Source organism: Acanthochromis polyacanthus, chromosome 3, assembly GCF_021347895.1.
Source record: "Acanthochromis polyacanthus isolate Apoly-LR-REF ecotype Palm Island chromosome 3, KAUST_Apoly_ChrSc, whole genome shotgun sequence".
Taxonomy (NCBI): Eukaryota; Metazoa; Chordata; class Actinopteri; family Pomacentridae; genus Acanthochromis; species Acanthochromis polyacanthus.
The window spans coordinates 30,479,719-30,603,149 of NC_067115.1; the positions used below are offsets into that span (position 1 = coordinate 30,479,719).

General features: G+C 40.2%; 1 protein-coding gene across 12 annotated transcripts; it reads right to left on the reverse strand.

Annotated features, from left to right (window-relative positions):
* Positions 1-48,592: 48,592 nt before the first annotated feature.
* gab1 (GRB2-associated binding protein 1) lies at positions 48,593-119,305 on the reverse strand. Of its 12 annotated transcripts, XM_022209883.2 has the most exons (14): positions 118,842-119,305; positions 118,594-118,723; positions 69,371-69,499; positions 68,127-68,292; positions 64,561-64,789; positions 63,147-63,832; positions 61,765-61,859; positions 59,620-59,917; positions 57,107-57,169; positions 56,531-56,620; positions 54,443-54,536; positions 53,143-53,266; positions 50,464-50,592; positions 48,593-50,380 (listed from the first exon to the last, which is right to left on the reverse strand). In XM_022209883.2, the coding sequence occupies exons 2-14, from the start codon at positions 118,663-118,665 to the stop codon at positions 50,222-50,224; spliced, it is 2,334 nt and encodes a 777-aa protein (XP_022065575.1). In that variant the 5' UTR covers positions 118,666-118,723; positions 118,842-119,305; the 3' UTR covers positions 48,593-50,221. The 12 variants fall into 12 exon arrangements, with proteins under 12 accessions (XP_022065575.1, XP_022065578.1, XP_022065576.2 ...); XM_022209886.2 differs by lacking the exon at positions 57,107-57,169; XM_022209884.2 differs by lacking the exons at positions 53,143-53,266; positions 118,594-118,723; positions 118,842-119,305 and adding exons at positions 52,140-52,215; positions 87,282-87,410.
* Between the last annotated feature and the right edge of the window lie 4,126 nt (positions 119,306-123,431).

Here is a 123,431-nt window from a genome sequence, read left to right on the forward strand (position 1 = left end):
ATGGGCAGTTCTGCACACGGGTTTTGCAGGTTGGTGGGGAAACAGTAGACGCAGCAGGTTACACAGAGCAGTGTTTGAGGCTAGCAAGAGGTAAACATCAGCCTTTATTCCCTGCTTCGTAAACTAACAGCTCCAAGCATCAACACTGCCTCAATAGTCCATGTTTGAGACCTGCTGATTGCAGGCACCACCGCAGGCTTTTTACAAGGAAGATTCTTTTTTTTCCCCCTTCTTCTTGATTACTTTTGCTTTAAGCCTTCAGAAGTTTTTAAGTGTCACACACTGTAAATGAAAACCTAGAGCTGAAAATTCCCTCTGAAATGTGTTTTAAGTACTTTAATATAGCAAAAATATGACAACAAAGAATAGCAGGAAAGAGCTTGGCCATAGTTGTGTGTGTGGATGCAAACTCTTCCATTGACAAATCTATATTATTACAAACACAGCAAGCCTTCAAAGCTTGTGAATCCTTTAGAATTTTCTAGATTTCTAAATAAATATGACCTAAAACATCAGATTTTTTAAGTATTAAAGGCAGATGAAGAGAAATCAAGTACACAGAAATAAGACAAAATGTGAGATACTTGGTCATTTATTTTATGCTATATAGAATGGCAAAAGTACTTGAACCTGTTGGATTAGCAATTCTTTAAAGTAAAACTAGAGTCAGGTTTTCATTCAGTGGGATGGAAATCAGGAGTGAGTGTAAATGTTGTTTCATTTAAAGAGCAGGAATCTATCAATTTACGATCTTCACAAGGGCAAAATATCATGGCACAGACAAAGAAAGCTTCTCTTGTCACGTCCTTGACATAACTGCACTGATCAAAAATCATTCTGGTTTAAAAGCAAAATCGTGGCATTCACCGATTCAGTTTTCTGTTTAGGCCTTTCGTTGAACAGAAAATATTTTTGACATCCAGGTGTGAAAGCTGTGAATAATAAAATGAATTATGAGTGATTTAGCTGCTTCTGTTTCAGGGTGCTGGTATTTTGCGTGCTGGTACAATGTCATGACTTACTGTGACAGTTGAATAAAACTAGGCCATTGCTAATGTTAGTAGCACAGTGCTTTTCCCAACATGTCAAGTGTATTTTCTAAAAATGTCTACTTTGAAGAAAGTGTTTAATCGTTGCATCTTCAGAAGAAAGTGCTACTTGGGTCGTTCCAGAATTGGAGGACATTTGGGCTTCAAAGTGTTTGTAAAATAAACCTTCTTTTACAATTTTCTACATGAATATGGATTCATCAATAATGGGTAGCTAAACTATCAGAGGATTGATTGGCTCAGCTTACACATCAATAGTGCCATTTTTATTCCATGTTTCATTTGTTGTTTGCTAACCCTACTCTAATCACAGTAACAGGGTTGCTAATCTATGTAACAGGCCCCACAGACGAAACCTGTTTCCAGATTAAATTGTCCTGTGAGAATCAGGAGAAATAATGAGATGGACAATAATGGCTGTTGTTTTTTCCTCGCTTCTGCCAGTCAGTTTATTTCATCTCCATTGAAATGTATTTCATAAATGATACTTGATGATGCATCTTCGTTCATTCTCTCCTAAATTTCCAAATGTTTTCTTTCGCAACCACAGTGTATACAAATGTGCACAAGAACAACACATCCTCATCTTTCCCATGTACAGAGTTTTGTAATATTATTACAGATGAAATCCATAGCATTTGACTAATGTAGATAATGGGAATTCCCATAAAACACTGGCAGGTCTGGAAAAGTATACACAAACATTTTACACACAAAACAGACACAGAACCAAAGAACATAGAACTATGCATATTTTAAAGGAATGTCAGGAGCCCCACAAAACTAACAAAACAAAAAAGAGCGCGAGAACAACCGTAGCCATTACATGCTAGTCCTAGCAGACGGTAGCCTGCTAGGCTATTACTCGCTAGCGTCAGACAAAGAGACATGCCAATACAAAAGAAACACACATACCTGCATCAAACACTTACCTCTGGTGTGTGTGTGACCTAAAGAGATAGTTCACCAGTTTACTTGAAATGTTAAGGATTGCAAAGTGTGTATTTAAAAGAGCTTGTATTTTATTTTTCTATTTTATGCGATCACAGACTGTTGTTATTTGAAGATGTTTGTCAAGTTTACTTGAAATTTTATAGATTGTATTTGTTTAGAGTGTGTATTTAAAAGAGCTTGTATTGTTTGGGACCAATAAAACTGACACTTTGTATATCTTTGCTTCTGTGTCCTTTATAAATGCTTTATAAAGCATAGATAGTCCTCACTTTAGATGGGCTCACGGAATATACTTAACTAATGAGTAGTAACCGCATTAATAAGTTATTCATTGAGGATGAATATGTGTTTGTAAATCATATACTAACACAGTTGCTAACCCTTTATAAAGTAGTAACAACTGAGATTATCAATGAGCAACAAAACATTTATTAAGTGCTTAGTAATGCATAATAAATGTCATACAGATCATGAATTCATGATTAATTAAGCAGGTATAACTAATTAGTTACAAATGATGAGTTAACGATGAATTAAGCACTTTACTAATGTTTAACTAATGCTTAATAATGTGTTAGTTGAACATTTAAAACTTTCTTTACTAATGCTTTGTAATGCATTACTAATGGTGAATTCATGATGAGTTCATGAGGATTTAAGGATTAACTAATGCTGAAATTATGCTGAACCAATGCTTAACTAATTCTTAATAGTGTATAGTTATTATAAAGTGTTACCAATTTTTATTTATTGTTACTTTTGTGAGTTTCAAGTGATTTCAGTGAGAATTGTGGGTTTTTCCTTCTTTAACTGAGGGGTACCAACAATTTTGTCCATGTGTGTACTCCCACTCACAGGTATTCTTCATACAATTAGGACCAATTCATTATTACAAAAATGTGATCACATTTCTGTGTATCACATCTATGCTAATGTTAGCTTTTTCTCAGCAGTAGAAGTTAGATATTTAGCTAGCTGTTACTGCTGACCAAGAGGACAAACTGACTGATGGAAAACAATCAAGAAAAAAAGCAAAAATAATTTGTCTTATCCTGATAATATGAATAACAGGGTCGCATGAGGTAGAGTGAGACATTCAATAAAGGCTAACAATGTTATGAAAATATGAAAAATAGAGGAGAGGACATATCTTTGCTCTACCCATTCTTTAGAAACACTGTTTGATGATGTCAATTCCAGCGTTTTACGTGATTCCCTGATTTCGTCTTCTATCAGATAAAATGGTTATGCTAACAGGGTTGTTGTGGGGACACATTTACCATGCATAATAATTACTACTTAAAATATTATGTTGATTAAATTTTTTTTCCCCATGATTACAAGAGACATTGATGAAAAAAATGCCAAAAAGGGATTTAATTTTTATTCTAACAGTTTTATTTGAGATTCAATTTGGTCATCAGGGGGGTGGGACAAGAGAAAATTGCATTTTGGGGGAACTCCAGACTTATTTAGTGATTTTAAAATATTTTCATTCTTTTCTCCTGGTTTTTTTAGACTTGGTCTCAGGACAAATACATTTACACAACAACTGCATGTTTTAGTATTTTATACATGGATTATTTGAAATTTGATGGGTGGGATGTAAAATGTCCTCCATTTATTAAAACTACCCAACAATTTCAGTGCCTCTTCCTGGAATGTGAGATTGAGCGGTGGCAAGAACAACCACCTCACCTAATCTGACCACTTGGTTTTACTTTCACCTCATTTAGTTCCCAACCAGCCAGATCTGGTCTAAACCTAACAAGTAATTTGAGGATACAATCGATCTAAGTGTCACCAGCTCAACGGCGTCTCACTGATCTGGGATCGGCCGGCTAATCCGCCTGCCGTGTACCACTCATGATAAAGAGAAGTTCAAATCAACCTGAGGGAGACGAGGAACCCAAAACACATCCGTTAACCTGAGATAAGGCTTCTCCTCAATGTGCCCACTTATAGCATCCCCAGCTCCCCTGGCACATATCCTCGCCTTGCCTCTAAATCAAATGCTGAGGCCTTTTATTAATAACCTGTCGACACAGTTAACATTTATTTCATGTGTATTCATCTGAACAGGTGTTACAAATGGCCTGGTGCTTGTGAAGCTGCTTTTGAAAAATTAGCCTTGTTTTTTTTTTTCCTTTTTTTTTACCCCTCTCCTCATGAATTTCAATGACTAAGTGAATGTACGGCTATGTGTCTACCTAGATGCTGTTTTCTGCCTGAGGGTAAAAATGAAAAACTGCTTAATTTAGAGCACTCAGAAACATCACAGCATGTGGCAGTTTGTTCAAATCTGAGGGGATATCATGGGACGCTGTGGTGGTAGGTCACTGCTGAGAAGGAAATGCTTACTGAACCCCAGGTAAAATTACCGGTGATGAGAACAACATCAACTAGTAAGGACAAAATATATGGGAAAAATTTGATGTAAACAGTGCTATTGTTTTAGAAAGTTTGCTGTTGACAGACCAACAGAGACCTGTAAGAGGAAGGAAGTCACATAGGAGCACTACTGCCAGTTTAGAAGATTGCTATCTCAACTTATCTAGCGGTGATCTCCCTAAACATAAGCGAAACAGACAGCGCATTCTACAGAATTTATGGTGACCTATTATTTTATTTTGTGAACACCGAGTACCCAGCAATGGCACTTCAAGAGAGAAAACTAGTGTGCTGACACAAATTGATTACAAGAGTGAGGAGACAGTCTGTTTCTTTCTCTAACCTGATAGCAGAAGAGGAACAGGATGAGGAAGGCAAGCTGTACATAGTCTGAGAGAGAGAAGGGAAGATAGTGGTAGAGAGTGGGAGATAGAAATAATGGGGTTGGAAATTAGAAGTGAGAGAATGGGTGGTGTGAAGTTTTGCGCTAACTTCCTATTTTCAAAGACAAACATGCCAAAGAAAGTGTTTTGCATTGCAGATCTGTTCGGTAGTAGGGATGTACCTGACAGAATTTCAATCATAAACACATTCACACACCTTTCAGTTAATAAAACTTCACCAAAACACAAAGCCGATGCACTGAGTTTATGTACTTTGGAGAAAAGCCTTTATTTACTTTCTTATTCTCACTATTTGTAATGTGAGAGCGTGAGTCACTTTTCATAGGTGTAAGTGTGAAGCCATATTCACTAAAAAATTAATAATGGAATGAACTTTTAATGATTGCATCATACATTAAAACATTTTTTTCCCAGCAACTTTGCTTGTGACCATCCATCCATCCATTCTCTATACACCGCTTTGTTCTCACTGGGGTCGCAGGGGGTGCTGGAGTCTATCCCAGCTGACTTGGGCGACTGTGGGAGGAAGCCGGAGTGCCCGGAGAAAACCCACACATGCACAGGGAGAACATGCAAACTCCATGCAGAAAGATCCCAGCCCACCCCAGGATTTGAACCGGGGATCTTCTTGCTGCAAGGCGAAAGTGCTAACCACTACTCCACTGTGCAGCCCCTGCTTGTGACCAGATTATCAATATTGTTCATGTGTTTTGTCTGTGGTTTTGATATTGTAGCTAATTGGTCCGCATTCTCTAAAGAAAATGCACCATCATGGTTACTCATGGAACACGAAAAATTAAATACAGTAGGTCCTTGGTTCACAACGTCCTCGACCTACGGCATTTCATGGTTACGTGTTGGTCCATCATTCCAATGTACGATCAAACAAATTTAACGTGGAAACTAGTTGGCGAGCGGTGTGGAAGAATATGTTGTCAGGTGGCGCTACATGAGGAAGACATCTTTGTTTACATTCGCTGGTTGTACGTCACATTGGATTGTGCTACATTCACTTTCTTCATTTGTATTGTTTTTTTGGAAACTTTTTGCCCTTCATTATGGCTCTCAAATGTAAGTCAGACTCTTCTGATGGCAGTGCTTCAAAGAAACGGAAAGCCATCTCCATGGAAGCGAAATTAGATATACAGCACTTATGTACATATGTGAGTTCCGACTTGAGGCAAAAAACACGTGACATTGCGCCGTAGGAACAATCAAATGGACTGTCCAAACAAAACGGGAAATGGAGAAGCCATAAATAATGCCACGTTATAAATATTTTGGTGTAATATTAGACTCCATGCTCGATTATGTCACATTTCACATATAGTATCTCATGTTGGCCACAAGTCAACAGAACAACTTTGAAAACTCTCAAATCCTGATATAAAAAAGCCGTTAAAATTATGGATAAGAAGACACAACAGTGTCACCACTGTTGTGTATTGGATAAGTATGGGATGCTAAATTTTGAAAACATTATTGTGTATGCAAATGTACGATTGGTTTTGAAGTTTGTTCATGGTTATGTGCCCTCACCTCTCATGTTCATGCTTCTAGGTGCCATCCCATTATGTAAAACTGCCTTTGGACAATCAGCTTTTTTTTTTTTTTTTTTACAAAGTAATAGCACAATGGAATAAGCTCCCCTCTATGACTATAACAGATTTTAAGGACGTTTCTATAGAGACAAAAAAAATAGATCTGGTGAAACCAAACCTGTCAGCACTGACAGTCCTTGCAATGACTTTTTAACCAAATGAATATGAGATCTTTTTAAATGTCATGTACTGCTTTTTCTGTCTTTTCTGGTTTCTTTCTTGCCTGCTCCAGGGACTGCAGATGGAAACTAGTGAGTACATTATTATTTGATGTTCTTCTGTACATAGTCCTTGTCAAATAAACAAATTAAAATATAAAATATCCACCAGGAAATTCAGCCTCTCCTCTTGTTTCTCTCTCTCCTTTGTATGCATGTTGTCCTTGTCTCTCTGTCCCTCTTTGTGTTGTGTTCCTCACTCCTGGGCTTCAGTTTTGCCTCTTGAACGCTGCATGACGTCCTTGTAGATCCTGAATTTAGAAATGAAATCTATTCATGAACAACAATCTACCAGATTATCCAAACGGCAACTGTTTCTACATAGGTTAATTCCATAGAAAACATCATATAGTTTCATTGTGTGCTCTGAAAAGTGTTTGACATTAGCCGCCATATGTCAGTATTTCCATCCCATCTCATGCTTTTCTATCTGCAGGCTCGCTGGGTTTTTTGTAGGGGTCATCAATGTCATTCAGCTGTTTCTCCAGTCTCAGACAAACTCAAAGCCACCAGATAGCAGTTCATGTGATGGGAAGTTCTTGTTCTGCCATCCTGGAGTTTTGCTACGAACTGGAAGTTCACCCTATAGCCAGAACCAGCAGCAGTTGAAGAACTACTGTCACCGTCTGCAGTTCAAGAACGTGGAGTTGGAATCTCTTGGCAAGATGAGAAACTCACTGGAAAGGCGGTTGAATATTTGTCACCAAGTGCATTGCAATTAACATATTTGCAATGCAGCACTTTATATTATTTAATAATTCATAGAAGGAAGTGTGGGTGTGCCTCCTTTACGCACACGTCTCCACTGTCCACATTTTATGTATATGACAGTACAGGTAAAGCTGCAGAGCCAATACATTTGTCCTTCAGTACACGACACCTTAGCCGTACTAATGAGCCATTTAACATCACTGTGAGGGGAACAGCAGTTAAACGAAAGGCCCCTTGTGGATTTGGTAAGAGCGTGTCAAGACTGGAAGAGACAGCAATACTTCACACTGACAGGAGGAAGAATGAATAATGAAAGGTTTTGCAGATCTTGCAGCATAAGGCCAATCGCTTAACATTTTCCCATGCCCCATCTCTCCCTGGAGGAGCAGCACTACTTGTACACCATGCTGCAAACTCAAATCAAAATTCCATCCATCAGGACTCCTAACACACTTCATGTTGTCTTAACTTCCTGTTATATGGCAAGAATATACACGAAACATTAATCAACAGACTTTGTGTGAACCCAGCAGACTTTACTGTATTTCAAGAAGACTTTGCACTTAGACCTAATTGATGCTGGATATTTTAACACACCCTAAATCAAGTTTTTCTGCTCACATAAATGTGACATACCGTGCTCCATTTACTTATGAAAGCATGAAAAGTTTTCAAGGAAAAATTTCATGTAACTACTGTTACAATGAAAACAGTGTGTTTACACTGGCACTGATAATTTATAGTACAAAACTGAAAAATGACTGTTATTGATTGCTGCTTAGTCACTGCACAACACAATCAGAGAAGAGGAAAGGTATAAGATGGAACATGTTTTTGTTCATCTCTTGACAACAAGAATCCACTGTTTACTTATAGCATGATAAAACCCAGACCATGACGCACACCGGTGTTGCAAGATAACCAATGTTTTCCACTTCCTCTGTGAAGGGTTGCACAGTTCAGAGTATTGTTGACCATTCTGCTGAAAAATAGATTTACTATAGATGGAGTAAGGCACTCTTTTCTTCATTGGTTACCAGTAACTACGGCTAATATGTGCAAAGAAAAAAAGCACAACTTGAAATGCAAATATCCATTTCCATGTCAAAAACATTTCAAAGTGCAGCAATAACAAATAACATATGAACAGGGCATCTCTACCAAATGTTTGAGGCTATGTGGCTCCGTTTTGCTATAATTTCTTGAAGGATGATAGTGATGTTTTTTGACTGTGATTCTGCACCCAGTCTTACTCAGTATAAAATGATTTACCAATAAATGTATGTACACATATTTGCCAGAAATAACCCTCAAATGTTCACATAACAATACACATCACTAACAACTCTTCTATTAAAACACCCATGATTGTAAATTTAATTTCCAGCCCAGTACACTATGAAGATGCTAACTATTAAAGGCTGCATATGTAATTTCAGAATGAATCTCTGCCTGGAAAACATACTCTCATGGCCTATTCATTAGCCACAATCCATTGTTATATTAGCCTGGAATACTTGTCCTCTTTACCCATTTAAAGGAGAAAAGAAAAAACTGAGGACCACTTCAGTCAACAGTGAATAATACACAAACATCGTGCCTTTCCCCTAACTGCTAGTAATTTATGTAGAATTCTCTTTTGGGAAAGGCAAAAAAGAAAGACAGCCTAAAAAGAAATTAAGGAAGAAGGAGGCCTGGCAGCGGTGAAACTGACAGCCTGGCATGCAAATGTGCCCATCTTTCTTACTGGGGAACACTGAGTGTGCTCGAGAAGGAGCAGTTCATCTCGGGCGGACAGCCGTTTGGACGCATTAGGCCCAAAAAGCAGGGCTTGGAATTGGATAGCAATTGTGCAACTGTACAAATGCTCTGGGTTTACCCACCTCAGATGGCCTCCTCTGCACTTCATTGCCAGTGGCGACCTGACCCTGAGCGTCATGCTGTGTGAACTTCACTTAAGGTGACATGACCTCATTTACTTCAATAGACTGCAGTTTAAAAAATACAATTGTGTATAACTTGCTGGTTGAGTGGGCTCTGCACAGTGGCGTAGTGGTTAGCACGTTCGCCTTGCAGCGAGGAGATCCCTGGTTCGCGTCCCAGCTTTCCCAGGATCTTTCTGCATGGAGTTTGCATGTTCTCCCTGTGCATGCGTGGGTTTTCTCCGGGCACTCCGACTTCCTCCCACAGTCCAAAAATATGCCAAGTACTCTAAATTGCCCGTAGGTGTGATTGTTTGTCTGTATATGTAGCCCTGCGACAGACTGGCGACCCTAATGAGGATTAAGTGGTGCATAGAGAATGGATGGATGGCTGGCTTTGTGAGTGTGTATTCAAGAAGGCATGTAGAGAAACAGCGATCAGCCACACCATTAAAACCACCCAATTAATATTGTACAAGTCCCATTTTTGAGCTGCACAGTGGATTGGTGGTTAGCACTTTCATCTTGCAGCTAGAAGAACCTTGGTTCATGTCCCAGCCTTTCCGAGATCTTTCTGCATGGAGTTTGCAAGTTCTCCCTGTGCATGTGTGCCGGGTACTCTGGCTTCCTCCCACAGTCCAAAATGAGGTTAGCAAACAACACTTCCCCATCAGTATTATGGTTCTGACATTGCGACATGCTCTCCCAGACACAAGACCTCAAAAATTTTGGTCTTTTAATTCAATCGCAGTCATTTCATAAAGAAAACAAACAGAAGTTCAGCGCTATGAAAGAAGTCTTCCCCTGCTGGTGGTGGTAGAATCGGAAGAAGAGCGTCTTGTAGTTATATTTGGTCCATGTGGAATTTATTTTGGTGTTCACAGTATTTAATAGACATAGCTGGCAGTGTACAGAGACTGCTTGGAGGCCTGGTCAGCTGAGCCGGTGGGCTTGTGCTTTCCTTTGGCAGCCAGGCCATTGATCTTGGCCCTGTTGAGTTTAATTGGTTACTTTAAGTTGTCCGTAGGTGTGAATGTGAGTGTGATTGCTTGTCTGACTGGTGACCTGTCCAAGCTGTCCCCTATCTTCACTCTAAGTCAGCTGGGATAGACTCCAGCCCCCCTGCGACCCTAATGAGGACTAAACGGTGTTTAGATAATGGATAGATGGATGGATGTCCCCTTTATGCCATCAAAACAGCCCACCGAGTCAAAAACTCAGACCTCTGAAGATGTCCCTTGGTATCAGGAACCAAGACTTCAGCAGAAATCAAGTAAGTTGCAACTTGGGGCTCAGTGGATTTAGCTCGTCTTTCCAGCACATCCCACAGATTCTCAATCGGAGTAAAATATGGGAAATTTAGAGACCAAGTAAACACCTTCAGTTCTTGGTTAAGATATAACTGCAAGGCATCCCTGGACATTTTTGTAGCATTAGCTTTATCCTGCCGAATGATACTATCAGGGAACATTACTGCCATAAAGGACTGCATGTGGCCTGCAGCAATGTGAGGGTGGTAAATGTCAATGTAACATCCATGTTGTAATGTCAGAACAAAAAGGTTTCCCAGCAGAGATTTGTCCAGATCATCCCACTGTACCTGCCGGCTTGCCTTCTTCCTGTACTTCTCCCTGTTCCCATCACGCCCCCTGGTAAACAGTGGACACAAATCTAGCTATCCATATTATGTAAAAGAAAATGTGATTCATCTGACCATCCACCTTCTTCCATTGCCCTTTGGTTCAGTTCTGACACTTCCCTGCCCACTGTAGATGTAGATGCTGGTCCTCAGCAGCGCAGGCCCATTTGCTGCAAGTTGTGATGCCAGCATAATGGTTTTCAGCAATTTATGCTAAAGTGACTTTTCTATAAAAACAGAAGACGCAGACCAGCCTTTACTCCCCATGGCCCTGTCGCTCATTCGCTGGTTGTCCTTTCTTTGGGCCAGTAGCCATCAAAAGCCATCACGGTTCGGCTCTTGTAAATGTCGTCCAAACCCTGACAAGTCACTTTCTTCGTAAATTACCCAACCCTTTACAGGTGATCTTCAGTGTATTCGACCTCACCTAGGAGCAGTTTTACCATTGTGGGGGAATCAGGATATGTACATTTACCTAACTATGATCGAAATAATAGCTGCAGTTTTGTTTTTCTGGAGAGCTGTTCGGTGAAAAAGAGATGTTCAGTGGAAAGCAGGTTGACAGGGAGAACATATTGGCAAAACTGGCAAAACAAATCGCACTCATCTGTTTGCAGAGCACAAGCTCTGAAACTGCAACAGATTGCATCTAATATACTTGAAATACGCAGCTTTGTGTTGCGTACCGCGGCTTGTGATTAGCCAAGTACTGTTCTTAAACATAGCTTTCATCTGGTAAATACACACAAGGATTACGCACCTACATCAGGACAGATGGTCACGAGCATGTGAACAAACACTGATCAGCGAGCATCAGTAAATGTACAGATGTGCTCACGAAGCTTCAGTGCACAGTTGTCAGTGTGTTTACGTACCAAGAATGAGAGAAAATGTATATTTATTGTGATTGTTGTTTATTATGTTTACATATATTCACTTATTTAAAAAAATTCTAAACAAAAAGACATTTTCACTATGTGGATATACAAGTAATCTGTCTATAACAGGGGTCGGCAACCTTCAACACTCAAAGAGCCATTTCGACCCGTTTCCCACAGAAAAGAAAACACTGGGAGCCGCAAAATCCTTTTGGCATTTAAAATGAAGACAACACTGCATATATCGCTTTTTTACCTCTATGCCCTTGTTAATCAGTCGTGATTAATTAATTACAAAGCCTCTAATTAGATAGATTTATTTTTTAAATTGTGTCCTACCACTAATATATCTTACTTGGTTAATGTCATTTTTGCTCCTGGACCTCATATGTTACATAATGTTAGCTGGAACTCAATATTTTGCGAATGTCTATCTTGTAAAATCTATTTATCTTCAGCTAATAACTTTTCTCCGGTAAGTCGCTGCCCTATTTTCCAAGACGACACTCCTCTGACTCTCTGACCTGCTGCCTGGATGTGACATTGAGCCGTGTTGTTGCGAGTAACGTGTATTACCCTATCATGAGTACTTTTGACTCAAAGACGTGTCTTTCTTGGAGTGGAGCTTTAATATACAGACTTGCCATTCTTGAGTACAAAACGATGTGAAACTACAGGCGTTGCTTCTCCAGGAGTAAAACCAAAAAAAAGGCATGAAACGTGTGGGAATTGGAAGTTCCGTGTTGTCTGTCTGCATCAGCTTTGGCCTCTCATGTCACAGGCACAGCACATCCGGTGGAGTGACACGTCAAAGTAAGAGCGGTAATTTTACAATAAAACTATCTATATTAAAATGCATTGAAACGCGCCTGAAAAGCAGAACAATTTATTTTCAAAAGTTACAGGGAGCCACAACAGAGGGCTGAAAGAGCCGCATGCGGCTCCGGAGCCACGGGTTGCCGACCCCTGGTCTATAACTATCAATACCTGTTGAAATATATTTCATTGTATCTTTGCAAATAATGATTATTATACGGCACAATATGGACAGACAAAAGCTGTAAGTGCACTCAACTGATCCAGCAATAACTGTCCATACTATGTCTTACCTTTTATAAAAACAAAAAAAAGTCAGCCGTCAGATGAAGCATTACTCAGTCTGTCTGCATCCTAGTCCATCCTCAGTATTTGTCTACACATAGAAGGAAGAGAAGAAGACAGGCATGAAGAGACAGCAGCAGCACAGTCAACAGCAGCTCTGGAAAAGCTTCTTTGCAGTCTCTCTGTTTTGTTTACTGAGCTTCAGCAAGCGATTCTGCGAACAGTTGTAGTCGATGCAGCAGAGGAGCTTGAACTGCCCTCCCTGCCTGACACCAAGAGGAAAAAAGGTCTATAAAAGGCCAGTCAAAAAAAGGTGAGAGCAGGGAACTGTGGCTGTACAGCACGATGCAGCAAATGAGGTAGTTTAAATTGTCTGAGCTGTGAGAAGCAGTTGCCAGGGCTGGTCAAGCAGGCTGTAAAACTCCTGGGAAGGTCCCAGAGGGCACTGTGGAGACCAGACAAGACTACCAAAGTCACGATACTGCAGTATAAAAGGTTCTGCAAAATAAGCAAGCCTGATTGTGGCTATTGTCCAGGTTATACCTAGAAACCAAGCAGATGATGTAAATATATGTAGTAAGATCTGGCTGGATCACCATCTTTGTATGTACGACATACAACAGAAGTGAGTAAACCACTGTGCAATAAATGTCAAACTAGAAAAGCACTTAGAGAGCAGAGTACTCTGCCAAGGCTGTCCATTTCCCCATATGACATTGTCACAAATGCAGCATTATTTTATAGAAATGCAGCATTTGTTTATTAGTTATTTATGATCAGAAATCATGGCAACATAGAATGTGTCCATTTAATAGAGTTGTACCCCCAAACAAAATGACCTTGCGCTGAGCACAGGCATGTGTTATGCATGTGTACGTTATGTACGGATACCGAATCGCATGACCTAAAAATATGTAGCGGGCGGCAGGAATTGATGGGACTCAGAAACATCCCCACAATTTAATTAGTTGTTCCTTGTATCATTTCTGACTGATAAGTCCTGTAAAGTCCACAGCAGTGGATTTGTAGTAGAATGGCAATCATGTGATCGTCAGCAGGCAGCTGACATAGTGTTCATTTGCTGTCATAGTTACAGTGACACTGTGCTGCTATCTCGCAATGATACAGAAATCTTTAACAAATCTGTGGATCCACACTATAAGCTGCCTCACTGCCATAATTTAATCACTTGGTTCTTGTGTCATTTCTGACCTTCCTTGAAAATTTCATCCAAATCCGTTAGACAGACAGACGGACAGACAGACAAACCAACGCCGATCATCACATGCTGTGTTCCTCGATAATAATTTGCATTAAATTATAAAGAGAACAAACTGTGCAGATAAAAGATTAAAATGTCAGTGGTTTAAAAAAGCTCACCCATGAGCTCATGAAAAAAGGAAAGCTTTTAACTTGGATTTGAAAATATGAACGTTTGGTGCTGACCTCAGTCCCCTTGGTGGCTTGTTCCATTTGTGTGCAGCATAACAGCTAAATGTGCTTCACTATGTTGGGTTTGAACTCTGGGCTCTACTATCTGACCTGAGTCTGTAGATCTCAGAGCCCTGCTAGGTTTGTGTTTCATTAACATGCCATTAAACCATTCAGTGACTTATAGACCAGTAGCAGAACATTAAAATCTAACCTATGGCTGATTGGGAGCCGGTGTAAAGGCTTTAGAACTGGACTGATGTGTTGTGATCTCTTTGTTCTGGTCAACACTCGAGCTGCAGCTGTGAAATGCTCTTTTGGGGAAGTCCAGTCAGAAGACCATCACAGTAGTGGAGTCTACTGGAGATGAAAGCATGAAGAAGCTTTTTCTGGTCTTTTGAAGACGTGAATCCCTAAATTCTGGATCTGTTCTTTAGCTGATAGAAGGCTGTTTTGGTTATTGACTTGACATGACTACTGAAGGTCAGATCCGCGTCTATCAGCACACCAAGGTTTCTGACTTGGTCTTTGGCTTCTAGGGAGGTGTGTTTGTATGTTTTTTTCTTAATTAGGTTTTAAAAATTAATTTGCTGCCATATTTCATGGAGAAATCCTCCATGAAGAAGAAGGTAGACATTGTTTGTTTCATGTTAAATGTTTTTCATGTGCTGTTTCAGTGGCTCACAACACAAACATTACAAAGTCTAATTGCTTTTCTATGTGTAATTTAGCCATGAGAAACACCAGTTCTTGGTCTAAGCACATCGGTGTGTCTTGCTATTGTTGTTATGTCTCATAGGGCTGGAGGGGAAAGTAAAAAGACAAACCATAAATTCCACATATGAGTTTTTATCCGTTGATTTAGGGTTTTAATAGCTGTCGGCTCCATGTGGAGATCCCCCCTCTATTTGTAGTTGTTCATGGCTATAAATGTTCATGGTTTTTAATTGTAGTCTGTTGTTCACAAAATGCCCGTTTTAAAATTTAAAACACAAATGATGAATTTTATTGTTTAATCACTAAATATGGCTAATTACAGAATACTAGTGGTGATTATGGCACCATGTGTTTGTCGTTTATGGTCTCAGCAATGAAAACGGCAGTTTAGATGATATTTAATGTTTAAGTCTAAAAAGCTACACCAAAAATAAACATAAAGACGCATTATACAAACTGTGTGGTTGGCCAAACAAATCATATAATCTGAAGACACTCATAAAAAGCTGAAAAGCCTGTCTTGCTTTTTGCAAAAGATATTAAGTTTAAATTTGGAGTTATCGTAAGAAAAGTTAGATTTTCCAATATAAAAAACAAAAGGATAAAAGGTAAATTAAAGATTAAAATAATCACCAACCATCTTTAAATGTCATCTGCATGCATTTATAGTGCACGTCATACTTTATCAAATAACAAGCATGAATCAGTGCAGCAGTAAAGGGCCATTATGGTGACAACACGTTTCTCAAACCTATTTTACATTGTGTGTCTACTGTGCTGCCAAACATCTGTAAATCACTGCAATCTCACATTAGCATCTCATAACACGCGGCATGATTTAAAACTCTGTTTGAAAGACTATAAAAATCGATGTGACATAAGTACAGTGCATTCTCGCTCGGTGTCAAGAGCATCATTCTGCCAAACGATGGATCATTTATGGAGAACGAAGTATACGCTCATGCCAAGGTTGTTTACATGAAAGTGAAACTAAAATTTTGCTCTTGCATATTACATTTAGTATACATGACAGAAGTGAGTACAATATCACTTCAGTATCAAATTATTAAAAACTGTATCACCCCTGAATAATTGCATTACTTCTAAGTAGAACAATTACGTATTTGATCTTTTGTCAGATTTAAAAATTAGAAGTCTAGATTGACTGTATTAAAAGTATGGGATTTTCTAGCTGTTTTTTTGCTTCATTCATGTTTTCTAGATTTTTTTTGCTTTGTTATTATTGTTGTATTCATAATCAGGTTTTATTTTAATTTTAAATTGTATGTTTAAATTCTTGGGATTTTTTTTCTTTTTTGGTTTCTGTGTAAAGCACACTGAGCTCCTCCCTCAAATAAAAATGCCTTCCTTGCCTTTGCCGAGACATTATAAAGCTAGCTGCTGTCTATTATTTTACCACTACAGTCCCAAAAAATTAATTTCACCAAATGTAACACAGTAATACCTCAGCAGAAAAACAACCACCAATTGAAGATTGAGAAGATGGGTAATAATATATCACTGCCTAAAATCTGATCAAAACTTGCTCATTTATTGCTTCTTTTTCTCTCGACTGCATTCCAAACATAAACAACCGTTGGATCACGGATTTGTTCAGAGCTGTATAATTACACAGTCAAGCCATAGAGTGTTCCATTATCTGTACGTGTGTTATCCACTCTGCATTAGCGCAGATGCCACTGTGCTTCAGGCTCATGTCAACGGAGAATACTGAACACCAAAGCGTCATTTACCAAATGGAAAGCTTTCGAGACAAACATAGCCTCTGCTCTTCCCTCCGCTCGAATAAATCAGCATCATTGTCACTGACAACTGGACAGACTCCAGTTTTAAAAAGCCATTTCAGCATGCCAATCCAGGGGCACATAAAGTCTCTCCCTAAACATATTCCTGTCTCGATGCTTCACTGCTATTCATATTGGCCGAGTGTTAAACTGCTTTTGTTGTGGGAGCCTATAACTTCAGAATGCACCCAGTACCGTATGGTATAATTTATTTGCGCACTATAAACTAATGCGGCCTGTTCTTTCTGCCACCTCCTTATTCTCATAACCTCGAATGGGTGGATGGAAGCCTGAATAAAGCGCTCATTTAAATGGACCTGCATAAAAGCATGCATACAAGCAAGCATGAGAGCATAATCATAATAATATGCTTTCACCTTGATAACTTCCAAAAGAGATCTTCAGAGTTGTCTCTCACGAGTTTCTGATACCGGTCTGTGTGCTAAAGCGCCCAATTCTGTAGTTAGTTACTTTCGACCAAAGATTTGTTGTGCGAGTCATAAGAGGAGAGATGGTCACCCAAGGACATTACAAGAGTGATAGCATGCAATTAGGATCCTTTCTTTAAAGTCCAGTGATTACCAAGCCTCTATTTATGCACCGAGAGCATCACATTGTTCTTCAAGTGGCATTTCAAAGAAGATGTAAAGATGCAAAACACACACAAAAAAAGTTGACAACATTCACACAACAGGACAGAGCAATCTTCATTTGGAGTGCTGGGATGGAAATGGATCACAGTCACAAAGACCTGTAGAGTTCTTGCTATTTCTACCAGCTTTTGTGTGAGTGTAGTTAGAATCTTTTTCTTTTACAGACAGAAAGCAATTTATTTGAATGTATTCTTTAACCCTCCTATTATCTTTAGGGTCAATTTGACTCCATTTAATGTCTCTATATAAATGATTGACATCTTTTTTTTCATATTTTATGACTTTTCATATTTTAATGGGCACAACTGGGTAAACATTAAATTAATGTGATGTATGTCATCTACACGTTGTATGCATCAGTGTTCTTTGAGGTCAATTTGACCCCCAGACATTTAGCTATAAAACACAGAGGAAATACCAACATATCTGATCTTTTCCATAATTAACAAGTTGGTGATCTCTGAAAACCAAGTCCTAAATGAGGGGACATCTTCATTTTTCCAGAGGGATAAAATGTTCCGGTTTTCAACAGCCATTGGATTGTTTCTTGCTGTGAGGGTTGTGAGGGTAAGAGTTTTAACGTTATGTTTAATGCCTTAGAATGTCACAGCATAGGTCTGGTAAGCAGAATATTATTAAAATACCGCTCTGGAGGGTACAGTGCCATGGTGTGTTCCAACACTACTTTTTTGCAGACCTGTAGGATTTGGGAGCACCAGCTTTCAAGGCTTTATCAACCTCCATTGCTGCAGAACAGCTTTAAGTTGTTAACCCATTTCTTGTTCCCCGAAAAAGGCCTTTTTGTATAATTCTGAATGTACATTGTTATTCACTTCTGGGTAACCTTACCTTTTTTAACCTCTGGCAGTTCACCACTTGCCTTTGTACATTTTCAAGCTATTCATTGGACTTGAACTACTTGAATTTCAATTAAAAAAACGGATAACTTGGGGTGTTCTAAAACTTTTGGCTGGTGGTGTATTTCTGCAAACTGCTGTGCAGACACACTGAACACACAACAGGACACGCTACAATTTGTAAAATTGCTGCACCTTTGAAATGAACCAGGTCCATCTTCATTTCAGCTATTTAAGATTAATAATAATATTTCTGTAGAACTCTAGTTCCTTTGGAGTTCATTAAAAATGCTATTAAAATTTCATCATTACTAAAACCAAATTTAGTAGAAAAACAGATGAATCAATCAAATAAAGGTCTTTCAACATATATTTTTGACATTTAATAAAAACTACTGCACATACAAGGAGCTAACACACATATGGAAAACATATTTTAATAGAAAGTAATAATAGCATCTAACTCACATTACCTGCAGCACCGAGTTCAGTAGGACTTAGGACAGTATAATGCTATTGGCTAATGCTAAGGTTATGGTTTTGAGGCATGTATCAGTGAAGATTTACATTGAGAAAATTACAATCTAGTGTACAAGTAGAAAGAACATTTCTACATAAACTGCAGATGAATTAAATGAAAACAAGTCTAACAAGTGAAGCATATATAGTTCTCATTTGTATATTTTGTGATTAGTATTCAGTTTTTTTTCACCAATGCAAGTCTAAGAAGTGAAGAATAAATTGATTTTCAATGGATTATCTCCACAGGGATACAGAGGAACATTTCCAGCAACCATCACTCCTGTGTTCTAATGCTACATTGTGTTAGTTAATGGTGTTGAAAGGCTCATTGATGATTAGAAAACCCTTGTGCAGTTATGTTAGCACATGAATAAAAGTGTGAGTTTTCATGGGAAACATGAAATTGTCTGGGTGACCCCAAACTATTGAACAGGAGTGTAGAGCTTAATTGTTATTCCTAATCAATTGAAGGTTTTGGAAGAATCTTTGACACCGACCAAAGAGGTTTTAAAAAAACATCAACAGCACCAAAATGACAAGAATAAAACATTTTTAAAGTCAACATTAAACAAGTTTGGTGAGTTGGGGGTTTGTTTTCTCAAGAAAAATAAACATGTTTGTTAATCAAATGGTCATAAATAACAAAAAGGCATACGTAACAGGAAAATGCAAAGGGCATAGATTTCTGTCAAATGAACTGACACTGACTCATTGCCTTTACAGTACATGGACCAATCATGGCTACTACTGTGTGCAGCTAATCCCCTAAAGGCCCTTTCAGAATAAGAAAAAACCCTGTTATCTCCTCTTAGGTGTAACTAGCATAATGCAGCAGAATATCTTGGCATCTCAGCTGTGACCAAGATCTATATGTGAGCTCAGGGCAGCAGACCGTGAGTTGAAACTGTTAATACCTGACTCTATTCAATGAGGTAGCAAGTTATTTCTTGATTCTGAATAGAAGAAAGGTAATAATTAAGTTATTACTGCGCCCTTGACTCAGAAATACCGTATATATATATATATATATAAAAAAAACTCTGAGGAGGAAGAATGTGTGCAGGTACCATGCAAAGACGGATTTAAAGTCTTGACAGTGGAAACCGAATGAGAAGGGGACAGCCGCTGTCGAGATATCACTATTCATCAAAGCCCCGCTCACTGCTTCAATAGGCTTTTACAGCTTATCAGAGTCCCTTTAGATGGCAAATGCAGCCTAGTCTAAAACTGAATTGCTGATTCTCCGTAAACTTTTGACAAGGCCTATTACACAGATGGATAGCTGTTTTCACTGGGAAAACAGAGGGCAGCCACGCTGAGCTGTGTTTCCTGTCAAGTGTCCCTCAACCGAAAAGCCCTGTTAAAAACACTTCAGGCAGCTCATATCTGATGAGGTGCCTGCTTTCCAACGGGAATCGCCATGTTTCCTACTCGCAGCACTGACGATCTATAATGAATACCAACATGTAACAAGGTGCAGCAGCATCGTACAAGAGATGTTAAGGACGCAGGCTCCACGTCCTTTTACAGCGTTTTCACATTAGCTCAGAATTTCAATAATCTGCATAACTAGCATTTAACATAATAGCATTTATATAACAAACTGTCCTCGAGACCATGCAGTGGTGATAAGTGCTATATCATAATAGTAAGGAAAATATTCGGGCACGTCAAGGTTAAAACTGGAGTATTTTGCCCTTCACTGAAAGATTCTGAAGTGCTTGTCCTTAACGTGTCTCGGAGACATGGCATTTTCAATAACTCAATATATTCTCCGACTTCGATATTTCCTGACAATAATGTGACATGAGCCCTGCTGACACTCCAAGATGCTGCGTAAGACTCCGCAGATGAACAGCTGACACACCACAAAACAAAAAAGTGAAGACAGAGGCAGAAACATATCCAGATACATCCAAGCCCAGAATCAAGGACCCCAATCTATATCTAAGGCAGCGGACTCCAACAGCAAGTTCTCTGAAGGCAGAAATACCATCTCATCATCAAGCAGCTGCGTAATCAAAGACTGATGTCTTCGTCTGCACAACGAAGGTCCCTTTCTCTGGGGGTGTGTTGGGGGTGGGATAAGAAAATCTTTTCCATAAAGCACTGAATTGTTGTGTAACATCTAGTCCTGCGGTGCACAGTGACGGATGTTGGCCTAAGCATAATAGTGCGTTATCAGAGGGGATAAATTTAGTATTATCTTCAGGCAAACTCCTTAAGCTATTAAAAATTGATAGTACCTCATTATGCAGTGCAAAGTTAGTATCTGGGGCAATTGAATAGTGCAGTTATATCCTTGGTAATATAATAATCATCAGCTTAGTTAATGGACCTGTGCCAATGTGCAATAAATGCAGTGAAACTGTGGAGTGGAAAACGACGCAAATCATAAGCTGAATTACGATTCCCCATTGAATCCTGCTTTCTAAATACAATTACCACTCTTTCCAATACTGTAATGGTTTTACTGCTCCAAATCTCTGCTGATGACATTGCAGTCGCACACAAAAACTCAATCCTCAAGCCTTCGCTAAATCTGATTAGAGGCAGCTTTGGTGAAAGTGAGAGAGCAAGAGGAAAGAGAGAGGGTTTCAGAATCATTTTTTCCCCTCTGGCCTAGTGCCAGCAAGTAGGATCCAGGGTATAATGTCAAAGACAGGGCACAAGTGGGCAGGCAGGGACAAGTTGTTGTTTAGTGATAGAGGCAGGACAGGGGAAAAGAGGCTGGCTTTAAGCCTAAAGTATCGTAATTTCCAGACTATTGAGCGCACCTGAATATAAGCCACACCCACTCAATTTGTTGTTGTTTTTCAGGAAACACAAAAAACTGAACCGCTCCATACTGAACCTTGACTTTGGCTGTTATACTGCGGTGTAGAATCACATGTATCTATTTCCTTCTTCGACGGGCAAATCGATTGCCTTTCATTTAAAAGCTGCATCCTATACATTTCTTTGTGTGTTTTCCATGATGAGGGTGCGTGTGCATGAAGCGCAAAATGACTGATCTGAAGAATGTAGTGCAAATGAGTTTGATTTAATTTGAACAGTTTCATTGGTCCACTGTGATCTGTTCGGCAATTTTGTTGGTCTGATGTGACAAGGCCAAACATATTGGCGGCATGAAGCTCGCTAATCTATAAATTAGTCGTATCGCTGTATAAGCCACAGGGTTCAAAGCCTGTAAAAAAGTCGTGGCTTGTAGTCTGGAAATTACAGTATACAGTGGGTCCTCGGTTTACAACGCCCTCGACCTACGAACTAGTTGGCGAGTGCAGTGGATGAATACATCGTCACGCGGCGCTATAAGACAGCTTTGTTTACATTCTCCGGTTGTACGCCACCTTGGATTGTGCTACATTTACTAACTTTTTGCCCTTCATTATGGCTCCCAAGTGTAAGTCAGACTCTTCTGATGGCAGTGCTTTGAATAAAAGGAAAGCAGCCTCCATGTAAGTGAAATTAAATATAACAAAATGCTCAGGTTGTAAAAACAGTGCAACATATTCTGTTATCTCCTTGTAAAATGACTCATTCATGCATGAAAGTCATTGGTATTCATGACTTTTCTGAAGAACTGATCGATATCATGATGCACGGAACGGCTTTGTTTACATTTTCGCCGGACACAAGTCGAGGTCCCCCTGTATAGGGAACATTACTAGAAAGCATAATTCTTTATTTATTTACAGTACACAAAGAAAGAACAGCATTTACGCATTAGCAATGGTGCAAGAGAAGATGTACACAAGATGACTCAGCACCTATGATTTTTAAACTGAATCCTTTCTAAAAGGACAAACAAGCTCTAACTTGTTCTTTTCTTTATTTAACCGTAGGTGTTTTATAGCACCTCTATATACTCTACAATGGTGCTTTGGGTGTCAAGAGAATATTGCTGGCTGGCTGACTGAAGAGTCGGACAAGGAGAAGAAATTGATTTTGTCTGGGCAGAACAAAAAAGAATAGTGTACCTGGACTCAGTGATGGTATGTTGTGGGTTGTTTTAGATTCACTCCAGCATTGGCTCCCCGGTAATGTGATTAGAGATTTGAAACAGATGAAAGAGAAGAAGCCGGAGAGGCAACAAGACAAAAGAAACGTGGACAGATGGATGGCATAAGTACAAGACGAGAGGTTGACTGGGCGGGTTGTAGGTTAAGTCAATGGCAGACGGGCTTCCAGGTTTGGAAGATGAGGGAGCGCGACAGATGTGGTAAACAGAACTATAGATGGCTCAATGTGGGCCTGCCAGGAAGTACTGTAATGAGATGCATTTGATTAGAAGTGCATCCAAGATTCAGGATTTTCATTCAGAGAGACAGGTAAGTTGGAAAGGAGTTCAACCAACAGTCAGGGAGAAATATTGGCAGAATGAAAAGTGAAGTAAAGAAAATATATCCTGGCCAACTGTGAAGCATTTAGTTACTAGTAGTTGTCTCTGGGCTTGTGTGGCATTTTTGTGACAAAAATACGCATCCGGTGATGAGATTTAATGACCTGGAACAGTGAAACCAGCCCTTCCGATTCTGTCCGTGTGTTTGCAAGTACAGCCTGAACGAAAACTTAAAACCATCACAAATATTAATGTTCAGTTCAATTCAATTTTATTCATATAGCACCATTTGCAATTCAGATTGTCTCAAGACGCTGTACAGAACCCACACTAATGCAAGCAATAAAAAAAACACTGAAAAATACAACATTAATCTAATTCTATTGAAACATTAATTTTAAACAACTTTTCACTACAATTTTTGCATCAATATTTTGAGCAATTTTTTTGAAAAATTTGAACAAACTTTGGACAAAATTTGAGTAATTTCAGGGAAAATTTCAACCACACAGATTTTGGTTAAATTTGGCATCACTTTTGAGGAAAAAGAAGTCATTTTGGGAGAAAAAATAAATCATTTTGGGCAATCTGGAGAGATTTTAAGTCATTTTAGACCAAATTTGAGTAATTTTGGAGGAGTTGTGAATTATTCAGGACAAATTGAGCGTTTTATACAAGTTTTACACCATTCTGGCCATTTTTGAACTTGTTTTGGACCTTTTTTTTGCCCGATACGGACAAATTTTGAGTCATTTTGTTCTCTTATAGAGGCTCTTGTGTGATGTTGTTCTTTGAATGTTCTCCTGCTGGAATATTCCTCTTCTTCCAGCTTCTTGTCAGCCAGCATTTTGGTTCCTCCTCAGACATTCTTACTGCATCTAGAAATGTCATCAACACTTCATGCACTCATGCAGCCCCATATCATTACACTCCCACCTCCGTGAGCATTGTGGGAGTTTATATAGTAAACAGTCACCTTGGTATCACTATAAGAAAGAGGCTGTTGTCATACACGCTCACTCGTTTCATTAGGTAGGTATGTGACGAGAACAACTACTTCAGAACCAAGTTGATGTGTTTTTAATGGTTACTGGGGAAACTGGACAACAACAAGAACATGTGCAGCAACAGGTCTGCTGGGAGCTGTGGAAGAAACACACCGAGAGTCTTGTATTGAGACATCTGAATTTGAGTAAGATGACGGGGGACAAGTTAGACAGTCAGCACATAGTGCCACTGAGCATTTTACACAAAAGAAGTGAAAACGTCAAACTTATCAAAGCACTTCTAAGCAGAGCTGGACTGGGACTAAAGAAATGACACGCTGGCCCAGTGCAGCCTACCACAATCAATCACACACACTGTCCGTCTTTGCACTCTCCCAGATATGTTGAACAACCCTGTCACTCCCGGCAAAGATGCGTAATGACTAAGATGAAATCAAGAGGGATAAGAAGAAATAGAATATAATAAGTGTCTTCAAAAAGTGGTGTTGAAAACTTGTATATTCTACTGTGATGAATCTTAAAGCAAGCCTTTTGTGCAAGAGAGAGACAGCAGACATGGTAAATGATGATCAGATGATCAGTGTCTTACAGGTAAATTTGCAAACAGTAGCTAATGCAGTCACGACATTTTGTTACTGTGTCAAGGAACACAGTAGAGTTATGTGATGATCAGTGTTGGCTTTTCTGTCTGTCTGGTAGCAATATTACTCAAAAATGGAAGGCCAGAAATGACACAAAGACCAAGTGATTAGGTTTTGGCAGTGATGTGGTTTATAGTCTGGATCCACAGATTTATTCAAGATTTCTGCACCATTGGGCGATAGCGACACAGTATCACTGTAACTATGACAAGTTAACACGACGTTAGCTGCCTGCTGATTATCACATGATACTACAAATCTACCGCTGCGGACGTATCGGGACTTATCTGTCAGAAATGAAAGAAGGAACAATTGATTAAATTGTGGGGGCGTTTCTGCATCCCATCAGTTCCCAACGCCCGCTACATATTTAGGTCACGTGATTCGGTATCTGTACATAACGTACATGTGCATAACACACGCCTGTGTTCAGTGCAAAGTCATTTTGTTTGTGGGTACATCTATATTAAATGGCCACAATCTATGTTGCTGTGATTTCTGATCATCAATAACTAATATTAAATTAAAAAATAAAAATAAAAAAATGCTGCATTTTCGACAATGCCATATGAGGGAATGATCGGCCTTGGTGGAGGACTGTAATCTCTGAGTGCTTTTCTAGTTTGCTCTGTTTTATCAACGGGACATTAACGGTTTCCTTGACTCCAGATTATCCTAACGCTAATCATCATCACCTCTCATGGCATGCTGTTGAGCCAGGCAGCCAGCTTATTGTTCGCTTCTGCTTTCTGCAATTTCTTCCCTCCCTCCTTCCCCTTATCTCTCTCCTCTCCTGTGCCGACACCACCATCAATGTCCACGGCAGCTGAAGTAGGTCCTGAAGCAAATATGTCAGGGATTTTTGCACATTTGGCAGTGTCTGCCTAAAGGGCCCATCTTTTTCTGGTCTGCAATTTCTCCACAGCTTTCCTGCATTTTGTCTTTTCCATTTTGGCACTCTGACTTTTTTGCTACTGCACTGTTAAATGAAGTCACTGATGGGATGAAGTCCCTGTGTTCCATAAAGGACATGTTGGCCATGACCCTGCACATGCGTGGGTGATCTCCAGGTGCTCCAGCTTCTTCTCGTAGTCCAAAAAGATGCTGAAGTTAAATCATGATTCTAAATTGTCCATAGGTGTGAGTGTGATTATGATTGTCTGTATATGAAGCCCTGTGATAGACTGGTGACCTCCAGCTCCCTCGACCCTAATGAGGATTAAGCGGTGTATAGATAATGGATGGATGTTTGTTTTGTTATGCGTTATAAACTGTCTAATCTATTGTTATATCTTGTACACTGATAAATATATAAATACTTGATTTGGTTGCACTCTAGCTGCAAGAGTAAGCAGCAGTGGACACATGCAGCTGCCACTACCCCATCAATTAGCTGCACTGCCAGCCTAATAATGGCCACTAGGTCAAACATGTCCCTTGTGGAATGTTCATTTTCAACACTTGAAGTGTGTTCCCCATTAATATGACATGCATCTGCATAATTTATTAAAGTCCATAGTGCTGACTTGCCACTCACACTAATGGTGTTAATTAACCAGGCATGCTGTTAGGATTTTGTTGACAAGTGCACCATTGCAATTCCTCATTAAAATCCCCACCCTTACAGCATGTTCATAATCAACTACACAGCTCCCCGGATCGCCCTGAAAATTTTTGTTTACTCTGTCACTGCTCTCACCCACATTTAGGTCAAAACACATCACAGTTGTCCTTAGACATGTGTTTCTCTGTAACTAGCCCCGTAAGACAGCACCTCAGGCCACCTCAGCGTCTGCTCCCATCAGTCCAGGAAGAGGTCCAAGAGGACAGACGAGACCCAATATAACTCACAGGCTCCCTGCTGCCGAGGACCGGCCTCATAATTATTCTGCTGGCCCTGTTAAGAAGCCAGAAACTCTCTCGCTGCCCCATTACTCACACGGTGCCAAAGATACTGCATAGAGGCTCTCCAGGCTGCACCACCACACCAGCACTACTGTGTAGATAGAGGTTTGCAAATAAACAGAGCAGGCTCAAGTTGCATTTTAATGTTAGAATTTCCCTTATTGTAACACGTGATTAAGACGGTATTCTCATGACAAAACAAATTGATATTTTTAACTAAATAATGAATAAAATGCCTGATGTGTTCACGGATAAATGGCATCTGGGTCAGTTTCTGTCAAACCGGACAGAATCCAGGAAGTATATTGCTGCACCGTCTTATATTTTGTTGAGTTATGTGGGACTGAAAATTGGGTTCTCTAAAAATATTTGTGGCCGAATTTTGAGAATTCCATATGTTTTCAGACCTGGGGAATTTTTGTAATTTCACCTTCAAATGAAGTCATATCTGGTAAGCCATTTTCAGGATTCGATATCTGCAGAAATATAACTCCCACAGCCATGAACGCAGACGAAATTGTTTCCAGCAAATCCAAATGATTGAATGGCTCCAGCAGAGGCCACATGTTTCATTATTGGCCCTCGACAGTGGAAAAAAGTGCAACATTTCCAAACCAGGTTGATATTGGAGGCCCATAAAGTTCTTGTGACCATATATATGTACACTACTGTTCAAAAGTTTGAGGTCACTTAGAAATGTCCTTTTTTTGAAAGATAAAGACAACATTAAATGAATCAGAAACACAGTCTAGACATTGTTAATGTGGTAAATGACTATTCCAGCTGGAAACAACTGATTTTTAATGGAATATCTCCATAGGGGTACAGAGGAACATTTCCAGCAACCATCACTCCTGTGTTCTAATGCTACATTGTGTTAACTAATGGTGTTGAAAGGCTCATTGATGATTAGAAAACCCTTGTGCAGTTATTTTAGCACATGAATAAAAGTGTGAATCTTCATTGAAAATATGAAATTGCCTGGGTGACCCCAAACTTTTGAACGGTAGTCCATATATATGGATGTGCTAATATTTCCTACAACTACAGTCTTCCATTAATATTTCACAAACTTTTGAGGCCTCTAATGTTGGTAGAATTTAATGTGTGAGAAGTATCGCAAGCCAAACTTACAGTTTTTTGATAAATTCACTTGGCAAAATGTGGATTTAGTCATAACAGAAAAATTGGTGTAAACACGGGTCTATATATGATAACTTTTTACACAAGGTTGCTTCCATGTTGTCTTCATGTCACAACTTAACCACAAATGAGGCATTTTTTTTATATTACTAAATACTCCCATACACATATTTCCATATTTCAATCAGTGGCGGATCTTCCGGCGGAGGGCAGTGGCCCCCCTGTGATCTGATTGGCCACCCCGTGTGCCCCCCCCCAAAATTTTCATCGGAAATTTACATTACTGATACTCCCATTTCCGACGCTCCTGAAAGCAACTTCCGACTGCACATGAATGCACCAATGACGTTAGTTTGATCATTTGATTGGATTTCGTTTGGATTTGAAGAAGCTTTGAAGACGTTTCCTGATGCCGGAGGAGAAGACGAGCAGCTTCGTACCTTTGCGGTAAGAAGACTGTGGTCGTTTCTCAGTACATACCTGTCCGTACTCGGTTCTCACGTACTCGTGAAACATCATCATGGAGACTCCATCGGACCAGACTAATGTGCATAGATATGAATCAGTAGATAGGACCATAGATATGAATCGGTAGATAGGAAACTGCCCTGGCACACCTGGCTGCTTACTTCTGCTGGCACACGTCCTCCACCACCATGTGCTGCCATTCGGTTGGAGTAGCCTTTTGCCATGTCGGCGCTGTTGCCTCCAAACCAAGGCCCCCTCTTCCATATTGGACATGCCTCATTATATTCCGGTGTGTAAGGGTGGCCTTTGCCACCTCTACCGCTGCAGATGGCTTCAATTTCCTCCCTGTTGCTAGAGTTGGAGCAGCACCTTTGACAAATTGGTCCTGGGATTCTGTGAGGGTGTACTCCAGCCTTGTTTTGGCACATTTGTACTCCTCCACCAGGCTTGGTATTGGTAGGGAGAGAGCTCCATTGCCATACAGGCCTATGCTGGTTATGCATCTCGGCAGTCCAAGCCACTTCCTTACTTGGACATTAACCAATCTCTCCAGCCAGATGGCATGGGATAGAGTAACCTCATAGATGGAAATTGGCCACATGAGACAAGGTAGCAGCCCAAACTGAAAGCACCACAGCTTCAGCTTCCCAGGGAGAGCAGTGTTGTTAATCTGCTTGAGGCCACTGATGGTATCCTGCCTGAGCTGTTGCACCTGCGTCAAGTCTTTGAGTTCTGCACTATGCCAGCGGCCAAGGCTTTTGATATGCTTCCCCAGAACTGCTGGTATTGGCTCATTGTTGACGTGGAACCTCTCATTGGCGAGCTTACCTTTAACAATGGAGATACTGCGGGAATTTCTGGGTTTAATCCCCATTCGCGCCCATTTGATGTTTTTCTGGAGTTCATCCAGCAGGCCTTTGGTGCATGCCTTTGTTGTTGTTACTATCGTCATGTCGTCCATATATGCCCTGATTGGAGGAAGACGCAGCCCTTTCTTCAACCGTTCCCTTCCAATCACCCATCGGGATGCTCGGATGAAACGCCAATGGAGGTATGGTGCAGCCTGCCATTATGCCCATCTCAAGGTGCTGCCAGGCAGTTGTACTGGCCTGTGCTGTAATGCAGAACTGGAGGTCGTGGAAGTAAGCTTTGACCAGCCTTCTGATGTCCTCTGGGACTTAAAAGAAGTTGAACGCTGTTCACAAAATCTCATGGGGCACTGGCCCGAAGGCATTGGCAAGATCTAAGAAAACCACATGCAGGTCTTTCTTCTCCTTCATGGCCGTCTGTATCTGGTGCCAGTTGACATTCATGTGTTCCAGGCATCCAGTGAATCCACTTATCACTGCCTTCTGCACTGAGGTGTCAACAAAGTTGTTCTTCTGCAAGAATACTGAGAGCCTCTGGGCCACAACACTGAAGAATATCTTTCCTTCCACATTCAGAAGGCTGAGTTGGCAGAACTGGTTGATGGTTGAGGAATTCTTCTCTTTGGGAATCAGGATCCCTCCTGCCCTTTGCCATGCCTTTGGTATCATCCTTTTCTGCCATGCCACTTTCATTAGCTTCCAGAGGTACTTCAAGACTCCCGGCGTGTTCTTATACAGCCTATATGGAGCACCATTGATCCCAGGGGCTGACGCTGTTCTTAACTGTGCTCACACCTTTCACAACGTTCTATGTAGGGGACCTTGTTTCCATATGGTGCTCAGGTGGTTCAATTGGCGGCATGTCATCTGAAATGCTGGCTGTGACATGCCTCTGATTGTCAGAGTCAGTCTTCCTCAGGTGTTCCTCTAGTTCCCTTATGGGTACTGTGAGGGTCCCAGTTTTCTCCTTGACAAAGAGGTCTTTGATGAACTTATAGGGATCTCTGAAGAAGGTCGTCCCCATTCACTCTTTCTTCTTATGCTGCTTCCTCAAGCATTCTGTTCTTCGCAGCATTTCAAGATGCTGCTTGATGTCGCCCTGTAGTGCCTCAATTCCTTTCCACTTCTGAAGCCTTCTTCCATTGTTTTCTCAGACATCTTCTTTCTTTCACAAGTCTCCCAATCTCTTGTTGTCTCCTGGACTTGAGATGGGCTGATGGTTCTTTCTGTGTTCGAAGGTTCATACTCTTCACCCGAATCTCTCTAATCTATAGCTGTAGATGACCTGTCTCATCATGTCCAGCTTTCTTTCCACACACCCTTTCAGACATTCAAGGAGATGGACGAGGTCTGTGTCGGTGGTTTCCCATTCCTTTTTCTGGAAAGATTTTGGCCACAAGATTTGGGACTTTCACCCATTCATTTTCCTCTCTACTGCTGTCTGTGGCTGGATGGGCTCAGGTTTCATGTCTGTTGCTGGAACTGTGCTTCTTTGAGCTTCATCTGGGATTCTGATACCTGTGGACCGTGGTGAATGTCCTGCCACTGGGCTTCACTTCACTGATTTACCCAACCTCTAAGGAAGTAATGGTCAACGCGGGGCCGAAGATAACATAGTATGGCCTGTCAACCCGGTCTCACGGGGATTCGTGAAACTGTGACGTAAGTTTTTGTTTCGGTTTCGTGCGCACCAACACGATGTCGTCATGTTTTTCGTGCAGCTCACCACGAACGAAACCGGCTGTGGTAATCACATCTGAAAGTGGTTTATACCGGCGGATTCATGACGATCTAAGCTGTCCATCGGCGTTTGCGGCCGCCGGACTTCCGGCCGCAGCGGCGGCCGCAAACGCCGATGGACAGCTTAGATCGTCATGAATCTGACGAATTTGCATAGGAATTCAAAGAATGTCCGGCGGCCGCAAACGCCGATGGACAGCTTAGATCGTCATGAATCCGCCGGTATAAACCACTTTCAGATGTGATTACCACAGCCGGTTTCGTTCGTGGTGAACTGCACGAAAAACATGACGACATCGTGTTGGTGCGCATGAAACCGAAACAAAAACTTACGTCACAGTTTCACGAATCCCCGTGAGACCGGGTTGGGCCTGTAGTTCATAGTATAGCATGTCGGCAAAGAAAACCCCAAAAAAAACATATATTATTATGTGGTTCAAAAAGCGCAAAATGATAGGATGTTGCCTAAAATTGTCATGTATAATATGTGGTTCAAAAAATGTCATTGTGCAGTATATTGTCAAAATAGTATGTTGTTCAAGAAAACATCAGAGTATAATCTTCTTCTTTTCCTTTCGGCTTTTCCCTTCAGGGGCCGCCACAACGAATCAATTGCCTCCATCTGACCCTGTCTTCTACATCCTCTTCTCTCACACCAACTACCTTCATGTCCTCTTTAACCACATCCATAAACCTCCTCTTTGGTTTTTCTCTAGGCCTCCTGCCTGGCAGTGGGAAACTCAGCATCCTTCTACCAATATATTCACTCTCTCTCCTCTGGACATGTCCGAACCATCTCAGTCTGGCCTCTCTGACTTTATCTCCAAAGCCTCTAACATGTACTGTCCCTCTGATGTACTCAATCCTGATCCTATCCATCCTGGTCACTCCCAAAGAGAACCTCAGCATCTTCAGTTCTGGTACCTCCAGCTCTGTCTTCTGTCTTTTCCTCAGGGACACTGTCTCCAGACCAAAGAACATGGCTGGTCTCACCACAGTTTTGTAAACCTTTCCTTTCATTTTAGCTGAAACTCTTCTATCACACATCACACCTGACACTTTTTTCCAGCCGTTCCAGCCATTCCAGCCTGCCTGTACACGCTTCTTCACCTCTTTTCCACACTCTCCATTGCTCTGGACTGTTGACCCTAAGTACTTAAAATCCTCCACCTTCTTGATCTCTTCTCCCTGTAACCTCACTCTTCCACTTGGGTCCCTCTCATTCACACACGGATATTCCGTCTTTCTGCGGCTAACCTTCATTCCTCTCCTTTCCAGGGCAAACCTCCACGCCTCGAGCTTCTCCTCCACCTGTTCCCTGCTCTCACTACAGATCACAATGTCATCTGCAAACATCATAGTCCATGGAGACTCCTGTCTAACCTTGTCTGTCATCCTGTCCATCACCATAGCAAACAAGAAGGGGCTCAGAGCTGATCCCTGATGTAGTCCCACCTCCACCTTGAACTCCTCTGTCACACCTACAGCACACCTCACCACTGTCTTACAGTCCTCATACATGTCCTGCACCACTCTAACATACTTCTCTGGCACTCCACACTTCCTCATACAAAACCACAGTTCTTCTCTGGGCACCCTGTCATAAGCTTTCTCCAGATCTACAAAGACACAATGCAGCTCCTTCTGACATTCTCTGTACTTCTCTATCAACATCCTCAAAGCAAATATTGCATCTGCTGTACTCTTTCTTGGCATGAAACCATACTGCTGCTCACAGATGTTCACCTCTGCCCTTAGTCTAGCTTCAACTACTCTTTCCCATAGCTTCATCGTGTGGCTCATCAGCTTTATTCCTCTGTAGTTGCCACAACTCTGCACATCTCCCTTGTTCTTAAAGATGGGCACCAGCACACTTCTCCTCCATTCCTCGGGCAGCTTCTCACTAAGATCCTGTTGAACAACCCAGTCAGAAACTCTACTGCTACCTCTCCGAGACACTTCCATACCTCCACAGGTATATCATCAGGACCAAGTGCCTTTCCACTCTTCATCCTCTTCAATGCCCTCCTCACTTCATCCTTACTAATCTTTGCTACTTCCTGGTCCACAACAGTCACCTCTTCTACTCTTCGTTCTCTCTCATTTTCCTCATTCATCAACTTTTCAAAGTACTCTTTCTATCTTCTCGTCACACTATTGGCACCTGTCAACACACTTCCAACCTTATCCTTTATCACCCTAACCTGCTGCACATCCTTCCCATCTCTGTCTCTCTGCCTTGCCAACCTATACAGGTCAGTCTCTCCATCCTTACTGTCCAACCTAGCATACAAGTCATCGTAAGCCCTTTGTTTGGCCTTTGCCACCTCTACTTTCACCTTACGCTGCATCTCCCTGTACTCCTGTCTATTCTCTTTAGTCCTCTCAGTGTCCCACTTCTTCTTAGCTAACCTCTTTCTCTGGATCCACTCCTGCACCTCCTCATTCCACCACCAAGTCTCCTTATCTCCTTTCCTTCCAGATGACACACCAAGTACTCTCCGGCCTGTCTCCCTGATCACATTTGCTGTAGTTGTCCAGTCATCTGGAAGCACCTCCTGACCATCCAAAGCCTGTCTCAACTCTTTCCTGAAAGTCATACAACACTCTTCCTTTTTCAGCTTCCACCATTTGCTCCTCTGCTCTGTCTTTGCCCTCTTCATCTTCTTCACCACCAGGGTCATCCTACACACCACCATCCTATGCTGTCTGGCTACACTCTCACCTCCCACTACTTTGCAGTCACTGATCTCCTTCAGATTACACTGTCTACACAAGATGTAGTCTACCTGTGTGCTCCTACCTCCACTCTTATAGGTCACCCTATGTTCCTGCCTCTTCTGGAAGAAAGTATTCACTACAGCCATTTCCATCCTTTTTGCAAAGTCAACCACCATCTGTCCTTCTGCGTTCCTCTCCTGGATACCAAACCTGCCCATGACCTCCTCATCATCTCTGTTTCCTGCACCAACATGTCCATTGAAGTCTGCACCAATGACAACTCTCTCACTTCTAGGGATACTCTGCATCACTTCATCAAGGTCCGACCAGAATTTCTCCTTCTCCTCCAGCTCACATCCTACCTGTGGAGCATACCCACTAACAACATTGAACATCACACCTTCGATTTCTAGCTTCAGGCTCATCACTCGATCTGACACTCTTTACCTCCAGGACATTCCTAACAAACTCCTCCTTCAAGATAACTCCTACTCCATTTCTCTTCCTATCTGCACCATGATAGAACAACTTGACCCTTGCTCCTAAACTTCTAGCTTTACCACCTTGTCTCCTGGACACACAGTATGTCCACTTTCCTCCTCTGCATCATGTCAACCAGCTCTCTACCTTTTCCTGTCATAGTTCCAACATTCAAAGCCCCTACTCTCGGTCCAAGACTCTTGTTGTTGCTCTTCTCTCTGTTTCTACAAACACACCTTCCTCCCCTCCTTCTTCGACCAACAGTCGCCCATTTTCCACCGGCACCCAGTAGGTCGACAGCACCGATGGTGGTCGTTGTTAACCCGGGCATCGACCAATCCGGTATTTGCTAGTGGTGGGTCTTGAACCTACTACCTTCTGCTTGGTAGTCTCTCTTCTTACCCCCTGAGCTACTCCCTCAGATAAAACATCAGAGTATAATATATTGTCTAAAAAATGCCATAGAATAATAGTTCATTGCACAAGTAAAAGTATAGTCATTTTTAAAACTGTTCCAATTCTCATATGTTGCTAAAAACAACAAATAAAACTAAAAGAAAAAAAGTCATAGCAATATGCCAATTAAAAAAGCCTATAGTATAGCATGTCACTCTAAAAACATCAGAGTTCAGCCTTTGGTCCAAAAAATGTTATGTCCCGGCTGTCTGAAGTAGGTGAGGAGCAACACAAACAGTCCAAACGCTGGTTTCCAGAGGGTTAGACGAGTATTTATTTGAAAAAGTAAGTTTACAACAACACATGTGAGGAGGTTAAAAGCAATTGGGTGTTAGTAAAATAAAAATAAACAGAATTAAAAGTGAACTTCACGTTGACATTGATGGGCATTGCAACCAGGAACAAAGTAAAAAATAATCAATACAAAAAACCTCTTCCTGTTCACCTCTTAAAACCCAAAAACACATCGCAGTAGCACCGTAAACTAAACTACGAATGGGTTCTCTGTTTTCCTCTCTGAACAATTCAAAGGTCCCTCTCTATCTCCCCACACATCCACCAACCACTGGAACACATCTCCAAAGTTCTGCTGAAGCTCAGCTTCCCCTCAGAAGAAGTGCCGCCAGATGAAGGAGCCTTTTGAGAGGCAGCTGGCATCGTGATTGGGCTGTACTTTGGTCTGATCCAATCCAGCTTCAGCTCCAGTGACGACAGGCTGGACAAGTCAACGGAGGCCGGATGGACGAAGGCATGCAGCTCAGAACAATCCAGAAAACAACAGAGGAGGAGTGCAGTGGCCCAGGGAACTCACTTCAGCAGAGTCTGAAGCTGTCCCACTTGATTCCCCTTATAGAACTTCAAACATATTTTAAACACTATGGAAAAATCATCTTTTAGGACTTTTAGGACTAGAGGGGGAAGGCCGCCACCCACCTCCCCTCCTACTCTCCGCCTTGGCTCGACCCTGACTCCGCATTGGCTCCACCCATGTGGTCACTTTATTAGGAACAGAAACTACGATGTCAAAGGGACGATGAGTTTATTTCTTTTTATCTGATCTGTAGCTCAGCGAATTAAGGGTTTGCCTGTGGAGCTGCAGGTTGCTGGTTCAAGATTAAACCCTTCTTAAATTTTTTGAAAAGCTTAGACAAAGGAAGAAAAATGCCAGTGGCAGGTCTTGAACCTGCCACCTTCCACTTGGTAATCTCTCTTCTTACCCCTGAGCTACTCATTCAGATACAAATTCATGTTTTTTTTGCGCATTTATCATCTATTTTTTGTCGTTTTAGAGTTGTTTTTTTAAACTCAAGTCTCCTTTTCTCAGGAGGTTGGACTTCAGCCTTTGTGCTGGAGGGTTGAACCCTCAGTTCCAAGACTTTCCAAAGCCTCCAGACCTCCCGAGTCCTCAGGACCTGAGCTTTCACACAGTCTGAGGGCTGAAATTTTCTAAGTCCCACAGTAGATCTCTGTTAGATTTAACTTTCAGACAGTCCAAGGACTGATATCTTCTAAGTTCCTGAGTAGTCCTCTTTTAGTTTGAACCTTTAGACAGTCTGAGGGCTGAAGTTTTAAAAGTTTCTCGGTACATCTCTGTTAGTTTGAACTTTGTGGTTAACAGAAGCCTTAAAACTTGTGACCATGGCTGAATCCCAAACCGCCCCCTACACACTATCCCTACACACTACCCCTCCGTTTGCGCGTTCCCACGGAGGGTCCTCCATATTAAGGGCCGTCCCAAACCGCGTAGTGCGGAGGGGGACTGGACTGTTCAGCCCTTAAATAGCGAGTCTGCATCGATGCTCACTCTGGACAACTTTTTCAGGAAGTGCAACGTCGAAATGGAGGAGGAAACAACAAATCGATGTGAGTTCCACATGCGTCCATTATTTCTCCCACGCCTTTTTCACACTGACAGAACATCACAAAAAGAGTGGTGTAAAAAGATAAATCAAAAGAAACAAATCTTCTTCTCTGCTGATGTTTGATTTAATTGTGCACCCCCTGACACCTTAAAATTTGAACACAACTGACAGAATTCATTTATTCATTCATTCATTTGTTGGATTTGAAATGCCAGATAATAGGATTGGAAAACATGTGAGTGAAAAAAAAGTGGGACGCTTTCGTCTTCTGGAAGCAGCAGCGATCCTTGTTAGTTGCAACCTGTGCCACAGCGCTACAGCCATGCACAGTAGGCGTCTTTGTGTTACCATGGCAATGACGTCTTCCGTTTTCCGGTGAGGCGACAGGGCATCCCATTCCTGACGATCGTATTTATACCCTCCCCCTTCAATAATAGGTGCCCTCCACAGGTGCGAGTGTGACTTCTTTTGGAGTGACACTCGGTAGTGGAGGGGGAGTGTGTAGGGGGCGGTTTGGGATTCAGCCCATGAGTCTTGATTTCACATTTAGACCATTCATCTGAGTTCTTCTCAGAGCTTCACCTGTGGGTTCTTTAGAAATCCTGAACAAACTTTGATTCTCTTCACTGAACAGTAAAGTTTGTGGAGATCAGAAGGTAACATTAGTTTGATTGATGCCTTCAACTACTAGTAGACTTTATCTGGAAAGCAGTTTTCTGAAATTAGTTCTTAGTAAATCTGTCCACATTCAAACCGAGAACATAGAAAGAGGAAATGTTTGAAGAAACAACTTGAAGTTTTCATTTCAGACTAGAAAAGACCTTTATCTGTTTTTGCTCTTTTTGATAATTTTATTCTCTTCTGTTTACTTTGATCTTCTAAAATCTAGCTGGTGTCTTTTCAGATGTTTTGTCTTTAATTTGATTCTTCTTAAATGTTTAGTTTTGCTCTTTTCTCACCTTTTATTCTTTTCTAATGTCTGATTTGATTTCAAAATGTTTTGTCTTTTTAATATTTAGTTATTTTTTCAATTGTTTTATCAGCTTGTTTGAAAAAAATGCTATTCTTTCCCAATGTTTAATTTTTAGATTAAATCTTTAATGTTTTTCTTCTTAAATGTTTTACCACCTTTTAATGTTTAATTTTATTTTTAATGCTTCATTGTATTTTCTGTTTAATTCCTAAAGTTTTGTCTTTAAGATTTAATTTAATAAAATTTAAATCTAACTAAATCTGATTAAAAATCTAATTAAACATTTAATTTTTTAATTAAATGTTTTTTCTTTTTAAAAGTTTAATAATCTAATTAAATTTTTTGTATTTTTTCAAATGTTTAATATTATTCATGTTTAATTGTATTTTTTGAATGTTTAACTAAAATGTCATCTTTAATGTTTAATATTTGTTTAAAAAATTTGGGTTAATTCAATGATTACATGTTTTGTATCTTCTGTTTAATTATCTAATTAAATATTTTGTCTGTTTGACATAACTTAATTGTATTTCATGTTTAATGTTCTTTTTAAAGGTTTTATTGTATTAGATGTTTTTTTCCTTTGATTTAATTGCTTTTTTAATGTAGTTTATTTCTTTAATCTTTTTTTCCTGTCAAAATCTTAACTGCAACCTTTAAAATGAAACGAACCGTTAAATCACAAAAAAATATTTCTGTTGTCACAATCATGAGTTAGTCAATTATTCAGTTTTATCAATTCTACTTTGTTTAGCACCTCTCACACAGATGACAAAAACAAGCAAAGAGAACAAACTATGCTAAAACTATGATTAAAACTGAAAAACTTTTTTAAAAACAATTTAACATGGTAATAAAATGTTGTGTCCAGGGGATGGAGGGAGTTTATTGATGTCTTCTTGGGCTCACACAGTAAATCATTTAAGATAGATACTTGATAGTCTGAGGAAACTGGAAACTTCAGAGTGACAGAAGAACCAACAATATCTCCCGTTTTCTCCTTTCATGAGTCGACGCTTCTGGTACTTTCAGACCAAAGAACTACAGACTCTTCACAACCTGCTCAAACTCTTCATACAGGACCTCACCACACGGGTCAAGAAGGTTTCCTTCTCATTTCTACTCTGACGTTCACCTTCTCCTGCTCAAACTGCTGACAAATGTTTCTGCTGCTCCAAAGTCTGGTCTCCAGAACTTCCTACAAACTCTCAAAGTCTCTTCTGCTGCAGGTTGTTTTGTAGAATTGTTACAGAAAACCTCACTAAACCACATGGAGGGGCCTCAAGATAGTCGTCCAAATGAAACTGTACAAAAACAAACTAGCCCAACCCAAACGCTAAAGTCTAATGCAGCCTACCAGAGAAGCTCTTTAAACAGAGAATCAGGACAGGAACTCTTACCTTCTGGACAACCAACGTTTGTTCACAAACAAGAATACAGAATGTGTCTGACCAAAAACCTCTAAAGACTCACTACAGCCAAGATAAAGACACAACTCAGCTGCACCAAATCCACTAATTACTGCACACATTAGCACAATGTGCTAACTGTGGCTAAAGAACCACATTTACCAAGACAACTATCCAGTACAAAGCCCTAAAACACACCAAGAAACACATTAAAGACGATTTTACTGCTGGAAGCTGCAAGCCAACACCTAAAGAACAAACTAAAACAACGGAGCCAAACCCGGTTCAGTGAAGAGAAGCAGTGAAAATGTTTGACTGCAGACAAATAAAGGAAGACAATGAGCTGCTCAGGTGTTCCTGATAACACCAAGCAACCACCTGGACAGCCAATAGGAACACAGCTTACTGGAAGTCCAGAGAGCTGGCTTAATGAAGTAAATTTAGTTTAAATTTGAAGTAGAAAGTTAACAAAGAAAGTTGAAAACCACCTTCTGATACCTGAAATCTCTTGAGTTTTCACACATGGAACACCTGAACATGTCAAACTGGTTGTACGATGTCATTACTGCTCTGGACATGGACGCCGTGATGAGTACGATCTTCGCGTGGCTGGAGAACCCGGTACAGAATATTATTTCTTATTTTAGGTGTGATAATTGTCAGTAAACATTCTAAGAAGTGAAAATTGACAGGGTTGCATATAATGCTGTTCTTGCACAATATTTGCCACTTAACTGCCCTCAGGATTCTGTCGTTGAGCTTACTAGTTTTACATAACAGACTGCAGCTGTTGATGCTGTAATTCCAACCCGGTCTCACGGGGATTCGTGAAACTGTCACGTAAGTTTTAGTTTCGGTTTCGTGCGCACCAACACGATTTCGCCATGTTTTTCGCGCCGCTCACCACGAAATGTTTTTCGCTGTGGTAATCACATCTGAAAGTGGTTTATACCGGCGGATTCATGACGATCTAAGCTGTCCATCGGCGTATACTGCTTGTGTGATTGCGTTTGCGGCCGCCGGACATTCTTGAAATTCCTATGCAAATTGGTAAGTGTACCACCGGCTTATGGTTAGGTTATGGTTAGGGTTATGTTTAGGAACGATGTCATGCAAAATATAGCGTTGGATTCGCCACGGTTTTACATTAAAAATATAATATACACATTCTTTTGAAATACGTTCTGAGTGGCACGAAAAGTCCGCCGTTTAAAATACATTGGTGCGCATTTCGTGGTGAGCGGCACGAAAAACATTACGAAATCGTGTTGGTGCGCACGAAACCGAAACTAAAACTTACGTGACAGTTTCACGAATCCTCGTGAGATCGGGCTGGTAATTCACATAAACAAGGAAACAAGTCCGTCATAGTTTGAATGTTAACAGTCCAAAATGAAAAGGTCATATACAGCTTTCCTATTGGGATAAAGAGCCAAAAAAAAAAAAAAAAAACATGAAAAATGCTTTGTAAAAGCGAGAGGTCGGTTGCAGCTTTCATTTTTTCATACAACTCTTCGGTGCCCCCCCAAAAAAAATTAATCTGGATCCGCCCTTGATTTCAATGTCTGTTGGTATTAATGTTGGATTTGTACTGTCTTCTCCTCCTCATGGTGGTTGGAACTCGGGTGTGAGACAGAACATGCACTATTGACACCAACAGAAACCGTCTGATGGAAGCTACTTTAATGATGCTGCCCGAGTCTATGATGGTAAAGAAGTAACTGATATTCGCCACTGACGAGGACGAAGATGACCAAGATGTGAGGGGAAATATTAGGCACCCAAGTAAGTCAGCTGTGTGGTGCATTCTGTCTGATAACAACTTGGAACTTTGCACATAATGATCATAAATAGACCTCCACACACACCAGTTTTTGAGGTTAAGCAAATGAGCCCATGTCACCATTTTTCACCATATTGAAAAAAAAGAAGAAAAAAAAACATTTCTAGAAGTGGATCATATACTCAATGCTACCGCGGCTTGATTAGCACTTTTCAAGTGACAGTCCAGAAAAATTCAAAGTGTGCTGGAGCCATTCAATGACATGGATCTGCTGGAAACTATTAATGTCTGTGTCCTCAACATGTTTAATGGCTGTGGGAGTTAGATTTCTGGAGATATTGAACCCTTAAAGGGGCACCGGAGAAGATTTTAGCGGAAATGTAGTGTTGCCTACATTTCCCGTGAGCCTCGGCGCGCACTGTCGCAAACCGTCATAAACGAGCGAGCGAGCCTCAGGAAAGCCGGCGGAGTTGAAATCATTATTGAACAATAACGTGTGTAAATGACTCCGCGGTCTAATGTTGTTAAAACCGAGTTGTCAAAGCTGCTCCGAGCTACGGAGTTAACCGAACGTTAGCTCGGAGCTAACGTTCGGTTAACTCCGAGCTAACGTTACATTAGCCAATACCCACACAGTGTTTTTGCCACAAAGTTAGTCAACTAAACCAGTCACAGTCAAACTAATCCCATAGTCTACTAACCACACATCAGAAGCAACACACACAAAAGACAAAATAATTGTATCAAACTTACAAAGAGCTAAAGTTACGTACCTGTCTAGGAGAAGCACAGCCAGCTCGGCATCTGTTTTGATTCCTTTTTGCTCCCAGAATTCTCTCCACCTCTGAAATGCCTGTCCAAGATGCACTTTTCTTTTGCTTCGTTGTCGATCTGACAACCTTTTTGCTTGCAGACTTTGCTCCGTTCGCTTCCTTTTGCGCTCCATGTGTGCCGTCTTCTCAACCAACTCTCCGCTCTGCTACTGCTAAAAACAACTAGCTCCGCTCTGCTACGCTCTGTCAGCGCACGCTCACCGTATTTGCTGTAAATCGCTCCGTCTCTCACAGGAAATTCTAGACGAGTCGACAAAAAATTAATAAAATACAAATATTTACAAAACCAAAATGATTCATGAATCGAAAATGGGGGCATTAATAAGTGTAAATAACAAAGATTCATCCACATTAACATGAGACTTTGTTACGAGCATAAAAATCTTCCTCGGTGCCCCTTTAAAATGGCCGATTCAGGGGAAATTACCAAAAAACAAAGTCTAAAAACATATGAAATTCATATGAAGCCACAATATTTCAATGAACTCAGTTTTCCAAATAACAAATACATAAATTGTAAACAAAATCTGAGACTGTGGAGCAACACCTCTATCTGACAAATCCACAGACTGACCTATCTACATTTGTCTTTACCAGATCTAAACACAGGAGTTATTGCTGTAATAGCTCGTGGTTTCCTGGAAATTCTGACAGGGTGAGTATCCTTTTTACTGCGTGGGTGTGTGAATCATAATGATAAAGTGGTATAGCTGAAGAAGCAGTAAGACAAAATACAATTTTCTATAAGTAGTAATGTCTTTGTAGGAATCTTGATAGAATGTTAATAGACACAGGGGTGGGGTGTTCTTCAGGTCACTTTGGTTGAGTGTAAAGGTGAAAATAACTCCAGCATGGGCCTAGATGACGACACCTTCAGTAATCTAGTTCTCACACATCAAGAATGCAAACCAGTCACTCACATGAAGACTGAACAAGTAGAAATTTAAGGAGAAAAGGAGTCAAAACCTGTCAAATGTTATAAGTTAGCCTGTCATCCTTTTCACTGCATCTGACAACTTTTCAGACTTTCACTTTGACAACACATGAAGCTACCTGAAGGCAACGTTTTACAATCTGCTGTACGTCATAGCAGTAATTAGAACACTATGACGATGATATTTCCTTTGATTGGGTTGTTTGCACAGTGATTGAAGGTTACATATGGCCAGTGCAATGAAGGACAGACTTATACAGGACGGAGTATATCTCGTGATGTCTGTTTCTACAGATTTATGGGATTAGATGTGACGGTGAAGCCAATCAAACATATGCTGGATTTCAATAAACTGAGCCTGGACTGAATCCATAAATCTATAATCATTAGCCAACTGACAGAGTTATATGTCAGTGCTGTTACAAATCTCATCAAGTAGAAAGAGAAAACAGACATATACGATCAATGTCAAAGTTAAAGCAGTGCTGATCAAGTAGAGATGACACTGCAGACTATTAATGCATGCAAGCTCATGTACACCTGAACAGGTTCTGATTCAAAGAGCTTCTTATCTTCAGTATGTTTTTATGGAATTCATGATTGAACTGCTGATGATTTTGTTTCTGAAGAAAGTGAATAAAATCTGAAATCTCAACGAAAATTCAAGCTTTGAAGGCTAACCATCCCTTTAAATTATCTGAAGGACTGCAGAAATTGTAGAAATGCCTTTAAAGTGCTTTGAGCTTTAGTTAGTGCACTACCTTTCAAAAGTTCAGGGTCACCCAGACAATTTCATGTCTTCCATGAAAAGTCACATTTTTTTCGTGTGCTAACATAACTGCACAAGGGTTTTCTAATCAACAATTAGCCTTTCAACGGCATTAGCTAACATTACAGCACTGAATGGGAACATTCAGTAATCTAAAATAAGCTTCATTTGTGGTTCAGTTGTGACATGAAGACAACATGGAAGCAACCTTGTGTAAAAAACGATCATATATAGACCCGTATGCACACCAGTTTTTCTATTATTACAACTAAATCCACATTTTGCCATGTGAATATATCAAAAAACTGTAAGTTTGGCTTGCGATACTTGTCACACATCAAATTCTAAGAACATTAGAGCCCTCAAAAGTTTGTGAAATGTTAATGTAAGACTGCAGCTATAGGAAATATTGGTACATCCATGTATATACACTGCTGTTCAAAAGTTTAGGGTCACCCAGACAATTTTAATGTGTTCCATGAAAACTCACACTTTTATTCATGTGCTAACTTAACTGCACAAGGGTTTTCTAATCATCAATTAGTCTTTCAACACCATTAGCTAACACAATGTAGCATTAGAACACAGGAGTGATGGTTGCTGGAAATGTTCCTCTGTACCCCTATGGAGATATTCCATTAAAAATCAGCTGTTTCCAGATAAAAAAAAAATAGTCATTTAACACATTAACAATGTCTACACTGGATTTCGGATTCATTTTATGCTATTTTCATTGAAAAAGTGCTTTTCTTTTCTTTTTAAAAAAAATGACATTTCTAAGTGACCTCAAACTTTTGAACATTAGTGTACTTATAGAAATAAACCTAATAACCGCCCCCCCAAAAAAAACATAGAACACTGTGCAGAAGGGGACAACCGCCCCATAAGGTGCTGTATGTCAAAAAACAGTCATGAATTTACTCAGCCTCATATGAAAGTCTGAGCTTTTCTAAAATAAACCAAAGAAAAATCCATATCACAAGCCGGTGGACTCAGAGCTTTGTGTAGTAATGCAGAAGAGCAGCATGAAGCTGTGAATGCGATTTGCACTGCTGTGGTACTGCAGAGCACTTCAGAAGAAGAGACTGCACTACAGGAGTGAAAGCATACAGGCAAAGAAGAGCCATGTAGTCCTTCAAACAACAGCTCCATCTAGTGGTCAGTACAGGAACAGAGCAGAACTTCATGTTGATTTCAGTGTAGTGACTCTGGCTCTGAATTGCAATTTCCCTTTCTGTGTCAGGACATCTTCTAATAAACTGAAGCATCGGTAGTTAAAACTGTAGCAAAAAAATTAAACTTCACAAGGGTTGGGGTGAAAATACGCTGAACTAATTAAAATAGAGCAGATTTAACAAACAAAAAGTGGATCAAAACAAGGATGTTTTGATGTTTTAAATCTTACGTTTAACATGAACAAAACTTTCCAGTTATTTCTGTCATAACGGAATTTCTCGGTGTAAGATTCAATTTGGTGCATTCAACCACATCTTATGATCTCTGTGAAAATGTTTTTACTTCTCATTTTACTAAGTGACTGACTCAATAACATGTAAGTCTGTTCTTTGAATGGCTTTGTGTTCAAACTTATGGCTGAAAAATTTACTTAGCTTGGAGAAAATGCCTTTGAGAGTCGTAGAAAGATGCAGGAAATGCAAACTTCTTATTTAACAAAACAATGACAAAACGAAACAATAGAATGCTGGAGGTTCAGGCTTTCACATCGTAAACTTTTTGAGCTGCACTACAAGGTCGCCATCTGCAAGGTAGTTTTTCCCACCTGTGGCAAAAGCATGCATGTTAAAGTGTTTTGCAAAACTTACCAGTGTTTTGAAGAGGTTTCTCCATTCTTCAATGCTTTTTCTATGGACGTGTAATACAAAATTGTCCAAATATTCTAAAAGGAGACAGTTGTCAGGTGAGTCGTACCATCTGGAAGCAGCAGGAGGAGTTCAGCTGGGCCATCTCTGATTTATGTACAATTTTATTACATTAAATACAAATATTTATGAACCTCGTGAATTTGAGAATGAGAATCCCATACATAAGGTATGAAAGATCTATAGGGATCATTATCTCGATGAATTACATTTATAAACTATCTAATGTAATTGTCCACAGTGTCATTTCCGGCTGTCACATTTGATAACTTTTAGAAAGCCTTCACTGTATAGCTTACAATTTATTTCATTTCATTTTTGTTGCTGCTTTATAGAAAAGTTAATGGAAAATCAGAAGTGTACAAACTTGGATTCTGTCCTGTATAATTGAAGGAAATTAGGCGATTGATGATATTAACTTTGCCATGCTGAAAGGACAAGCAGGATTGTTTCCTTCATCAGCCGCACTGATGATTAGATCTTACTGTAAAAGCACAATTGCAGAAAACATCTAGGAAACTTTCAAAACTGCAGTGATGAATATGTTTCAGCTTTAACCCTAGCTGATGCAGCTTCTCATTTCTTAAACAACCATGTGGGAAGACATGTCCTGTGGTCATAGAAAGGATGTTAATCTGTCTCAGAAAGGTCAAAATATTAGAATGCATCAAGAAAAGAAAACAACTGAAGAGATTTCTGAAACTACTAAAATCAGGTTCAGAACCATCCAACGCATTATTAAAACCTGAAGGACAGTGGTGAACCATCATCAACAAGGAACAAATGTGGTCGGAACAAACTCTTAGATGATCGTAGGAAATCAACAGTAGAACTCATGGCTATGTTTAATAGTGAAAGTAAGAACATTTCCACACCCAATGTGATAAGCATGGTCTTGTTGCTGGAAAGCCAAATGTCGTCCCCAAGCATCAACTTATTCAATGTCAGCATGAAATTAGCTTCTGAGATTTCCGTATATTTGATCAAATTTATCTCGTTTTCCACTTATTATAGTTTTGCAGTACCTGATGACGCCAATCAGGCCAAGAACAGCATTCGGCCACCGACATGCCTTACTGTAGATAGGGTGCATGGTCATCTTCCATCTCCAGCCATATATACTGATAAATCACAGGCCTACAGAAGTTCTTATTTTCTTTCAATGCTTTGGAAAATTTGATTACAAAACAGCTATGGATTATATAAATGCTTTTAAGAAACTTTGAGCTGATTTTTATGTGTTTGCTGTGGGTCAATAGAGGTTCCCATCTTTGAGTACCTGAAGAAGCCCTTTGGTGTGAAGTTGTATCTTACTGTACCAACAAATATCAGTTACTGATTAGTTCCTGATGTCAGAATATCTTAATGTAGCTCTTTTATAGTCACTCAAGCTATTTTGCCACTTGTCTCCATAGAAATCTGGTGGTAGTGGTGGTTAAGGTATTCTTTGTCCCTGGTCAGGTAGTGTGGCCACTTTATGTAAACCTATTAACTAGCAAAGTGCGTTTTCAAAAATATCCTTAGAACAATTTAGTGCACATGCTACCTTTTTGGATCCATTTCATTGCTTATGCATGGACATTGCCATTTTTCTTAATTTTTTAGGGCAGTGTTCTTGACTTTGATACAATATTAAACTATAAGATGCAAATCCAAGCATGTAGAAAAGAGAATTTGCAACTGTAGTACTAATGTTAGCTTTCAGGCACGTTATGAAAGCTTGGGGCATTATTAACCACACTTGATTTGCAATTGTGTGTCTTTATAAGGAATGCTCCTTAGGGGGTTGAATAATTTTGAAACTGCACTAGTTATTAAAATTAACATTTTGTGTGGAATTTAGAGAAAACCCTTGTATTATTGGTTACATTCAGCTGTTTAAAATCCACTTGTATGTTAAATTTATTCCAAACAACTTAAAAGTTGTAGATAGTGCTTAAAACCCAAATTGGCACTGGGGGTTGAATCATTTTCGTTGCAACTGTATGTGTTTTATGTGAAGAACATATGAGGTTACATTTGTTGTCTAAATCCTATCTGGGTCTGATATACAGTTAAATGATGTCCTTTAGGTCTGGGATATCACAACCATCCCTCAGCGCAATAATGCCAGCTGTTTTGGATGACATTATAAACATGACCAGTCAATACATCAGGTTTCCTTACACTGTGGGTGAACAGGCCAACGTTAAACGGCAATTTGCAGCGATGTCCGGTTTCCCAAATGTAATCGGCGTAACTGACTGCACTCATGCTGCTGTAAGGGCTCCGAGTGAAAATGAATTTATCTATGTGAACCAAAAAAATGTACATTCAATCAGTGTACAAATTATTTGTACATCGGACATGATCATAACAAATTTAGTGGCAGGGTGGCCTGGGTCAACACATGATTCATTCATCCTGACGCACAGCAGTGAAGACTGCCGGCCGGCGCTGCATAAAATCCCGAGGATCAGCAGCTTATTTATATACAGATACATTCATGAGTTACTTTGCATTGACCATTCATGGTCAAATGTGGGTGTGTTGTGGGCGGAATGTGAGGTGGATCCACCTGTACAATCTTCCAGCAGGAGTGTGATTTATCAAGAAATTGTGTGCAGCTGTGCGTACGCACAGTTTTATAAATCAGAATTTTTTTGGCGTACGCAAACTTTTAGTATGGATCCTACGCAATGTTTTATAAATGAGGCCCCAGGTCTTTCTATCAGTCGAGCTTTTCTTCCATAATGACATGGACATGTTCCAAGATGACGATGCCAGGATTCATGGGGCTCACATTGTGAATGAGTGGATCAGGGAGCATGAGACGTCATTTTCACACATGGATTGTCCTCCACAGAGTCCAGACCTCAGCCCCATTGAGAATCTTTGGGATGTTCTGGAGAAGACTTTGTCCGACTCTCCCATCATTGATACAAGATGAAGATGGAAAATGAATACAACTCTGGACAGAAATAAAAGCTGTGACTTTGCAGAAGCTTATCGAAGCGATGCCACAGTGAATGTGTGCTGTTCTCAGAGCTAAAGGCGGTCCAATGAAATATTAGAGTGTGTGATGTTTTTTGGATGCGCAGTGTATTTGTAATATTTACAGCAGGTTCTCTGCCACATTGTCCTGTCTGAAATGACTTCTTAGACGACAAATTGTGGAGTTGTGGTCAACTGAAACACGAGCATCCAGCATGCCTATAGTCCGTTTTAATCTTTGTCTTGTCATTTTAATAAAGCTGCATTTTAAGGTGGACTTTTATAGACACTGGTCAAAGGAGTGTCTGTGTTCTGGTCACTATCTTATCACTGTTTTGTAACTTTCCAATCTGTATATAGGTGAAGAGAAGGTATTTAAGAACAAACAACTGTCACTGTACACAGCACAGAATCCTTCATTAAATTTCTCAAAAATGAACATCTCACTTGTCACTGGATTTGTACTTCTTTTTTAACTTTCCATCCTTGATTCTCCTCTCCAGTCTTGGTTTCTCAAACATCAGAACATTACGCTGAAGAAAGACAATGCGTGCATAAGAGGCTGGATTTTATTTAGTCCATTTTTTAAAATGTACATTTTCTGTTGAGATTCATTAAAAAAGATAAAGCATCATCAGCTTTGCAGCTCGTATCACAAAGAAACTGCAATAAGGAAAGAGTGAAGTAGAGTGAAGATGACTTAGTAGGCACGTCTTTTAAAAGATACATGTTCATCTAATCGATGGCAAAATATGTACAGCGGTGGTTTTTGTCTTGTGGTAGCACATGCTTAGGATTTCTGCGGGAGAGTCGACGGGTTAGTAAAAGCACAGATCTATGCAGACAAAAGACTTTTTAACGGTCTAAAAAAGATGCATCAAGTTGACTACATGAGGCAGCCAATTACCCAAAACTGTACGCCAGTTCAATTTAAAATAAATTAAACCTAAAGGAGAGAGAAAAGAGGAAGGGAAAGGGGGAATGAACTTGTGAAACTAACTGACCATTTAAACAGACTCGAGCAAATGTTCCTCCATATGAATCAAGAATACTGAGCTAAAAATGGACACGACATCCACCTGATGAAATAGCTTGAGAAATAAATTAGAAATGGAAAGTTGTATTAGTATGCATTTATAAAGAGTACCTGATTTTCTCTCTCTCTAGCCTAAGTTTGATACCTTTGCATAACTTATAGAAAACCTGTCACGTTCGTTTAAAAACTCACAGTAATTCATTCATTAATCACAAGTCCTGATACCATCTAATACAGGTACAGGATTCTACCCTGCAGAATCCGTATACCGTCGAGTCAAACACGTTGGATATTCCATACAAATAAAGGACGCTTTTATCCCATTTATATACATAACACTTTTGTACAGTCTTTGCACTTCCATTGTAACAAATCAAAGCATCTCCACATAAATGGAAATCAAATCATGTTCAGTGGATTAAACCTTGAGTGAATCAGAAGCTTGAATTTAGCACTTGGTTACATTAAAAAATGAACAAGTTCAACTGCCTTTGTTCTGAAAGAAAAACCAACATCTCTGAAATTCTGTTGTACTGGGATCCGGGTTTGAAGTTTGCCTTGGATACAGATCAGGGTCGGTTGAAACCACCCACCACGACCTGAGGAAGAAACAACCTGTGATCTGTGTCCGGTGAAACTTCACCACGCTACAAACTGAACTGTTAACCTGCGATGCTAACTAGTAGTGCTGCACTGACAAGCTACTGTGATCATGTTATCAAGTGATTTCACTCCAAAACAACATCAAACAGCATTACAATTTAAGGAAATGTTAATTCTGGATCAGGCCGTTGAAAGTTGATCAAGAAGCCTCTAATCCTTTTCGGAGGCAGTGAATGTTCAAAGTTCATGGATCTGCTTAAGTCAAACCCCAAAGACTAGTCCAGTCATTCCACCTGCTTTCATACTGCATAGAGCTTATTCCTGGCCCACACCCCTCTGTACGACAGTGCTCTGCTAGGCCCGACAGCAGTGTAAACTAAAGACAGTTGAGTGGCTCCACTGGCTCTTAGACACTAAGGATCTTGTCGAGGTGGAACGTGATAGTTGGACCGTCCCAAAGCACAAACCAGAACCTGCACTGGTGTAAAAGTTCTGGCAGTTTGGGGGTTTGGAAAGTGGGTTGGTGGTTGGGACAACAGGGTCACTTGGGTCCTTTGGTGGGGGTATCTGTCTCTGTGGACTGGCGGCCGTCGCTCCAGGCCTCCCGGGTGCTCTTGAGGGCCTGTGTCCGTTGCTGGTCCACAACCACATAGTCTACACGCTCATCTGATGCCGTGATGCCAGTTCCATTGCTCTTCATCTAAAGAAACACAACGTTGGTCTTAGAATTCTTTCAAACTGCCTGTAAATGAAAAAATGTGGTTCAGAATGTGGCGCTCCTACCTTCCGAGGTGGGGTAGACTTGCCGGATTCAAGATCCAAATCCAGGTACTCCACTTGTTTGTCTCCCTTCGGCTTCACCATAGGGCTACTCCCACCATCCGCAGTCATGGGCGCAGCGAGCTTCATGATCTGCGAATGCCGGAAAAAGACGCTTTTATCGATGGCAGAGGCGCAGTGACCCACAGCTCATGTTCACATACGCTCACGTGTTGTCACAATAACCAGCATTTCTTTGCAGAGGTTGCAAGAGATCCGATTTACCACAAGATTGGTAGTTTCACAAAGCATGTTCTATGAACCCACGATCAACACCATCTTAAGTACAGCTGGTGGATTGGAAAAATTAAAAGATGGCTGCAACTGACAGTTCACACAAAGGGAATCACAGTCTATCTGAAGTTGTCAAACCTGGACCAAAAAGTGAATTATACTAGTATTTAGATCAGGGGTGTCAAACATGTGGCCCATGGGCCAAAATCAGTCCTCCAGAGGACTGATTTTAACTTTTTTCTTTAATTTATTTGTCTCTTTTTTATTTTGTTTCATGTTGTTTGTCTCACTTTTGTCATTTTGTCTCTTTTTGTAATATTTTGTCTTATTTTTGTTGTGTTTTGTCTTTTGTCATCTGGCTTTTGTCATTTTAATCATAGCGTAAAATACTAAATTGTCCATGTTCAGATACCTGTGACTAAATGTTTTGTGTCTTTGTACACTCTGTGATCTGGAAGTTGTAATGTGTAAATTATAAACTGAGGCATAATGTTGTCTAAATTTAATTTATTTTTCCTAACGAATTTAAAGTTGTTTATAATGTTTTGTAAAAAGATAATTCCTTAAATGTGAACTTTTTTGCATTAGCACAAAGGAAGGATTTGGAGTTGTGGTTATTTACAGGTTATTATGCTCTGATTTTACTGGTCACTGGAGACCAAACTGGGCTGAACGTGGCCCCTGAACTAAGGTGAGTTTGACACCCCTGATTTGGATGAAGTGGATTATTGCTGCATTTTCAGATATACTGTTTCAATGCCCATCTTTTCATCTAGTTAGGCCCATTACTGACAGTCACTGAACAAGACTGGCAGGATTTACTGACGTGTGAATGCACTACTCTGCTAATACAGCCAACAAAAGTGGGCACCAAACCAGCATGTTGCTACAAAGATGTCTCTCTACAGTGACATTCATGAGAGTTCTTCACAGGCTTTTGGTAATTTGGTTTGCACAGTTAAACATTCAGGCTGTTTTGAGCTCACAATGCTTCCCATACATTTGGATTAAAGAAAGCTCATAGACATAGCTTTGCGGTTTACTCTCCTTTTGTCATGATATTTGAAAAATCAAAGATCTTTTGTGGTCTAGAAGATTTCTGATATTGTGACAACACTGTGGTACACGTAGGGCCTATACGTGTTAATTGTGAACTACAAATAAGGTGAAGTTATTAGAACTAGAATGGTGACTAGGACATACTAACTGGAAGGACAGTGATGGTTTATCACATCTAAGAATCACTGCAACCCGTGCATCCAGCTTGTAGGTGGTACTGGCTACTCATATTAGCACAACAAAGCTGCTCTATGTGCTTTCTCATCTAATTATAGCACCTGAAAACAGCAACCTCTGGTGTCCTGACAGGGCAGGCCATGCATGTCTAACCTGGCAACCCTGCTCACCTCCTCTATGGTGTCAAGTTCCTCCACCTCCCTCTTTACAGGGGTGATGGGGACTGTGCAGTAGAAGGACTCCTCTCTAAACAAGAGCGAGAAGGAAGCAGTGGCAAAAGAAAAACAAGAGAACAGCAGATGAACCAAATGCAAGAAAAGGGAAATGGATGAAGCCAGAGTCTGAGGAAGCCAGAGAAATGAGAAACTTGGGAGAAAGAAATTAACATTTGTGATGAAAGAACAGGAAGTCAGCAGATGATATGAAAGCAAATGTTAGGGGGAAAAGTAAACAAACTGTTAACAGCAAGAAAAATAAGGAAATCGTGAATCCAATACCAAACTGCAGAAGAAAGCACCCCTGTGAATAGAAATATTATCCCTCAGTGTTTTTGGCTGATAAATCCAGTGTTATTCTTCAGAAAAGAGAACGCAGTATAAGCCAATAGTTCCTGTTTGACCAGTGATTTCTAAATGACTAAAACAAATCTCAACTTGATTTCATTTCATACGGCCCAAGGCTCAGATAAAAGAACACAATACCTGAAAATCAAATGAACAAAAACAGAGAATAAAGAAAGGTGAGCAGCAGGACAAGAGGAAACTGCAAAGAAAAGAGTTGAAGTGGGGAGGAGTCCATCTGCAGCAACCACTAACTAGTGCACACTAACACACGAAGAACAGCACGGACGGGAAACGGCAATTCTGAATAGTTTCTGTAAACAGCTACGGCTTAACATTCCAAGTGCTGAACATGGTGTTCAATCCTGAAAAACTTTGTCGGCCTCATACTTAATCTTTTGCTGTACTTTTCATGTATATGTTGTGAAAACTGTCCTTTTAGATTCAATTTAAATCAGATAAAAACATGAATGAAACCACAAAAAAGCACAAGTCAATCAGACACATGGCACATTTTTCTCTGTAGCTTTGATTAGCTGCGATTTGAGAAGCAAAGAAGAAAGGAATCATGCGACTTGGTTTTTTAATCAGAGGATAGTTGTGTGTTACATACTGGTTCATCTGTGGGCATATTAGAGACCATGGCTACATAATTCTCAGCAGAGTCCTCGGAGTCAGTGCTGGAGGCCGTGCTATGCACTGACGGGGGTCTCGCTGGCATTGGGAACCTAGAGAGACTGAGCAGCATTCACAATGTTTACACACCAACTTCCAAGAAATTGCAGTCTCTGGTGAGCACAAAATAAAATACAGACATAACAGCCACAGCTACAAACCGCTGCAGCTGGAAGAGTCCCTGCAGCACTAAGCACAGAAATAGACCTCATCTCAGATTAGCCAACAAGCTGCCTTCAGTGTTAGGCAGATCCCACACCTGTTTGTATGAGCAGTGCTACTTTGGTCACACAGAGACTACAGTAATGCATGAAGTGTTAGTTCCTACTTCTTCAGTTAACTGCATCCTCTACAAAAGGTCATGTTCACAACAAAGTCCTCTTTTCCAGCGAAAAAAAGAAAACCTCCACTGTATGTAGTTCAACAAGAAGCTAGGACAGGGCACGGCATATTTATCTTAGCTTTATAAAGAAACATTTTATCAACTTTATTCTTCTTAACTGTTAGACGCACAAGTGATTGGACCCCACACTCTGCCGCAAGTGGGCCAGAAATGACTCGTATGAGAATGAATGTGGGGTTTTTTTTCTTCCATTTTTGTCATTTTGGTTAAGAATAATCAGTTGTATTACTGGTTGTGTTAGATTTTTGTCCACACAAGAATGATTTCATGTTTGGAATGTGTTTATTTTTCACTTTAAAACAGATTTTGAACATTTTGATGATTTTTTTCACTCTTTCCCTCCAAGTCTGTGCACTTCATCACCTTTTGTATGATATTATCAGTGATAAAGAGCTTGGGGTAGTAATACAAATATTACAATTTCTTGAAAAAAATAAAAGGTAACTTAAAAATCTAAATGGAATGATATCAATAGCTGGAAAATGAAATGATAACTTTTCATTACAAAGGTACTACAAGAAAGCGACCTCACTGGGTCATTTTTGATAGATAGATTAAACCTTTATTAATCCCAGAGTGGGGAAATTTACAAATGCCGGTGGTGAGACTTAAACCTTCCACTTGGTAGTCTCTCTTCTTACCCCCTGAGCTACTCGCTCAGATATTTTGACCCACTTATGCATCTAAAAGTTAACAAGTAATGAGACGGAGGATCTCACTTCAAGCTAAAAATAAAAATAAGGTTCACAGGAAAGCAGACTGGTGCAAACACGACCTTGGCTGTTAGCAAAATGTAGGACTACGAAAAATGCTGGAGAAGATTTTAGATACTTACTCCCGAGCAAATGACCGTGTGACAGGTGAGCGTACAGGTGTACAGGGCTCCTCCCATTCCGGCAGAGGTTTGATCTCCAGTGGAGCGGGTTTTCCTGAAGTAAGGTACACATACCAGTCAGTCACTGCTTAAGGAACATTGTTTTAAGGATGTCAAAAGCACAAAAATGTTACACTGCAGACATGATCGACCTGTGTGTTTATATTCTAGTGTGTATTCATGTTGGGTTACAAATCACAAGGCCAACAACACAAAATGACAATGATAAATGCAACAGTGCTTCTTTTGTTTATTTAGGTAATTTTGTATTTAAAAATGACAAAATATAGGTAAATTGCTGGACTTTTGCCCTTAAACCTCTAATACTAGATGTTTTCAAAGTCCTTATCACTTATCTGCTGGTCTTATTTAAATGAAACATACAACAGCTTCTGGATATGTGGGGATGTGAAACATGAATGATCAGTCTTCTTTTATATAAGGTTTGGAAAAAACAGAGAAACGATGAGTCCTATGCTTCATGCAAATCTGTGTAGAACATAAGTCTAATACGGCCACTTAATAACAGGGCCATTCCAGAATTGGAGGACATTTTACACATCAAATAATCCATGTACAAAATACTAAAAGATGCAGTTTTGTGTAAATGTACATGTCCTGAGACCAAATCTAAAAAATCGGGGAGAAAAGAATGTTTGAAAATATTTTTCAATAAGAAATAAGTCTGGAGTTCCCCCTAAAATATCAATTTTCTTTTGTCCCACCCCCCTGATGACCAAACCGAATCTCAAATAAAACAGTTAAATCTCTTTTTTCACTGATGTCTCTTGCAAATGTGGGAACATTTTTAATCAACATAATATTTTAAATAATAATTATCATGCATGGAATGTGTGTCCCACAACAACCTTGTTAGCAAAACCGTTTTAGCTGATAGAAGAAGAAAACAGTGAATCACATGAAATGCTGGAATTAACAGCATCAAACAGTTTTCCAAAAGAATGGGTAGAGCAAAGCTATGTCCTCTCTTTTATTTTTCACATTTTCAAAACATTATCAGCCTTCATTGAATGTCTCACTCTACCTCATATTATCAGGATCAGACTAATTCTTTTCACTGTTTTCCATCAGTCAGTTTGTCCTCTTGGTCAGCAGTAACAGCTAGCTAAATATCTAGCTTCTACTGCTGAGAAAAAGCTAACATTAGCATCGATTAGCAATCCTGTTACTGTGATTAGAGCAGGGTTAGCAAACAACAAATAAAACATGGAATAAAAATGGTACCATTGATGTGTAAGCTGAGTCAATCAAGTCTTTGACAGTTTATTACCTATTATTGATGAATATGTAGCAGAAAATTGTAAAAGAGAAGGTTTATTTTTCAAAAACTCTTAATTCTGGAGTGACCCATATTCAGTCTGGTCACCATGGAGGGATCATAACCCACAGCCTCTGTTAAGGGAAGCTGGAACACATACTTTAAGCCGAAGGCAGCCGGTATATATGTGCACAGACAGGAGGGCGGATATGGTTGTTTATGCGAGGTTCTCTTTTATTAGATGATATCGATGTTCAATTTCCTACTGAGGAGCCATCTGCTGCTTCCCTGAGCCTTGTGAGTGTTTAAGTGACAACAACCCTGCTGTGGCTGCTGCACCTTACTGTGGGTTTTAGAAGCACAATACGTGGAAGTGCAATTACAAAAAGGCATGTTTGGAAAAAGAAATGTTAGGTTTGACAGCATGTAAGAAATCACATTAAGGTGTGGGGGGTGTTTACGTAGGGTGGTAGTAAGGGTTTATTTTGAAAGGCATGTTATGACTGTTCATGAGCTTCAAAGCTGTGAGTGCAACCGTGCATGTATGAAGTGCCAGGTCATCCACCTCCTGCTGGGATTTAAAATGATTAGACCGGATTAATGCAATAGCTCTCACATCCATTTCATATTTTTAGAACCCACAGCCCTGAGAAACAAGAGAAATCCCTCTGTAGATTAATTACAGCATGCAAACAATCAAAATAAAGTGCAGAGGTCAAAGAATGGCAAGTATTCAGACACACAGTGGAAGTTCGGTGTGGTGTACCTACCCTTGCGTCGCCTCGGGAATTCACCTACGGTTTGAGAGTCGGTTCGCTCTAAACAGACACCTTTTGCTCTTATTATTTTAGGACTCTGACCTGATTGGTGAAAGAAGACTTTGCTTATTATAAAATTTCTGGTGATCACAACAGTTAAGCCCTACTGCAACAATTGCTCCGCCATGCAAAGCAAAAGACGAGACTGTGCTGAACAGCAAAACGACACCCTCACGTCCACCCAGTCACCTTTTTTTTGTGCAGCACACTTGAAGAGAATGATTGTCATGACAACAGCAGACCCATACTGCCCAACATGCACCTCGCTCCATGCACCACGGCTTCCCACACAAAGACTGACATCACAGCTGTGCATGCATGACGAGCTGTGCATAAGCACTCAGAGTACGCTGAGAAATCATGTTGAGAAGCGCACATATCAATCTGCCGAGTTAACTTGTTGACGAGACACATTGCTGCTTCCACATTAACACTGTGATCACAACATGTTGCCGCAGTGCTGGCAAGAGCAGCAGACCTATATGCACCACAGTTCCAAGCTGAGACACTTCATTTCGAGAGAATCACCTTTTGTGTAAGTAAAATGATGCTGGCCTTGAATACACATGTCAAAGACTTCACAACATGCAGCTGAGATATCCAAAGCAGAAAGAAAAGAACACAGAAGATGAACATAGCTGGTAGAAATTCATATTAGTTCAGAGAACAGAGGAATATTGCATGGCTCATGGTAAAAAGAAAAAAAAAAGACATGAAGAACATCCAGGGGAAACTCCAAGGGTCATGTGATATCTAATTTATCTACATACACTGCAGTTCAAAAGTTTGGGGTCATCCAGACAATTTCATCTTTTCTATGAAAACTCACACTTTTATTCATGTGTTGACATAATTACACAAGGGTTTTCTAATCATCAGTTATCCTTTCAACACCATTAGCTAACACAATGTAGCATTAGAACACAGGAGTGATGGTTGCTGGAAATGTTCCTCTGTACCCCTATGGAGATATTCCATTAAAAATCAGCTGTTTCCAGTTAGAATAGTCATTTATCACATTAACAATGTCTGGATTGTATTTGTGATTTATTTAATGTTATCTTCATTGAAAAAAAGTTTTTCTTCCAAAAATAAAGACATTTCTAAGTGACACCAAGCTTTTGAATGGTAGCATAAATAAACTCACACTCTCTATTTTTAAAAAAAAAGTACTTTTCAAAGAATCAATACCTCACATCAACGCTGCTGATTAGCAATCTCATGCACTAATGTTTACTTTTCTTCAGATTCACTCTGAATATCAGACTAAAAATATTCAAAGACGTCGGCCAAACCAATTTTCAGTCATATTCTGAAATGTTTCATACCAGTCTATGTGTCATTTCTAATACGAAATGCAGCTACAAGCAGATCCAAGTAGAGCAAATTATGTGCCAGGAGTGGAGGAGGGTTAGATACGCTACGATATTATCATATTTGTAAAGCACTTTTCCAATTGTAACTTCAGTGCGTTTTACATAAAACAAACACATCTCAACAAAATGTCACCAGAGAGAAAGACGAGCCACCTTTTCTTTGTTCTAACAAACAGCCGAGAGAGTTCTGATGAAGCCTCCTTGAAAAACGTTAAAAGACATTCAAATAAGATGCTGTGATAAAGTAGATTTGAAGTGACTAAAAAAAGGTGGAATTGTGAATTGCTCAATAACATCAGTGAGAAAAAGGACGCTAAGGGCCAAAACAACAGCAGTCCTGCCTTTTTCTGTTAAATGTGGTAAAACAAGCTTTTATCCAATGGATTAAGAGTAACAGGCTTACAGCCATGGCCATAAGTTTGGACACAAGTACCATGACGCTTGTGAATCTTAGAAAATACCACAAAATTGTCACTTACAATATAAATACCAGTCATGGCCATCAACCAAAATGAAATATATTTCATTTTGGTTGATGGCTATGACTGGTATTTGTATTGTAAGTGACAATTTTGTGGTATTTTCTAAGATTCACAAGCGTCATGGTACTTGTGTCCAAACTTATGGCCATGGCTGTACATATGAAGCACCAATAAGTAGCACTTGGCATACATAATAGTGATAAAGGTGCATTTTATTTTAAAAGTTTCCATTGCCGAATTGTAACTCCAACTTTCATGAGCGCTGGAGACACTAAGTTATGGCTCTTTTTGTGAAATACAATACTGTGCTAAAATGGGCTGGACTGTTGTTCAGCAGTCACATGATTTGGAGAAATAATAATAGTTTTATTAACTTCTACTCCTGGTAATCCAACAATGATCCATGCCAAGTTTGGAGCTGATTGGCACAAAGGTCACAAGAAAAGAAGAACTCCCAACTGGAAATGTACAACTGCCCTATTTTCTACAATGACAAAAACAGCTCTGGATTTTGGTTTGTGATGATTCCCTGTCATTCTTCAACTCTCTTTCTGCTCATTACTCAATCTTTCGGTCTGCCCAAATTGTAAATCCTCCTGCTAAGTCTTTCATGAAAGGGCTCCATTCAGATGATGGAACAAAGGGGATGGAGGTGACCACTCCGGGCTTCAGTCGCTCCATGGCACAGGGACCAAAACAGTCCACAGAGCCACACAGGAGCTGGAGGCAAACATGCTTCTGACAAGGAGCTAACTGTGTTGGATGTCAGACGATGTAGCAGGCAGTAAACTAATTTATCACAAGGTAAAATAAGCTGGTCAAGGACAGGCGCAGAGGAAGACGGTGGTATTTAATACACCAGACAAACCAAGGGAGACAAACTGAGACAAGCATTTTTCCACATTAATATCGACAACTAAAGTAAGATGAAAAATGGCACTGCTTTCAAACGGAATTTTCTACAGATGGCTTTATGACCATGAGCCAGCAGCACTGTGGGAATAGCAGCTCGGTGTGAGACAAAGCATGGTCAGTGGTTGCATTAGTGAGCATACTGAAGAAAGTTAAGAGCGACAATAAAATCCAGCACAGATCAACCCCGAAGCAAGAAGTCGACAAACACACTGAACAGTTATGAACCAAGTCACAGCTACACATGCACAGACATCTACTGTCCTCTCACCTTTGCGATCAGGCTTGAGATGTCGGTCAACAGGTGGAGGTTGGCAGTCACTGAGCAGTGGCCTGCGAGGAGGGGTCTTTGGGCTCGAGCGAAATCCCATGTGGGCGGGTGGGGGAACCTGTTTCCCAAGGGAGGAGAACTCAGTGCTTGGGGTCATGGGCACGTAGTTGGGTTCGTGCATCGGCTCTGACAAACTGCCCGAGTGGTGATGTGACGGGGAGTTGGCACTCATAGGTACGTAGTTCTGGTCGACCTCTTCCGTTGACTGACTACCCACTGGCATCATTCCTTTGTTTTTCTGAGGGTGACAAGGCATTCAAAGATACTCTTAATTAGAGACACAAGGCAGCCTCACAGGAGTACAGAATTAATCTTCAATGAAACAGCTGATGGTCAACATTTATTTTCAATTATTTTTTGGGCAAAAGAACAGAGGAAAGACAAACTACCAACTGCCAATAAACTACCAACACTAAAACATACAGATAGGCAGTTCTTGATACTAGCCACAATACATTTCATCACCAAGAAAATGGAAAATTGCAGACAGACTCTGAGCATCAGAAGGTAACATTGGCTAGCAATTAACCAGCAGCACTACTAGCTTAATGTGAAACATAATTAGTAAAATGAAATCAAGAGTTTTCCGAGTGTTCCCACTGTTGGACTGTTGGTTTTACAAAACAGCTCTGAAAAATCATGTTGATATTTTTCAGTCAAAATGTATAAAATAAGTTGCAAAAAGTAATAAAATGTGAGTTGAAGTTTTTTTAGACTCATTATGATTAACCAAGGACACTAATAATTGAAACAGATATAGATTTACAGTAATAGTAAAAAGCTTGCCAAATCCAAGATAGAACATCTTTGAAATGCCTCCGCTGATTTAAGTGTTACATCGATGAATTCAAAGAGAATTTTTCAAAATCCACTACCATTGAAAAGTTTGGGGTCACTCAGACAATTTCACGTTAATTCATATTCATGTCAATTCATATTTGTTCAAAGAACAGAAGAATAAGGCTCATGGTAAAAAATAAAAAACACATGAAGAACATCCAGGGGAAACTCCAAGGGTTATGTGATATTTAATTTATCTACATACACTACTGTTCAAAAGTTTTTGGTCACCCAGACAATTTCATGTTTTCCATGAAAACGCACACTTTTATTCACGTACTAACATAATTGCACAAGGGTTTTCTAATCATCAGTTAGCCTTTCAACACCATTAGCTAACACAATGTAGCATTAGAACACAGGGGTGATGGTTGCTGGAAATGTTCCTCTGTACCTCTATGGAGATATTCCATTAAAAATCAGTCGTTTCCAGCTAGAATAGTCATTTATCACATGAACAATGTCTAGACCAGGGGTGTCTAACTAAGTTCCTGGAGGGCCACTATCCTGCATGTTTCAGATGTTTCCCTCTTCCAACACACCTGATTCAAATGATCAGCTCTTCATCAAGCTCAGCAGAAGCCTGATAACGAGCTGATCATTTGAATCAGCTGTGTTGGAAGAGGGAAACATCTAAAACATGCAGGATAGTGGCCCTCCAGGAACGGATCTTGACACCCCTGGTCTAGACTGTATTTATGATTAATGTAATGTTATCTTCATTGAAAAAAATGCCTTTCTTTAAAAAACAAGGACATTTCTAAGAGACCCCAAACTTCTGAATGGTAGTGTATGCAGTCATTGTTCAGACAGGAAACTTAAAGAGCTTGAAAGTATGAAATAATGTGTGAATGCTGACTGTAATTATGAAGAGTGACTCAGAAACGTTGCATATAGCAGGCCTGTTTATGTGCAATATTGTTCTGGTACCATTAAAGCAAAATAGAAGACTTTTATATACAAAGATGGCTTTCCTTGCCATCCTTTAAATATTTTTACTTCTACTCATAATGCATTTTCAGTGAACACTTGGTATTGTATGTATATTTAGAGCTTTACTGTGAAACAACCTGCATTTTCTTTTGCCAATTTAGGTTTATTTGAAAAATGTTGTTTCTAATATTAACACCCTTTGTCAAAGCATTGCTATCATAGTAGAAAACTTTTCCCTGATAATGCTGTCTCCCTCTACTTAGCAGCTCTTTAGGCTTATTAAACACCGGCGACCTTTAAAACAACACTTACAAAGTAGCTGTTCATGCTTTCATTGAAGTCAAACGAGCAGCTTTTGTCAGAGGGGAATGATCTAGGAATGTCATAGCAGTCCTGGGATCCAAAATCTGCAAAAAACAAGCACATAATTGCAATACACAAATACTGTAACTGTACTACGAAAACACTCAATTCCTTTATTTCCTTAAATCATTACCTGTAAATGATGTGCACATAGTAGCAAAATTCACTCCCCACTATATTCCCTATTAAGGTCCATTTATGCCATAGCACAATCCAAATAATATACACTAGAGGCCTAAAAAATATGAGTTTTCATGACTGTGCATATTTAGCTATTCAGCAGGACAGTGCTCAGCAGCTCTATGTAAGGTGCTCTACTGAGTAGCATATAATTCTTTTTGTATTGTCACTAGGTAATGATGCAGTTGCTAATGCATTTCACTTACAACCACAAGAACCACAACCGTGCACGAAAAAGCTTAGAAGACAAATGAGAGTGTCAGCTGGAGAAGACCAAGTAGGGAGGACAGAATTATAACGGGGCACATCCTTTCTGGAAAATATTATGACTGCATTCAAATAAATAGAAACATTTCAATGGGGTCGGATAAAATCTCATTTTTTTACAGCAGACATCAGTCGCCTGAGCCAAGATAATTTTGTTTAGTCATTCTGTACAGTGTCTCGTTATTTTGTTTCCCCCTTACATCTCTGGGTCCACTGACCTGCTCTGTCAACAAGATGCAAAGAAAATCTTTATCCCTCTCTAGTCTCTTGAAGGGCTAAATATTAACAAAATTCCCAAATATATTCAATTTCAATATATATAAATCATCGGGTGAACCTGGTATAGTCTGTTTTCACAATGATTGCTTGTTTGACAGCTTTCACAAGCAGATAGCACAGGAAAGACCGACAAGTGAGCTGTACCAAAGACCCAAGACACTGAAAAATGATCTTGTCACTGAAGCTTCTGCAATGGTATCTGTCACCACCAGAGGGAGAGAGGAGTAAGTGGAAGACTAATCATGCTGTTCATTCTTATTCCACAAGTTTCTCTTTTCTTGACAGCTGTGTTCTGTCTATTTTAAGCCCTTATAAAAAAGGATAATACATTCAAGAATTGTTATTATGAAAGGCCTCTCTTGTCAATTCAACACATCTTCTTGTGCTTTTGTCTGATTTTAGTAGAACCTTCTCTTGATGAGATACTACTCAGGTGTCATGTGCTGTCAGATCTGAAGGATGCTCCTGAAGTTAGTGACGGTGTAGCTGAGTATAGGCCCTGACGAACTGAATGGATTGTGAACAGGCGAGCCAAGGTGAAAACGGAAACTGCATCTGGAAGACAGCATCTGTCAAAAGAAAACAAAAATTTCTCCCACACAAACCTTTGCGGAGTCGTGAACAGTCCACAGTGCCAATAGTGTTGCTGCGCAAAGCCTTACTCCCAGCGCTAGTAGGCACACAGTAGTTTCCATCTGTCTCTGAGGCTGAGCGAGGCACACAATAGGTGTCCGTAGGTGAGCGCTCAGCGGGGGGTGGCGGGGGTCCTGAGGTGGAACTGAGTGAAGGCTTGGGTGGTCTGGGTGGGGGTACTACATCTCCCCCACCCTCTGTTCCCCCCACCCCTGTCGATGACGACAACGTACGGGGCACCTGGTAGGTACAGTTTGCGCCAGGTGTGGGTGGGATGTCGTAACTGATGGAAAGGTTGCGCATCTGTGTCTCCATTGAGGGCTTCCGCGACGGCGTGTTGAAGACATAAAGGTCGCCGTCCCCGCCGTCTGGATGAGCCGGAGGGGAGGAAGCCGACTTGGGGAGCAGCACAGTGTCCTGGGAGTAGCTCCGAGGGAGGTGATAAAGGCCGCTGTCAGTTGAGAGTGAGGCACCACGTGACGGAGGCGAGTCGTAGATAGTGGAAGGGGCGGAGGCGGGAGTCGAGTGCTGCGGGAAGAAGCCATTGTGCGAGGTGTGCTTAGCGGAGGAAGTGGAGGAAGTGGGCGTCCGGTGAGATGGGAGGTTGTCATTCAGGTCTGTCTCTGAAGAGGTAGACTTGGAACACTCAGCATGGGCTCTACGGACACGACACACATACAAACCAGAGAATTAACACCAACAACAGAACATCCTGCTTTAAAGAAGAAGTCACAGTTAGCCTTCATACCATTGTCTTCAAACCATAGTTAGTAACAACTGCAACACCGCTTATCAGTAATCTTTGGCAACTCTTGCCATATTGGCAGTTCCTTGTGCATAAGGATTAGGACTGAGGCACTTTGTTGTTGATGGGCCATTTTTAAACATGCAGCAAAAAACAAATCAATACAAGATTAGGTAAAGCACATCTAAGTCTTTTTTGATCTAGAAGGTGGATAGTTGCTAACGATTCAAACACCTTAAATCCAGCATTAACAGTCCTGAAAATCTACAGCAGAGTGGTGCAAAAAGTATTTGTATCTCTGTTGGTCTGTCTTGTATACATGTGTAGCACTCCACACAAGCAGGCAGTTCCAGCTGGATGGCTGGCCACTCACAGACTAGCCTGTGGAGGAAGTGTCTTGCTCTCACACTCCTCCAGGAGCAAATACTCCTGGTCCCCCTCCAATAGAGAGTGAAGCTCCACTGAGCTATACACAGCACACAGCAGAGACAAGGACAAGAGTGGCAGCACAGTTGAAATGTACAAAAAGAATAAATGGTCTGGAAACGGTACAGAGACAAGCTTACATCACAATGCCACACTCCAACAGTGAATAAAGAGAGTCATACATAGAGCATAAGCACACATTCACACAATCTCACCTGTTGGGTTCAGGCTTTTTGCTCTCACAGTTGGCCAACCACAGGTAATCCTGGGGCTCCTCTGAACTGGACTGAGAGTCCAGGTGTCGCACACTGACCGGCTGGTATGGAGGTGGCACGGTGGACAGCACTGATGCTGCTGGACCAACGATATTACCCAGAGCCGGGTGTGGGGGCATATCCACCACCTGCCCCGCCGTGGCTGCCTGGTGAGCTGCTTTTGCTGGGTCTGAGGAGGAAAATAAGAACGCTGGTGTTGACTCCTGGCAAAAATGTCATGTGTATACACCACCGTTCAAAAGTTTGGAGTGACTCAGAAATGTCCTTATATCTGAAAGAGAAGCAGCTTTTTCAGTGAAGATCACAATAAATGAATCAGAAATCCAGTCCAGACATTGTTAATGTGGTAAATGACTATTCTCGCTGGATTTTTAAAGGAATATCTCCATAGGGGTACAGAGGAACATTTCCAGCAACCATCACTCCTGTGTTCTAATGCTACATTGTGTTAGCTAATGGTGTTGAAAGGCTAACTGATGATTAGAAAACCTTTGTGCAGTTATGTTAGCACATGGATAAAAGTGTGAGTTTTGGTGGAAAACATTAAATTGCCCGGGTGACCCCAAACTTTTGAACAGAAGTATACGTGATCTCATTTACTGTATGCAGTTATGTGTGCTTCAAAACATAAGAGTAAATAAGGACAGAGGACTTTTCTCATAGAGGGGATGGGTCATTATCACATTCACTAACAGAGAAACAAAACAACACACTGTAATAAAGTTTTACCTTTTGTATGAAAAAGCAGAAGTGTCATTCTGCTCAACACAGGCAATACAGTGATTGAGTGAAGTTCACTAATCCAGTGACTAAACTGGTCACGGAAACTCAAATGCAATTGAGATCTGCCAGATGTGACCAAGGTCCATTGGATCTAGTACATATAATGAACTCATCACACTGGGTCTATTTTATTTTGGATTATAACCACACAGTTGTATTTTAGTATTTCTGAATATTCCAAGTGTTTGGTAACTAATGCCTCCTTGAAGCCACTGAAGGTAGACCAGGCACTGCTCCTACAGTGGACCAGTAAAGCCCACCGAGATAGTACAGGTGATACTGGTGGCTGATGCTATAAGGCACAAAGTAAACACTAAGCTATGTTTGACAACATCAACTCTGGCAGAGTAAATGTAAACCCAGGCTGTTTCCTAGCAACCCAATTCCAACGTAACAGTCTATAGTGTCTTGCAGCAGCTTGAGCAACACTACAACAACTTTATATCTCTAATGTGTAAACTTGAGCGACTGCTGCGTGTCGGCTCACTCCAATGAAAGAGCAGCTTGAGGACTGCTCTCAGATATCAGGTCGCATCTCCATACAAAGCAAGAAATCAACCCCAAATCAAAGCCGTGTTGCCTCCAGCTGAAAAACTCTTAACTGATCCAGCAAGCCACAATGACCTATAACCTAGCTTCCTTTTTAAGCAGAAATCCTGCGGGAAACAAATGTGTTTGGAATACAGAACATCTGTCCTGTCTGAGGTGAGGAACACTGGTACAAACAGCTGGTATCAAAAGGAAAGACACTGCAGTCGTTACTGTGAATTCACAGACAAAAGCCTCTTCATTTTATGTCCAATATATACACAGACCAATTAAAAGCTTCATTTGTCCATGAACAGTCTGAATAGCTTTTTTTTTTGCCTGTCTATACTTCTTCTTAGAGATTAAGGTCTCTTCTTTGCCACAGTGTGATTTATCGAATGTCAGAATGCTTTTCAAACCCTTTGGCTTGGGCTGATGGCTGTACTGCATTGAGAACCAAGATGGCTGATGTGTATGCTGGGTGAAATCTGTTTTCCTCCTACAACTCTCTACCTTCTTCTCCTTTTTCACAGTTTCCCCCCTACTCTTTTCTACTACTGATGTGGTTCAAATAAGGTGCATGAGTTTTCTTCATGTAAAAGTCAGTTACTCTCTTTTAAAGTACATCATTCGCTCCTCTCTACCTCCGCGTCATTTTGCCATTTCTTAGTTAAAGCTTTAAGTGCTGATTCATACAGGAAAAGGGAAAATCCCCTCTGCATGTACTAATCTAGCACAAGACACCTCCTACATGGTCTGTGAGAGCCCTCAATCCCCCAGCCCCCCTAATGCTCCTTACTCTAATATCTGTCCAGCTATAAAGCACTCTAGTGTGGCCATGCACAACAGTGGAGTGGGAGTTGTGCCCCACATGCAGCGAAACGCAAGCGAGCACAAAACATAGAGCGAAGGACAATATTGTGATAAGAACTGTGAGGAAGGCTATCTGCAAGGATATCTTTCTTTACGCCTCACCTCTTTTTGAACAGTCTTACTGTGAAGTTTGCACATCAGGGTTTTAAAAGCCAGTTACAATAATTCTGCTGAACAGACGCCATGAATGTTGTTACCAGGGTTACCCTGTAACATTAGCTATGTAACAGAGGTGAGGGCACCGTCACAATGCAGTGGAAAGGACGACCTTGGAGCAGCATAATCAGTGACTCAGTTGCCAACTTTGAAAAGCACCTTCTCCAAAAAGAATCATAGTGGTATGATATGTCAGGCAGTGAAATAGTGTGACTTCAATGCCAATTCTTTTTACACTCAAACATTTACATGTTTAGCTTAGGAAGTGGAAAAGAATCTCTAGAAGACTGAGACTGAGGTGCAAATAGCTATGGTTGCAACCAGGCTCAAAGACAGAGACAGAGAGGGAAACAAGAGTATGCAAACAAGAGGGAACGAAAAGCAGATAAGAGGCAAAGAACGAAAGAAGGGCAGTGAGACAGACAGGCACACAATGCTTTGATTATCCACTGCTGGGAACAAGGGTAACGTGAGCCTCAATACAACACATGGATCAACACATGGATCATTAGTCCTTGGCTGAGAACTATGCTGAATAGAGGCTTTCTGGCACATTCGGCCTGTTTGCCAAACTCCTTCAGAGAGAATGATGCAGAATTGGAGAGGCACAACAGTGACATCAAAAGAGAGACCAACCAAATGTAGAGTACTTTGCCGATAGGCTAACATTCTTTTGACCACTCATCACTAAAGCTACTAAAACAAGTTTTTACTGCTGGTGTCTGTGCACTGGACACTGCAGAAAGAAAAGCATGCACAGCTGTAAATTAAGTTTAAATCCATTCATCTATTGTCGAAAACAAAATGATACAATAGTATAACAGTATAGTATCTGTGTACAGACTTCAGATAATCAGATGGATATCACCTCCTTCTGCATCAGTGCATGCCAGTGTTGTGGTTGTTAGAGTAAAGTTCCCTTAACATTACATTAGTCAACCTAAAAAGTATTCTGCTGGTCTTGATCTATAGTGTTCTTAGAAATGCAATCACAGACCAGGAAACTACGCTAAAAGAAAAAAAAAATCAAAGTTGGACATCACTTTTAAAATATGCTATGAAGCAATTCAGAACAGACTCCGGACAGCGGATCAAATGAGAAAGAGAAAACTCTGACATAGTGAACAGCACTGATGTGTGGTGAACTATGCAACGGCAACCCTTACCTTCTTCAGTGGGATTAAAACCACATATGTCGCAGATGTGGCGAACCCACTTGTTCATCTCGTCCTCAGAATCAGCCACCAGGTAGAAGACACGATCAATGGTCTTGATGTCGAATATGAAGCTGTGCTCCAGCTCTTTCTTGCTGAATGTCAGTCCAGCATCCACCTTAAGGAAGCAACCAGCAGGGCTTAGTTTAACCCTGGTGTGGTCTTAACATCCTGAACACTGCCCTCATCCTAAGGGTCAGAAATGACCCACCACCACTAAGCCTCTAAAATTAAGCAGCTTCATGGAATGTTAAACCCCAAATCTATGTTACATGAAGAACCAACCTGTCATGCATTACACATATTTAACGTATTTAATCAGTGGATGCCACTCATTTTATTACTTCACACGTTTTAACTGTTTTCTTTACTAGAATAGAGGTTTATTATCACTATTATTGCTGCTAAAGGTATTGTACAGGTGTAAACATTATTTATTTAGCAAGAGACAGTACTTGTATATCTGAAGAAAGTACTAGAAAGCAGCTTTAAATGCATTTTTGAAGGGAGACAACAACAGTGTACTATAGACTGTATAATGGAATTCAATTACAAAACACTAGTCTTCTCACATCTTTTGAATCATTGCTCCCACCCACAAGGTGTATAAGCTACAACAATAATAAAATAACAGATGCAAAGCAAAAATATGAGGAACATAATGAACTCTAATTAGTGCATGCAGAACATTATGCAAGTGCGTGTGCAGCACAAGTATTTGTTTTCCAGTTTCACCTCCTGGATGTCCAAAAAAAATCTGATCTATGACCTACTGGTCACTGAAAACTAAAAACTGCACTCATGGCTTCAGCAAAGAGAGAAGTGGTGATACTGTCTGTGCAGACAGTGTTTCACTCTTTCTAATGTTGGGATCACTTTAGGAAGAGTCATCAAATTTCAAGTTGAAAAGAGGTCATTTAAGGGTTTTTCTTTGCTATTAAACATCGTGGTCGGGTTAATATGGCACCAGCCAAGGAAAAACAATGACTGACTACTGACAAGCCGTAAGATGAACTCATTTATGAATTCATGCATTGGCGTAAGGGTTGAAATAATGAGTTAAAAAAATGTAATTTCATTTAAATTTGTGGGACACACATAGCTTAAAATCTAACTTATTGAAGAATTCATGATTTAAACAGAAATCGGGAACTCGGTTCTTCAGTTTGGGAGGAACCAGCAACAAGGAACCATACCTGCTCACACAAGTTGAGATCAATCACACGAATGGGCTTCTTGGTGTGGTCATTCTTGTAGTACTCCAACACGTCTGGGTCGCCTGTCAGACGGCCACTGCGAAGAACAAACCACCGCTTCTTCCATGCCTGCAGGGTGAGCACAGAAATGAGGCCAAAGGTTATATGTGTGTTCTCACAATGACTGCTCCATTCCCAGATGACCACAGGCTGGCCAAATGCTTTATTTTTCCAGTTTAGCCAGTGTGTCCTAGCTTAGCTTGTGTCTCTGTGTGCATTCTCCACCAGCTGCACTGCCCTCACTAAAGAATGGTGAGAGCCAGAGGGAAGAGGCCCGCAACCAGAAATATGTGTCTGGGATAACCAGAACAAAAGCCACATAGTTTGGTCTAGCACCCTGACTGGAGTGAACAGCCAAATCTATAAAGAGAAACAGGCAATTAGGTCCTTTCTTTCAAATCCAATTTGTTGTCTGTGAGAATATGACACCACATGGCAGACAGAGGAAAAATACATGGAAGCAGATTAGGTCTGTTATTTTGGTTTCTGGACATAAATAAAAGCACTAGAAGACAGTTTAGTAATACAATCCTTATCCTTAACTGTATTAAGAGCATTAATGAGACAGTGACATGCATTCATTCCTATCTGGTAAAATTTAATACAATTAGTAATAGATTGTTGGGAAAAAAAACATGATCAATATCCCCCTGTGCCACAGCAACTCTACATACAATTCATTTTAATTTTTTGTCATCATCGTCACCACCACACCACACAGCTTGAGAACTTGTTTACATAACATGCATAGTTGTCAAATCATGACTTCCTAAAAAGATAAATGCTGCTCAGAGTGAAAGGCAACTTCAAGCTTTTAAAACACAAAGCCTCGACAAGATTCATTCCTGTATGTGGTTTTACTTAGAAAATGACTCCAATAGGAATTCACTTAAACGCAGACACAAAGAGGTCATGAACTCTTGATTTTGTTGAGTCATGGCAGTTGGGCTGACAGTGTTGTTGTACAGCTCAAAATAAGTGCTCCACAACATGCTATCAAGAGCTGTCCAAGCGGGAAGAAAGGATCTTGGCATAAGATAGGAGAGTTATCCAGAAATGTTTCATCTCCTTTCACTGCTTAAAGCAGAGCAAGAATGGAAACTTTGCAGAAGATTCATCACCTGAACTGTGTAACAGAACATGAGCACCACAATGAAACGGTCAACTGAATACCAGAAATTTTCTGAGTGCTGTTTTGAAATGACAGACAAGACCCAGTAGACAAACAACCACCACTGGGATCAGACAGATCAGGAAGCATACCACCAGAGTGCGAGGAATGCAAACTAAAGCTTGTTGTTGTTGTTTTGGGGTAAGATCTTGACCGTATTAACAATGCTCTGGCTTTGGTTTTTTTTTTAATTCTTCAGCTGTTTTTCCATCCACAGGGTGTCCTTTGTTAGAGGGCCAAACCCCACACTGAGACCATGAAGAGCACCAGACCTTTCCCTCCACAAACAGGATGAGGAAATAAGCAGACCTGCAAAGTTCTTAGATTTTTAACTGCAACAGCCATGGTATGGATAGGAATACTAAAACATTTAATAAACATACAAAAAGAATCAAAAGATTTACATCACAGTGACAGTACACTAGCACATGCAGCACATGTTTCACACACTCTACTTCAAAAGGCCTGCATTATATAACCCCAAACACACCCACAGAGTCCAAATGAGGCTTAAACCTATTAAACCTACTTTCTTTACAACAGGCCCACTTAAATATCAGATTTAACTGCCAAAGCTGAAGAGAATGTGCAAAAACAACACTGATGTGTCTGTGTTGTGTGCTGTTTGGACAAAGAGGGTGGGTGTGGAGAGGGAACCTCAGTCTCCTGCATATGACAAAGCAATCTTGGGTCAAGTTACCCTGTGGGGAACAGAAGGACCGAGAGCTTGGGTTACAGCGAGGCCAGGCCTGCCGAGTGTGAAGACTGTTGACAACTGGGTAAGTCGTACGCATTCAAGAGGGAGGCATGTGAGACCTGCTCTACAAAATTGCTTTACTGTACTAAAGTTCTTTTTTAAAGCCAAGAGAAACCAGTAGGCCAGTTACAGGTAAAAGATTAGAAAAGCACTCAGAGAGCGCAGTACTCCACCGAGGCCGCTCATTCCCCCATATACCATTGTCAGAAATGCAGCATTATTTTTTAGAAATGCAGCATTATTTTTATTAGTTATTGATGATCAAAAATTACGGCAACATAGAATGTTTCCATTCAGCACCCAAAAACAAAAGGACCTTAAGCTGAGCAGAGACGTGTGTTATGCATGTGTATGTTATGTACAGATACTGAATAGGGTGACGTAAATATGTAACGGGTGGCGGGAATTGATAGGACTCAGAAACACCCCCACAATTTAATCAATTGTTCCTTGTGTCATTTCCGACGGTGAAGTCCCGATAAGTCCGCAGCAATGGATTTGTAGTAGGATTGCAATTATGTGATCATCAGAAGGCAGCTGATGTAGTGTTCACTTGTTGTCATAGTTACAGTGACGCTGTGCTGCTGCTATCTCACAATGATATCAAAATCTTTAACAAATGTAGGGATCCAGACTAAAAGCTGCATCACTGCCAAAATCTAATCACTTGGTCCTTGTGTCATTTCTGACCTTCCCTGAAAATTTCCTCCAAATCCGTTAGTCCGTTTTCGAGTAATGTTGCTAACAGAAAGACAGACAGACGTCACATAACTAGTTATAGGCAGCAGAGAGTAACTCTTATATACACACGTGGACAAAATTGTTGGTACCCCTCAGTTAAAGAAGGAAAAACCCACAATTCTCACTGAAATCACTTGAAACTCACAAAAGTAACAATAAATAAAAATTTATTGAAAATTAAATAATCAAAATCAGCCATCACTTTTGAATTGTTGATTAACATAATTATTTAAAAAAACAAACGAATGAAATAGGGCTGGACAAAAATGATGGTACCCATAACTTAATATTTTGTTGCACAACCTTTTGAGGCAATCACTGCAATTAAACGATTTCTGTATTTGTCAATGAGCGTTCTGCAGCTGTCAACAGGTATTTTGGCCCACTCCTCATGAGCAAACAGCTCCAGTTGTCTCAGGTTTGATGGGTGTCTTCTCCAAATGGCATGTTTCAGCTCCTTCCACATATGTTCAATGGGATTCAGATCTGGGCTCATAGAAGGCCACTTTAGAATAGTCCAACGCTTTTCTCTCAGCCATTCTTGGGTGTTTTTGGCTGTGTGTTTTGGATGGTTGTCCTGTTGGAAGACCCATGACCTGCGACTGAGACCAAGCTTTCTGACACTAGGCAGCACATTTCTCTCCAGAATGCCTTGATAGTCTTCAGATTTCATCGTACCTTGCACACTTTCAAGACACCCTGTGCCAGATGCAGCAAAGCAGCCCCAAAACATTACTGAGCCTCCTCCATGTTTCACCGTAGGGACAGTGTTCTTTTCTTCGTATGCTTGGTTTTTGAGTCTATGAACATAGAGTTGATGTGCCTTACCAAAAAGCTCCAGTTTGGTCTCATCTGTCCAAAGGACATTCTCCCAGAAGCTTTGTGGCTTGTCAACATGCATTTTTGCAAATTCCAGTCTGGCTTTTTTATGAGTTTTTTTCAGCAGTGGTGTCCTCCTTGGTCGTCTCCCATGAAGTCCACTTTGGCTCAAACAACGACGAATGGTGCGATCTGACACTGATGTACCTTGGCCTTGGAGTTCACCTTTAATTTCTTTGGAGGTTGCTCTGGGCTCTTTGGATACAATTCGAACGATCCGTCTCTTCAATTTGTCATCAATTTTCCTCTTGCGGCCACGTCCAGGGAGGTTGGCTACTGTCCCGTGGGTCTTGAACTTCTGAATAATATGAGCCACTGTTGTCACAGGAACTTCAAGCTGTTTAGAGATGGTCTTATAGCCTTTACCTTTAAGATGTTTGTCTATAATTTTTTTTCGGATGTCCTGGGACAATTCTCTCCTTCGCTTTCTGTTGTCCATGTTCAGTGTGGTACACACCTTTTCACCAAACAGAAGGGTGACTACTTGTCTCCCTTTAAATAGGCAGACTGACTGATTATGAGTTTGGAAACACCTGTGATGTCAATTAAATGACACACCTGAGTTAATCATGTCACTCTGGTCAAATAGTTTTCAATCTTTTATAGAGGTACCATCATTTTTGTCCAGGCCTGTTTCATTAGTTTGTTTTTTTTAAATAATGATGTTAATCAACAATTCAAAAGTGATGGCTGTTTTTGATTATTTAATTTTCAATAAATTTTTATTTATTGTTACTTTTGTGAGTTTCAAGTGATTTCAGTGAGAATTGTGGGTTTTTCCTTCTTTAACTGAGGGGTACCAACAATTTTGTCCACGTGTGTACAAACCTTTACAGCTGCTGAATCAAATAAATGTAATATCACAGTTAACCTTCATTAGACTTTTTCACTTTAACCCCTTGACGCCTGAATTTATTTAAAATTATACAAAAAAAATGCATTATTTGTGTTTTGGCTTTTAAGCTGATGCTAAATTAAGTGGAGATGTTTAATCTTTCTGTATCACATGGAATAGATATATAATAACAATAATAACAACAGATATATAACAAAGTAGATCCCACTCCAAGTGGTCCTACGAGAAATCAGAGGTACGTATTGAATTCAGATTCAGAAAACTTTATTTGTCCTCAGGGGGCAATTAAAAATCTGAATATGAACAAACCGGCACTGGGGGAATGCTGGTCTCGGCTGCAGTCTGAACACAAGCCGCATAATGTGAATTCATGACCATCAGCGTTAAAGAGTTCAAATCAAAGTGCAGTCCCGCTCATATATGCAGCATTGACAGACAAAAACATCACACGGGTGGCAATCACCTGCAATTTCTTTTCAATGAAAAATTTAACTGAATATCAAAAAAACAGCACGGAATATCACAGGCACCTTAAAATCACACACAAAAAAAATAGCCCTTCATAAAAGGAGGCTGTAACTAAGGCTGGACAATCTAATGATCTGCTTTTAAAAGGAATGGTCCAGATTGTATCACTAAATATAAATAGCACGCCGTCCACACTTTCCTACTCCACCAAAACTAAGCAAAGCTGTGACGGACTGTGACAGAATAATGAAGACACCCATTGGAGGCACACATTGTAACTTTGAAGTATAGCTAGTTTTTTAAAAAAAAAGAATACAGCATGGTGGACAAATAATAGGGCTGAGCAGACCATAACCCTGACAGAAGGGTTGTTGTGATTTTTTATATGGCACTGTACAGACTGTGAATGTAGACAGATACTGTTTATGCCAGCTGTGTAGGGTAAAACACAAGCACCGTCTCTGGTGTCACGTCAGTTGAATGTTATCTTCATTGAAAAAAAAAAAAAGCTTTTCTTTCAAAAATAAGGACATTTCCAAGTGACCCTAAACTTTTGAACGGTAGTGTGTGCTGCAACTTCAGATGAGGGAATTCTAATGTTTCCTTTCTGAGTGTTTTAATTTCAGAAACTAATAATACTAATCAGTGCACCAAACGACTATCTGGAGTCGTGTTAATGTCCCCTTTGGTGACTGTGCTCTGTGATAGGAGCTGTGTAGTGTTCATTATTGGTTACTAAGAGAGCTTTATAGGTTGACAATGCAAGAAGTGGAGATAAAAAAAACAAAACATTTCACACATGCTTGTAGTCCAAACTTAAATGAAATCAGAGTGAAAACATCTGTTTTTTGGGTCTTCAGCTTTGAGTTGAAGCAACAAGCTTTGCATCCAGGCAGCCATATGCACAACAAATATGCGATTCTGTGTGTCTGTGGGGAGATGTGATTTAGATCGTGGATTGAGATGTGATGTTTTGGCTAAATGGCCCACCTATGGTTTTACAGAAATAAAAAGTCTATGACAGACACACTCAGTCCAATCCATCACAACAGTGTAGTCAAATACTCACTCATTTCCCAAAAGGAAGCACGAATCAGAGACAGCACTACAAACAAAAAATGTTCATAAACATGTAATGCAACCATTGCAAAAGATAAATAAGTTTCAAGGTCAAATTTGAATTTTAAACCTACATGTAATACTGTGTTCTATGACGATCACAGTTAAAAGCAGTTGAGAGAGAACATCCACCCAGTGTTTTAGCACTGCCACATTAGCATGGTTAGAGGCTGGAGTGGTTCTGGGATGACAAGCTGTATGATAACTGGAGCATCTCTCCTCCATCTGTGGGCTTTCACACACTTCTTCTCATGCACAATTATTGTGCCGTCTGCTACCAGTGATTTGTAGCACCCATTCAGCACTAGGCATGCGATTACAAATAAACATAAAAGGTAAGAAGGAACACAACAGTTCTTTTTCTCCCTGGTGGCCCTCACACAGCTAAATGCACACTCTTACTTGGTAGAAGTGGTGTGTTTCATTGCCATGGATACATACCGGGCTTTGCAAAAGTTCTGTTACACGGTTTCATGATCTTTAGAGATGTTTACATGTCGGAGTGAAAAATTCCATTAAACAAACTGAAAGTCCTACCTTATAGGCAGGTGTCATTAATAAAAATTTGTTCTCCGGTGAAGTTGTATCAAGATGGAAGTCAAAAGAGTTGAGATATCTGCTCTCCTTCGTGCTGGCCACAACAAGTCTTCACTCCGACATGTAAACGTCTCTAAAGATCATGAAACCGAGTGTAACAGAACTTTTGCAAAGCCCGGTACATTAACTGTATTTATATGCACAAAAGACACCACAAACACTGTAGAAATCAGATCATGGAGAGACATTGGAGAACACATGTGCATGCACTACAATAACCCAGTTAAAACTCAGAGAAAAACTCAGATTACTGACCACAACTATGTCCTGCCACATTTGTTAACCAGTGCAGGAAACTTAAGCATATTAGAGATTTTTTTTTAAATTTCTATGAATGAGATTCGACTGTGCTGTGGGAGAACAGACACCATGCAGTTTTTGCACACTGTGCGACTGAGTTCACACCACAGTCAAGAAAACTGACATATATATATAGACTCATTTCTTTTAGCTTGTCTTTCACTTGTACGAAAATTTCTTATTAACTAAAAATGGATATAATCATTCACTTCAACTTTCCTCTATCTGAAATACGACTGCAGCAATACTTTCAATCTGAAGAATTTGTCAAGTACTGTTGCACTTGATATGTAGATGCTCTCTGAAACCAGGTTTCTAAAGCAGAAAATACCAAGATGCCTCTTACCTACAGTAGATAATCTAAGTTATTTGTTTACATAGCTAAAAAAGACACAAAATTATCAAAAACAAGAAAATTACTCAGAGAGCGCAGCACTCCACCAAGGCTGTTCATTCTCCCATATGGCATTGTCAGATATGCAGCATATTGTTTAGAAATGCAGCATTTGTTTATTAGTTACTGATGATCATAAATCACTGCAGCATAGAATGTGGTCATTTAATATAGATGTATCCACAAACAAAATGACCTTGCGTCGAACACAGGCGTGTGTTATGCATGTGTACATTATGTACAAATACCCAATCACGTGACCTAAATATGTAGCGGGTGACAAGAATTGATGGGACTCGGAAACACCCTCACAATTTAACCAGTTGTTCCTTGTATCATTTCTGATTAATAAGTCCTGATACGTCCGCAGAGGTGGATTTGTAGAAGGATCGCAATCATGTGATCATCAGCAGGCAGCTGATGTAGTGTTCACTTGTTTCTATCTCACAATGATGCAGAAATCTTTAACAAATCTGTGGATCCAGACTATAAGCCGCATCACCGCCAAAATCTAATCACTTGGTCCTTGTGTCATTTCTGACCTTCCCTGAAAATTTCATCCAAATCTGTTAGTCTGTTTTTGAGTAATGTTGCGAACAGGCAGACAAAGAGACAGACAAACCAACGTCGATCATCACATAACTCTTTAACAACTGGGCTGAGAGAACCAACTGCATCAATTTCCACCAGAACTGTCTTGGTGTACTACTAAAAATGTTTCCAAAACAAATATGACATTTGTTACAATCAAATAAAAACTTTAAAAGCAAGTAAACACGAACAGAAAACATGTCAGAACCCAAATCACATACTTTCAACCCAGTGTCACAACATAGTGCAAAAGAGTATGACCAGAGGATTTTGGCCAAACTCTAAGTAATTGCTCTTCATTACATACCTCTTGTCAATTCTCATGAAGAATATGATGTTTTTTGTAGTCCTCTTGTTTGTTTTGCAAATTCCATTGTAGCCAGTATTGTGTTGAATCAACAGCATATCGCAGTGATCAGTGACTGTAGGACACATACATGTCTATGCCAGCCCTCCTTAACACAGATTCAATTCACTCAACAACCACAGAGCCCACTTCAGTTTGTACGAGCCCAGTGTTTGCAGCCCCAGGGCTGGGAATGGGACGGCATGGGACGATACAGGACTGGGATGGGGAGGGCTGCTAACCCCTCTTTATCCATCCCCCCTCCTCTCTAAGCATGTCTTCTGATAGGATGAAACACAGGAAGGCACCCTGTATTTGCCCACCCAGGTCCTACAGCATGGGGGGCAGACAGAGAGCGCATTGAGGGGCTCACTAAGATGATGACAGAGGAAGGGGAGGGTAGGAGGGACAAAAAAGAGATGCTGATGGCAGAGAGGAGATGCCAAGTGAGTGGAGTCACGCTGCCGTCAGAAGCCTCCTGACCCAACATCACTGGAGCGTGACAAAGGCAACGGGGGGGCAGAAATAGGTAAAGAGGGAGAAGATGTGCAGAAGGGAGCGTCCGATGCCCAAAGAGAGAAAAACACCAAAAGGGAAAGTCACAGAAAAGAGATCAGCACCAACCTCTACAGGAGGGGAAAACAATATTATGCAACAGTGCACAATATAATACAATCCAATAGAAAATCCCCGCAATAAACAATATTTATTGTGGCAAATTTGTTTGGATACTGTTGGAAGAGTGTTGATTGAACTCTGTGGTAAGTTTAGTATTGTAGTAAGTGACGTTGTTGTATTGGATAGTATAATATTCAATATGTGATAAATAGACTGCCAGTCTAAAATAAAGTTGCACACTCTTGTATTGTATCTTGCATTGATGATGGGAGAGTCGGACAAAGTCTTCTCCAGCAAAACTCAGAGATTTTCAGTGGGGCTGAGGTCTGGACTCTATGCCCCCATCACTTTGGAACAGGGTAAATCTGGACTCATCAGACCATATGACCTTCTTCCATTGCCCCAGAGTCCAATCTTTATGCTCTGCCGCAAGATGAAGCCATTTTTTCTGATCAGCCTCACTGATCAGTGGGTTTCTTAGGGCTACACAGCTGTTTAGTCCCAATCCCGGGACTGGTTCTCAATCCGATTTTAGTAGTTTTAGCAGTCTCCTTTTCTTTTCTTGATCTAGGCCTTTAATTTGACCCTTCTGAGACGGACTAACATCCTTTTCATGACCACAGGATATGTCTTCTGACACGGTTGTTTAAGAAATGAGAAGCTCCTCACTGCATCAGCTAGGGTTAAATAAGTTGTTGCAGCTGAAACATATTCATCACTGCAATAATTATCCAATGGAAGGCTCTTACCCATTTGCTTAGTTAAATCCAATTGGTGACTTTTTTGGACAGGCAATGAATTTCTCAAGTCCAACCACTTGGGGATAGTGAACTTTGTTACATGTACTTACATTTGCTCAAGTTTCAAGTATTTGGGCTTCAAATTCTGCTTTAGTCAGTTGTCCAGTTGTAGTGGGATTCTACTCGTTTAATTGGATGACGTCTCATATTAGCTGGCTTCATTTTATGTCTTAACTTTGGCCAGATTGACTTTGGATAATTCCAGGTCCCTTAAATAGAAGATTGAAAACAAAAACATATATTGACAACAATCCAGTAGGCTCAGACCCCTTATACAAGAGTGTACCAGAAGTCTCAGTAGAGAACATTAGTCCCTAATGGCACAACCAATCTGCAGGGTAACGGGGAAAAGGGGACTTTTAAGGTCAAGTCAGCCATGCCATTTTTTATTGTGACACAGGATGACAGGAAAGAATAGCAACTTCTTGTGACGTATAGTTTGACTTCTTAGTAAATGTGTCTATTCTCTGTCTTGACAAAAGTTTAATGGGCAAAGTGATGTCACTATTTAATCTGGAGGGATTTTTTGATCATTAGAAGACTTCAGCACAGCGCTGGAGTTGAGTGAACGAAAAAAAAATTATGTTTAGAGTTCTCTCAGTTCATCATGAGATATTTTTTTCTGAGTGGAGAGTGTAACTACAGCACTTAAAAAACTGTCTTACACTATACATTTGCTGTACTCTTATTGTTACAAGGTTGGCAAATGTTTTCAAAAACAATTTTAAGGAAATGTTAACTGTCAGACAGTAGCGAAATCCCGTGAGAAAGAGAAGTGCCTGCAGATATTCACCCAAACTGAAATTTTGGTAAGTAGCCAAGGAGTTTTACTGCAGTTTCTCTTTTGCAAATGCCACCACAGCACCTAAGCCCTCGAGAAACCTAGGGAAAACCCTGGTTTCTGCCACAAATATGAAGCTTCAGCCAGTAGCCAGACATAAAATAGTCCTTCAACCAACCACCAAGAAAACAGTCAGTTTTGTCAGTTGCTGCTGTATCAGTCTTGTCTGGCTCTCAGCCAGGAAGAAAATAAGTGTTGTGAAGAAGTATGTAACAAACTACTCCTGTTAGACACCGATTGGCATCACTAGAGACATTAGTCCCTTATTACAGCTCCTTAGTTCATGCTCGTACAACCTTTCAACATCATAATCCTTTACTAGCCAGAGAGCATGAAATAAGCTCTAATGCTACCATGTGTGACTTGGGGACAGTACTGCTAGCTACCATGCCAAAGTCCATAGTAAGTATAATAAAGAAATGACGAAGACAACATGACGCAACAGTGTGTTGACTCAGGACATGTCAAGACTCCCAAATGCAGGAAAATTTCAATGATTAGAGAGTGGAATTGAACTCTTTAATAGAGCCAGCAGATGCTTAAAATGAAGTGACTGTGTGGTGAAATCAGTTTATGACTACAAGCGCTTGATCTAATTTATTAGTCTGAATATGTGAAACTAGTTGCAAGGGAATCATCCTGGCAACGTTACACTCAAGCTCCACCAACTCCACTTTTTCTGAGCTTCAAGGACTAATTGGGCTTCATGGTTTAGATAGCTTAATGCTTCCTAAAAGCCCTTTAAGTGTACCAATCACTCTCCTAAGGAACGCGGCGGAGTTATGTGACGATTGGTGTTGGTTTGTCTGTCTGTCTGTCTGTCTGTCTGTTCGCAACACTACTCAAAAACAGAATAACGGAATAACGGATTTGGATTAATTTTTCAGGGAAAGTCAGAAATGACACAAGGACCAAGTGATTAGATTTTGACAGTGATGTGGCTTATCGTCTGGATTTGTTCAAGCTTTCTGGATCATTGTGAGATAGTGGCACATTCTATATCACTGTGATTTCTGATCATCCACAACTAGAAAACAAATGCTGCATTTCTGACCATGCCATATGGAGGAATGAACATCCTTGGTGGAATACTGCACTCTCTGAGTGCTTTTCTTGTTGCAAATGCGAACATATTGTCATCACAGGCTGTTAAACTGCATACTTAAACTCATCCTCCATGTCTCTAATGGTAAAACATAGTGAGACAGGCCATACTTTTGAGACATATTTTTGTATTTCTGCCAAATTTGGGACATCATATAAGACTGTTTCTCCAGGACATGGACAGGTCTGCTGTCCATACAAGACTTCTGTTGGACAATATGTGAAATGTGACATCAAAGTCATTTCTGTTTCAACTGCTTCGTGTGTGCCAGGCAGTGTTAATGGAGGCACAACCTGTTCCTCCTTTGCACATTAAATTCAATGGACCCAAGATAACTGTGGGGTGGTAATAAGGACGCTGAATAGATCACCAGCACTCTATGTTGAGGGTTATACTCTCGGATAAGTCTCACTGTGAAACAGAAAAGCTTTAGCTTTTCAGCTGTGTTGCATAAGAACAGTTACCTCAACATTCAAAAGTTATCAAAAGTTCTGTATATGTGATGCATATACACACAGTCAAGACGTCTGCATTAGTGGTGCAACAAACAGCTCACACTGTCGACAAAAAATTGATGAACAAATTAGCATCGGAATGTATTTGACAATGGTGATGTCATTATTTGTGTTTTGTTGCAAGGAATGGTCTTACATGAATACATTTCTACTGACTGGAGAGAGGTTTGTGCAAACCAAATTCACTGTCGAAAAAAAACAAATTATCCTTTAACCTCCAACATCACAAAACACAGCTGAAACTTTGACTTTCGCGAGAGAAGCTGCATGTGTCTCATCGCACTGTCAAAATCACATCAGAGAGAGGACACAGTCAATTAAATACACAACAAAAAAAACACAAGACAAATAAAGCTGAAATAGGTCTATGTGTGCTAGTAATATCAGAATTTTATTCAACATCCCAGATACATCCCAGTTATCAATACTACTCATCTTGTTCTTAAAATAAAAGCAAGCTGAGTTGATGAAGAATCACTATCTCATGATCACATAACCATAACGAGAGTGACTGTGTAAGTCACAGTTAAGCATCGGTGTTAGTATGTGCTTTATTTACTTTTTTGGTTATTTATCTAAAAAGGCATATGTACTTACAGTCACAGCAAACAACAATGAATAAACAACCGTCAAGTATTATAATTCTTAATTTCCAGCAATAGCACTTAAAACCCACTGAAGATCAGTGTACAGTGACAACAGCAGTGATCCGCTGTGTGACAATAGAACAGATAATTTTCTGTCCTACTTCTCATATTAAAATGTTTTTTTTAAATGAGCCAAGTGGCAAATCACAGAATACACACACTTTTATAAATTACACAAGCCAAGCATCCCACTCTCTAGCTGGATGCCGATCTCAGTGATTTAACGTAGTCTGCATCATTTATGCATTATTCACCTTTACATGGACTTGTGATTAGCTGAGCTTCAACTACAAACATTAGCATTAGCTTAGCTCTGGATGCATAGTTAGCGCCTAACAGCATGCGAGTGTCTGAGCCATCTGTCCCTTCTGAGTGGGCTGTGGGTAAATGACCTGCACCCCAGCTGCACTGACTCATCCCGACTAGGACAGCTTCTCTGTTTGTTCCTCAGAAAACACAGTGCAAAGGACAGAGCAAAGGAGAGAAGGGGCGCAGGATAAGTATGAGGCAAAGCCGAGAGAAAAGGTCAAGATTTGGGATTTGGGTGATGACAGAGGCAAAGAGAAACAGTTACACCAAACTCCATTTTATGGCCACACAGAAAACACACCCTTTTTGGTCATTTCATGACATGAAAAAACAGCCTCTCTTGTATTAGTTTTACACTCAGACAGTACATGCATTACTGTTCACTTAGAAATGTCCTTATTTTTGAAAGAAAAGCTTTTTTTCAATTAGGATAACATTAAATGAATAAGAATTTCAATCTAGATATTGTTAATGGGGTAAATGACTATTCTAGCTGGAAACGACTGATTTTTAATGGAATATCTCCATAGGGGTACAGAGGAACATTTCCAGCAACCATCACTCCTGTGTTCAAATTAGGCTTGGGTGGTATTAAGGTAATACCGTATACTGCCGGTGTTTAAAAATAGCAGCGGTATCAGTTCAAATACCGTCATGAAAAAAATGCAATGCTCTTATACAGGAGATAAGTGTTATGAGAGTGTGTGGCTCCGTTATGAGAGAGGGAGAGAGAGCAGCGTGTGTGTGTGAGAGCGGGGGAGAGCGAGATGTCCGAGCGACCCTGAATGCAGCGCGAGCGAGGAAGAGGACAGTCGATTCAGGGAGGAAGAGAGAAGTGGTGTGTAGCTGCTGGATTTAGCGCGACTGTATGGTTCAGCCGCTGTTAATTTACAATACAGGCTGCAGTATTCTTCAATAAGGCCAGGCTCCTGTGTCTTTGCCTTCTACGACTGCTGAGGAAGTGAAGGGGGTTAACCCCGAAGTAACAACAGTAACTGCGGCCCTGGAGAACTGTCCTCCCCTGGCTTCCTGACCACGGTCGGGGACTGAGCAGGAAAGGTTAACATAAGGATTAAATATTAAATAAAAGTAATTTAATGCCGAAAATTGAGTCTCTGTCCAGTAGCACTTATGTGTGGTTGAATTTTCAGTTTTACTTAAACAGTTATGTTTTACCCTACTTTTGGAGACCTTCCATAAAGTTTATGAACGTGACGTCGTCATGTGACAGCATGGAGTGTGTGTGTGTGTGTGGGGGGGGATGGGGATGCAGATCCCACACGGAGTGACTTGGTGTCAAACTTCTGCAGTTTGGGAGTATTTCGGGTTCCAGGCAAACTAGAAAAAAGAGCCAGTAAATACTGATGAAGCAATTTGTAAATTCTGCAATCAAAAGGGGATCGCGAGAGATGGAAACACCTCTAACCTAAGGACGCATCTCCAAATCAACCACCCACTCACAGCTGCGAGTATTCAATTTCCGAACGTGAAGGCACAAGCCAGTAACAGTAATAGTCACGGTAATATCGTATACCCCTATAAAATATGAAGGAAGTTTGAAGGTATCAAAATTTGGATACCGCCCAAGCCTAGTTCTAATGCTACATTGTGCTAGCTAATGGTGTTGAAAGGCCAATTGATGATTAGAAAAGCCTTGTGCTGTTAAGTTAGCACATGAATAAAAGTGTGAGTTTTCATGGAAAATATGAAATTGCCTGGGTGACCCCAAACTTTTGAACAGTATTTCACCAGCAGGAAATTAAACATTCAGCAATAACCAGTGTGTCAGTATTGATCGGTGCACTCTTCAGAGCAGTCTCATTGGAGGGAATAAGAATAACTGGAGGGAGGTGAGAAAATGTAATGTTGTAATCTTACTCAGTGTTTGTGTGGAGAAATGTGCTTGAATTCATTCAATATTAGAGTACACTAATCTGATTGGATGTATTGCAACAGCTTCAGTCTATGATATTAAATAGAGTCCTGGTGTAAACGTTTACAGTTGTCGTGCATCTAGCAAGCAGTTCTTCTGCTATCAATATGGATAAAGGATTTGGAAATGTCTCACAATTAGTATGGAATGAGTAAGCTAAAGTCTACCCTGCAGCAACACCAAAGCAATACAAAATGTGCCCTTTTTGCTGTTGATTTGTGCTTTCAAAATTTGCAATGTGGATTTTTTATGACTCTGACATATAAAGAGCTGTTTGAAGAGTGCATGTGACATACCTGAATGTTAAAAAATTACACATGCTGACGCAAAAAATGCCACAGAAACCTACTAAATATTACCATGACGCTGCAATCTGACTCAAATGCCGTAAACAAATACGCAATTTTGGAGACCACAGTGCTTCCCTTAGCCCACTATCAAGTCCTTAAGGCTGTTCTGAACAAAGACCGTTCTAAGAGAGAAGTCAGAGATTTTGGCACTCATGGTCTTGGTGACGAGGTCTGCAGAGGGAGAAGGAGGGGAGGGACAAAAGCTTCTCTATGCTTAGTGCTGCAACTTGTATAAATTGGTCTTTGTTAGCGAGACATGACTGGGATTCTTGCTAAACAGCTATTTTTACATCCTCGAGCGCCAGAGAGGGCAGTTAACGTACAAATAAGAGTGCATGGCCTTTGGCTTACTGTTCAGTCAACGTCATCAGCCCTCCGCCTGCTGGAAGACGAGGGGACTTCCATGAAAGACGTGCATGCCTGTGGTCCAGCATCAGTGCATAATGGTTAATAGTCAGCCGGTGCTACCTCTAGTCTATTTCCTCAAGGTACACACTGGTGATTGTTCTCGTGAGATCACAGTCGAACACAATGGAGGTCTTGTAAGATGAATCCATGCACGCTCGACCTGATTTGAACTCCACTGCCAGAACATGTAGGAAGTATTCTGGTCCGATTGAACAGAGTAAAGAGCTGTCTGTGCACATATTAACAATTCCAGATGTTTCATGTTCACCTGTGGCGGGAGCGTAAAGAAGGCCCGCACAGCTTTGATTACCACTCAAAAAGGAGAAAATCTTCGATAAAGCATTTTTGTGATTTACAAAAACTATTCCTGTGCTAAGCAGAAAGGTTACGTCTTCAGCAGTAATGCTAAAATCTAGGGCTGCCGCGATCGACTATTTTAGTAATCGATTATTCTGACGATTAATTGAGCAATCGGATTCCAGGCTTGGTGTTACAGCATCACAAGTGGAAGTGAGTGCACTGTGCAACAGAAATAACCGTCCTGGCGGAACATGGGTGGACATTTGTGTGTTGTACATATATAGTATCGTACAGGGGTATTGTACATATATAGTATAGTACAGGGATATCTAAAACTCAAAGCCACATGTATTTAGTTGGTGATACAGAAATCACACAAATATATTTTATGTTTGGTTTGTTTAAACTGCTGCTACTACAGCTGATAGAACACAAATAAGAAAACTGATCAGTTTATTGGTATATTACAGAGAATATCCAATCAGTAATTTTAGTTTCACTTTATTTTGTCCTCAAACTAATGTGATTTCCTTCACTATGAGACAGTGTCAGACCTACATGCACTTCAATACAATATGTTTGAATATATGAAGTTTGATAGTTTTACTGTGCAGCTGTCTGTTATCAATAATCTGTTGCGTTGATCAGTAAAACACACGTGTAACAGTTTTCTACCAGCATTCCTGTCTTGCATCATTTCCAGTCGCAGCTTCTAACCGTCGTAAATTTTTATGTTCCTCATTGTTCTCCACTAAAACAACCTGTTGACTGAAACAGCTGAACACCATCGGTTCATTTACTGCAGAAAACGAGTCAAATGATGCGTTAAATGCCCTTTTTTGTGTGGATGAGTTTGAAGCAGAAAGTCTGAGTTAACAAAAAAAAGTCGAAAAACCACCTTAATACCTGTTAACTCTGACTGAGGTTTTAGTTTTTGTTGAGCCGACTCACACAAAGAAAGTCTGACTATGTCAAATTGGCTTCATAGTTCAGTCTGATCTGCTAAACACCATAAACACTGTGCAGGTTAAAATAGAAACGTAACGTCAAATTTAAAATCGCTTCGTAATTTACTGATAACAGGTCTGGGTTTATGACCTGGGGTCTAGTATGTAGCGGATTAAAAGAAGCCTCGATTCAGAGATGATTTAAGAGGACATAAAAGAATATCGCGATGAAACCTCTAAATACTCCAGCTTTGACCCGATAAAGCTGACCAGACTTCATCAATCTGGTAAAATAACTGCTTTGTTCAAGTCGGAGACACTTTTTAACTTAATGTTTCTTCACTGAAAAAGTGAGCAGTCAAAAAAGCCTTTAGTGAAACTAAGAAGACTGTTTTCTGTTTGCTGTCAGAGCTGCCTCACTGCCAGATTTCTGCCATTGTACATTGAATGACCATCATGAGCACAAACAACGCTAACAAAGAATGTACGGATATATTTTCACAAGCGTTTCATCATTTAAAGTTATTTGATAGCAACACCTGCTGTCTGTTTCACGACTCGTTAAATCCCATTGATACCAATAATAATCTCTATATAAAGCATTTCAGTTATTCATTCACATGCGTGGCATGAATTAAAAATGGAAACACTCGGACTAAGATTATTGCTGTGAGATTTTTTCTGCCTCTAATAAGAGCTTTGACGTGATCCTGCAGTACTCATCTATGAAGGTAAACACCACCCTTCATCAGCCAGCCAGAGAATGCACCATAAAGCTCCAGACGACCAAAAAGAAGAAGCTGTTTAACATTACCACCATATATTTTTAAGAACCCGAGTGGAAAAACTGCGTGCCTACCTCACAATCTGCACATCCATAGTAGCGGTTTCCATTTTGCAGTAGCTGTTGTTGACGGGGAGTAGAAAAGTGTGGGGCTGTTTTGTTGTTGTTTGTGCCTTCTGACTTTATCATGTGCTGCAGTGTGGTCTGGAGGTGTCTGCAGTTTGTGACCCCTCCCTCCTCTGACTTCCTGGTCTATGTAATCAGGTTGTCCCAGACCATCTTAACTGCCACTGCTAAATCAGAAGGGGTGGGACAGAGTGTGCACTAACAAAAGTTCAGTGGAAGCACACCTCAACGGATAGCGGTGGGGCATATTCCAACTTTGTCATGATTTGGACCTTTGTTTTTTTTTGTAATTTTGGCTATCACTGCTATTAATTACTGTGTAAATTAGACTTCTGATCAGTCATTTTGGATAGTTCAACTAATTTATCAAGCAAATTGCTAAACTTAATCTCTTTATACTTCATCAGATGTGATCATTTGCTGTATTTCTCAGGTGCAGTTTTTGGTTTTAAATTGATAATTCGACCAGGAAATTAGTTTGAGGGTCACTTTGGGGCCTAAAAAATTCTGACTGGCATTTGAAGCTAAATAATTTATTACTAATTGATAAAACAGATGCATTGACACTGGATCTCTGACTTTGCAGTGTCATACATGTCGAATTTAAAGCTGTGTGAGAAACAAAAGAAGAATTTGATTTGAAGGGTTTCATACTGTATTACTGCAAAATGCGACTATTGGCCCATCCTTACATTGCGCTGCTTTTACAGAGAAAGCAGAGAAATTTACACAGAAGTGAAAATGAAGGTAACATAAATGATTAGAACAGATCGTCTCACTGTATTTCTCTCTCTATACGACATTGATTTAGAATGATGTTTCACTACGGTGTGCTGTAACCAGCATCCTGTTTAAAGAGGAAAGACATTAAAGAAGCAAAGGCAGCATTTTATGGGGCTTTAAAACACGTCTTGTCTCACTACTTAGGTTGCTCTTCCAAATGGAATAAGTCCTGAGATTACAGCAGTGAAATATTAATTTCTTCATTTCCATTGCTGATCAAACGTCTGCTCATAGCTGATAATTATAGCCAAATTGTTTTCCCTGCATTTGTCTTTTGAAAGCAGAATCTGAAGGCTTCATCCTCTTCCCTGGATTCGAGCCTTCATCTGCTTCCTGTGGAGACTTTATGATTCTGTTTCCCATTTGCACTCTCAGTAAAAAGAGGTCAGAGATGCCACAGCATGGACAGCTTCCTCTGCTCGCCTCCTTCACAAAAGCTCTACCTCATCAGAGCACTGACCTCAAACGCTTCTCCAAGGGCTACAACATGCCTCGTCAAAGACTGGAGGTCCTTTAAAGTCGAGAGATAATGAGGGGTGTGTTAAAAAGTTAGAATGCTCCTATGCTGCAGCCAGACCCAAACTCGCCGAGTCAAGACACATGCTCACGATTTGCAGCACAGATTTGGATCTGATTGAATTTCAAAATGCAAAAATTGTCAGGCTCTTCAATGTCCAGCTGTTTGAGAGGAGGTGGTGAACAATCTCCAGTTCTTTTCTGCTTGTATTCTTGCTTTTGAAATTCACAGCAGAATCATGCAAGCAGCAGAGAAGAAGTGATGTTGTTTGGCTGCAGTGAGAGTGAAGACGGGGACAGAAGTTAACGAAGGAGGAATGCTTGATGAAATACTGCATAATTTACCACCTTGTGGACGGCTGTTGTTAACCTCATTGATTTGCAATTCAGTCCTCCACTTCGTGCTCTACTTGGCTAGTTGCTGTGAAGTAATGAACATTTTTACAAACTTGTGAACTACATGTCTGAGGTTATGTTGTGCTGCTTCTTCTGCTGTGCCGTAATAACAAACTTCAGCGCGATCTCATGCCATACAGCAGGGGTGTCATAAAATCACAGAGTAGATATGAACTGCAATTTTTCAATAAAAGTATCTGCTACTTTAAATTTGTCCACTGTACTGCCACAACTTTTATGTATTTTTTTATGTATAAATTTAGTACATTTACAAAGCAGGGGGACAACTGAACCTTCTTTCTTTAAAGTTTCCGCTTCAGTTTGTGCGGTGTGCTGCTCAGGATTACTGCACAGATGTGTAAACGAATAGGAATTTAAAATATTTCCCAGATCTTGACAAGTTGTTTCGATCATGAAGTAAAATACTAGCTTGTTCAGTTCCAGATACCTGTGACTAAATGTTTTGTGCCTTTGTGTGATCTGTGATCTTTAAGCAGTAAGTGATAAACTGAGGCATAATATTGTTGACATTTAACTTATTTTACTTAAGACATTTCAGTTTGTTGATGTTTTGCAAAAAGACAGTTCACTGACATTTTCAGAATGCAATTTGTTGCACTAAAACAAAGGGAAATATTTGGAGTTGTCCTTATTAATAGGTTATTATGCTGTTTTTACTGGTTTTACCCGCTTGAGATCAAATTAGGCTAAATGTGGCCCCTGAACTAAAATGAGTTGGACACCCCTGCCATACAGTCATAAAGAAGCTCATTCATGCACAAGAGCTTTGTAGACTGCATATTTACACAACCACAGAAGTAATTCACTACACAAAACTAGCCACGACAGGGCTCCAGACTGCGACTAAATGCTCGCATTTTGCGACCAAAATTGGAGCGAGTGCGAGTAAATTTTTCATCTACTCGCGCATGTGCGACCAGTAAATTTGCCGATTTTTGTAATTACGATTGAATATTTTTTGTTGCTTACAAACGTCTGCTTCACACTTCAACACAGTAGACAGTCATGCGCAAATGAGCTGTTTGCCAACTGACATTAACTCCAAACGAAGAAAGGAGATGAAGACCAAAGAAGAAGAAGGTGGGCCAATGTGTGTGATAGTGGGGACGAATGACGGTAAAGTCTTTATTTACGTTCAGCCTCATTTTAAACACAAATCACCTTTCTGTCCTTCACTACCTTCTTCAGGAAACACTGTAAGAGTTTGTCCCCATTCCAGCTATTCTAAGTTGATATACAGAAACAGCGTAGAACCGTTTTCTTTCATCTTTAGGTGGATTTTCGGACTTTTCGGCAGCGTCTTTGTCATGTCAAGAAACCTCTTCTTACAGAAACACTTCCTGTACCGCTGAAATGGCTACAAAATAAAAGCCTATCACATCAAAATACACCTTCAAAATAAAAGCCTGAAGGGAACGGTTATTTTAACACTAGCAAAACAAAGGCTTGCAAAAAGTGATGAACTGATCAACAGACCTTTTTAAGAGTCATTTACACGTGATTCGGTATAAATACATAACATGCACATGCATAACACATGCCTGTACTCAGCACAAGGTCATTTATATTACAGATTTCATCCGTTGGAAATTATACATCAACTGAGCAGCCTTGGCAGAGTACTGCGCTCTCTGAGTGCGTTTCTACTTATGTTGTGTCAAGTGCTGCACAATAAATTTTGAATTGAAAACATAGTTTCTGCATTTATTGTGCCAGTATTTATCAGTAATACAGTTAAAATGAGAGGAAATGTGAATATTTCGTTTCAAGACGGTTTTGGTGTGCACCCCTAAATTTTCTGCTTGTGCTCCTAAAATTTTAAGTTAGGGGCCACTGTGCTCCTAGGGAAAAAAGTTAGTCTGGAGCCCTGCACGAGGGTTGAATGAACACCTGATTTTAAACAATGCAATTAGCAAACTGCATAGGCTGCAATTATGAATACATGTTATGCAATGTGTCTAACCCAGGGTTTTAACCACTGTGTCGCTGGTTTTACAAATTCATACCGTCCGGCATGTGTAACAGTCATACTTTATGGCATCTTATGTAGCAATGCTCCATCATAAGTCCTAAAATCTATTTCATGGTGAATACTGAACTGAAAGAGGACATTAACGTTTATGCCACAAACCAAATCACTGCGACAATATCTGTCTGAAAAAGTGCAACCAGATAGTTTTCCAAAATCGGTGAGCTCTACTAACTACTGCAGTTTTAACATTTTTCAAGACTGTAGCAATGTTCAAGGTTACTTTATTTATACCCAGGGGTAGATTTGTTTAGCAGAAAAAAATGATTGTATTTGGCATTCTATTACAAAACACACACTGAACCTGACAGACAGGTACTTGATCGAGTGACAAGACAAAAAAGTGCTCGATGATCTGCCATTCACCAACATAGCTGCAAGGATAAATTGCTAAAGATAAGATAAAATAAGTAAGATCAAGATAAATAAAAACAAAACAATAAAAATAGGGAAATAAAAAAGCAATCTCTAGGATAAAAGCAGGATAAGAATATAAAAATTAAAAGTCACAATAGTAAACACAGCTAAGAAATAGGATAAATAGATAAAATAAAGTGCGATGTCACTACTTCTTATTGAGCTCAGTAAGAAGTAACAGATGCTTGAGTGAACAAAATTCCAATTGGAGGGTTCCAAAAATTTCTCCAAGCAAAATAAAATCCTGCAGCAGCCCTGAATCCTAAGTAATTTAATATTCCATCATATAATGTCAAGACAAGCACGCAACAGTTGAAAAGCAGCAAACCAGAGAATGTTTGACTGTTACAGATTGAAAAGAAAATCAATAATTGGCAAAACCATTGAAAAAAACTAATTTCTTTGAATCGTAACATCCATTTTAAATACATTACCTCATATATCACCCACCGACTGGCCTAGTCTCCATCATGTCCACTGTGACATGCTGCTGCTGTCTTTGCTCCAGCCCACTGCTTCCAGCTGTCCATTTCCACCAATCTACTCTGCATCGCCCTTTCTATACTTGATATGCTCATCTACATACTGTCTGCCTCTTACTACCAGCTATATATGTAGCATATTTAAGGCCAGAGCTGTACACCGTAACAGTAAACTTATGAATCAGTTTCAATGTCGGCTTGTTCTTTGTATGTAACATCTATGTTGCTCTTATGCATTATTCCCAATGTGTGTTAAATGTTTCCTTGTCCCCCTCCCCTCTACGTCTTCTGCCCCTCTCAACCCGCCGGCCAGCAGCAGATGGGTATCCCCATATAAAGAGCCGGGTTCTGATTAAGGTTTCTTCCTGTTAAAAGGGAGTTCTTCTTGCCACTGTCGCCTTAGGGCTGCTCTGGGGGTTCAGGTATATGGGCTCAGTAAAGTGTCCTGAGACAATCTGAATTGCAATTGGCGCTAAATAAATAAAACCGAATTGAACTGAATATATATAAATTTAGGAAAATAATGTTAGAGATAAACTGTCCACATAAACTAATCAGTAAGACATATAAATAAATCCTTTTCCTAACACCCGCAATATACTGGTGAAGCCAAAGACAGAGAGGAAATTAACAGGCAGGGAGAAATAGAGTGAGAACAGAGCTAAAGATAGGACCACCCAGGCAAACAAACTGAAGTAACCACAACACTAGCTTATATGTGCCTGTGTGTGTCCTACTGAACCCTTGCATGTCCATCTTAGAAACACCCACAACAAAAGATTGTAACTCCCAACTTGTCAAATCTAATCCCTGTCCACGGCGTAGCAGCGCTCCCATCGCAGAATCAACCTCTTCATTTCTCTCCTCTCCAAGAGAAAACAAGACCAAATCTTTGTTAAACTGAAACATCACATCATTTCTTTGTATGCGAGTGCCCCGTCTTCCCACACAGGTCAGAAACACAACAGTGTGAATTTCAAGTCTCAATTCTTCCAGAAGAACCAAAGCACAATAAGAAGAATTCTTCGGAAAATAGCCGTCCAGTGTTATTGGACTAACCTTGCAGAACAAAACGACAGCCTTACATTGTCCGTGTACTCTTATTTATTTCTCCCAATACATTGTAATAAGGTTTTATGATGAGTAACGCCAAACACATAACTAACAATATTGAAAGGTCATTTAGCCGACTTCGATGCTTGCTCATTCTGTGGCCGCACATTGTGACAGTCTGGAAATTTCTGTCCTGCAAAATGTAAATTACAATGGTAAAAGTATGATGCATCACTTGAATAAAAGACCAGAATAGGTCTGCACAACATGGCACAAAATATGGAGAAAATTAAAGGCAGTATCTTGATGGAGACACCAGATTATATCATGTTCATCCATTGGGTTCTGTCCTTTAAAAGAAAATTATTCTATGGGTTTGGTTTTTTTTAAAAACAGACCAAGAAGTATTTAGGATTTCACGCTGGAACAGACTGTGCACACACTCCACTTGTTATTATTCATTTAGCCACAACAGTTGTGAACCACAACAATCAATGTGAGAATTTCCTCAAGATACAGTTTTATATTATTGAATTACAAATAACAACATTACATTATTGTATAACCAGATAGCAAGTTAATGGGCCTCTGTGCAGAAACTAGTGCAGCGATCAGAGCCAGCAGCAGCCCCTGTGCAGGCTATAAGGCCAAAGAAGCTGGCTCCGAACCAAAAGAGAAAAAATAAAACAGGGCAGTTGTTTTATGCAGCTGGGCATATACTACGGAGGTAACATTTGTGCATTCCTACTTTGCCAGGAATAAACTGGCTAACCGACATCTGCTGCGTAATGTAAAGACAGCAGCCATGTGTTTGTGCCCACTTCTGTTGACAGAAGTTACTAAATGCTTCAGACCCCACTTTTAGCAGCTGCGCCTAAGTAAACAGCTCTTCTTGTGAGTGCATGATAATCAGTTAAACAGAATCCTATATGCATGCTCATCAACAGCGTATTGATCCGTAAGAGCACCTGCTGTACGATCAAAACAACCCAGTTCGCTTCCTTCATCGTCTGCACAATCAGTCATTCCCTCCCTCATTCTACCATCCCACGGTCACTCTGCTTTCATGTGCAGCTGTGAAATTCTCACCCAGCCAGGCGTCATCTGACCCCAGCCCTAACAATCTACGCTAACCGTCCAAAGAACACAGACCCTAGTAGTCACACTGCTATCTTTGCAAACAGCGCACACAAAGAGCAACATTCTCATGAAAGAGCGTTTGAAGGGCACACAGGTGTTCTGAATTTAAAGGCTTTTACAGGTGACCTAATAACAAGACAATGTCATGATTCTGTTTTGCATTAAAAACTAAATATTGTGTCTGACAACCATACTGCTGTTAGGTCTAATACACATGGATATATTCTTAAACAAGTGAACAACATGTTAACCTGAAACTGCCACTGTTAGCTTCAGCTGTGTTCACAAAACTAACAAAACAATATCTGCAAATGCAATAGTGATGCTTACCGAGCTTTTCAACCGCGGGTACTATATTCTCTGAAGCTTTGTTGTGGTAGTGTCCTCAACCAACTGTGTGGCACTTAGCTCAGGACCACGATGCTGCTGTTACTCCATTGGCTTGGATCGGCAACTATGTAATTGCTGTTGTTGCTGCACTACCTCTTTCTTGTAGGGCGGGGACAGGAACTCTCAGTCAAGTAATCATTCCATGTCATATTCATTAGCGTTCATAGACAGAGGGAGGGAAAGACCAAGAGAGCAACTGAGGAGGAGAAGGTGGGGAAGATGGAACAGAGGAGAGCACGAGTAAATGAGGGACTGATCAGTGGTTTTGTGCTGCAGCTGATGGTGATGGGTCACCCCAACCTCACAACACAGCTTTCAGACCGGCTCAGACTTACTTCATAGTCGCGAGGTAAAGCATTAACTCCAATTGAGCAGGTTTAAACATTAACAAAGCTTCGCATCATGTATGACTGAGGGAGCACAGAAGCGTCAGGAAACTGTTCGATGTAGGAAACACTTGGAATATTAGCTTTTTCATCGAAACTAAACCAAGTACCTCTTACGAAGTTTCCCAAGAAGCTTTGTGAAGCGGTGAAAAGGAGAGAAAAACACACACAAAGCAAAATAACATCCCTTAGTGGAAGTTTCCACTTTGTTAGCGCTTTTTATCTTCCTGGTCATCTGTTCCCAACACACACTCTGGGCAAAAAGATTTCCTGTTTTGCCTCCTTTTGTCACTGTGGTTGTATTTGGGGGTTTGTTGAGTGCTAACTATAGAACCTTTTCTGTATTAACTTTTACCCAACGCTGTAACGGCTAATGTCTCGTAGGTGGTCTAGAAAACTGAGAACTGGACTGAAACACCCAAATGGTTCGACGAGACAATGATGTCTGTCTTTTCTTTGGAAGTTTATGACTTGCTTAAGGGACTCAAACACATGCTGAAACACTGTACTGAAATACTGTTACCATCTGTGCTCAGATGAGATGAGAAAGCAGAGAAGAAACTGCATCTGCATTGTGGAAACTCAATAACCAGGGTTTGTTCACATAATACTGCAAATTGTTCTGCAGATATTTTGCAGTTGTTGTTTTTTTATTGACTTTTTGGATTTGGATTGATCCTCTTTGGTGTGAAATGATTCCAAGAACCCTACTGCATGTATTCAGTATGCATAAATCAGCAATGCTCCAGCTCCACTACTACAGCCATCAAAATGTGTTGTTTGTAGCTTTTATTGAAGGAAGTAAAAGAAACGAGTAAATAATTTGAGAGATCTCTGGTTTTGTCGTTAAAAATATGTGAATTGTGTTGGAACAAGGTGGTGATTCCTCACTTTGCTTACATTTCACTTGCAGGTTTCTGTGGCTCGTAGAGTTTTGTTGAAAAGCAAAATTGCTCATAAAGACAAAGTCTCCTCTCACACAAGTGCTGTCACAACGCTCGCTGGAAGTGAGTGCAGTCATGATGGCCATTTCCTTTGGCAAGGCTCACATTTATTTTTAAAGGATTTCCTACAAAACTGTGGCCATTTTTAAAACTTTGGGTGCTACCTATAATAAATACACAGTTGTCTGTCTGTGTATTCTGCAGTAGCAACGAATAAAAGCATGTCACAGAATCCTGACACTCCAAATAACAACACTGTTAGGGTTCCAATGAGGTTATGTAAGACTCGTCAAACTCTCCTCCACTTCTTCCACACTTTTGGTTTGCTATCGTCGCCAAAAAAGCACCTTTGTACTGATGTCTGATTGGCACTTTACTCTATCTTCCCATAAGAATTAAAAAGCCAACAATATTCATCAGATGAGGGAAACAGCAGAATTATGATTTCCAGAAGAAAAGCAAAGTCCTGAATGAGAAGCTGATGGCTAACAAAATGCAATTTGTGTCTCTTTACCTGGTTCTGAAGAGTCCCAAGCTTAGCTCGGACCGCAACGGTGCAAGAGACGCAAGGTAAGCGAGCTGCTGACCAACCGCTGTTGTTGAGCGAGTCTGGCCACTTTCCTGCCTACCCTGCTGACTTCCCTCCCCTCCTCTTACTCCATAAAGTCTGCAACACCCTGCTCCAATAACCCCTGACCCACAGGAAGTAGACACAATGGACTGAAAATAACACACCACCTCCCCTGGCAGCGACTGCCCACCACAACCCCTACTGCACACCGCTTCTACGCTACAGAACACCTACAACAGGCCGGCTCAAGATAGGTGGGTAGCACCAAAAATATCAGCCACTACTCAACAAGCTGTGCCCACATGCTAGAAAGTGCACTGTCCCACTCTGAATCCCCGGCATGGCTTTTTGTTCACAGCACATGATCAAGACCGTGCAAAGAAGTCCCTTTATAATTTTATGGATGAGAATCATGGACATTTATTTTTGTATTTGTTTCAAAAGCCTTGAAGTCCACAGTGAAGGACTATGCGCTACAGTAATTTCACACTACAGCAGGCTGTGGGTTGAGTGGCAGACTCATGGTGGTCCCACTGCTTTTTGCATTGCATGGGGACTGGTGCATGGTGAGATGGATGACTTTTCCACAGTCAGGCCTAAAAAGCATCTGTGGGTGAGTGTGTGGGTGGGTGTATGTGTTAGAGTTTGGCTTGTTTATTATATGCTAATATTTTCTTCTCTTATAGGAGTACGCACCTGTGAATTCACAGGAAGTTTATTCATATGTTAGGGCTTTTTGTTCTATTCCAATTCAATATTCTAAAAAAGCTGAATAACAGGTACCTTTTCAAGGCTGTGTTAGTCCACTGCGTGTCATCTAACCCAATCCTTATCCATGCAGTGAGCAGCAGCAGTCTAATCCAATCAGCCCAATGAAAATTATTCCAAATCACATTTAGCGGCTAGTGAGAGGTTGCCTTAGACATGATCTAATTAGCCACTCTCTGGCTCGTCTGTCCACAAGGAAATGGCTTGAGATGCCGAACACAGAGATAAGGAAATGGACTCTGATATGTACTTCGGTGTGGCTACTGGTGTTGCATTCAAAAAAAGTGGTGCCTGGTGACTTAGCAGAACAAAAGATGAAACGAGATTCAAGTATAATTTAGTATAATTCAGTTATACGAGCCTATGAAAACATTAAATTACTTAATTACCATGTAACTCAAATGATCTATCCATGTACTGCTTCAAATTATACTTCAATAAGCTCTTTCACAAATCAGAAATACAAAATGCTGCTTCTTAGTGCTTACATTAACCCTGTGTAATGAGCATGCCTCGGCTTGTTTCTCAGCCAGTTCAGGACACACCTCCTTTCTCAGCCAGTCCCCTGAAACTGGTACACGCCTCCACTCTCTGTTGTCACATTCAGATGATACTACTTCACCTCAAGCGAAAGCGAATGCGCATAGTGTGAACGCATACCTCGGCGGTTGTGTGCTGCATGTGCGCTCATGTGTTTCCCGTACACTGATTCACATTTAGTCAAGAATGTGTGGAATTTCTTCTACACATTGTTGGCAGCAAAGGTAACAATGCTAAGTATTTCTCCAGCTAACTATTATGAAACGGCTCTAAACTGTCAGTGTTTTCTCCTTTTAAAAAAATCCTCTTTTTAGCTGTGGGTTGACTGTGGGTGTGTGCTTGCATGCCTGTAGGTTTGCTCCAACTGCTTGCGCTCATTCATACTCAGGTCACCTGCGCTCACCATCACTTGCACACAACTTTTTGTACACTCAAGACGTTAACAGTAATCTAATACCTGCACTGCTACTTCCAGAAAGGCCAAAAAGACAAGTTTTGACCTCACCATGAACACTACAATTAAGTGCTTTTAAAAATCCATTTCCACTAAAATAAAATGTCCTGACCCAGTTGATCACAATTGTTCATCCACCTAAAGTACTTAGTCCTGACCGCAGAGTTACCCTTTTTTTTATATCATTAAAGCCACTTGAGTGAGCATGCACTTGCAAAGCTTTCCAAAAAACAACAGCAACAACTGGAGCTACAGCAAAATCTCTGGGATGAAGACAAAATGGTAATGAAGCTATTGCTCGACTGGTTCATTCACATTTTCTCAATAGGATAGCAAAATAAAATCATGTACTGTGGGATAAGAAAAACTGTAAGCATGTGCAACCACAGCTGGCCATAGTATTCGAAATCGAGTATATTAATCCACCTGGTGATATGACTAAATTATACTTCAAAATAGTTAAAAAGGTGATCTGTTCACAGGTTTCCATGTATGCAATCAGAAAGTCAGACTCTTATATCACCAGGTTTGTTTTTTTTTAAATACCATAGCTATAAAAAATAACCTGCAATGGACACTAATACAGGGGATCCTCAACTTTCATCAGAATTCCGTTCTTACGGCGCAACGTAACTCGCGTTTCGCTGTAAGTCGAAATTCACACGTGACGTAGCTGGCAAATGTAAACAAAGCTGTCCTCTTCCTATGGCGCCACGTGAAAACGTATTTGTCCACTCTGCTAGGCAACTAGTTCATGTGCAAAATTTGTTTTAGCATCGCAAACTTCATACGTTGGAATAATGAAACAAGATTTTCTCAATAAGTTTATGGGAGATGGCAACATAACCACGAAACGTCGTAGGTCGAGGATGTTGTAAACCAAGGACCTACAGTATTGGTTTACTACTGTGTTTTTACTAGAATATTCTACTACTGCTGAATAGCATGGTAGAAGGTTCCATGGTTAGCAAAACTATGACAATACAACACATCCCTCAAACAAAGCACATTCCAACTTGAAAGCTACGCCACTAAGCAAACAGCAACTTGTGGTAAAAAGCACATGGTCATCAAAAGGTACAGTACCCAGTGTAACCAAAAGCTGCAATCATGCAAAGAGACACTATACAATCTTAAAACTTTAGTCTGTTAAAAAAAGTTTTTCCCTTCCTACACAACATTCATGATGTAGTCCAGTTCTGTTTTCGCTTTTAATCTCACCATTATATATTATTCCCTATTACTCTTATACTAATTATAAGAACTGAAAATACATAGTTAATGTACAGATGGGTGGCAGATTAAATGGAAAACCAACATAAGGAGTCTTAGTAAGGTGTTGGGCCACCATATGCAGTCAGAACAGCTTGATTGTACTTTGGCACTGATCCTACAAGTCCCTACAAGAGATGGAGCTCTATTGGCAGTGTTCCACTGTAGGAGCACAGTGGCACAATCCTTTACAGGAATGACCCCAAATTGGATCTACCAGCTTTTCCATTTCCTTTTCAGTATATGGCCTGACAGCTTTGACCCTGACATTAATTTATGAGTGCACCAAAGAACAAGTTCCAGCTCAATTCACATACAAGAAACAGAACAGCATGGTATAGCTTGCATGGTGAATTTTAAGTTGTCAATGTTTAAAAGAAGAAGACAGGAAATATGGCACTTGTTGGCCTTGTCAGGTTTAACCAATCAGGGTCGGAACCTGCAAACACAAGCTTCTCCAGGGCTGCTCATCGAAGAGAGAAGCGGAGTACGTTTTTCCCTTCCCCAAACACAGCCTTGAAAGAAGTTCTACAGATGTACATTACTGTTCAAAAGTTTGGGGTCACTTAGAAATATCCTTATTTTTAAAAGAAAAAACTTTTTTTTTCAATGAAGATAACATTAAATGAATCAGAAATACAGTCTAGACATCGTTAATGTGGTAAATGACTATTCTAGCTGGAAACGGCTGATTTTTAATGGATTATCTGCATAGAGGTACAGAGGAACATTTCCAGCAACCATCACACCTGTGTTCTAATGCTACATTGTGTTAGCTAATGGTGTTGAAAGGCTAAATGATGATTAGAAAACCCTAGTGGAGTTATGTTAACACATGAATAAAAGTGTAAATTTTCATGGAAAACATGAAATAGCCTGGGTGACCCCAAACTTTTCAACAGTAGTGTAGTTCTTGTAGTACAACAGACTCAAAAGTTTGAGTTGTCTTAAAATGACTCACATGGTCTCACAGAAAAGAAACAACTTCCTTACTTGAAAAGTTATTCCCTCATTTGGTGCTACTATGATGGTGGTGGAGACTGCCATCAAGCACATCAGTCTAAAATCTCCCATAGGTATTCAACTGTATTAAGACCATCCCGTGAGCTCTCGTGCTATGTGGATAAGGCCACTGTCATCATGGAAGAAACCACTTCCGTAAGGATAGAACTGTTTCGCCGCATCATAAAGGTTATTCTCCAGAACAAGTTTACATTGATCTGTAGTGACCCTTCACTCTATAGGGACCCTAATCATTTCAGCAAAATGTCCACAACATAAGGTCCCGTCACTGTACGATTCAAGGCTTCAGGTTTTTCCTTTGATTGGTCACCCCCTTGTACATGTAATAAGGCCAGCAGTAGGTGCATGTTGGTGCATGTGGAATGAGATCACCAACATTTGATCTATTACTTAAGTATCCTTCTCACTTTCTTGTAATAATATTGCTCCTCCAGCATGTTAAAATGCACTCACAGTGGCTTGTGGTGGCAAGGGCAAAATTCAGGTCAGCAATCAATACCTATTACCCCACTGAGTAGGAAACAACATTAAACTTAGGACATGGAGAAATAGAGATTGTACATCCATTATGTTCCCTGTGTTTAAACCCTCTGGTCTGTTTTTTGTGTGTGTCAATTTTGTAAAAGAAATATGACTGGCGGCAACAGAGAGCATTTATGTTTCATTACCAGTACTTTAAAAACTGTTTTCTTCCCCATGCCACAGTTAGACCAAAAGAAATGCCTTTCACTCTGCAGCCAGAAAATGACAAAACACTCACAATGATTTTATCGATTTCTTCATCAAAAGCCATCAGCTGCTTAGGGAGAGGAGTATCTGATTGTCTTTATGTTCGATTGTTCCCCTAATAAAAAAAAAAGAAGTCTCCACAACTCCCTGACTAATACATTAACACCACAATTACTGTTGCCACTTTGTGCAACCAATGGGAATTGCTGCTGAAAATGATTCCCAGACTTCATGTTCTTAATTACCGTTGTTCATACAGTGCCCTATTCAATCTGCATGCTCTGAGGATGGCTTGTTAGCACAGATGGCTGCCTACTCTCAGTCATGAGAACTAAAGCTGTACTAGAGATAAAGACTGGCTCATCTGACTTGAGGAAAACAAAACACAAGTTTATCACATTCTCACAGTATGTCCTTGTGAGTTCTTTCAGTTATTATATTTTTTTCCTAGATAAGCTGAAGGTTAAAAGGATGCCCGTTTGGCTATTCCACAACCGTGACACTTCTGCCCACGGCATTCTTTCTTTTGATTACCTGCGCTCCCCTCTGCTCCTGTTTTCATCCTATCTGCCTTTGGTTCTCCAAACCTAGCCAATCTGAGCTCCTGTGCAGAGTCACATGCACTTGTCAAAGCTGCATCGTTAGAATTCAACACATTCCTTTGGCATGGCAGACTTGGTTCACATGATCACGCCGTTCCTTGACCGCTGAGGAGAGAGGCTCAAACAATTCTCCTTTCAGCCACTGTTGGCTTCAAGACAAGGAGCCAAATGTGTATATAACAGGTAAGACAAAAACAGTTACAGTAGAGTGCAAACTGAGGCAAATATTAAGTTTACAACAAACCCCAAGTCTTTATCATATAGACTGGCTAAGAAATCTGATTTATAACATTTCAAAGACTGAAAAGAGTTAATATAGAATCACATTTAAGTATTTTAGAAACACTGCTGACAAGTGATTAGTCAGTTATCATTTGCAACAAAGATGAGGACGCTTCAACCCTACAGCAAAACTGTCATTAAATGTCATGATCTACAAATATGCCTACACCTGTAACTCAACCTGCTGATCCAAAAAGGCTTGTGTTGAAAACCCCCTTTGCAACTTCACACAGTTTAAAGTAGAACAGCAACAGGGCATAAAGCTTTCCATAGTTTTGGATTTAAACATTGTTATTTTTACTTGCCTTTGACATTTCCCAGCAGGTTGCATTTCAAACCAAAAAGCAGGAAATTTCCATCTTATTCAATGTCGGGAACCAAAAAATAATAAAATTACCAACCTTGAATTTTAAACACTAGTGGGTAATCCAAAGGCCATTGGTTCAGAGCCGAAATAGAAAGGGGTCAAGGTATTCCACAGGTTACTAAAACCCGCCAACGACAAGCGTAGAAAGAAGAGCCGCCTGCCAGGGGAAAGTGCTCAGAATGCCAAGAAAGTAGGTAGAACAGTGGAGTAGGTCCTTCAGACTCTCAGCTTCCAGTCGGTCTACACATGAATCCTCTCAGAGTGAGGGTCTCTGCTGCATCTCTCTGTCTCAGTGTGTGTGTGTGTGTTTATGTGTGTGTGTGCGCAAGTTTAACCATGTCCTCTGGCTTGAGGCCAGGCCAAAGATATCGGGCAGCACCATAGTAACTCAAATGCAATCAGGGACAGTGGCCAAAATGGGACCAGTGGTGAACAGCAAAGAGCCTTCCCTTTACATGTCCATTTATGTTTTTTTCAGAAGTCCTGTTTTAAAACACACCAACAAAACTGATTTGATTACAAAAAACTAAGCGGAGCGGATGTTTGAAAACCATATAAAGCCAAAAATGACTGTTCACTAGATAGACATAACATTCGTTTTATCGGAGGTCTGTCTGAGTCACAGCACCTTGGGAAATTACACAGGTCAGTAGCAATATTTCGCATCTAGTCTCAAGGCTGACACCCCAACACCCCCCCATTTAACTCAGACTGGGACAAACATGCACACGTATTGGTGCTCACAGCACAGAGCAGCAGAAGGGCGGCAAAAAGTACTATGACAGCAGTGGGCTATATTAAGGGGCTGCAGACACAGCGGCTAGTCAGATCACAGAGCACCACATAACTAGCGTGCCAGCTGTGTGTGTGTGTGTGTGTGTGTGTGTGTGTGTGTGTGTGTGTGTGTGTGTGTGTGTGTGTGTGTGTGTGTGTGTGTGTGTGTGTGTGTGATGACAGGTGAACCATGAAAATGTGAACAGATACAGTCCCACATATTTCTACCTTCAAAAGCTACCCGCAAACCCCATCAATCAAATCATCCAACGCTGTCAACTCATCCAAAGGATCAAATTGAGCAGGGAAATACAACAAATACGTGGAGAATCTGCAAACAAACACATGTCCACTTATCTGTGTTAACCTCTGGGAATTATTAGGTGTTCTTCAACTGACACAAACTATTTCATTATTAGGTGTATAACTGAAAGCTTTGACGGAACAGAACCTATGTTGAAATTCCGGACAATCCCATTATAAAAACCAGCCACTCCACAAAGAGGAAGTTTTTTTTAATGGTACAGGTCACAAGACTTCACCAGCAACAGCTTCTCTTTCTTTGACTAACTCCATCAAAAACATCATATTAGCAAATATTGTCTCCTGTGTATTTCTCGCCCTCAGTCAAGGTGGCGTAGATAGTTGCCAATGTGAAGTTTAACTGCTGATTTAAAATTCTTAACAATCCAAGAAGGATTTACAGATGCAATCAGTAAATGTAAGCTATCTACAACCATCTATCAAGCCATTATCTATGCGCTGCTTAATCCTCATTTGGGTCACAGGGTAAGAACTACCAGCAAAACTCAAAACACCAGATTTATAACTAGCTATCACTTTCAAACTGACTGACACTGCATGAAGCTAAACGTATTTCTAAAACCACCGTTTAATTAATCAAGTAGTCAATTAACAGGATGCGCCAGTGGCCATGACAACCATGACAACCATGGCAGGTTTTTGATCATAAACTAAAATAGTAGATTGTTCATTGTTCTTTTGTCATTTGGAGTCTCATTTTTGTAATATTCTGCCTTTATTTTGTTGTTTTTTTTTTGTCTGGCTTTTATTGTTTGTCTCAGATTTTTCCCACATTGTGTTTCCTTTTTGTCTCGCTTGTGGTTTTTTGTCTCAAATTTGTCATTTTGTGTTTTGGTTTATTCACAGTTTTTTTGTTTTTGTCATTTTGTTTCACGCTTTTGTCATTTTTTTGGTCTCGTTTGTCCATTTTTTTGTCGCTTTGTAACTTTTTGTCTCTTTCACATTTTGTTTCGTGTAGTTTGTCTCATTTTTTGGCATTTGTTTCTCATTTTTATCGTTTTGTGCAATACTTTGCCTTGTTTTTGTTGTTCTTTGTCTTTTTTTATAGTAAAATATTATGTCATTTAGTTCCAGATACCTGCTACTACCGGTAAATGTTTTGTGCGTTTGTACACACTCTGTGATCTGTAAGTTGTAATGTGTAAATGAAAAACTAAGGCATGATGATGTTGAAATTGAATTGATTTTTCTTAACAAATTTCAGTTTGTTCATGATGTTTTATAGAAAGATAATTCCTTAAATGTGAATATTTTTCAGAATGTTCTTTTACTTCACACTAAAACAAAGGAAAAATTTGGAGTTGTGGTTATTTATGGGTTATTACGCTCTGATTTTACTGGTCCAGCCCAGAGATCAAATTGGACTGAATGTCACCCCTGAACTAAAATGAGTTAGACACCCCTGATCTAGAGGCTTTGCTGAAGGTGCTGCAGCTCAGAGGGCCTCCTGTTGGTGAGATACAGACTTTCTAGATGAATTGACTGCAGGGACTCAGCTCTCCTGAGTGACCATAAGTACACTGCAGCCGCTGCTTAACAGGTGCAAACTACAGCACTGAGTGCACCTACAGTAACAAAGCTTAATGTGAAAATGTTACATAGGCATTAAAATAGTGTCAGGGAAAGGCTTTCAAACTATACAAATGTCCAGTGACTCACAGATCACAGGTGAGTCATAGCGGCATCTTTCACATCTCAGGGAATGCATCTCTTGGAGATGCAGGGTATGTTATATAGCCTCCTTTTCAGTATCCTTCATAAAGAGAATGACGGGGTGTTGGAGCAAAATTGGCTAAGAAAGACCAAAATGAGGTCAAGAAAAATCACAACCGGAGAAATAATAACACAAAGGCAGAAAGAATAAAGAGAGAGTACAGGACCCCTCCTCCTCTCTCTTCACCCGCCATCTGGTAGCCATCAGCGCCTCACACAGGAAGGGGCGGCCATGCCTTTCTGGGGCGCCAGGGAGCGGCTCCTCTTCCCTCTTGGTGTTGGAGGAACAACAGTCGGCCAGTGCATAGCATTGCATTGCAGAACAGTGCAGTGCAGTCCAGCCCATCCTAGCCTGAGCTGAACGGCCAGCAGCAGCGAGGGACCAGGCACTCACACCCCAGCACACCAGCAAAGAGGAGCAACCTCACATTCCTGCCGTCCGAGCCTGCCAAGAAGTACTGGGAACAGAAAGAAAGAGGGAGAGAACAGAGAGCTGCTCTCACTGGAGGCTGCCTAATGGTGCCGCTTTGAGAAGCACTCAATCCTTTTTCATCCTGATTGCCTTCTCTTCGCTCCCCTCAACAATGATGACAACGTTATTGATTGCCATTGTGGTGTATTTCAGCCTGTACTTCCCTGCATACATATTTATAGCCCTTTACCATTAGTCCTGAAGACGTTTCCCTTGCTTTGGTAAGAATGCAGGGAATGCACATAATCATAAATTTGGCCCAACTACTGTTTTTGCTTCCCCACACTCCCTAAGAAAACAACATGAACACCAATCTGGTGGGAACAGGGACCCCTACAGCCTTTTTGTCTGTTCAATGTAAACCATTTTGGCCATCTGTGTTCTCCTCCTAGTCCTGTTCAATGTCCACACCAGACTACAACTACACTCTGGAAATAGAAAGCAGCCCTATGACATGTACTGTTACTGCCTGGTGTCATAAGCTGACAAGCTGAAACTTGAATCAATGTAAACCAAGTATGAGACTTTTGATCTGAGAAGACACCTTCTTTAAATCTAGGTCACGTCGCCGTATGTGTGAGAACTGTCCTGATCAATCACACAAACTGCAACAACATGACGATGAGTGCGATTAGTCTTGCATCATAGTTCTAAGGGTTCCGTCATCTGCATTTAATAATAGCTGCACTTTAAACTACTCAACTTGGCATGGTGACAAATAGCACAAACAAATCATTTTACAACTGAACTGTACTCCACAGAAATCCAAAGTCAGAATCCAGTTCCAAGAATCAAACAGGAAAACCAACTGTGCATGAGAACCACTTCTTGACAGTCCCTCCATGAGCTGCTTTGTGGACTTGGCACAAAGGACAGTAAACAGCTGCACCAGGCAAAGGGAGAGACGTTTGTTTACAAAAAGCTCCATGTTAGCCTTAACCTACCAATTTTATCAACAACGTCCATGCTCCACTGAGGTAACAGTTTAAAGAAAAAATAGCAGAATGCAAGTATCACAATAACATACATTTTGGACTGAAATATGCATTATCTGCAGACAGCGCCACCTATGGGTAAAACAGCACCTAAACACAGACTTCAAACAGCACATCAGTTCATTCCCTTGTACTGAAACAGCTCTTTTTATCTTGTAAAAAATTGCATTTTCGACCAATAATATAACTGCAGTATATTTTGTAAAACACACTTTGAAAAGCAAATTGCATTGTTCAAGAATCTGATTGGAAGGTTATGCTTGCAAGTGTCTAGTTTACATAACAAGACATGATTTGCTGAGAAAAAAGCGGCATACATGAGGGAAAGTTAGCACAACTGACTTGAGCTTAGTTCAGGTACACTTTTGTTGCTTTCAAAGGATCAGGTGTGTTCTGATGATACCTGATACTATTTGCAAATGCCCACATAGAAGAGATGAGAGCCGTACTATGTCAAGATCAAATAGAAACAGCACAAAATGCTGCTGTTCTGACTTGAGACAGACAATGCAATATCAGAAATAGATCTAATTGTTATGCAGAGCTTAACATGCATCAGTAAAGAAAGACCAGTGTGTGCACTGTCGGTTTTCCAAACTTTCAAAACTCTGACACAGGAAGCGCTGATGGACAGCATACAATGGCACGAAAAGGTTGGTTTTCTGCATTGATTTGTCATAAAATGTGATCTGATCTTCATCTAAGTCAAGGGTACTGACAAATATAATGTACCTTAAATTAATAACGCAAAAGAAATTCTGATCTTTCATGTCTTTACGGAGAACAGCCATAAAAACCTCATGGTGCCAGTGGAAAAAGTATGTGAACCCTTGAGTTAATGACCTCAAAAAAAGCTAATTGGAGTCAGGTGTCATCATACCCGAAGTCTTGTTAAGAAAATCAGTTTGGAGGCGAGGACTAGACCTATGATCAAGAACTGCTGATTTACATAAAGCTGGAAAGGATTACAAAGTGACTTCAAAGACTAGAAATTCACCAGTCTACAGTTAGGCAAATGTTCTACAAATGGAAGCACCTTGGGACTGCGGATACTCGACTGAGAAGTGGGTTCAAATGACCCCAAGAGCACAACAAAGACTCGTCAATGAGGTAGAGAAACAACCCTGAGTGGCAGCCAAAGATCTGAACTGGCTAACATCTGTGTTCATGAGTCTACAGTATGTAAACCATTGAACAAGCAGGATGTCTATAGCGGGACACCACGAAGGAAGCCACTGCTTACTAAAAAGAACATTGCTGCACACCTGAATCATTGGCAAAATGTTTTGTGGACTGATGAAACAAAGATTGAACTATTTGGAAAGAACTTGGCACTACAGCTGGCATAAAAAGGCACTGCATGAAAAGATCCCAACCATAAAGTATGGTGGAGGAAACATCATGATTTGGGCCTGCTTTGAGGGGAACATGAATCCCCAAATGTATCAAAAAAAATTCAGAATAATGTGAAAGATTAGAATTTCTTTAGTGTTATTATTTTAGACACATTATATTTATCAATACTCCTGACTTAGATGAAGATCAAGTCACTTTTTTATGACAAATTAGTGCAGAAAACCATGGAATTCCAAAAGTTTTACATACTTTTCTTGCAACTGTACATAATGAGCAAGCAGTGTAAAAAGCCGACATGGTTCAATACACACGCCTATATTATTACATTTGTAGTTCAGCAAAAGACTGATGAAAAATTCACAATTAGCCACAAAAATGTTCTGTGCTGCTACCGTTCAGATGGCTCTGTTCTGACTGAATGTTTTGTTTTCATGGCTGTGTTTTTCTTTGTGAGGCAGTGACTTCAGGCTTACTACTCTCTATAAATATCCAGAAGAAAATGGAGATGGGCCACAGTCATGTTTACCTCTATTGTGTTTTGCAAAAAAGACATAAACACCAGTTCTGGACACAAAAGATTCCAACTTAGAAAAAAAAAACGTGTGTTAAATCTCACACAGCCAACCCTGATGTTATAATGATTACTTTGACGATCAACAGTTGCAAAGATGATGATTTTGACTGCGGTATCTGTTGTATTCCTACAGCGTAACATTTGAAGCACCATGGTTACCGTGATGAAACTAATATGCCTATGTATAACACACTGACAACAGTCTGTGTCGGGGATAAAAGTGGGCCGGTAAGGATAACTATTGTAGTAGCCCAGATATTAATATTTAATGGATATTTGTTTGTAATGGACATTAAATAATTAATGGCATATGCAATCCATTTTCAAGCTGTGGCTGATCACACAACAGTAGCCTGCTTACTTGAAATGGAGTGCTGTGCTCCTATGATGGTGAGGACAAGGTCCAGTAATTTCTCTTTGTTAGCCTAAGAAGCTAAAGCTGCACAAGCACCCCTCTGTTGCATCCTGGTCGAGTTGCTTGTTTGTTTGTTTCGTCAAGTATGTGGGGTGGGGTTGGGGGGGGGCCCTTAACAGAAAGTGAGTGTTTGTTCTCTGTTCCACTTGCTAAGCAGATTTAATGAATTCTCTGCTTAATCGAAGAGCTGTGCCTTTGTTTTCATTTGACCGTGCTGTCACATTTGTTGTACATATTTCTCTTCAGCAGTCTGTAAATGACAACCGTTTCGAGTCAGATACAGACAGAAGGAATGGCTAATGGAGACTGTGGTGTATGCTGCAAATGCATTTTCTCCCAGCTGAGAGGCCTCGAGACCAGTATGGAGCATGTCCTCAGTCTCCCTTTACAGCCATCAGAGGGGGACCTTCAGGGTTCAATATTTTCCTTCATCCGGTCTACCCTGTAGCCTTGTGCTCCAGCACTGAGGCCCTTTTAAGGGCTGGACAAAGCGTAGAGCAAAATCCTAATCTGTTTCCAGTGGGTACATGCCAATGAACTGCAAGGATTACAATGGTCTGTGTAGCAATGTGCAGCAGAAGGAAAGAACTGAGGAAAATAGGGCTAGACAATATAATCAAATAAAAATGAATCCCTAATTTTACATAGTTATCGATTTGGCTTCCTAATAAGACTTTTACATTTATCACGTGGCATTCCTTTGCATGATGAATGAATATAGAGATTAAATGTAGGACAATTTTGAAGCACGTGATCAAATAATGGCTGAGGGCTGCAGTGTTCCGAAGCAACCAACTAGAACATCTGCATCAGAAAATGTGTAGTTGTTAACCAGGTCTTCAACATATTATTGTAATGTAAACAATAGCACCAAAGTCTTTTTAATCAAGCAGGAAATTTTCATAAATACATATTAATCTATCTAAACATAGTCATGACTAGTTTAAACTGTCCTTCGCCTTACAATTTTTATCTACACTACCATTCAAAAGTTTTTGGTCACCCAGGCAATTTCATGTGTTCCATGAAAACCCACACTTTTATTCATGTGCTAACATAACTGCACAAGGGTTTTCTAATCATCAGTGAGCCTTTCGTCACCATTAGCTAACATAATGTAGCATTAGAACACAGGAGTGATGGTTGCTGGAAATGTTCCTCTGTACCTCTATGGAGATATTCCATTAAAAATCAGCTGTTTCCAGCTACAATAGTCATTTACCACATTAACAATGTCTAGACTGGAATTCAATTAATGCTTTCTTCATTGAAAAAAAAATGCTTTCAAAAATAAAGACATTTCTCAGTGACCCCAAAATTTTGAAGGATAAATGGCATATTATCCCTTCTTATCTCATGACATGAAGAGGCAATATGCTGTCGAATGCGTGTTGTCTTTTAACAAAGTGGTGCTGAAAACACCTCCATCCTTGCATCTCTTCAGGTCCCTGTGATAACACACTGCAGAAGTCCTGAAGATGTGACTTTTCAAGCAGTTTGAAGACGGTTTTACTAGAGGACCTCGACAGAAATATACAGACTGAAAGTTTAGAGAAATGAAAAAGAAAAAGAAGAACCAGATGGAAAATGCAGTGTCAATGAAATGGAAAACCACAGAGGATATAGTTATGACAAACTCCAGCTGGGAAAATACCTACAAAAGCAATTGTGGTTGGGTACCTTCATGCTGTCCGTGAATGAGCCATTAATGGACGTGAAGTGTTGGCTCTTTCTCATCCAATGCTGTCTGCAAAAATTAATCCAACCCCAAGGCTGCACCAAATGCATTGCCTATTTTGTATTTATTAAATACTAACCAAGTTATTTCAGACACAAAAAAACAAATTACCTGATTAAATTGGAAAGAAGGAAGAACAAAACAAAAATCATTTCTAGGGCTGTTTGTATCTAAACAAATGTTTTAAAAAAAAATACAGCTTTCCATTTCGATGCTAAGGCTGCTGTCCTGTTCTCCTATCCTATTCTGAGGTTCCACAGCTTGTTTCAGTAAATATAGTGTTTCCGCTAGGATGAGGAGGTGTGCAATTTTTGTTTACTGTACTTCTTTGTGCACCCACAAACCGTGGTGTCTCAATATTTAGGATGTTTATTTGAACGTCAAGATATATTCTTAGAATACAAGCAATATTACATCAGCAAACACCAATGTATAACAACAACACAGAACCTAAACGCGTCAATATTGAAAAATGGTCTCTGCCTCAAACCATTGCATCTTCCTCCTAACATCATATCTGTGTCGTTGTCTTTGACAGCTTTCACGTGCCATGGTGGCCCTCTTGCATAGTAATGCAATTCCCAGGAATAAGAAAACAAAACCAAAAGTTATTATCTTTGTATCAAAATGTTTTTTCCAAAGTGTTGCTTATTTCACAAATACAGGTTTTCCTTGTCTGAAATGATTCCGTTTGCCGTGCAGTGCTCGAGTTGACGATCATTTCTCTTTAGCGAATGATGACTTTGAATCAGCACCGCTTACTTAATTGTTGAAAATTAAGTGTAAAATGTTGTAATCGCTGCATGTCGTCATATCACGTAAGTCCAAAGTTTTTTTTACATCCACTCACAAGTGTGTAAACTGATCTGGATATGGAGCATAATCTACAAACACAAAGCTATTTGACGTCAGCTTCTAAACACAGAAAACAGAGCACTCTCTTCTGCTCTCATGAACATCTACAATCAGAAAGCACAGCTTATGCTACATATATATATGTGCATGGTGTGTGTGTGTGTATATATATATATATATATACACAACTGTTCAAAAGTGTGGGGTCACTTAGAAATGTCCTTATTTTTTGAAAGAAAAGCAGTTAAATTAGTATCTACACCATGTCATACATTTATTTTTAGGCCTGACTTGAGGCATCCTTTTTCCAAGATTAACAATATTTCAAGTTACAGGGGGTCCTCGGTTTACCATGTTCTTGACCTACAGCATTTCGACATTACGTTGGAACTGGTTACATGGAACTAGTCAGCGAGCGAAGCGGACGAATACATCGTCACGCAGCGCTATAAGACAAATTTGTTTACATTCGCCGGTTGTACTCCCCTTTGGATTGTGCTACACTCACCAACTTTTTGCCCTTCATTATTGCTCCAAGCATAAGTCAGTCTTTTGATGGAGGTCCGACTTAGGGCGGAAAACAACTTATGTCGGGCTGGAGGAACAGAACTCCGACACAAGTCAAGGACCCCCTTTAGTCTAAAACCAAATTATTATTTTAAAAACCTAAAATGTTTAATTGAGAAAAAGTGTTTGGTAGGAAACCAGACCACAATGGCATGATTACATCAAAAAATGCTCTCCCTTTTACAGAACATAAAACAACATGTTAGATACAACACTGTTAATGTGGCTGGCTATGTTAGCAAATAATTTTAGAGGTGTACAATAAATCAGTTGTGTTCAACATTACTAACAAAATGTTCTTTGCGTTTTTTTTTTTTAAAAGGAAAGTGGAGCAACTAGTTGAAACAAAGAACCAGCAATGGAAATATTGTAACATCTGGTAATTTGACTGAATTAAATCCGTCCTCTCTTTGCTAGCAAATAGTGAATTTAGTTTTGCTTTAACTTGTACAACATTTCTCTAAAATTCACTCTATTGGTGGCGAAAGAACAAACAGTGACAGAGTCATTGTATAACAGAAGCTTAGGATCTCTACATTCTCCTACATGAGAAAGACAAAGCTGAAGGATTTGTATTTATTTTGTCGTCATGCTTCAGCCTCTAATTTGCACAAAACTCTATGTGACACCGGATTAATGCAGTTAAACTTGTAGGATGGAAAACTAATGTGGTTTTGGTCTCAAGTAGCATTGCTGTGAGCTACTGATTTAATCGACAAAACTGTGAAATAATGATAACATCATCTGACAGAACCACAAGAGCTTCTGATGCATAACGTTCAGAGTTAAAGTCACAAGCCATTCTAAAATATTCAAGAAGACCACATCATATGATTACGACCAAACACAACACTCACACAATTAAACCTGACTTCACATTAGGGCTGAACTTTTTTGGGGAAACACTTGCCCTTTCTTGGACAGATATTCGTAACTCTTTTGGATGCCAGGAATCCATAACACCACTGACACAAGAGTTCACCAACCCATTATGCTGCAAAGCCTACAAGGTCTGGTCTTTAAATAATGGTTTTGGTCTTAGGTCAGTCGAACCACATACTACATACTCACCAATGGGCAAAAATAAGCAATGACTGAAAGTTTCAATCTCCTTATATTAAACAAAACTGAACTACAGCATCAGTCTCACTATGCAATAGCCACACATACACACGTGGACAAAATTGTTGGTACCCCTCAGTTAAAGAAGGAAAAACCCACAATTCTCACTGAAATCACTTGAAACTCACAAAAGTAACAATAAATAAAAATTTATTGAAAATTAAATAATCAAAATCAGCCATCACTTTTGAATTGTTGATTAACATAATTATTTAAAAAAACAAACTAATGAAATAGGGCTGGACAAAAATGATGGTACCCATAACTTAATATTTTGTTGCACAACCTTTTGAGGCAATCACTGCAATTAAACGATTTCTGTATTTGTCAATGAGCGTTCTGCAGCTGTCAACAGGTATTTTGGCCCACTCCTCATGAGCAAACAGCTCCAGTTGTCTCAGGTTTGATGGGTGTCTTCTCCAAATGGCATGTTTCAGCTCCTTCCACATATGTTCAATGGGATTCAGATCTGGGCTCATATCTCAGCCATTCTTGGGTGTTTTTGGCTGTGTGTTTTGGATCGTTGTCCTGTTGGAAGACCCATGACCTGCGACTGAGACCAAGCTTTCTGACACTAGGCAGCACATTTCTCTCCAGAATGCCTTGATAGTCTTCAGATTTCATCGTACCTTGCACACTTTCAAGACACCCTGTGCCAGATGCAGCAAAGCAGCCCCAAAACATTACTGAGCCTCCTCCATGTTTCACCGTAGGGACAGTGTTCTTTTCTTCGTATGCTTGGTTTTTGAGTCTATGAACATAGAGTTGATGTGCCTTACCAAAAAGCTCCAGTTTGGTCTCATCTGTCCAAAGGACATTCTCCCAGAAGCTTTGTGGCTTGTCAACATGCATTTTTGCAAATTCCAGTCTGGCTTTTTTATGAGTTTTTTTCAGCAGTGGTGTCCTCCTTGGTCGTCTCCCATGAAGTCCACTTTGGCTCAAACAACGACGAATGGTGCGATCTGACACTGATGTACCTTGGCCTTGGAGTTCACCTTTAATTTCTTTGGAGGTTGCTCTGGGCTCTTTGGATACAATTCGAACGATCCGTCTCTTCAATTTGTCATCAATTTTCCTCTTGCGGCCACGTCCAGGGAGGTTGGCTACTGTCCCGTGGGTCTTGAACTTCTGAATAATATGAGCCACTGTTGTCACAGGAACTTCAAGCTGTTTAGAGATGGTCTTATAGCCTTTACCTTCAAGATGTTTGTCTATCATTTTTTTTCGGATGTCCTGGGACAATTCTCTCCTTCGCTTTCTGTTGTCCATGTTCAGTGTGGTACATACCTTTTCACCAAACAGCAGGGTGACTACTTGTCTCCCTTTAAATAGGCAGACTGACTGATTATGAGTTTGGAAACACCTGTGATGTCAATTAAATGACACACCTGAGTTAATCATGTCACTCTGGTCAAATAGTTTTCAATCTTTTATAGAGGTACCATCATTTTTGTCCAGGCCTGTTTCATTAGTTTGTTTTTTTAAATAATTATGTTAATCAACAATTCAAAAGTAATGGCTGTTTTTGATTATTTAATTTTCAATAAATTTTTATTTATTGTTACTTTTGTGAGTTTCAAGTGATTTCAGTGAGAATTGTGGGTTTTTCCTTCATTAACTGAGGGGTACCAACAATTTTGTCCACGTGTGTAATATATACGAAAACAGTGGTGGCAAAGTCGTTTTAGTTCAAGGGCCACACTCAGCTCAATTTGATCTCAAGTGACCAGTAAAATCAGAGCATAACAACCTAGAAATAAAATAGACAACTCCAAATTTTCCCCTTTGTTTTAGTGCAAAAAAGTACATTCTGAAAGTGTTCACATTTGAAGAATTATTATTATCTTTTCACAAAACATTATGAACAAACTGAAATTTCTTAAGAAAAATAAGTGAATTTTCAACATTACGCCTCATTTTTATCATTTACACGTTACAACTTAGTACATCTGTATCTAGAACTCACGTAGTTTCACATATTTACATTTTGCAGTTAATGTCTTCTCTGTAATTTCTACACTTTGCAATGTCGTCCTGTGGGCCAGACTGGATGCTCTGGCGGGTTCAGATTGCAATTTCAATTTGAAATGGATTGTGGACACCAATTTGGACAATTAAATCTGTAGGTATACATAGCAGGTAACAACATCCACACTTCAGCATAACTTAAACTACTGTTATCATTGTAGCATAAATGACTTTCGTCTTGCAGCTAGAGGATCCCCGGTTCGCTTCCTGGGATCTTTCTGTATGGAGTTTGCATGTTCTCCCTGTGTACATGCTGAGGTTAATAGGTGGTTCTAAATTGTCCGTAAGTGTGAATGTGAGTGTGATCGTTTGTCTCTATGTGTAGCCCTGTGACAGACTGGTGACCTATCCAGGTGTCCCCTGCCTTCACCCTAAATCAGCTGGTATAGACTCCAGCCCCCAAGCGATCTTATTGAGGATTAAGTGGTATATAGATAATGAATGGATGGACTTTAGCTGTGTGCTATTAGCAGGACCGCTACGATGCATGCTGACAACTGTGCTAATTACACAACATGCTGTGTCATCCAAGGAAGTAAAGTTAAAATAAGTATAACTACTATTTCCTTTTCACAATGCCCTTTTTAATGAAAACTAGGAAAACAAATTCATCCAACAACAACAAAAACTACAGATTATTTCAACACTACAACAATCCCAAGGCCCAGCCTTAAAGTTTTTCTACTAATCCTCATCCACCCACCTACAACTTCCATGGATCACTTCCAGTCAGAAGGTTTCTATTTTAAACAAAAATCAACTTCTCTTTTTATTTTTGGGCATCAGCGCAAGCAGCTGGAGGTGGATTACCAGATTGGTAACATTTGACCGATTAGTCAGCAATAACGCAGCCTCATGTGACCGACTCTGTGATCTTTCAGAGGGAGGAGGAAACTGGACCCAAACTCCCACCCACCTGTGTTCAGCAGGATTTATAGATTCAATCAATGGCTATGCAGCTAAAGGACAATTTAAAATACACAAAAGCACAAGACATAATTGATAAGTATTTATATGGCTAAATGGTACGATAGCGACACAGAACATAGCTGCAGATTTCTTAGAAAAAAAGTTTCCTGAGTCCATTATACAAAACATATAAAAATATCTTGCCCTAAAAAGTTAGACTTCATCCACACACACACATTTTGGTTTTGAAGTGCGCCATTTCTGCTAACTTCACGCCTACTGTTCACAATACTCCAGTGTTTTAGGACCAATGCTTGGACTTCTGGAAACGTTGCTGACCCCATTTTCATTTTAGTCCATAGGGAAGAAATTAAGAGTTTTGGAAATAATGACAGAGCCATCCATGTTTGCTGGTTATTTGGGAATTAACAGGTAATACATGTCCTTTTCTTGACTGATCACATCCCTGTCACACGACCCTTTTCCTGAAAAGATAACATCAATGCTGGTAGACGAGGCTCCAATGGATGGAGATTATTTCTGTCCTTGTCTGGACAGAGATTGTTACTCCGCCACAGACGACTGCCATTGGCTTGTCTGTTAGCAACATTACTAAAAAACGAACTAATGGATTTGCATGAAAGTTTCAGGGAAGGTCAGAAATGACACAAGGACCGAGTGATTAGATTTTGACAGTGATGCAGCTTATAGTCTGGATACATGGATTTGTTAAAGATTTCTATATCACTGCAAGACAGAAGCACAGCATCATTTTAACTATGACTACAAGTGAACACTACATCAGCTGCCTGCTGATGATCACATGATTCCAATCCTACTACAAATCCACCGCTGCAGACTGATCGGGACTCATCTGTCTGAAATGATACAACTGAGCAGCCTCAGCAGAATACTGCGCTCTCCGTGTGCTTTTCTTGTTTAGTGTCTGTAAACAACAAAAATTAGCGAGCAGCAGCGTCCTCAAAACATACTACTGTGCCTAGAAATGAGCTTAAAAAGGAAGCCAGCTACCATCTCCACTTAAGAAGCCCACCAGTTTGCAGTTTTCTCTGCTGAGAAACAACAACTTTGGGTCATTACAGTCGCTTTTTACTGAGATGATCTGGAAATGTATTCACATCATGTGTACATTACACTGAAAGTGAGACTAATGGTAAATGGTTAATGGTGAAAGTGTCATCACTGGTCTGTGTAATGAAGCTGTCAAGTGATTACCACTCATAAAGGAGTATGCTACCCAAAGAAAATGCCCATAATTAGGTTATCAACTGGGATTTTGAGTTCCTTCTCATCAAATCAGACACTATTGTGGTATGAATGTGAGCAGGCCTTTTAAAAACCTCACCCTTGTCATTCAAGTATCAAGGAGCTAACATGTTCATCTGAAGCTATTCGCTGGCTGTTAAACTGCTTGTGTGAAACATCAACCAAGTGTCTTCACAAAAAAATAATAACGTTAATACCGTTCAAAAGTCTGGGGTCACTCAGACAATTTCCCATTTTCCATGAAAACTCACACTTTTATTCATGTGTTTACATAACTAAACATAGCCTTTCAACAGCATTAGCTAACACAATGTAGCATTAGAACACAGGAGTGATGGTTGCTGGAAATGTTCCTCTGTACCCCTATGGAGGTATTCCATTAAAAATCAGCTGTTTCCAGCTAGAATAGTCATTTACCACATTAACAATGTTTAGATTGGATTTCTGATTCATTTAATACCATTTTCATTAATTTTCTTTCAAAAACAAGGACATTTCTAAGTGACCCCAAATTTTTTGTAATGGTGGTGTACGATTTTAAATAAACAATATATCTCAAAAAAATGTGTAAACACTTATATCCAGGTGGTTGTTTTGTAAACCATTCAACCCCTGGCATGACAGTCAATCACCTCTGACACTGGGAGAAGTAGATATGGAGGCACTACTTCCAAAGGAAATCAATGGAGCATGCTATTGGCCTCAGAGGTGTCGAGACTTACTCCAAAACAACAAACATGTGTCCACTGAGGCACCTTTGAGCACAACAATGGCCTTCAACCTGCTAACTCCTGATTGAGTTACCCTTATCTTAAGGGTCAAAAAGGCAAAGTGTACTTTCAGGTTCACATAACAGGAAAAAAATGACAAATGTCCTACAAGATGAGGCCGACACACATGCAGGGAGAAAGCTCTGCCCGACAGGTGACTTTATTACTACGCAACAAAGATTATAAAGTGCACTTACGTAACGTCTCAACTTTTTTTCAGGAGGAGACTTTCTGAGCCACCCTGAACACACCACCTCTCCCCCACTCATCTCTGCTGCTTTCCTTGCTCTCTCTTCTGGGAGTGTCTTCTTCTTCTTCTTCTTCTACCTGAATATAAAGGGGGGAAAAAGAAAAAAATCACGAAGCTCAGACGGTGATAGAAAAAGTTCAAATGTGTTGTTGCAGAGAGCGACAGACACCGTCCCTCCTTCGAAAGTCGACTCACCGACCAGGCAGCTCTGTGTGACCAGATTTCCACGAGTTGGAGTCAAAAACAAACCACAGTATCCTGAGCCTGAAGTGAGCCGTTGGAACAAATATCAACCGTGAATTGTGTATTTTTTTTTCTTGCTCAAAGTTAGAGCTTCTCTGGGGGCAAAAGAAAGAAAAGAAAAAAAACAGGCAACTGAAAGTCGCTAAGTTTTTGTTGTTACATGTAACGTCTCATGCTAATTCCCGTCAAAGTGGAGCGATTCCCAACCGGAAAGCGAGGTCGGAGGTAAACGTCCCACAGGGAACCAGTGCATAGTTGTCGTCGGTGCGCAAATTTAAAAAAAAAACGTAAACACGGTGGTTTCGCCGAGCTTCCCCTACCAGTTTACTCCCATGGTTCCTTAATTGTGATTGACAGGGTGGCTCCGTCTTTCCCTAAACTCACCCTCCTCTGCAACATGGCAGTGTAAAGTTAGAGGCCGTGAAGACGGAAGCGCCGGAAGCTCTGGAAATGGGATTTCAGAATAAATCGCGGGGCTTCGACAACTTTGAAAGGCGTACGGAACTGTTATCTACACTATTAGTAGCGACACTGAAACTGATTGAAATTATGTGAAGTACAGTGCAGTTTTTTAATTAACATTTAATTTCTTTGAATATGGTAAGTTGCGTAAATTAATTAAAAAGAAAAACTATAAGACAAAGTACATCATCAGTCATAGATTACATATTTTCCCCCCAAATAACAAGAAAAGTACAGTACTCCATTAAGACTGCTCACTCCCCCATGTGACATTGTCAGCAATGAAGCTTTTTTTTTGTAGAAATGCAGCATTTGTTTTGTAGTTACTGATGATCATAAATCACGGCAACATTGAATGCATCTATTTAATATAGATGTACCCGCAAAAAATGGCCTTGTGCTGACCACAGGTGTGTGTTATGCATGTGTACGTTATGTATAGATACCGAATCACGTGACCTAAATATGTAGCGGGCAGCCGGAATTGATGGGAAATGGAAACATCCCCACAATTTATCAATTAATCAATTGTTCCTTGTATCATTTCTGACAGATAAGTCCTGACAAGTCCAGAGCGGTGGATCTGTCAGCAGACAGCTGATGTAGTGTTCACTTGTTGTCATAGTTACAGTGATGCCACGCCTATCTCACAATGATTCAGAAATCTTTAAGAAATCCATGGATCCAGACTATAAGCCACCTCACTGCCAAAATCTAATCAGTTGATCCTTGTATCATTTCTGAGCTCCCCTGAAAATTTCATCCAAATCCGTTATTCCGTTTTTTAGCAGTGTTGCTAACAGACAGACAAACAAACGTACTTCGATCGTCACGTAACGCCATCGCTTTCCTTGGCGGAGTAATAATCAGCGTCACAAGCGTCATTTCAATAGCCTAGCCGCACTAGACCCAGCTGTTAAGACACAAGGGTCTAGGACCGCTCGACAGGGAGAGAGGCGGGCTAAAAGGTTGTCTTTCAAATCACTCTGCAGCAATTGGGTAGGTATACAACCAATCAGCGCAATGAATAGGCTGACGTAATTCCTAGAGCGCCCTCAGATTGTGGCTAAGTCCCATTAGCTTCCCAACCAGCGGAGCCAACTGGTATAATAAGGATTTGCCATATCCCGTCGGCATAAGTCCAAATACGTCTTTCTTCTCAATTAAACACTTCAGTGCCGTCCTTCGTTTATCTTTCAAGTTGAATTTTAGCTTCAAATCTTTAAGGGCTGTGGCCAAAGCTGAGTCAAAAGATAACTGTTTATTGTGCGCTGGTTGTTTCTGTCAGAATCGTCACGCCTCTGTCGTCACTTAGTTACGCCCGCCTTCTGACTCTACACTTCATGGTGATTGGTCCGGCCAGTTTTAGGAGCATCCAACCTTGAGCCTTATGGAGGGTAACTAGAGCCACCCTGGCAGAGAATTGAATTCGTTGCCGTGGGTTGTCTCGCGCGGCTAGGCAATCATTTCAACTCAATGCTCTTCATTAGATTTATTGTGAAAGCAACAACCGGAAGTTGTATTTACGTCATCACACTAGCTTAACTACTACTTTAGAGGACGCGCTGGGGAGGCGGCGGCGTGCAGGGAAAACTGTAGCGCTTCAACCATGGGACATGTAGTTCAAAAATCGCCCGTGTCCCGTCCCAAAAAATATTTACGAGGAGCGTTTGGCGGTTTGCTCGATGAAACATGAAGTAAGGGGGGTAAATGCGCCACTGGGTGAACACAAAAAGTGGCTTCAGACAGCTGAAGAAGAGACAAAGAAAGGACCCACCTCAGCGTGACAACCTCAAAGGTCCCAACAAATCATTGCACTCCTAAACTACACTATCCACAATGCGCTAAAGAAAACACGCCATGAAAGCATGTCAGAATAAGGAGTCCTCACTCAGCGACCTGCTTATGGATACAACCTACTTTATGTCATGCTTATTCCCAGCTCAGAGCTATATGTATGTTGATATGCTTTATGTTTTTGTTTTTTTATAGAATGGAGTACACCTTGTTTACCCAATTATATAACCTCACTATGATCTGTATTTGTTATGTCCGAACATCTAAAAATCATTTAAAGGTCTTTCTAGAATTAGAATGATTCATCAAATTTCAGTTAATCATCTACAAAATACTAAAATATGCTGTTGTGTAAATTTTCTCATCCCGAGACCAAATTTCACAAAAACTAGGAGAAAAGAAATGTTTGAAAAAATTTTTAAAGCACCAAACCAGTCTGGAGTTCCCCTTAAAATGACATTTTTCTCTTGTCCCACTACCCTGATGACCAAAATTGAATCTCAAATAAAACAGTTAAAATGAAATTGAAATCCCCCCCTTTTTTTGTTTTTGCTAACATTAGCATGGATTATCAACCCTGTTACTGTGATTAGAGTAGAGTTAGCAAACAACAAATAAAACATGGAATAATGGTACCATTGATGTGTAAGCTGAGCTAATCAAACCTTTGATAGTTTATCACTTATTATTGATGAATATGCAGCAGAAAATTGTAGTTTCCTCGTTGTAGAGTAGTAATCTCAAACCAGCAGTATCTTCCAGGCTCCACCGGTCAGAAAAAAGTCATTCTTGCAAGTCTGTTATTGATCTGATGGACCAAAAGTGATCAATTTGCGAGGATCAGCCGGTCATCTATAACAAGTCCAATCCAGTGGCGGAGGCGTGTGTCCCCCGCACTCAGAATGGAATCTGAGGAATCCTATTGGAATGCTATTGTCATGGTGAACGCTTCCCTCAGAGGATGTTCCCTGTTACTCCGTGATGAATTGCTTCGCTGTCGTACAGACACATGACCTCTTTCAACAGCCTCGGCATTGATGAAGAAACGGGGAGCAATTATAGGCTGCAGACACAAAATATTGACTCCAGTTAATACATTCTTTTGATACTGTATATGCAGCACTACTGTTTAAGTATTACAACATCAAGTGGTTATACCAAGCTATTGATGCAGGAGAGTTCAAGAGGTTGTAAAATGCTTTGAGATACGAAAGACTGGTTTAGTTAAGCGGTGTGTCTGTTTGGTACCTTACACATCTTTAGTTCATGTGGACTCCATATTATCCATAGCCTAGCCTTGCTAGACCCATGTTCTGAAGGCACAAGGGTCTAGGCACGCTCAACAGGGAGGGAGGCAGGCTAAAAGGTTGTCTATCAAATCACTCTGCAGCAATTGGGTAGGTATACAACCAATCAGTGCAACGAATTGGCTCCTGGAGCACTGGAAATCAGAGGATGCGGTAGTTCGGTGAAGCCCTATTTATACAGTCAGTGGGTGAAGCTCAAGTATATTACAGACATGTTAACAGAAAGATTATTCAGAGTCGGTGCTAATGGAGTTCAACGACTGTTGTCGTTTTTCTTGTCGACCCTGGCAGAGAATTAAATTCGTTGCCGTGGGTTGTCTAGCACGGCTAGGCTAGTTGTTTCTGGTTGTTTCTGTCAGAATCGTCGTGCCTCTGTCGTCAGTTACACCCGCCTTCTGACTCTACACTTCATGGTGATTCGTCCGGCCAGTTTTAGGAGAATCAAACCTCGAGCCTTATGGAGGGTAACTAAACCCACCCTGGCAGAGAATTAAATTCGTTGCCGTGGGTTGTCTAGCGCGGCTAGGCTATATTATCCATGTTTTCAACTAAATAGATTTGAACTGCATGATTATCTGCAAATCATGTAAGATACAAATGTATTATTGAAGCACTAAACATTTTTGAATGTACACTACAGTTCAAAAGTTGGGGTCTCTTAGAAATGTCCTTATTTTTGAAAGAAAAGCTTTTTTTTTTCAATGAAGATAACATTAAATGAATCAGAAATCCAGTGCAGACATTGTTAATGTGGTAAATGACTATTCTAGCTGGAAACAGCTGATTTTTAATGGAATATCTCCATCGGGGTACAGAGGAACATTTCCAGCAACCATCACTCCTGTGTTCTAATGCTACATTGTGTTAGCTGATGGTGCTGAAAGCTAACTGATGATTAGAAAACCCTTATGTAATTATGTTGCTACACGGACAAAAGTGTCAGTTCTCATGGAAAACATGAAATTGTCTGGGTGAC

Bases quoted from the DNA above. Each gene is read 5' to 3' on its own strand.
- gab1 (XM_022209882.2), bottom strand. From the start codon at position 87,395: ATGATAAAGTCAGAAGGCACAAACAACAACAAAACAGCCCCACACTTT. The intron at 54,537-56,530 runs GTAGGTACACCA...ACCTTACTTCAG, and splicing joins ATTCCCGAGGCGACGCAAGG to GAAAACCCGCTCCACTGGAG. The intron at 53,267-54,442 runs GTAAGTATCTAA...AATGCTGCTCAG, and splicing joins ACACGGTCATTTGCTCGGGA to TCTCTCTAGGTTCCCAATGC.